The following is a 116484-nucleotide window of genomic DNA, read 5'->3' on the forward strand; positions in this document are numbered from 1 at the left end:
GTCGGGGGCTCGGGGAGCAACCGCCCTACCGACGCCCGGGGGAAGAGGAAACTGGGAGGAACACCTCCCCCATCTCCTCCCCGAGGGGGCGGGGCGGTGCGTGCCAGCAGCAGGCGCCCGGAGGGGGCCGCGCCAACATCGCAGCCCGAGGGGGAGCGCAAGAAGAAGCGGCTGCGCAAGATGGGGGAGACAGAACCATCCCGGGGAAACCTAATTTCCCCTCCAAGGTGGTCATTTAACCGACCCCCTCGCAGGTTCGTCCCACGCTCATTGCGACCGTCTTTTCTTCTATCCCAAAAGCAAGTTTTCTCTTACCCATCTTGTTTGCCTTCTGGTTTTTCTTTTTGCTTCAGTGATATCCCATCGCGTTCCTCCCACCATCCCAAGTCCGGCCAGTCCGAGGCCGAAGATCCGGCGGCCGCAGAGGCACGGAGGCGGGAATCTGACCGGCGAGAGGCCGCAGACCGCCTACGGGAAGCTGAAGAAGCCGCCCGGGAAGCCGCCCGGGCTCGCCAGGCTGAGGATACCGCTCGGGAGGAGGCCGCCCGGGCCCGCCAAGCCGAGGAAGCCGCTCGGGAGGTGTCACATCCTGATTTTCGTTTCAGGATTTATAAATTATTTAATAAATTATTAATAGAATTTATATTAAATGTTCTTTAATTTACAAGTGAAGTAAAATGTGGGAAATAAAATTTCCTAAATATAAAGCATGGATGGATTTAATTTTTATTAAATTCTCCATGATTAAGTCAACTCTCTGAAATTTTCTCGGATTTTTCAGAGCTCAACTCTTAATAATACAAAGAACAGTTCAGTAATTATTTGATCATTAATGATCTAATTATAATTGTTAAGAGCTTTTCTTGTTTAAAAATCCTTAAATTATAAATTGTTGTTTAAAAGGAATTATTAGAAATGATTTTAAAAGCTTATAAGAGAAGATCTAATTTTAATTTGTTAAATCTCAATATAAAAAGGGGCCAGATAAAATTTCATTAAATACTTTGCTTAATTCTATAATTCCTAGATTTTTCTGGGATTTATTTGAGCTAAGGAAGTATTTTTAATAAATGGAATTGCATTTAAGAAATAATTTAATTGAAAAAGGTTTTAAAAAGTCTTCTTTTGGCTTTGGGCCGAAAGCCGGCCCAAAACCCTTTTCTCTCTTTCCCTCGGCCCAGCCGGCCCAGTCCGCCGAGCCGCCGCTCTCCTCTCTCTCTGTCAGCCGCTGACAGGTGGGGCCTGTCGCGACCGGGAAAATTGCCTTTTCCCGAACGCTAGTGTATCAATCCCCGTCCCAGGAAAAGCCGGGGTACACCATACAAACATGATATAAAAGACACATCTTTATTATATCGATAATATTTACATTATTACAAAGGCACTTAAGGCCTGACAATCAAAAATAAACAGCAGCGGACTAGCGGGCCTACGGCTCCATCTTCACAGGCGCTCAACTGGGGTATAAGCCAGGACTCCACCTAAGACATCTTCTCCAAAGCTTCTCTTACTGAAGAGGGGAAGGATTGAGCAAGAATGAGTACAACCACAGTACTCAGCAAGCCACACCGGCAGATGCATAATTAATGCAGGGGGGTACAAGGGGATAATAATAGGGGTTAGGTTTTGCAGTAAACAGCATTTAAAAGTCACTTAGTTGCCCAAAGTTATTTTATAAAGACGATCCTAGAGCTACACAATATTATTAATCAAGGCCGTGAACCCTCACGAACCTGCCTTAACCCAAGGCCTACGATGATTCGGACCGAACTGGCAACCCGACCTGGGTTCCAGCTCGTCCCAAGCCAACCCAGGCCAACCATTCCATATTTTAGTTGTTGAGCAAATTTTAAGAATTAAAACACTGACTTGGGTACATTGCTCGGCTTGCCCATATCCGAGGGCTCGGCTATTCAAATAGATTTACTCTGATCAGAGGTGTACATCTTTACCCACAAGACACATCTTTACTCCGCATTCCATGGCCTTGGAACCCGTCGTAAAGATGTGACATAACCCTTCACCCATCCTAGCCGTGAACAAAAGTACCGACCCAACCCTGCCTACGGCCGGTATCCCGGGACAGGCAGGCCAGGGTTGAGCCCCTAGCAACAAGATCTAGACCGGGTGCGCCACACACATAGGGGTGAGACCACCCGCGTACTAGTCCAGTGCCATGGCATCTCGACTAACGGGCACCGACCCGTGTAGTCTTCATTTGCCTAGACATCTCGATTACCGAGCCGCAGCTCGCGTAGCCTTCATTTGCCTCAGAGATATCCATCGTCGCAACGACTTCATCCATCTCTATCCGTGTCCTTTTGTTCAGGACTAGACTGAGCACCGAGTTAAGCCTTACCCATTAGACATGTGGTTAGTACGGTAGTGCTTTGCAACAGAGGCCCGAGCTTAATCCTTATAGTGGCCGGGGTGCTACTTCCCACAACTGGCATGCACCCAAACCCCACCGAAAACAGGTTTTAGGGGTTTTGAAAGAGGAAGAGAGGTGTATGTCCAATTCCACCATAATCCAACAATTCCATAGTGTCCAAATGATATGAGAATTCCCAAAGTCTAAAGTTATAAAACCACCTAATGTTGCCTAATTAATCAGCGAAGCATCTACCTAAATTCATACTAGTGGAACCAGGAATAGAGTACCCACTAGTTGGGGTTTTGTTTATTCTAGGGTGAACAAGGTAATAATAACAATAGCAATAATAATGTCATAACAAAGGTAAATAGGCATGGCTAAATAAAACAGTGATAACGCGGGAATTTAAACAAAGCGATAATGCAATAATTTAAATCAAAATAATTTTATAAACTGGGATTCAATATGCTCAAGGATGATGTGACTTGCCTTGCTCACTTTCCCAAACGCTGGCTTCAACTTCCACGAAGGGCGGATCTTCCGAAGCTGCAGCGTCTACACGACCAACGGAAAAGAAAAGGCTTTTACTCTACTAAACTCCACACAACAAGCAGGAACAAAGCACAAAAATGGGTTCTTGACTTCTTAAGGAAAAATTAGAGACTTGAACGGTCCAATTCCGAGTTCAAATGGCCAAGTTATGGCCATTTGAAGTTTATATGCTCTTTAAATGGATATTTGCGAATTTCTTCATTTAAATTTTAATTAAAAAAACTCATTTATTGCGTCAGCCGAGGGAGAGGGCGCGCGGACCGGGTCCACGGGAGTGGGGCCCACGCGTCAGCCTCTCGGTCCACGGTGGACCGGGAGCACGCGGCTGGCGGCGGTCGGCGCCGTGGGTCCCTCGCGTCAGCCGCACCCGCGGGCGCGGGCGGCTGACGGCCGGGCCCACTTGGCAGCCGCGAGGGCGCGCCCGAAGGCGGCCTCGCCGGCACGGCCGACGGGAGGGGGGGGACGCGCCCGCGCCCCGATGGTCACCGCCGGCGACCACCGGCGCGGCGGAGCGGCACCCGAGAGAGAGGAGGGAAGGGGGAAGCGAATGGGACGGTCCACGGCTCACCCCGAGACACGAGGACGGCGGAGACGACGAACGGAGCGGAGGAACGCGGCGGCGCGGTTCGGGATGACGAGGGCGACGGAGCTCCGGCGGTCGGCGGGCGAAGCGAAGGGGCGGACGGGGTCGGCGGCGACGCGGCGAAGCCGACGGAGGTGGCGCCGAGTCGGGAGGAAGCGCGGAGCGACGTCGGCGGCGAACCGGAGCTCGTCGGCGACGGCGGAGAGAGAGGAAGACGGCGCGAGCACGAATCCGACGGGGAGAGCGAGCGGCGAGCGGCGGAAACGGAAGAGCGAAGCACGGGGAGCAAATATATAGCGCCGAGAGGGGGAGAGCGCGGCCGGAGAGGAAGGAAACCGGCGCGGAGATCTCGGCCGCCATTGAAGACGCCGGCGACGATTGCGGGATGAATCCGGACGAATCCGAGGGAGAGAGAGAGAGGGGAAAACGGGGGAAATGGGAGAGGGAATCGCGGGGAATAATTTCCCCCTCATTATGGCGCGCGGGGACGGCGGGAGGCGGCGGGATTCGGGGCGGCGGCGGCGCTAGGGCACGGGCGAGCGGCGGGCGCGGCGGGAGGAAGGCGATGACAGGTGGGCCCCACCCGTCAGCGAGAGTGGCGGGCGGGCCCGCCTGTCAGCGGCGCGCGCACGGGGGAGGCCGATGGGCCGCGGGGGAAGAGAGAGAGAGAGGGAGGGACTGGGCCGAGCCGGCCCAAGAGGGGAAGGGGGGGGGGAAACAGACTTTTTAGAGATTTTCTTTTTATAAAACCTTTTTAACTTTGTTTATTTCTTCTCAATTATTATTTGTGCTCTGAAAATTCCACTAAAATTTGAGGGCTCCTTTTAGACCAAGGAGAATTTAACAGAAATTCTCCGGGTCACATTTGAATTTTTCTTGTACGTATTTTAATGTTTGCCAATTTCTTTTCGAATTTTAATTAATTCTATTATTCCTTTTAGAAGATGATTTTTATTTCGGGATGAATTTATCAGGACGTGACAAATCCACCCCCCTTACAAGAATCTCGTCCCCGAGATTCGAGGAGGCTAGCAAGAAGTTAGGTTGGGCGGTCTTCTCTTCTTGTCTGTCTTCTTCCGTTGCGTCTTGACAAACTTCCAGCAAAACTTCACCACTCGGAACTGCTTGGCTTGACCTCCTGTTGCGGATGGAATCTTCTCTTCACCTGACTTGGACCAGGGTGCACCTTTTGGCTGACTCAGACTAGGTTGCGGTAGTTCAATGATGCTTCCGTTCCCGAACTTCTCATGATTCATATCTTCGGAGTCAACCTCATACAAGTCACCACTTTATGTCATGCGTCAACACTAGCTTGTCATTACTAGGGTACCAGGTTTGTCATCATAAGAATATCATGCCTGTCATTCACTTCTAACTTGCCACCAACTGCCTCATATTAGCTTTCCTGGTCTCCGGTGCTAGGTACTTCTGCTATTCGATGCAAGGGTCAACCACTCTAACTATAAGTTATGCTTCCCAAGAGAACCAATTTATCCCACTTGACATACTTTGACGTCTTCTCCAATGGCTTTATTGCTGGATTTGTTATTGTCTAATCATTACCCTGTCAAATCTGAGGCTTCGTTGTTAGATGTGCTTTTAATCTGACCTCTGTAGATTATCTTCGAACATATCACTTGGTTCATAACTGGGAATAGCCCTCACGAACAAGCAACTCGGATTCACTTTCTTTACATTCAGTTTACTTTCCGCTATTCTCTTCATGTTGTCATCAGTTAGCACTCAACGTATTCCTTTACACCTTTAACCTTGATGAGTTCTTTCCCGTTGGATCATCTCCCAGGACATGGCGTTGCCTGGTAACCGGTGCATGCATTTTTCACTCCGTGTAGCATCTGATACCGAGTGGAAGATTTCACTCTTTGCCTTCATAGAAACACTTTTACCTAGGTCATCTTGCTTACTTAATGACAAGGTGACTGTTGCGGGGCAATTACAATCAGGGGTCTTCCGTGAGCGATGCAGAGCATGTTTCTGTTTATCAATCACCTTTCGGCCTACTTCTTTTATGCTAGAGAACATCTTTGCCAATCTCTTTTTTCAATCATCTTTCGGCTTATCTCTAACAGGTGGTATTCTTTAATGTGGATTGCGGACGCTTCTGGGGACGATGAGGTCCTTTGGCTTGCTGCCTTTCAGTGAAACCTTAAGGGAAATACATTGCTTGCTATTTGTATCTACGCCACTAGGGTTTAATTGCCGATGATCATCTTTAGTGCTTCCTCGAGGTGGGGAGCATCCAAATTGTTCTTCTGCCATATCACCTTTGTTCCTTTTCTGATACCTGATAGACTAATTACCAACCATCGACTATTATGTTCTCAAATATTGATGTCTCCTGGATCTTTGTAACTGTTTGCAGGTATATCCGAACTTATCAATGTAGAGGCATGGCGGGTACCCTTAGGGGTTTCCTCCAACAATCCTTATCTTGATCTGTAAAAGGCGTATCCAAACTCCTATCCTCAACTACTGTCTCGTTGGCTTTTTAACCCAACACAGTTTAATTGTTTTTCTTTTCCATCCACAGGTTGGTTATTAACTCGAGGTTAGAATATAGTTCCTCTGACACGAGACCCTAGGTCTCCTTTGTCAGTCAACAATTATACACATGATCACATATCCGCATCTTTCAAACGAATCCTCATGGAACTTGTCTGTATTACACATTTCTCCCTCATTACATGAATACGAGGCACTGCCTTAAACAAAAAGGGACGGTGCTTAACATCGGTACATTGTATCCTCAACATGAATCATCCATAAGCATAGCAAGCTCACTGTTTATAGACATGAATATATTTAGGTATTACATGATTGCTGCAAACTTTCGATTACACCATGATAAGTAGCGGACTGAAAACCACAAACATGGCTGCTCATTTTGATTCTGGAGAGATATAGCTGGCATTGTTCCAGTGACTGCATCCTCGATTGGTTCTGTGATGATGTGATAGGACTGCATAATGCTATCATTCACAGGAGAAGCTTCCTTCTGATTGCTGGTTGAAGCGGATGACGGTCTTCTGCTTGGTATCGCCCTCCGGAGGTTGATTGCCCTTGGCTCGGCCTGGAGTAGGTCGGGGAGAGACACAACTTCTTCCATCTACGACAATTCTTTGCTGAGGCTGTCGATGCAGAGAATGGTTGCTAAGATTTATTGCCGAGTCAGGTGCAGCAGGAGGAGCATTGGTGCATTGTTTCTGCTATGGGTCCTGATTAACACGAGGCCTTACGGGTACGGCGTTTGCTCCAGTGACCACAATACGATTGGAATGTCTGCTTCGTGTAAATTGGCGGTAATGTGGAGGTCGATTTTGCCTTGGTTGGGGACAGTTTTTGGAGTAATGCCCTTCTTCACTGCAGTTGTAACAAACAATAACTTTCTTACACTCGGGTTCTTCATCTTGTACTTGATTTCTCAGCTGCTGTATTGGAACTTCCAAAGGTACAACGCAGATACTGGCCTCTGTCTTGTCAGCTGGTGGCTGGGGGTGAAATTGAGCATTGACACCTTGTGGTAGTGCACTCATTGGAATTGGAGTTGTTGCAACGCGGGCTAAAGGACTGCTTCGGGATGCATGGATGACAATTCGTTGAGGAGCAAGCTGCTGATTGCAGGGAGTTGCGTGGACTGACGTGCCGGCAGCTATGTTTCTCGGTTTTGGGCACTTGTCGGCGAAATGACCCATTCCTTGACAATTGAAGCAACGGATATCTTCCCGGACTCGGCATTTTCTTTTCTCATTTTGTTTCCTCTGTCCTGGCACTGGAGTTAGGCTGAAACTGTAATCTTGGCGAGGATTTGTGCTTCCTTGATGCTTCTCTCCATTAGAATGGGCGTGTTGGTCGGCCATCTTCTTCGTCAGCAGAAAACTGAGTTGACAATCTTTTGGTACATGATCAGTTCCTTCACACAAGAAACAAGTGATCCTGCTCATAGGGCACCTATCGGGTGGATGGTCTTCCTCACAACGAACGCATGTAAAGGCACACGAGCTGGCAACATGACCGATTTCTCCACAACGAGAGCATGCCTTAAGTTCTATTTTATTTTCATCATCTGAGGAGACTTGATCTGAATCTTCACTATCAGACACTCTACCTCCATTAGCTAAAAGATGCTCTGTCAACTATTGTGCACCTCGGAAGGAATTTCTTCTCTGATGTTTTGTCATTCCTGGTGGAGGCCATTCTGTGCTGGTAATGATCATCTTACGGACTTCATCTTCGGTTCGCAGTGGTGCTTTTCTTTTCTGCTGGGGACAGTTCCTTGCATAGTGCCCTTGCTCATCACACATAAAACAGATGATACTTGCTTCTTTTGGGTCAACATGTGGCATGGCATGAGGGGCCTTCTGGGATGTTGGCGGTGCGCTGACTTGTGGTGTGAGTGCTTGGACTGCCTCCAACTGTACTTGAGGTTGTATTTGACTCAAGTTCAGAATTGGCGTCTGGTGCTGCTGTAGTATCTCTATAAGCAATCGGTTCTGGTTAATCAGGTGTTGGACTAGTGTCACACAACTGGTGTCTGGTGCTTCATTCACTCGGGAGCTTGAGGTACCAATGTCCTGACTTCTGACCTTATTGCCTTTCTCATTGTCAGCCATCTGTTGCAAAGGTTTGGAGAGGGAGAGAGGGAAAACAAAGGGGAGAGACAGATTAGAAACTAAGGATAGGACCTTAACAGATCTAAGTCTTTTGCTGTTATGATGTATGTTAGGCTTATTCTGCAAGTTGATTAAGCAAACAACCTAGCATGGTTACATCACAACCCACCGACGCAAACCACGCGCTACACACACAAGCAAAGGAGCACACGACTAACGAAACACTAGAGGGTGGCTTAGGTTCTGCGACGGGTTCTCCAAGATCTTCACTCCTTCACAGCTGGCTTCACTGCTTCCTTCACTTCACTAGCGGATCCTGCAGTCTTCCGGAGCTTCGGCAAACAACTGACGACATCTTCTTCACAAAGCTGACCAACTAGTACTAATTGAAATCCGAAGAAGGAAGAAGGGAGTAAACCTTTTGCAAATAGCATTAAGGGAAGGAGAAAAAAAGGAACTTTCGCAAATAGTTTTTATTTATATAATATGTCCTTAGGTTTTATCCACTTGGCTTATCCTACAGTCGAGATGGCTCTGATACCAGCTTGTCGCGACCGGGAAAATTGCCTTTTCCCGAACGCTAGTGTATCAATCCCCGTCCCAGGAAAAGCCGGGGTACACCATACAAACATGATATAAAAGACACATCTTTATTATATCGATAATATTTACATTATTACAAAGGCACTTAAGGCCTGACAATCAAAAATAAACAGCAGCGGACTAGCGGGCCTACGGCTCCATCTTCACAGGCGCTCAACTGGGGTATAAGCCAGGACTCCACCTAAGACATCTTCTCCAAAGCTTCTCTTACTGAAGAGGGGAAGGATTGAGCAAGAATGAGTACAACCACAGTACTCAGCAAGCCACACCGGCAGATGCATGATTAATGCAGGGGGGTACAAGGGGATAATAATAGGGGTTAGGTTTTGCAGTAAACAGCATTTAAAAGTCACTTAGTTGCCCAAAGTTATTTTATAAAGACGATCCTAGAGCTACACAATATTATTAATCAAGGCCGTGAACCCTCACGAACCTGCCTTAACCCAAGGCCTACGATGATTCGGACCGAACTGGCAACCCGACCTGGGTTCCAGCTCGTCCCAAGCCAACCCAGGCCAACCATTCCATATTTTAGTTGTTGAGCAAATTTTAAGAATTAAAACACTGACTTTGGTACATTGCTCGGCTTGCCCATATCCGAGGGCTCGGCTATTCAAATAGATTTACTCTGATCAGAGGTGTACATCTTTACCCACAAGACACATCTTTACTCCGCATTCCATGGCCTTGGAACCCGTCGTAAAGATGTGACATAACCCTTCACCCATCCTAGCCGTGAACAAAAGTACCGACCCAACCCTGCCTACGGCCGGTATCCCGGGACAGGCAGGCCAGGGTTGAGCCCCTAGCAACAAGATCTAGACCGGGTGCGCCACACACATAGGGGTGAGACCACCCGCGTACTAGTCCAGTGCCATGGCATCTCGACTAACGGGCACCGACCCGTGTAGTCTTCATTTGCCTAGACATCTCGATTACCGAGCCGCAGCTCGCGTAGCCTTCATTTGCCTCAGAGATATCCATCGTCGCAACGACTTCATCCATCTCTATCCGTGTCCTTTTGTTCAGGACTAGACTGAGCACCGAGTTAAGCCTTACCCATTAGACATGTGGTTAGTACGGTAGTGCTTTGCAACAGAGGCCCGAGCTTAATCCTTATAGTGGCCGGGGTGCTACTTCCCACAACTGGCATGCACCCAAACCCCACCGAAAACAGGTTTTAGGGGTTTTGAAAGAGGAAGAGAGGTGTATGTCCAATTCCACCATAATCCAACAATTCCATAGTGTCCAAATGATATGAGAATTCCCAAAGTCTAAAGTTATAAAACCACCTAATGTTGCCTAATTAATCAGCGAAGCATCTACCTAAATTCATACTAGTGGAACCAGGAATAGAGTACCCACTAGTTGGGGTTTTGTTTATTCTAGGGTGAACAAGGTAATAATAACAATAGCAATAATAATGTCATAACAAAGGTAAATAGGCATGGCTAAATAAAACAGTGATAACGCGGGAATTTAAACAAAGCGATAATGCAATAATTTAAATCAAAATAATTTTATAAACTGGGATTCAATATGCTCAAGGATGATGTGACTTGCCTTGCTCACTTTCCCAAACGCTGGCTTCAACTTCCACGAAGGGCGGATCTTCCGAAGCTGCAGCGTCTACACGACCAACGGAAAAGAAAAGGCTTTTACTCTACTAAACTCCACACAACAAGCAGGAACAAAGCACAAAAATGGGTTCTTGACTTCTTAAGGAAAAATTAGAGACTTGAACGGTCCAATTCCGAGTTCAAATGGCCAAGTTATGGCCATTTGAAGTTTATATGCTCTTTAAATGGATATTTGCGAATTTCTTCATTTAAATTTTAATTAAAAAAACTCATTTATTGCGTCAGCCGAGGGAGAGGGCGCGCGGACCGGGTCCACGGGAGTGGGGCCCACGCGTCAGCCTCTCGGTCCACGGTGGACCGGGAGCACGCGGCTGGCGGCGGTCGGCGCCGTGGGTCCCTCGCGTCAGCCGCACCCGCGGGCGCGGGCGGCTGACGGCCGGGCCCACTTGGCAGCCGCGAGGGCGCGCCCGAAGGCGGCCTCGCCGGCACGGCCGACGGGAGGGGGGGGACGCGCCCGCGCCCCGATGGTCACCGCCGGCGACCACCGGCGCGGCGGAGCGGCACCCGAGAGAGAGGAGGGAAGGGGGAAGCGAATGGGACGGTCCACGGCTCACCCCGAGACACGAGGACGGCGGAGACGACGAACGGAGCGGAGGAACGCGGCGGCGCGGTTCGGGATGACGAGGGCGACGGAGCTCCGGCGGTCGGCGGGCGAAGCGAAGGGGCGGACGGGGTCGGCGGCGACGCGGCGAAGCCGACGGAGGTGGCGCCGAGTCGGGAGGAAGCGCGGAGCGACGTCGGCGGCGAACCGGAGCTCGTCGGCGACGGCGGAGAGAGAGGAAGACGGCGCGAGCACGAATCCGACGGGGAGAGCGAGCGGCGAGCGGCGGAAACGGAAGAGCGAAGCACGGGGAGCAAATATATAGCGCCGAGAGGGGGAGAGCGCGGCCGGAGAGGAAGGAAACCGGCGCGGAGATCTCGGCCGCCATTGAAGACGCCGGCGACGATTGCGGGATGAATCCGGACGAATCCGAGGGAGAGAGAGAGGGGAAAACGGGGGAAATGGGAGAGGGAATCGCGGGGAATAATTTCCCCCTCATTATGGCGCGCGGGGACGGCGGGAGGCGGCGGGATTCGGGGCGGCGGCGGCGCTAGGGCACGGGCGAGCGGCGGGCGCGGCGGGAGGAAGGCGATGACAGGTGGGCCCCACCCGTCAGCGAGAGTGGCGGGCGGGCCCGCCTGTCAGCGGCGCGCGCACGGGGGAGGCCGATGGGCCGCGGGGGAAGAGAGAGAGAGAGGGAGGGACTGGGCCGAGCCGGCCCAAGAGGGGAAGGGGGGGGAAACAGACTTTTTAGAGATTTTCTTTTTATAAAACCTTTTTAACTTTGTTTATTTCTTCTCAATTATTATTTGTGCTCTGAAAATTCCACTAAAATTTGAGGGCTCCTTTTAGACCAAGGAGAATTTAACAGAAATTCTCCGGGTCACATTTGAATTTTTCTTGTACGTATTTTAATGTTTGCCAATTTCTTTTCGAATTTTAATTAATTCTATTATTCCTTTTAGAAGATGATTTTTATTTCGGGATGAACTTATCAGGACGTGACAGGGCCCGCTTGTCGGATCCTTCGTCTTCGCGCCGCCGCCGCCGGCCGAAACCCTAGCGCAAGCCGCCGCCGTTCCTTCCAAATTCGGCCGCGTTTTTCCTTCTCCGGCCGAATTGTTTGAGGGCAAATGATCCTCTCGATCTCCTCTTCCTTTTCTCTTTTGGAAACATCGGCTAATTTTCTTTGGAAACCGGTGGATTCGAGTTTGAATCGGATTCCTCTTTTCTCCCTCCAACCCGAAGTTTCCTTCTCGTCACCGGTCGCCGTGGGCCTTTGCCGCCGCCTCCTTGCACCTATATAAGGACCCCCGAGCTCCCCTCTACCCGTCGCCTCCTTTGCCTTAGCCTGCCGTCGCGTCTAGCGCCGCTTCCGCGTAGCCCTAGTCGCCGCCGTCGTTGCCGTCGGTTCAGCCGCGCCGCGCCGCCGTTGCAGTCGCCGTCGTCGGTCGCCGTCGCCACCATCGGGTTCGCCAAGTCGTCGCCGTCCCCGTCCACCGCTTCGCCGCCGCCGAAGACCGTCGGAGCGCCGTCGCCGTCGTCGACCCGAAGAGCTTCGCCGCTTCCTCCTCGTCGCCGCCGCCGTCCGTTGGTCTTCCGCCGCCGTTTTGGTCACCGGTGAGTTCGCCGCGTCGTCCTCTACGTGCTGGTGCCCTCCGTTTGTGCCGAAGTGCCGCCGTTCGCCGGCGAGCGTGCGCCGTCCGAGCCGTCAGAGCCGCTGAGCCGCCGCCGCCGGAGGTGACGTCGTCGCTGATGTCATCATCATCCCTTCTCCCGTGAGCCGGTCGTGGACCGATCAATCTCGGCCGTCCGTTTTGGATAGGGTTGATCTCGGCCGTTCGTTTCCGTGAACCGCTGCCGTGCACCCGGTCCACCGCAAACCCTAGCCGCTGACGCAATAATCCTTCTTTTCCTTTTCAAAAATAATTCATTATTGCGTCATAATTCAATTAAAATCAGTTTAAAGGTTTTAATCCGATTTAATCTTTAAAAATTCATAACTAATTCATTTGAACTCAGTTTAATGTGGTTCAAGTTGCAAAAGTTGTATAAAATAAAGATCTACATATTAAAATTGTCCATAAATTGAATTAAATTTATTTAATTCTTTTTAAATGGGCTTTAATTAGATTTAATCTTGTAAAATTCATAATAAATTCATTTGAAGTCAGAATGAGGCTGTTCAAGTCTCATAATTCATCTAAAATTATGATCTACATGTTTGTTTACTTTTTATGTATTGTTTATTTGGTTTTTATTAGTCTTTTTCCTCGTTTTGCGTGATAGCTTGTCGTTTCCGTCGTTGCGAAGGTTCGCGAGTGCGCCGGAAGTATTCAAGAAGATTAATTGAAGACCGATTATTGCAAGGCAAGTCACACAGATCCTAAACACAATCCTTTGAGCATGTTGATCCTATATTTAAATTCTCTATTTATTTCAACTGTGCATTTATTTTCGAATGTCACCGGGTGGTGTGAACCTATTCCTTTGTTATGGCCTGTTTGCATTAATTACTTTAATCCTTGATACCTTGGGTTATTATAATTTGACTAGTTGAGCTTTATATATTGGTTCAGCTAGATATTAGATGTGATTGCTTAGCCATGCTTAGAAACATTAGCACACTATTGGGATAACTTATGATTCATTATTATATAATGATGGTTTAATGGTAGCTCACGATGGTCAATCGTGATTGGTTAATTAATTACTTGCCAACTAAAACTTGATAATGGTGGGTTGTGAGCACATGGTTTTGAGAGTCGTGCTCATGGCAATTAAGGACCGGTTCGCGAGCTACTGTTGTGAAACATTAACCGTGCCAACCACAAGCCAGCGTGGGCAACGGCTTTACCTTTTGTATAACATGGTTCATTGCGGAGCACCAGACTGAGAAGTGGCGGAAATAAGCCCACGGGGGTCGCTGGGGAGTCCATGCCTTGTTTTATAAGGGGGTGATTATGATCCAGGAATGGTGTACTGTGGTGAGTTGTGTTATGCAGAGGGTATTGTCACAGCCTCTATTCGGGTACTTTCCAGTATCGCGACGCATGGTAGACATGATGTTGAGGCTGTGTCTTGTGGGTACAGTGGTACACCTCTGGCCAGAGTAAAACTATTCGAATAGCCGTGCCCGCGGTTATGGGCGGGTTGAGCAATGTTTTTCGTGATTAGTCTCACACCTCTCACAATAGTTATGGATGTTATACCTGGTAATAATTTGCTTAGCTCCTGGTTTGGAGATTAGATCTGTACAGCCGGGTATGGTTGTTCAGGATGGTTGGGCCTGTGCAGCATGGGTGTGCTGTTCAGTGTTGATTAAAATTCCTGATTAATTACTCCACTATTTTACTTCTCTTAAATGTTTTGCTAAATGCTGCCTTTGCAAATGAGCCAATATTACGCCATCCTTTGGTATCCTTGTGCACTTGCATATTTGCTGTGTGGCTTGCTGAGTATGTCATATGCTCACCTTGCAATAATCAATCAACCTCAGTTGAAGAAAAAGGATCCAGAAGGAGAAGACGTTTGGCTTATACCCCAGTTGAGCTGCCTGTGGGAGTGGAGCCGGAGCTTCGCTAGATTTTATTTTCCGCTGCAGTTTTCTTCATGATGAGGACTAAGTGCCTCATAAGTAAGTATTTATCGTTTTAGTTAATTTGATGAATCTGTATATTAAATTGTCAGTTTGTGTACCTCGGCTGATTCCTGGACGAGGATTTTATGCACAAATAAGTTCGGAAATTACTAGTGAATTTCCGGGCGTGACAGGAGGAGGCCGCCCGGGCCCGCCAAGCCGAGGAAGCCGCTCGGGAGGAGGCCGCCCGGGTTCGCCAGGCCGAAGAAACCGCTCGGGAGGAGGCCGCCCGGGTTCGCCAGGCCGAAGAAGCCGCTCGGGAGGAGGCCGCCCGGGTTCGCCGGGCTGAGGCGATGGCGGCTTCCGAGGCGGTTCACGACGGGGCCGCGGACGCCTCGCTTGGGCCCACCCCTTCGGGCGACGCCCAAGACCAAACAGGTCCGGGGGTGGCCCGCGATGATGCCGGCGCGTCCATTGGCGGGCCGAGCCGCGCGGCGTCTTCTTCAAGGCAGCTCTTCCCCATGCCTTCCGCCGCCCCGCTGAGCGCAGAGCCCCTTCTGCAGGCCTTAGCCGCCGCAAATACCGCGGTGTTGGATGGGTTCAATGCCCAGGTGGAGGCCCTGCAGGCGGAGCGTGCGGAGCTCGACGCCGCATGGGCGCGTGTCGAGGAGGGGCGGCGCTCGGTGGAGGCTATGGTAGAAGCGGGCCGCAAGGCACACCGCCGGCACGTCTCGGATCTTGAGGCCCGCAAGACGGCACTGGCGGAGATCGCTCGAGAGGTGGAGGAGGAGCGGGGGGCTGCCCTCATCGCCACCACTGTGATGAGCGAGGCGCAGGACTCCCTCCGCCTTCAGCACGAGAACTGGGAGGCGGAGCTGAAGAAAAAGCTCGACGCCGCCCAGGGGGTTCTTGATGCCGCCGCTGCCCGAGAGCAGCGAGCGACGGAGACCGAAGCGGCGCTCCGGCGGCGTGAAGAGGCCCTCGAGGCGCGCGCCATGGCGCTGGAGGAGCGCGCCTGCATCGCGGAGAAAGTCCTGGCGGACCGCGAGGCCGCCGTCACCTCCCGGGAGGCAACGCTGGCGGCGCACGAGTCTGCCTGCGCCGAAGAGGAGTCCGCACTCCGCCTCCGCGAAGACGCGCTTGCCGAGCGGGAGCGAGCTCTCGAAGAGGCCGAGGCCGAAGCGCAACGGTTGGCGGACTCCCTGTCCCTCCGTGAGGCAGCGCTGACGGAGCAGGCCCGCCGCAATTTGGAATCCGTCCGCGCCGAGAGAGCCGCACTGGAGCAGCGGGCTGCCGATCTCGAGGCGCGGGAAAAGGAGCTGGACGCGAGGGCGTGCATCGGCGGGGCGGCTGCGGGCGAAAACGACTTAGCCGCCCGCCTCGCAGATGCCGAACACACCGTCGCGGACATGCAGCGCGCGCTAGACTCATCCGCCGGGGAAGCCGAGGCCCTCCGCTTGGCGAGCGAGATAGGGCCCGGCATGCTTTGGGATGCGGTCTCCCGCCTGGATCGCGCCGGTCAGCAAGCGGGCCTCTGGAAAGGCCAGACAAGGACGCACTCCACCAACCTGGAAGGCCTCGCTCCGCACCTCACGAAGATGGCCTGGGCTCTTCAACAACTCCCCGAGGAGCTCGAGAAGACCATCAAGTCATCCTCGAGGGACCTCGCCCAAGGAGCGGTTGAACTCGTACTAGCGAGTTACCAGGCCAGGGACCCCAACTTCTCTCCATGGATGGCGCTGGAAGAGTTCCCTCCCGGGACCGAGGACGACGCGCGCGCGCGGGTCCGGGATGCCGCCGACCACATCGTCCACAGTTTCGAGGGGTCGGCCCCTCGGCTCACGTTCGCCCCCAACTCCGACGAGGAGGGCGATGCCAGCGGTGCAGATGACGTGGAAGACGAGGCCGGCGACCCGGGCGCATCGGATTGAGCCCCCAGGCCCCCGCCAATCTTCAATTTTCTTCTTTTTCTTTCTTCTAAGGCCCTCGGGCCTGTTTTTTGTATAAATCAACTTACAATCTGCAATCAAAAATGATGAAAAAATTCTTTGTGTTAATTTTATTTTGCTATGCGAATGAGATGAGGATGATCTGTGCCGTGATCCTCTTTTTGTGTCTTAGCTTGATTTAAGGGCCCGTGCCCAAATCCCAGTCCTCTAGTGGCTCGGGTCGGGGCTAGTGCCTGGGGAGATCCACATGTCGAGACTGGCCAGGCCGGGAACGTGGTGACCGAGGGTTATGGGTGACCCGATTGTGGGTTTTTGCCGATTCCCCCCCGGAGTTCACCACGCCCCGGGGCACGGCTCGGTTCTGGGCCCCGTTTGGCGATTTTAGCTGACCGAACCGAGCCCCCGAGGGCAAGGTTGAGCACGAGTGACCTCATTTCAAATCAAAATTCTTCAAAAAGGAAAAAACGGCACAGATACAGCCCTTAGGAAATTGAAACTGCTTTTATTGAAATACTGAAAAGAGAGAAATGAGAATGTGCATGTGTGGTAGCCCCCGGCCAACCCTGCACACCCGAGGGGGGTGCGGGGTTGGCCCGAGCCAAAACCTGACACTCGACCCCCCCCTCAGGGGTAGAAGCGACGAAGGTGTTCGATGTTCCACGGGTTAGGCAGCTCAGTGCCGTCGCCCGTGGCCAGCCGTATGGAGCCCGGCCGGGGGACACCGATCACTCGATACGGACCCTCCCACATTGGTGAGAGCTTGCTCAATCCAGCACGCGTTTGGACGCGACGTAAGACGAGGTCGTCGACGCAGAGTGATCGGGCCCGGACGTGGCGCTGATGGTAGCGCCGCAGGCTCTGCTGGTAGCGCGCGGCTCGGAGGGCCGCGCGCCTCCTTCGCTCTTCCAAGTAGTCGAGGTCATCTCTGCGAAGCTGATCTTGATCAGCTTCGCAGTACATGGTGGCCCGAGGAGACCTCAGGGTGAGCTCGGATGGGAGAACCGCTTCTGCGCCGTAGACGAGGAAGAAAGGCGTTTCCCCAGTTGCTCGGCTGGGTGTGGTTCGGTTCGCCCAGAGCACCGCTGGCAACTCCTCGATCCATGAATCGCCGTGCTTCTTGAGAATGTTGAAGGTCTTGGTTTTAAGGCCTTTGAGGATTTCTGCATTGGCGCGCTCCACTTGACCATTGCTTCTGGGGTGGGCAGGTGAGGCGAAGCAGAGCTTGATGCCCATGTCTTCGCAGTAGTCGCCGAAGAGTTCACTAGTGAATTGGGTGCCGTTATCCGTAATAATACGGTTAGGCACTCCAAACCGGGCCGTGATGCCCTTAATGAATTTAAGTGCGGAGTGCTTATCGATCTTGATGACCGGATAAGCCTCGGGCCACTTGGTGAACTTGTCGATCGCGACATACAGGTACTCAAACCCGCCCGGGGCCCGCCTAAACGGTCCCAGGATATCGAGCCCCCAGACAGCAAATGGCCATGAAAGTGGTATGGTCTGCAGTGCCTGGGCCGGCTGATGGATTTGCTTGGCGTGGAACTGACACGCTCTGCATCGCCGAACCAGGTCGACCGCATCATTGAGAGCTGTCGGCCAGTAGAACCCTTGACGAAAGGCCTTGCCAACCAAGGTGCGCGAGGCGGAATGGGCTCCGCACTCGCCTTCATGGATGTCGGCAAGAAGCTCAACGCCTTCTTCCTGAGGAATGCACTTCAGGAGGATTCCGTTAGCCGCGCGCCGATAGAGGGTCCCTTCTACCAGCACGTAGCGTTTGGAAATGCGTTGGACGCGTTCACTCCCTTCACGGTCCTCAGGTAGAGTCTTATCTGTGAGGTATGCTTGGATCTCGGAGATCCAAGCAATCAATCTAAGGGAGCTTGGAGTGCTCCCTTCGGGTCCCGAGGCCTGGACTCCGACGGGCCTCGGGGGCCGGTCAGGCGCATCCGTCTCCCCTAAGGGGTCGGGTCGCGCCGACGGCTGGGTAAGCCTTTCTTCAAAGGCGCCCGGTGGGGTCTGGGCTCGCGAGGACGCGAGCCGTGAGAGTTCGTCGGCAACCATGTTATCCCGTCTGGGTACATGCCGAAGCTCTATCCCGTCAAAATGGCGCTCCATACGCCGCACTTGGCGTACGTAAGCGTCCATCTGTGGGTCAGAGCACCGGTACTCCTTACAGACCTGGTTAACGACCAGCTGGGAGTCGCCTAACACCAAGAGGCGGCGGATCCCCAGTCCAGCTGCCACTCTGAGTCCGGCAAGGAGTCCCTCGTACTCTGCCATATTATTAGTCGCTCGAAAGTCGAGACGGACCAAGTATCTGAGGACGTCTCCGTTCGGAGAGGTCAACGTGACCCCCGCACCGGCGCCCTGGAGAGACAGAGAACCGTCGAACTGCATCACCCAGTGGGCGGTGTGAGGCAGCTGAGAGGGGTCCGTGTTGGCCTCGGGGATTGAGACGGTCTCTGGAGCCGGGGTCCATTCTGCGACAAAATCGGCGAGGGCCTGGCTCTTGATAGCGTGGCGTGGTTCAAAGTGCAGATCGAACTCAGAAAGCTCGATTGCCCATTTTACCACTCGTCCTGTACCCTCCCGATTATGCAAGATTTGACCGAGGGGGTAAGACGTAACCACGGTGACCCGATGCGCCTGGAAATAATGGCGCAGTTTCCTCGAGGCCATCAGAATAGCGTAAAGCATCTTCTGGGCCTGAGGGTATCGGGTCTTGGCGTCCCGGAGGGCCTCGCTAACAAAGTAGACAGGCCGCTGCACCCTTCGGTGGGGCCGATCCCCTTCGCTAAGGGCCATATCCCCGGGGCGCTCCTCGTCCAAGTGGCCCCTCGGGGGGCACTTGTCTTCTGTGCCGATGACCTCGGGGTCGGAGGACGACAGGGGCGGCCTTCCCACAGTGGCCTCGGGGCCGTCCTGGGGGTCGGGGGCTCCTGGCGTCGTCGGACAAGCGGGCAAAGGGCCAACTCTGGTCGTCAGGGGCCTTAGGCCACCGTTCGGCTCGGGGGCCTCTTCTCCCTGCTCCCTCCCGGGTCGAATCGGTACAGGGTTAGCCTCGGGGTCCGAGGGCGATAGGTGCAGCCTTCCCGCAGTGGCCTCGGGGCCTTCCTGAGGGTCGGGGGCGCCCAGCACCATCTGACGAGCGGGGAGAGGGCCGACTCCGGTCGCCAGGGGCCTTAGGCTACCGCTCGGCTCGGGGGCCTCTCCTCCCTGCTCGCTCCCGGGCCAAGTCAGCACAGGGTGGGGGTGCGCGGAATGAGGATTGCCCTCATCGCGCTCCACAACCAACGCTGCACTAACTACTTGAGGGGTCGCCGATAAGTAGAGTAGCAGGGGCTCGTTTGGCTCCGGGGCGACTAGAACCGGAGGAGAGCTGAGATATGCTTTCAACTGAGTGAGGGCGCGTTCAGCTTCCTCCGTCCAAGTAAACGGCCCGGAGCGCTTGAGGAGCTTAAATAAGGGTAGCGCCTTCTCTCCCAGCTTCGATATGAACCGACTTAGGGCGGCCATGCAACCGGTGACACATTGCACATCCCTAAGTTTACTGGGGGGGCGCATCCGCTCTATAGCTCGTATCTTCTCGGGGTTGGCCTCGATGCCTCGGGCAGAGACCAAGAACCCGAGAAGCTTACCCGCAGGTACACCAAACACACACTTATCGGGGTTCAGTTTTATACGGGCGGAGCGGAGGCTCTCAAAAGTTTCCGCTAAATCTGAAAGCAACGTTTCCTGGTTGCGCGTTTTTACAACCAAGTCATCGACATAAGCCTCAACATTACGTCCTAATTGGCTACCCAAAGAAATTCGAGTAGTACGTTGAAAAGTAGGACCTGCATTCTTTAACCCAAAGGGCATTGTTGTATAACAATAAGTTCCTATGGGAGTAATGAACGCAGTTTTTTCCTCATCTTCCCTAGCCATGCGAATCTGATGGTAACCAGAATATGCATCTAGAAAACACAAAAGGTCGCACCCCGCTGTGGAGTCGACAATCTGATCTATGCGAGGCAAGGGGTAAGGATCCTTAGGACATGCCTTGTTAAGGTCGGTGTAGTCGATGCACATCCGAAGCTTGCCGTTCGCCTTGGGAACGACCACCGGGTTCGCCAGCCACTCCGGGTGGATGACCTCGCGGATGAATCCGGCCTCCAGAAGTCGCGCCACCTCCTCGCGGATGAAGGCTTGACGTTCCGGGGCCTGGCGCCGCACTTTCTGCCGGACCGGCCTTGCGCCCGGCCGCACGGCGAGACGGTGCTCAATCACCTCCCTGGGGACCCCGGGCATATCCGCCGGTCTCCATGCGAAGACGTCAGCGTTTGCCCGCAGGAAGGAGACGAGCGCGTCTTCCTATTTGCCGTCCAAAAGACCACCGATCCGTGTGGTCTTGGACGGGCCGTCGCCCAGTGTGACCTCCTTGACCGGGACCTCATCGGACGTGACTATCCGCTGCTTCGGGGCGGCGGGGGCGGATGTGTCAAGCCTCTCGTCGCCGCCCTCGGGCTTGGACACGACGGCGAGGCGGTCCGCACGCTGCTCCATACAAGCGAGCGCGACTTTGAGGTCGCCATGGACAGAGATGGGGCCGTCGGGGCCCGGCATCTTCATCTGGAGGTAGGCGTAGTGGACAGCCGCCATGAACTTCACCAACGCGGGCCTCCCCAGGACCGCGTTGTAGGGCAGACTGAGGTCCGCCACATCGAAGTTCACCCGCTCCGTGCGGAAATTGGTGGGTCCACCAAAGGTGACCGGGAGGTCGATATGACCTAGCGGCCAAGTGTGCCCCGGCGTCACGCCGATGATTGGCTGGGACGGCCGAAGCATCATCCCCGGGGCCTTGATGGCATCAAAGGCTGCGGGGGAAAGGATGTTGAGGGCTGCTCCTCCATCAATGAGGACACGCCCCAACTTCACGTTGCAAACGGTGGGAGAAACCACCATCGCAATCTGCCCTCCCCGGGCAACGCACGGCGGGTGGTCGGACTGGTCAAAAGTGAGGGCAACTTCCGACCACCGCGCCCGGCGCGTCGCCTCATGAGTAGGGGCAGCGGCCAGAAGCTCTCGCTTCATGGCCTTGAGGCTCCGGCGAGAAACGTGCGCACACGCTCCTCCATCGACAGTGGCTATGGTAGCCCCAGGCTCTTGGAAACCTAGGTCATTATCGCCATCATCGATGTCCTCGGCGGGGGCCTTTTGCTTGGCCTCACTTCGCCGACGGCCGGAAGGAACCGCCGGGGACTTGCCTTCCCGGCGCTCCTGCCTCCTCTCCTCCTCCCACTTCCTTGTCCGCTCAGCCAAGCTTTTGACTGCGCGACAGTCCGCAAGGTCATGGAGGGAGGTGTTGTGGACGGTGCACCACTTGCCGGTAGGGCGCTCCCTGCTGGGAACGCTGGCCTCTTTCTTTTTGTCGCTCGCAGGCCTCCCCTTTCGGGTGGCCCGCGGAGCGCCCTCGACGGCGAGGACATGACCCTCGTCGCCGGAATGGACCGACCTCTTCTTCCTCCTCCTGTCATGCCGCCCTGTCTGAGCGGCGGATCCGGGGGCGGCCGAAGCTGCCACTCCGGAACCGGAGGGGTTCCAAGTCCAGGCCTCCTCCTTGCGAGCCACTCGGTCCGCGAGCTGAAAAAGCTCTGCTGTAGTCTGGGGCTCTTTGGAGGCGATCTTTTCGAGCATGCGGTTGTGCCGCACACCCCCCCTGAACGCGTAGATTACTGTGTGTGCAGGGATGCATGGTATGGTGTTGCGGACTTGGCAAAACCGCTGAATGTACGAGCGAAGTGATTCATCATCCCCTCGCTGTACTGCGTGCAAGTCCGCTTCTTCGCCTGGGCGCGGATATGTGCCTTGAAAGTTCATGGTGAACTGTTGGCACAAATCTTCCCAGGAGTGGACCGACGCGGGTGGCAGGTTCATTAGCCAACCCCGCGCCTGTCCCTTCAGGGCCATGGGAAAGAAATTCGCCATGACTCTGTCGTCACCCCCAGCGGCCTCAATCCCGGTCGTATAGACCTAGAGAAACTCGGTGGGGTTGACACTCCCATCATACTTCTCGGTGATGGTGGGCCGGAACCTTGGGGGCCAACGGACATTCCGAAGACTCGCCACAAAGGCTCTACAGCCGACACCACCAGCCGGGGGCACGGAGGGCTGGTCCTCACGTCCATGTCGAGGTGACACTCTGGACGAAGAGGCGCCCTCCGTCGCGCGGGGAGTACGCCGGCTATTACGCCGGCGCTCGATGTCGAGGCGGGCATCCGGCTCTCCATGCTGATCCTCCCGAGTCGGAGGTGCCGACGAGGGAGTGGCAGCCGAATGGCGTGCAACAGCCGCCGCTCGCCGCGCCCTTCGTCTTGACGACACGGAGCCGGTAGTGGCGGCGCCGGAGGTCTTGGTGGTGGCGGACCGTCCACCAGCTCCCAGGCGCTGTTGTGCCGTCATGACCAAGTTGGCCACGTCGTCCAGCCATCGCTGGGCTGGAGACTCCGGGTCAAGGACGACGGGCGGGTGACGTAGGAGCGCGCCAGCAGCCTGAAGCGCGCCCTGGGGCGTGCTGCCGTCGCCATAGACGAGGAGGCGACGCTCCCCATCTCGCCGTTCTCCTCCATCGCCCGCGATCGGTGAAGCCGCGGATTTGTCGACCCTCTCGAGCGCCTCTCCCTGCTTAGGACTTTGGTGTGGAGGAGGCGGTGGAGTACGAGCTCGACGGCGTGGGTTTGGCTCCCCGTCGTCGCCGCTCACACTCGGAGAGAGGTCGTGCGCCTTTGCTTGCCCGGCCATTAGGCTGAACAAGAAAAAACTTGGCGCACACGGAGGAGTACGAGAGCTCAGAAAACACACGCTGAGCCCCCTACCTGGCGCGCCAGATGACGGAGCTCGTGGCCCCTCACCGGGAGACCGCACAGGCCCCCCTTTGCCGGTTCGGCCGGGGGCTCAGGGTGAGATCTCAAGCTCTCTCTGTAGATGACGGAAAGATCGCGACCTTTCAAGAGAATATGAAACACAAGCGATGTATACAGGTTCGGGCCGCTGAGAAGCGTAATACCCTACTCCTGTGTTTTGGTGGATCTGTGTATGAAGGAGCTACAAAGTGTGAGCCGACCTCTCCCTCGTTCTAGGCTCTGAATCTCGAAAGAATCCACCCCTCTATGGGCAAGGTCCTCCTTTTATACTTCAAGGGGATACCACATGCACCCTTCCCTTTCCAAACTGGACTTTTCTTCTTTTCATAAATGGACGGAGATTTGCACGGTCGTCCTCCGAAAATCCTCCTGATGGGACGGCACATACCTACCTCCACTTCTGCCTGAGGCGGGCACGTCGTGGGAAGGTGGTTGTGTGCTGACGACGTGAGCAGTGTCAGACCGGTCACAAATCGGTCATTCTTGTCCACCACACGTCGGCTCAGCAACGTGCATGTTTGCCCTTCTTCAAACAACATCTTGCTTGTAATGGTTAGGATGAAGCCTGGCATATATCGATCGGGGCTAACGTGTCATCTCTGGGATGTAACACGCTAGCTCCAGCCGGGGACGAGTGCCTAGAAGCTCTCGTCTAGACAGGATGGGGCGAAGCATGCGTCTGACCGCCTGTCGCCACCTAACCCGCGATTTGACCGGTCTGTGACTGGTCACAGACCGGATAATCGAGTGCACTGCACTGCACTTCGTGCGGCGTGACACGCTTAGCAGAGGCGCGATAAATGCGGTTAGGTGAGCCCTGCTGTGCTCACCTAACCCATACACGTGGAGTAGAAAACGCGAGGGGTCGGGGCGCCTCGGCCCTCGGGGGCGAGGCTGGAGTCACCCGACCCCCCCTCGGGGAAATCAGGAGGAGGGCGGTCACCTCACCCTCGGGCCCGACGTCCCCGAAGGTGCCAGGCCACGTGGGCGGTTGTGTCTGCCTCAAGCCTCTAGTCACGATACTCCCGGTCCCATATCACCGACAACCTACATGTCTTAACAATTTTTTTGAACACTATTGGCTAGAGACACAACTAGTATCATATTTGCTGCCGTTGATCTGATTAATAGTACCAAGTACCTCCCTGCCTTACCCATCGTCTACACCCTAGAGCAATGTTGCCACCTCACCTTAGAGTAGTGTTGCCACCTCACATACTTCGATTAGCCAGGCTCACCCTACTATGACCCGTATAATCTAGAGCAGTGTCATTTATCTTGGTGAAAAATTGAAATGCCCATTATTTGCTCCTTTCGAAATTTAAAGTTGCCAAAGTAGCCACAAGATGATAAAGATATGCCTCTTCTTGTGCAAATAATTGATAAATATGTGCATCTCTATTCAAGGAATAGATTTATTTTCTTTAGCAGCATTAATTTTAATAGAAATCTTGGTGTATCAAAATTAATACAGTGTACTAGAGTCCACAAACGTAGATGTCAGACGAATCATTACTCTTGTAGACTCCACTCCAACCTACCTACCCTAGTAGAAACAAACCGAGTGGCAACATAAACCATGTGACATACTACTCCCTTCCCGTCCCTTTCCAGATGAGCGACCCAGATCGAAACAACTGCACAACCTCCAGTACAATCTCCAAACGGCAGAGGATGCCCACTTAATTCCTCTGCGTTTCCTACAGAGAGAGAGAGAGAGAGAGAGAGAGACTGGCAACGCATGCAACGCAGCTAAAGCTAGCCCAGCCACGGCCACCGCGCGGGCGGCGCATCCAGCCACCGGCGACGTACGGACGCTCCGCTGTCCGCCGCTGCTGCTGCGCCAGCTAGCCCAGCAAACGGCTAGCTAGCTAGCAAAACGCCAGCACACGCAAGCCGTGACGCCGCCAAGTGAGATCAGGAGGAAAGCCTTGAAACCCGCGCGCGACAAAAAGTGAAAGCTATTAGGGCGCTGGCTGTGGCTGTGGCTGGCCTCGCATTCAAGTGAGTGACTCTCTCCTGAGAAGCGTGAGGCGAGAGCGAGCGAGAGGGGATCGATCAGGGGAGGGAGGCAGATCTAGAGGGATTAGGGATTTAGGGCTAGGGCGCGCGCGCGGCGTCGATCGCCGGAGTTAGGTCGTAGGGATGGGGAGGCCGGTGAAGCAGAAGACGACGACGTGGCTGGTCGAGCTTCTCAGGGAGTACTGCCAGCGCGCGGCGGCGCAGGCGACCGCGGGGAACGGGGCGGTGGCGGCGGCTGCGGCGGTGGAGGGGGAGATCAACACCGACGGGTTGGCGGCGCTGGCCGTGGAGGCGGAGGGTTTTGCGGCCGCAAACGGGGAGGGCTGGGTGGCGCCGGCCGTCGAGGGAGAGGGAGAGGGTTTCGTCGGGGCGCCGGTTGTGGAGGGGGAGGAAGGTTTGACGGCGGAGCTTCTGGTGGCGGCGGAGAGGAAGTACCGGGGGGCGAGGAAGAGGCCGTGGGGGAAGTACGCGGCGGAGATCCGCATCCGCAACACGATGGGGGTGAAGGAGAGGGTGTGGCTGGGCACGTTCGGCACCGCCGAGGAGGCCGCCTGGGCGTACGACACCGCGGCGACGGTGATCCACGGGGACAAGGCGACGACCAACTTCCCCCGCGCGCCGCTGCGGCCGGCGACCACGCCGGTGATGCGTTCCATGCTCGTCTTCTTCGGGATCGCCCACCTGGTGCGCTCCCTCGTTCCAAGGGCTCGTGGCCCACGTGGACGCGGTGGTGGTGCCCGTGGACGCGGCAGAAGCCGACGCCGTCGCGCGGCGGCGGCGGCGGCGCCATCAGCCCCGGCAAGCGAGGCTCCTCCTCCTCCTCCTCCCTCGTCGGCGCTGGTTCCTGAGCCCGAGCTACAAGTTCAAGGCGGCCGTGGAGAGCGCGGGCGCGGGCGTGGACGTGGACGCGGTGGCGGTCGCGGCGGCCGCCGCGGCCGCGGGCGCACGCCGGCGAGGGTGGTCGCCGAGGATTCTCCGATGCTGCAGGCGACTACACCCGCTGCAGCTCCGGCGCCGGCACCGGCGCTGGCACCTGCACCGGCCAATCAAGCCATCTTCCAGCCGATGATCATCCCTCCCGGCGGCGTCGTGGTGGCTCCTGATGACTTCCTGCTGTCGGCCATCTCCGACGACGAGCCCGTGCTGCCGCACAAGAAGCCGAAGCTCCTCGGTGTCTACACCCCGCCGGACAGCCCTGATCAGTTCGTCATGGAGTTCTTCGCGGATCTCGGCGACGGCGACGACATCCTCAGCTCCTCGTTCTGGCAGGATCCGGCCGGCGACGGCGAGGACACACAGTAAGCAACCAGAATGATCCTGATCCTGAATAATTATGGTGTGCTGCATCGAAGGGATTAATTCATGGACGACGATGCTGGAAGAACTCCTCGGTGTGTTGTGATGAGATTATCATCAGAAGAATCGTTTAGTTATTTTGATCTACATTTCGATCCTTGGCCTCATGGCTCTTTGAGCATATCATGTTGTGAATTGTGATATGCTATATGTATCTGTACTCAGTTTAATTTACCTGTTTTCCTATACTGATGCTGGTTTGTTCATGTCATGTAGGCATGAAACCAGCATGTTTACCTAGTTGTTTTTTTATGACAAAAGAACCATTGTTGTATATTCTCTAGACAATAGCATGATGGCTGTGTGTTGCAACGTTTTTTTTTCTTAATTGTCTACTATACTATCATTATGCTAATTTTGTTGTCATTACGTAAGATAAAATTTTTCATAATATTCTATTGTCATATTTTTTCTTTCGACGGGAACTATGGCATGTGAGGCTAAGAGACAAGCAACTCACAGTTCATGGGTCCCGTATGGTAGTTGGGTGGTGATGGTGGTGGTGGCAGACTCACCGCCACTACCATCTTTTGTATTAGTATAGACTAGGTAGATAAATATCTGTGCATTACAACGGATAATTCAAAATAGAAAAAAATCGCATATGTCCTTGTTGAAAAAAAAATATTAGCTTCTATTTGTTTCAAACAAGTCTTTTTGTCTCAAAAAGCGAAAAGAAAAATGTCATTGCTAGATTTTTGTACAAATCGATGACAGTATCTTTGTTAAAGATATATCATTTTCATATGATTAGAAAATATGTACTTGTCAATAAATTGTGTTGTCTATCTCATTTTAAACTGCAATGAAAACCTAAAAAGTTTGTAAGTTTTCTTAATCGTGATGGCAAGAAAATTAAAGAACCTTATTGCAGCAAAAGCGCGCAACTAATGACTATTACTACAACACCACTCCACCAGTACATGATAAAAGCTGTTATAGCACTCACAAGTTATATTGATATTATGACCACTATTGTCTTATAGAAGTATAGTATAGAATTATAGATTATAGTCGGTGTTATCCATCTTGTTGTTGTTTACCATGAATAATTAATAATGTTTCATATATATATACCTTGATATGTCTTCATGTTTAGTTCATCACGTTATGGTATATATATATATTACAGATTCTGTATCATTATGGTTTTCCCCATCATGCTATCATGTATTATGTTGTTTATATTGCTGTTTTGCAACCTCTTCTGATCAACGCGAATAATCTGTTAAGACCTCAAGGTTAGGTAATAGTTTTTCTTAATCTATTAACTGTTTTTTTCCTGAAATTATACTGTATGTAGGCAGTGTCCCTCTTGTTTCTCATATAAGGGTATAATCAAAAGAACAGTGTAGCTACTCAAATATATCATGTATGCTTAAAAGGGATTACCGAATACATGCTTGTAGCAATGCTATACTCTGAGAACTTATCACAGGCGATGGTGTAATGGGCATCTAACTGAAATTCTAGAAAACATACAGTGCAAACCACACATCTGGTGTAAACCTGAAAACTATCGTTGGATCCAAAAATTGATGTTTGATATTTGTCCATGTTAACAAGAGTAAAACTTTTTCTCATGATTAAATCTGGAAGTAAAAGTTTTATTTTTGATGACGTGAACACCATTTTAGACATCTATTTTTTATGTAACGATAGTTTCTAAGTTTCTATTACATATACAGTTTGTACTACATATTTTGCCCTGAATTCAGTTGACATATAATGATTTATCCAAAGGTGAATATATAGGTGATGCAGCAAGATGTGCAGTATGGTGCCTTGATAATTAATTATCTGAAATGGACAATATAGCAGGGTGAGTGAGAACTTTGTGTATCCAACGGTGTAAAGACAATCTTGTCTAGTCAATTGTTTGGTAATTGTGCAAAGTCGAAGAAATCTAGATTTGGCACATAAAATAGTTCCACGGAGATATCCTCGAATTTATTGGCAAAAATGAGTTGCATATGTGGAAGAAAGTATTACTTGGCATAATGTTAAAGAATTAATGCCAAAATGTCATTGTTTAATTTCATTCGACGCCAAAACTAGTTTGACATAAGGCCTACAATTCATTGGCAAAAATTGTTGCACACGTGGAAAGTGGACAATACATACTAGAGACCCTTTGTGACAAAATCTGAGTGTTAATTTTATTTGGCATAAAAAATAGTTCGATGTAAGCCCTATAATTCATTGGCAGAAAGTCATTCCATACCTTGAAAGGTCGAAAGTTACTGGACAACGACGTAACGTAGTAGAGGCCCCTTTGTATCAGAATCTGTTCCAATACTAGTATACATATACCTACATATCCTTCACATATTTTTCACATATTGACATATATAGTCAATTCAAGTAATTATGAAATAAAAAAATGTTTCGGCATAATCTTATTTTTTTTATTATTAGGTTCTAGTAGTGAATAATATCTGGATAACCTACTAGTAATCTGATCAGGAAAGGCATTTTTCCTATGATTTCAAAGCACACATGGTCACACACAATATGAGAGGGTTTGATGATAAATTGATTAGTTCTCTTGTAGTACCAGTATACTCTCAGTTATAATTCCTACATTATGGAAGAAGCATGGTGTTTTTGTTTTCATGAAATTTATCTTATGATAATATTAATAAACATAGTTAAATTAATGGAATTCAATGTTGAAGTTGTTTCTTGGATACTCTCATTAGTTCATCAAGATATTTCAAACTATTGGATTGGCTGCCCACACATGTTTCTAAGGTGTGATATGATCTGTTCGTACTAGAATAACACTGCTTTCAACTGCAGTTTTAGTTAAAATCTATGAAAGATTATATTTACAGGATATATAGAATAAATTGTACTAACGGTGAGGCATTCCTTGAACATGGTTTGTTCATATATATAAATTGACCATATGATTCCCGTGCATATATAATCAAATAGTGCTAGCAGATGCAGTGGATTATTGAGGTTATAGAACATCGGTATATATATATTATGTATAGTTTTGGAAAATGTTCAGTATATATTTATATATTATATACAAGATAAGAAGTCAAAACAGTATACTGCTAATTAATCTGCTATATATAATTAAGATGATCTTGGAGAGGAAAAACATATTATGGATACCTAGATAAGAATGTAAGAAGAAAATAAATTGAAATTGAATGTTTTAATTTCAAACATGTGAAGGCGTATAGTATAACTAATCCTGGTATAATGCTATTTCATTATGCATACATGCATGATTACTTGCTGTGAGAATCAAGAACTAATATATTGCGCACTTCTTTAATACTCCCTCCATTTTTTTTTTGTTTGAATTGGTTAGCTCAAAATTGAACTAACCAACGTCCCATACATTTGTGCAAGGAGGTAGTATTTGATTAAACGTCTCTGAGATACATACTTAATTAAGGGGGAAAAAAGCGGTGTGTAGAGTACTCTTATTATAGATTTTGTTGTTCTTTTAATGGTATTATTGATTTTGTGGTTCTATGAGAAGAAAAAACGCGGTCTTTGTGGCAACTTGATTTGTTGCATGCGTGCGTCCTAGCTATAGCTAGCTAGCTGGACTCAAAACACATTAAGAGAAGCATCCGAGTTTTATGTTACAAAATAATATATAGCTAAAAGAAGTTGTCTTAATCTCTTTCAGAGAAGTTGCAGTAGGTCCAACTGAAATGTAGATTTTCTTATTGATGAACTTGGTCTGAAAAATAATAAGTAGAGATATATATAGCCTTTGGATGGTCATACATAAGGTGACAGGAAATACTGGTCGTGTCGTTGTGTATGGCATCAGAATTCACAACCAAATTAAGGTACTAATACTATCTAGTAGCTAGTATATGAATATGTCCTTTCTGTGGTAGACTGGTAGTATACGAGCATCTGAAAATATATATATTCACCAGCTGGTAAATCAGAGTTTCAATTAACTGAGACAAAGGCAAATCAGTAGCAACAAATTAAATTAAATAAGAAACTTGCAGCTTTAGCACACCAGCCATGCATGCCGTGTGCATGTTCAAATTGACCAATTAAAAATAGATCACCACACACGCATACATCCGCACGTACGGGCAAAGACGACTACGCCTCATATTTTCGCTTATGCTTATACTTATACTTAATTATCAGCCGAAATTTAAATTTTCAACTATAAATTTAAAGTTAATTTTAGGATTTTTTTTTTCATCGAAGTTTATTTTTCAGTCTCTACTTTTAAATCGTTAAGAACATGTATATATTTTTTTCACAAATTAATTTTTGTTTGCAAATATATATGTTATTTAGCTTATTCCCCCGATAAACGAAACAATGGGGCCGGTACGATTATCTGAAGACGATGTCAGTGTAGGCAATGTCAAACAACGAAAGAGACGACGACTACATACATATCTGCAAGATGGACACGGTTGGTAGTAGGTAGGAAGTTTTTCTGCTGTTTCCTTCTCCCTTTTTCCTATATATATTCAGCCAAAGCCAGCCGTTTGCTAGCTAGCTTTCTTTGCTGCTCGATCTTAGTTATTGTCGCCATCTTCTCAACGTACTAGGGTGCCACCATTTCGCAGCTTGATTTTGCTCGATTAATTTGCTTTTATTAGGAGAGGCTGGATAATTTAAGCTCCTGATAAACACAAGCATATTGCATATATAGAGAGGCGTTTTTTGGGGGCGGTACGTGTTTGAGGTTGGCCTGCTTGTCTGCTTTCTCTCTCTCCTCTCTCAAGGGGAAGGGGAGAGAAGTAGCTAGAGCTCGCCGTCGTCGTCGATCGCCGCCGTCGATCGATTCGTCGTCGTCGTCGTCGCCGCCGTCTTCCGGTCGAACCCTCTTCAGGCGTATATATGGCCGTGAGTGCTTCAATTCTTCGTTGCTTAATTAATTGCCCTGCTTCAACTAATTTAATTCTTGCATATCAAAATTGTGTTCTTGCTGGCTTCTTGCTTTGCTTAATTAATCAATGTTCTTTCTGCTTTGTTATTCCTTGCATGCATAAACTGTTGTTTCACCTGTTTTCTCTGACGACCAAGCATGCCGTTGATCATGTTGCTAATTAATTACTTACCTTCATAAAGATCATTTCTAGGCTTAATTACGTTGGCAACAAATAGGATCATGAATCGGAGAGGACGAGTTAGCACATATGCATGCCGGAAATTAAACCATCTCGCTGAAATGAATTGATCTCTAGCGGAATTAGAGCAAGAAGAAATGGTAGAGAAAGGTTCCTGTCGCTCCAAGCTTCTTGTTGTTGACATGCACGATTAAGAAGATGATCTAGGAGACGCGTTCATATAGATCAATTTGCTTCAATTTGAAGATCTGTGCACACATTAATACATTAATTAATTGATGAGAACGAGTACGTCATTGAATATCTTGACGCGCCGCAATAAGATTATATATCCTTTTTATATAAGTACTGTCCGAGCGATCATCTTGGTTGGAAGTTAATTATATTGCTGTTTTCTTAATCTTGTTTACCCATTCAAACCACACATCCAGAATACAGTATGATTAGAAAGGCAAAAGAAACGCGGTTTTGTTTAATTTATAGCTACTTGGAAGCACGTAGCTTTCAAATACAGGAGGCGGTTCGCACGACTCTGACAGGAGCCATATAGCAATCCAATAGTATAGCAGATACAAAGTTGACCAGAAATACAGTATCCATATCTGATGATCTTCAGCTCTTGGTTCACTGAGATTAGAAAAATAAACATGGGACAATTCTTTAAAAAAAACATGAAATGCATGACACGTACCCACTTTGATTTTGCTTTTCCATTTTTCTTTATGAATGCCACTTTGCTGTTTGGCCCCATTTGACTGTGATGATTTTTTTTTTGTCAATCTCAAAACAGCTAGATTATGACTAATACAGTGCTAATAATTTAATTTTGCATTTGTTTACAAATCCAGTTGATTTTTTAAAGAGTAAACTGCATCATATCCCCCTGAACTTAATTGTTTGGTCGTGTATATCTTAGGTTCCTGACATGGGAGTTAAACATTTATGTCTAAGTTATGTATTATCTGCTATTGACTTACCTTTATTTAGAAAATGGATGTGCCATTGACCATGTAATTAAGCTAATTTTTGGTGACATTTGCTAGCACGTACTGTAATGGAGAAAGTAACCTACAGGTAACTACATGTCATTTTATATAGACACAAATCAAGTCACACTTTCAAGACCTTATACATCAAAGTATTTTAAATAATTAGATTGCATACACAAAATAATTTATGTAGATTTCTCTTGTAAATCAGTTTTAGGTAGTACTGTGTGCAATTTTGTAGGATCTTAACAAATACTCTATGTTACAGTAGAAATTTGTGGTTATTTTTGTATTAATATTTTCAAAACTGTATTGATTAATGTATAAAATAATAAGTTCTTTGCCTTATTATATATCATAACACTGTGAGAAATCACCCAAAAATAAGACAGAAAAAGTGAGAAACAAAGGGTGCTCCCACCATCTCAGTGACCACAATAGATCACATCATATACCATCACATCAACCAGAAAATTATTTTCTAAATAAGTTCTTGCTAATAACAAGAGAGAGTTAGGAATTTATCTCATCACTTTTTTTTAACAAATTTATGTTTGTGTGTATTATGACTGAAGCCGAGAGTGTAAAACATTAATTATTCCCATTATCTAAAAATAATTCTTGTATATGATTTTGTCACGTTTTTTAAATGCCCACGAGGACATGGTCTGATGAGTGTGTGATTTTGTGCACTTGCAGAAACGGCCCAGCGTGCCCAAGTTCGGCACCTGGGAGGCCGACAATGTCGGGTACACGCTCTACTTCGACAAGATCCGCGAGAACAAGGGCGCCACCGCGCCGCCGCTCCGCCATCCGTACAACCATAACGACCCCGCCGAAAACCCCGGCGTGATCCGCGCCGCCGACAACCTCGCCGCCGCGCCGTCCTCCAGGCCGGCGACGTCGAGCGGCCACCGCGAATCGCAGAGGCATCATCAGCAGCCGCCGGGCTCCCACCAGCACCACCGGCGCTCCGGCAGCGTGGCGTCGGACCCGGGCGACTTCCAGAGCAAGTTCGCGCCGCCGCCGCAGTTCCGCCCAAGCCCAAGCCCCTCCCAATACGATCACCACAGCTCCGACCACCGCCATGGCCACGGACACCACCCACCCCATGCCGGGTACAACTGCGGCGGCGGTGGGCGCCGCGCGCCGTCGCCGTCGCCGCAGATGCACGCGGCGTCGAGGCGGCACCACCACGGCCGCCACCACCAGCAGGTGGCGCCCAAGGCGCGGTCCGCGTCCGCCTCGCCGCAGCACAACATATACGGCCGCCAGAGGGCATCGGCGGTGCCCAAGTTCGGGGTGTGGGACGAGCAGAACGGCGAGGCGGCGGCGCAGGGGTTCACGGTGATGTTCGACAACGTGAAGCGGAGCCGAGCCGCGGCCCGGGGCGCCGGCGCGGCCGGCGTCGTCCCGCGCTCGCCGCCGCAGGAGATAAGCGCCGCCAACATGAGGCACTCTCGGGATCACTCCCTCATGTCCAAGGTACACGTTGTTTGCATTGCAGCAGGTCACTGCCTTTCTCCGTCCTAAAATATAGCAATAAGGATCAGATTGAATATAGAGTAAAATGCACCGGCGGTCCTTAAACTTGTCAGGAGGTTTCACTTAGGTCCACGAACTTGTAAAGCGCACATCGAGATCCCTAAACTTGGTTTATTGTATCATCCCGGTCCAAAGCCGCGTTTAACCGTGATCTTGCACGCCACGTGGATGATGACATGGAATTTTTTTATTTTTTTCTCCCTTCTTAATTCTTTTTTTCTCTTTCTTCCTTGTCGAAAAGACGAAAATGCCTTGTACACGTCGTCCATGTCATCGTCTTTTCATAAAAGAAAAAAAAAGGAGGGAGGGAGAAAAAATTTCAAAAAATCCATGTCATCGTCCACGTGGCATGCCACGTAGACAAGACCACGGTCAAACGCGGCTTTAGACCAGGATGATATAATAAACCAAGTTTAGAGACCTCGATGTGCGCTTTGTAAGTTCGTGGACCTAAGTGAAACCTCCTGACAAGTTTAAGAACCGCTGGTGCATTTTACTCTTGAATATATTGTAATCAGGGTTTGCAATTTCGAAACTTGTGTTTTTGCCGCTGGTGACCGAAAGAACTGAATTTTCGGAATTTTTTGGACGATTTTTTTTATTTTTTAACATATTTTTACCAAATTTAAAAATGTTTGGCAAAAGCCAAAAATTTCGGGGAGATTTTGACCTTGTCGGTGGGGGCCGAAATTTCAAACCATGACTGTCTAGTCTCATAATATTAAGATATGTTCAATTCTGCTATAATTGCTATATTTTGGAATGAAGAGAGTATTAGCTAGGCATGACTAATCTTCCCGAGTGTTCTATGGCTTTCTGTGCTGAAAATTATGCTTGTGCTGTGCTGAAACATGCAGATGTTCGGGTGCTTCCAACCAACCACAAGAGAATGAGGACGAACGGCGATGTTTCTCTGATCCGATCCTGTACATGTATCAACGTATGTGACCTTGACCTAGCTAGGTCTTGATCATTATCTCCCCTTTCTTTTTCTGTGTGGTGGTCTTGGGATGTTGGTCTTTCTTCTATGTTCTTTCACTGGATTGGTTTTTGACTTGAGAAAATTACAAAAGGTTGAGTGGGAGCTATATATATATATATATATATATATATATATATATATATATATATATATATATATATATATATATATATATATATATATATATATATATATATATATATATATATATATATATATATATATATATATATATATATATATATATATATATATATATATATATATATATATATATATAATTGTTATTATCTAGCAACTGCATGCACATATATATGTTACATGGGATGTATAAGTGAGTACATTATTGATCTATCATGTGTGCTTCTTTAGTTTTCACTTGTGTCTCTTCTCCTTTTGGTGAAGAAAGAGATAGAAGTCACCCAGTCCATGGTCACCAACGCAGCAGCAGCCTGCGTACCACCCTTGCTGGGCTATATATCCCTCGCAAGGAATAAGTTCTCTTTGAGTCCCTAAATACTACTCCAATCTAATTCGTATCCCTTAACCGTAATATAAGATATATTGGCCTTCTAACTATTGAGACCGGTGTAATTTTACTCCCTCAGCGGTTTTGAGAGCAATTTTCACTGATATAGCTTATTAACTTGGTCAACCCTATTGCTAAACATGGCAACCCAATCACAAAGTAGAAGTGGGCCCGTATGTAAGTGACTAGAAAAAAAAAACAACTATGAACCACTTGTCATACTCACTATCCCCCTCCCTATCTATTCCCCTTCCCTCGTGTGGCTCGCCGTTGCATTGATCCCCTCGCAGTTATCTCGCTTAGATAGGTTATACGTACGTGCGTGCATGGAATAATTAGAACATGTTATTCTCTCCGACTAAGCCGCACATAATCAAGCGATTAGCCAAAATTTTGGATCTGTACGTGTGTATGGGTTATGGATCGATTAAGATTAGGAATTAAAACAAAATACATCTTTCTAAATTTGCCCCTCCACAACTTCTAGTGCTAAATTACCAGGTGTAGTAGAACTGAATATTATCCATGGGATTAAGCCAGATGAATGGCTCATATTCATGGAATAATTAGGGTACTCTACAAAAATCTATATAGAATACTAACCACTCCAAGAGGAGTACTGTATGTTGCTTCTGAAGATATACTGTACCAAAAACCCTATGACATTAGACCTGTGAGCGCTAAAAAATATAGTTATATTCATTCCCTCTCCCATATTTAATCTTGCACTCAACATGTGGACGCGAAAAAAAGGAAAATTTAGCTTCGAGTTATCCACAGTTAATCAGACAAATCACCTACGTATATACTCCCTTCATCTCTAAATATTTAACGCCGTTAACTTTTTTAAACATGCTTGAGCGTTCGTCTTATTCACAAAATTTAAGTAATTATTAATTCTTTTCTTATCATTTGATTTATTGTTAAATATGCTTTTATGTATACATATAGTTTTACATATTTCACAAAATTTTTTGAATAAGACGAACGGTCAAACATGTTTAAAAAAGTCAATGGCGTCAAATATATTTAGGTACGGAAGAGTATGTATGAGCTAGCTATGACCTGCATGATGATGGCGCGGGGTGGAGATTTGGTCTGACTGGAAATTTCAGTCTCGGTCTTTGATCTTTCGGTCATTTTAGTCTTTAAAAAATGAAAAATGAAGACCGAATTTCAACCAAAAATTTTAGGACAGACATTCGGTTTCGGTCTCAGTCCTGACCCTGACCGAAATTTAACAAAATTTTCATATATGCAAAGAAATAATAAAAATTTTTAACACAATAATCATAAAAAAAATTCGTAAGCACGTATGAGTAAAGACTCTTATTAGGTTGCATGACTAGAAGAAGTAGGGATGTGAAAATTAGAGTTTAATCCTATTAAACTTAGTGGATTGTAGGTTGCATTTAGATATATTTTTTTGTTAATTTGGTCTTTTTGTCAATTCGGTTAACCAAGGAGACTAAGTGAATTGACCGAACAAAATTCGGTATTTCACTGCCTGGACCAAATTTATCAGTTTCGGTCTTTTCGATCTCGGTCTTTTTCTGCCCACCCCATTGGCACCTTCGGTATAACTCATTCCAGCGCCGTCTCTTTGTCAGTAGCCATGCACGTAGAACATGCTGCGAGCTATCCGTATAACGCTGTGTTTAGTTCTAAAGTTTTTCTTCAAACTTTCAACTTTTCTATCATATCAAAACTTTTCTATACACACATACTTCCAACTTTTCCATCACATCGTTTTAATTTCAACCAAACTTTCAATTTTGGTGTAAACTAAACACAGCCTAAGTGTAATATAAGCGTGTTGGTCTATGATGTGATTCACATCCCCTACTCTACTTTCATGAACAAAAGCAGAGCCTGCAGGCAAGCCAGATCACAGCTACTCCTTCTGTTCCATAGTACAAGTCGTTTGATTTTTTTCTTAAATTTATTTAAATTTAATTAAGTTTGTAGAAAAATATAGTAACATTTTCAATATATAGAAAACATATTATCAAAATATATTCAATGTTAAATTTAATAAAATTAATTTGTTATTATAAATATTGTTAATTGTTTCTATGAATTTGATCAAATCTAAAGAACTTTGATAAAAAAAAAAAGCCAAATAACTTATAATATGAAATAGGGGGAGTACATATTTTCAGGCTTGCAGCCCAAGTACCAAAGAGCCTATCTGTTGGCTATTCATGCGCATTTGCCCAATTGACGAGGTGGAAGGTATGAGCGCATGACTATCACCTTTTATTTGACTGGATGGTTTAAAAATGGTACGAGAGGATGAGCTCTATCTTCTTCAACACTATAAATCCATCATGGACCAGTGAGATGAACGGGTGGAGTGGATGCTATGCATAAGCTATGCCACTTAGGAATAAAGGCTGGATATGAGATACTGGTGAAATCCAATTTAAGTTTTTACTTACCTAATCATAGTTAAATAGTTAAGTATTTACAAAGAAATGATTAATGAAATACACTCGTTTCAAGACCGGATAGAAAGTGTTCCACCTATTAACGGTAATAGTGTATGGGGTAGTCTTCCAGGTGATAATAAATTTATTATCAAGAAACTGTGACAATAAAAACGAATTAAATGATAGAGGGAAAATGAGAAGATAAGGAAAAACGTCAACACAAGTGAAGATTAAGTGAAGATTGATCACGCTGACATTGAGGAAGAGAAGTTCGGGATGAAGTGAAGATTGATCATGCATCCATGCTGACTTTGAGGAGGAGTAGGAGTAGTTCGTTGTAAGGAGGCGATTGCCGTAGCAGTATTTATGATTTCATATGTATACCTATATTGTTTTCTTAAGGTTCTTTTTCCTCATATATAATCACACAACTTATCTTCATTTTCACTCCCACTTAAATTTGGTTATTTGGTTATGTTGTTGTCTCCATTATCAACACTATAATGGAGCATAATTCACTACAGACATGTGCTTAGTATTGTGCACACGCCTGGACTTATGAGTCATGACTTACGTGCTGCCGTGGTGACATGCTGAGGCCATCGGCTGTGTCTGCATGTGTGATCGATGAGCAGTTCACTTATAATATATTAATATGCAGTCCTTTTACGTGTTTGCCGTGGTGACATGCTGAACCGACGCAGGCCATCGGCTGTGTCTGCATGTGTGATGGACGAGCAGTTTTCTTCTAATATATTAACGTGCAGTTCTTTCATGTGTTCGTGAAAAAAAGATCTATGAGCAAAACAGCTCGGCGGCGGCAGCGGCGCCGGGGTTCATATACGGGGCAGTACTGCAGTTCGAGAACGTCAAGTGGAACGGAAACGGGAGGCGGCCAGGGGCACGGCCGCACGGGGTGGCCGGCGTAAGCATTACAGGGACCATTTGCTTTGCACCACAGCAGTTCGCTGCCTAGCTAGCTAGCTAGGCCGTGTGTTTTCCGGCTTTCTAAGCTGAAAATTCCGTTTTGATTATGCTGAAAATTTGTCCGTGTACTTCCAACCAACCACAAGAGGCTGAGGACGATGACGATTCTCGTTTTTTTTTTACTTTTTCATTATAACATTTACAAAAATATTTTTTTATCAACAATTTGCAAATCTGGATACCTCACGCTCTTTTGGAGGGCGTTTTTTAAAACGCCCATCCAAAGCATGTTAAGGGGCTTAAATATATTCTTTTAGTATAAATTGTTAACTCTATGATTTAGAAATTAAAAAATATATCATATAAAGTTGGATGAAATCAACTTTATATGAAAATTCTCGAGGAGAACGACAACTTTTAGTTAACAATTTTTTCATTTAAGATCGCTTAGATGTTCAAACATTCGTTATAAGATTAGAACCTATTTTAACGAAATCTTAGATCCACATTTCAAACGATATCAGATAGAAATAAGATTTATATAAAAGACTTTATATTTTTTCCATTTAAAATTATTTGAAGTGTCGAATTAAAACTGGTGAAAATGATTTAAATACAAATAAAAATTATTACATTGGTCCCTTGACGCTCTTGGAAGGACGATTTTTTAAAAAAAAACATCCCACTAGAGATCGTGAGGCGTCTAGATAATAAATTTTTGAAATGAAAAATTATTTTCTAAATATTTTAATAAAAATGTAAAAAAATCGCCTCTCATGTATGTGACGTTGATCGATCTAGGTCCGTATATCGTGCACATTAATAGGCTGGGATTGTGAACGGTGTTGTCTATCATTTTCCCTCTCCATTTTCTTCGTGTGCAGGGTTATTGTGGTAGGATGCTACTAGTAGTACATTCGCTCTTCTTTTTTCGGGTACTATGGCTGGCTGAGTTGAGAAAATTCCAAAAAGGTTGAATGGGGATTTTTTTTTTTGGCGGGGTTAGTATTTAGCAACTACTACATTCACCGCCCGTTTTATTTGAAAATTTTATGAAATTTTTTTAAATAGTTAGTCACATATAAAGTAATATTTATGTTTTATTATCTAATAATAATAAAAATATTAATAAAAAAAATTTAAATAAGACGAACGGTCAAACGTTAAATATGAACCGTGCAAAATTACAGTTAGCTGGAACGGAGGGAGTACTTCATATGCACTGGTGTTACATGACGCCCATCTTAGACTCGCGCATTTACACATTTGCAGGCTTGCAACCCGTCCGCCAGTCACCCACTGTCACGCCCAGAAATTTAGCCCAAATTTCCAGACTATTTTGTGTATTAAATCCCTGTCCAGGACCAGCCAGGGTACACAAAACGACAAGTAATATACAGTTCCAAACGTAAATAAAGCGTAAAATACTTACAAAAGAGGCACTTAGTCCTCGCACCGAAACGAAAACAGCAGCGGCGGAAAAAGGCGATCCTAGCGGGGCTTCAGCTCCACTCCACAGGCAAAACTCAACTGGGGTCTGAGCCTTGGTCCTCTAACTCCATCTTCAGCTCAGAAGCACTACACTTCTGAAAAGGGGGAATAATAGCAAGGCTGAGTACAACCACCGTACTCAGCAAGCCACACCAACGATGCAGACGTGCAAGGGGAACACAAGGACGGTTTGTGGCTATTTGCATAAAGGCGGTTGTAAAACATTTTATTGAGAAAACCGTAAACGGTTGAGTAATTAAAGTAATATTGAATCTCCACTGATCAACGCTACACCACGTTGAACAGGCCCAACCAACCCACCTGAACTACAGTGCATTGGGTCGATTTATTAAGAGTGAGACTAATCACGGTGAATCTGGTCGATCGCCCATAACCGCGGGCACGGCTATTCGAATAGTTTTACTCTGGCCAGAGGTGCACAACTGTACCCACAAGACACAACCCACCGATATGTCACCGCGTCATCATGTGCCCATGATGCACACGTCACCATGTCGAGTGATTGTGACGAGACCCTTCACATAACCCTCCCCTAACCATCCACACCACGCTAAGGTTTCACCCCCACCCCTCAAAAGGCAGTGGGCGGTCCCCTCTTGCGCCGCGGTGAATCCGGCAGCTGGACAACCGGACACCCCGGCCGACCCAACTCCATCACGCCCACCCTCGCCACCGGTGCCTAGGAAAGGGTCGAGCTATACTTCAGATCAAGCAGTTACCCATTCCCGCTTGTGGCAAGCGCTGTAAGTCTTCCAGGGTTTCCCGTGAACCGGTCCTTAATTGCCATGGGTGCGACTCACAAAACCATGCACCCACAGCCCACCATTCAGTCGCATTTTAGTTGGATAATTACGACCATAAAACATGGCCAGATGTCTCGAGCACGCGGCTCAACAAGATACTAGAATGTCTAATACTGCAATTATCCCATCGACTGAGCTAGTGGTAATTAAGCATGGCTAAGCATATAGTTCTAGCTATGTCACATAAGTAACACAAGCTAGTCGATTTATCACCCAAGGTTGACAAAGGACAGATATCAAGTAAACATGGCACAAGCGAGCAGATAGGTAAACCCTGATCCCGTGTAATTAGCAAAACATGCATATTTATTTGCAAACAGTAAAACATTTGTAAATTAGGATCAACATGCTCAAGGGGAATGTGTGACTTGCCTTGCTTCTCCACTTTGATCTTCCGAACTCTTTTCCTCGCGACCGCGGACTTCCGAAACGACGGAAACTACACGCTGGCACGCAAAACGAGGAAAAACTCTAATAGAAACCAAGGAAACAGTACATAAAAACTAAACAAACATGTAGAGCTCAATTTTAGATGAATTTTGCAAGTTGAATGGCTCAATTCGGAGTTCGAATGAATTAGATATGAATTTTAGAAGTTTTGAGCCATTTAAATGAATTTCTATAATTAAACTCGATTTATTGCGCAATTATTAATTATTTTTACAAAGGAAAAGGATCTCGCTGACGTCAGCAAGGGGCAGCCGGCGCCGACAGGCGGGCCCCGCACGTCAGCGGCACAAAGGGGCGGCGCATGGTGGACCAAGTCCACACGTGGCCTCGGGTGCGCGTCCACCACGTGGATGGCCCAGATCGGCCCGAAGCCGATCGGACGGCCACGAGGCGGCGCGGCTAGGGCACGGGCACGGCATGAAACCGGCTCGGCCGAGCGATAGCGCGCGACGGCGTGCGGCCAGACGACCGCCGGCGACAGCGGCGCATCGCGGCAGCGGGCACGGGGAGCGGCGGAGGAGGAAAAAAAAAGGAGAAGGGACGGTGGGGATTCTCACCGAGGACGGCGACGGCGAGACGACCACAGGGAGGCGGCTGGCGGCGGAAAGAGATGGTGGCGGCCGACACGGGAGGCGACGGGAACGGCGGTCCGACGACGCCCGACCATGGCGGAGCCGCGGCCGAGGGCCGGCAAGACCTAGGGAAATTATTGGAGCGGTTAGGGAGGGAAATAGGCGACCGGAGCGGCGAGAATACCACGCCAGAGAGGAGAGAAATGGTGGGGCTCACCGGCGACCGAGAGATACCCCGTTCCGGTGGGTTTCCGGCGAAGAGGGGCGGCGGCCAAGGTCCTCCTCGTCCTGGCGGAGCTGAGGGAGGCAACGGCGCGAGTCGACGTCGACCGAAGCGGCGGCGCGACGCGGCTGGAGGCGGTGAAAAGGGGCGGCGGCCTCGGGTGTGCGGTGGGAGTGGTGCTCGAGGGGTGGAGAGGGGGAAATAAGAGGCGGCCGGACTTCCCCTTGCGGTGGCGAAGCTGGCGGTGGCGGTGGCTCGGCGCGGCGACGGCTGTGGCGGCGGGAAACGGCGACCGGAGCTCGCCGGAGTGTGGCAGCGCGTGGGTGCGGCGTGGGGAGAGCGAGGGAGAGTATGCCGGGCTCGGGAAAAATGGGGAAACGGACAAGGGGAGCACGGGGATTGATTTTATAGCTCAAAGGGGCGAGGAGAGGGCCGGGGAGCGGCGGATTTTGAGGGGAAGGGGGGCGGCGTCGTGGGGGAGAGAGAGACGCGGGAGGCGGCGACGTGGCCGGATTTTGCGGGGAGAGTGGGGGGAAACGGCGCGGACGTGGGCGGCGAAGTCCCACGGACAAACGCGCGCGCGCGGGGTGGAGGAGGTGGGCGGAAACGGCGGCGACGTTGGACGGCTCGGGCGGCCATGGCGGTTGCTGGCCCGGGCTGGAGGTTGGGGGTGACCCCGACAGGTGGGGCCCACCTGTCGGCGGCTCGGGGAGAGGAGGGAGGATGAGGGAGGCGAAGCGGACTTGCGCGAGGAGGGGGCAAGCCGGGCCGACGGCCCAAAGAGAAGGGAGGAGGGGAAAAGGAGGGCGGCCGGGCCCGAGAGGGAGAGAAAGGAGGGGTTGGGCCGAAAGGGGCCCAAAGAGAGGAGGGAGGTTTTTATTTGTTTTCTTTTTATTTTAATTGATGCAATGATCTTTGTGCTATTAAAACTATTTCTCGAGCTCCGAAAATTCACGGAAAATTCCGGAGAGTACATTAGGGCACAAAGAATATTACAAAATATTCCCGGCCATTGATTTTTAAGGGAAAATTTCAAATTCTCCCATTATTTTACTTGATTAAATTGATTTAACTTTTATTTAATTTCTAGAAAATGCATTTATTTAATGATTTTTTTAATCCCGAACGAAAATCGGGGCGTTACAAATCTACCCCCCTTACAGGAATCTCGTCCCGAGATTCTGGGATGGCTGGAAAGAAAGCTGGAGCTGGCGGGCGGTCTGACTGATTTGCACACTGCACTGTTCCTTTCTGATTCAACTGAACGATTCCTCAATGGTCCAAACCTGCTCGACTGAACTGACCGGCATTGACCATTCTGTTCCTTTGCTTTGCCAAAACTGGACCGACTCGTTTTGCTTGAACTGACCCAGGCCAGAACTACGGATGCTCCTGAAACTTACATCTGACCTTTGAAACTCATTGATCCTACGTCCGCTTGAACGGGTTCTGACTCGAGTGCCACGTAATTCCAGGAAACCTGCTTGACCTGTCTTTCGTCTGAACTGCAACCGTCCTCGATGCTACTTCTCTAAGCTGAACTGTTGACCCGGCCTCACGGGTGTACCTTCGAATCGAACCTGTTGACTTGAGATTGGGGTAACTTTGCTAGTGGCTCGCAACTGACTCCTTTAACTACTAACCACTTTGTTTCACCTCGTCGATCCTTCGACTGAAACGGCGACGAGGTAAGCCAAAACTCATCTCAGAGACCTACCCCCCCCCCCTTACCGTGGGTAGTCTTACTTTCGCCTGACTGAGAACCTTTGAACTGTTGTCCTTGAAAAATAACCAACATTTCTCGGATTTACAGATGCCCTGACTTTGAAGACTAAAACTTCATCGGTCCATCAAATTGAAGCAATGGCGATGCACTTTCATCCCGACAAGATTTGGAACTTAACCCTTAGTTGATGATAGGAAATTCCACATAAAAGTGACTCTCATTTAGCTCATGAACACACTGACCCTTGACTAACTTTCCCATAAGTACCAACTGCTGGCATGACTGTTCTTCTTCTGACCTGACTTCGGTGTCGAGTTGCATAGTTGATTCCTCAAAACTGAACTGACCGACTCTACATTGGAGCTGACACAACTTGAGGAGTTGAGGTGTTGCAAATACAGCTGTTGATGTGATGACGCTGACGCCTTGCCATTAACTCTGATTCTGACTCTAGGCTTGCATCCGAGCTTGTACCTGTTGTCGGTGACACTGTCGTTGCATCTGCTGCCTCGGACTCTACGGTTGCGGTATCAACATCTGACACATCCATCATTAGATCTCAGCTAGCCAGGATCTGACCAGAGCGAGGTGCTCCGACTCAGCTGGTAGCTTGTTGCCTTGAACTGATCCACTGACTCTGACTGCAACACACTACTGCTAGAGTTGCTTCCGCTACATTCGACCTTGCATCGAGCTTTGCATCTCCTGCATCAATACACCCATCTTCTGATCCTGGATACCAAAAGCTGATCACGAGCTGGGGTTCTTCTGGTATTGGGAGTACCTGGTAGCTTTCAACTAAACCATTGATCTGTGGCTTTAATTGACCCTATCTCTAACACTGACCATCTGCTGCCAGGACGGAAGAGAGGTGGAAGAGAGGGGTCGCTAAAGATAAGGTACTAAACCACTTGCCTACTGATCTGTTGTGAGTACACTTTTATTGTTCAAGTTGCTTAAGCAAACAACCTAGTATGGTCGCATCCCCACCAATGACGCAAACCATACCCCTACACACAAGCAAACAACACACGATCTAGAATCCAACGAACTACTCTTCCGGGAAGGATTAGGTTTAGGTGAACTTCGGGAAAACTCTTCTTGATCTTCGCGCAACGACGACTCCGGGCTGAACTTCTTGCTCCTGCTGCACGAAGCTTGAGGCTTGACTTGACTTCCGAACAGGCATGACGCTGGCGGTTTGTCCTCCAGGTTTGACAACTAAAGGAATTGGAGGGGCAGGGAGGAGAATTTTGAAAAACCGTTTGGCAAAGAAAAGCCGAAGGGCGAGGGGAGACATTTTTCAAATAGGGTTTTCAGAAAGCTTGTCCTTAGTGTTTGACCGTTTGGCTCAACCTACAGTCGAGTTGGCTCTGATACCACTTTGTCACGCCCAGAAATTTAGCCCAAATTTCCAGACTATTTTGTGTATTAAATCCCTGTCCAGGACCAGCCAGGGTACACAAAACGACAAGTAATATACAGTTCCAAACGTAAATAAAGCGTAAAATACTTACAAAAGAGGCACTTAGTCCTCGCACCGAAACGAAAACAGCAGCGGCGGAAAAAGGCGATCCTAGCGGGGCTTCAGCTCCACTCCACAGGCAAAACTCAACTGGGGTCTGAGCCTTGGTCCTCTAACTCCATCTTCAGCTCAGAAGCACTACACTTCTGAAAAGGGGGAATAATAGCAAGGCTGAGTACAACCACCGTACTCAGCAAGCCACACCAACGATGCAGACGTGCAAGGGGAACACAAGGACGGTTTGTGGCTATTTGCATAAAGGCGGTTGTAAAACATTTTATTGAGAAAACCGTAAACGGTTGAGTAATTAAAGTAATATTGAATCTCCACTGATCAACGCTACACCACGTTGAACAGGCCCAACCAACCCACCTGAACTACAGTGCATTGGGTCGATTTATTAAGAGTGAGACTAATCACGGTGAATCTGGTCGATCGCCCATAACCGCGGGCACGGCTATTCGAATAGTTTTACTCTGGCCAGAGGTGCACAACTGTACCCACAAGACACAACCCACCGATATGTCACCGCGTCATCATGTGCCCATGATGCACACGTCACCATGTCGAGTGATTGTGACGAGACCCTTCACATAACCCTCCCCTAACCATCCACACCACGCTAAGGTTTCACCCCCACCCCTCAAAAGGCAGTGGGCGGTCCCCTCTTGCGCCGCGGTGAATCCGGCAGCTGGACAACCGGACACCCCGGCCGACCCAACTCCATCACGCCCACCCTCGCCACCGGTGCCTAGGAAAGGGTCGAGCTATACTTCAGATCAAGCAGTTACCCATTCCCGCTTGTGGCAAGCGCTGTAAGTCTTCCAGGGTTTCCCGTGAACCGGTCCTTAATTGCCATGGGTGCGACTCACAAAACCATGCACCCACAGCCCACCATTCAGTCGCATTTTAGTTGGATAATTACGACCATAAAACATGGCCAGATGTCTCGAGCACGCGGCTCAACAAGATACTAGAATGTCTAATACTGCAATTATCCCATCGACTGAGCTAGTGGTAATTAAGCATGGCTAAGCATATAGTTCTAGCTATGTCACATAAGTAACACAAGCTAGTCGATTTATCACCCAAGGTTGACAAAGGACAGATATCAAGTAAACATGGCACAAGCGAGCAGATAGGTAAACCCTGATCCCGTGTAATTAGCAAAACATGCATATTTATTTGCAAACAGTAAAACATTTGTAAATTAGGATCAACATGCTCAAGGGGAATGTGTGACTTGCCTTGCTTCTCCACTTTGATCTTCCGAACTCTTTTCCTCGCGACCGCGGACTTCCGAAACGACGGAAACTACACGCTGGCACGCAAAACGAGGAAAAACTCTAATAGAAACCAAGGAAACAGTACATAAAAACTAAACAAACATGTAGAGCTCAATTTTAGATGAATTTTGCAAGTTGAATGGCTCAATTCGGAGTTCGAATGAATTAGATATGAATTTTAGAAGTTTTGAGCCATTTAAATGAATTTCTATAATTAAACTCGATTTATTGCGCAATTATTAATTATTTTTACAAAGGAAAAGGATCTCGCTGACGTCAGCAAGGGGCAGCCGGCGCCGACAGGCGGGTCCCGCACGTCAGCGGCACAAAGGGGCGGCGCATGGTGGACCAAGTCCACACGTGGCCTCGGGTGCGCGTCCACCACGTGGATGGCCCAGATCGGCCCGAAGCCGATCGGACGGCCACGAGGCGGCGCGGCTAGGGCACGGGCACGGCATGAAACCGGCTCGGCCGAGCGATAGCGCGCGACGGCGTGCGGCCAGACGACCGCCGGCGACAGCGGCGCATCGCGGCAGCGGGCACGGGGAGCGGCGGAGGAGGAAAAAAAAAGGAGAAGGGACGGTGGGGATTCTCACCGAGGACGGCGACGGCGAGACGACCACAGGGAGGCGGCTGGCGGCGGAAAGAGATGGTGGCGGCCGACACGGGAGGCGACGGGAACGGCGGTCCGACGACGCCCGACCATGGCGGAGCCGCGGCCGAGGGCCGGCAAGACCTAGGGAAATTATTGGAGCGGTTAGGGAGGGAAATAGGCGACCGGAGCGGCGAGAATACCACGCCAGAGAGGAGAGAAATGGTGGGGCTCACCGGCGACCGAGAGATACCCCGTTCCGGTGGGTTTCCGGCGAAGAGGGGCGGCGGCCAAGGTCCTCCTCGTCCTGGCGGAGCTGAGGGAGGCAACGGCGCGAGTCGACGTCGACCGAAGCGGCGGCGCGACGCGGCTGGAGGCGGTGAAAAGGGGCGGCGGCCTCGGGTGTGCGGTGGGAGTGGTGCTCGAGGGGTGGAGAGGGGGAAATAAGAGGCGGCCGGACTTCCCTTTGCGGTGGCGAAGCTGGCGGTGGCGGTGGCTCGGCGCGGCGACGGCTGTGGCGGCGGGAAACGGCGACCGGAGCTCGCCGGAGTGTGGCAGCGCGTGGGTGCGGCGTGGGGAGAGCGAGGGAGAGTATGCCGGGCTCGGGAAAAATGGGGAAACGGACAAGGGGAGCACGGGGATTGATTTTATAGCTCAAAGGGGCGAGGAGAGGGCCGGGGAGCGGCGGATTTTGAGGGGAAGGGGGGCGGCGTCGTGGGGGAGAGAGAGACGCGGGAGGCGGCGACGTGGCCGGATTTTGCGGGGAGAGTGGGGGGAAACGGCGCGGACGTGGGCGGCGAAGTCCCACGGACAAACGCGCGCGCGCGGGGTGGAGGAGGTGGGCGGAAACGGCGGCGACGTTGGACGGCTCGGGCGGCCATGGCGGTTGCTGGCCCGGGCTGGAGGTTGGGGGTGACCCCGACAGGTGGGGCCCACCTGTCGGCGGCTCGGGGAGAGGAGGGAGGATGAGGGAGGCGAAGCGGACTTGCGCGAGGAGGGGGCAAGCCGGGCCGACGGCCCAAAGAGAAGGGAGGAGGGGAAAAGGAGGGCGGCCGGGCCCGAGAGGGAGAGAAAGGAGGGGTTGGGCCGAAAGGGGCCCAAAGAGAGGAGGGAGGTTTTTATTTGTTTTCTTTTTATTTTAATTGATGCAATGATCTTTGTGTTATTAAAACTATTTCTCGAGCTCCGAAAATTCACGGAAAATTCCGGAGAGTACATTAGGGCACAAAGAATATTACAAAATATTCCCGGCCATTGATTTTTAAGGGAAAATTTCAAATTCTCCCATTATTTTACTTGATTAAATTGATTTAACTTTTATTTAATTTCTAGAAAATGCATTTATTTAATGATTTTTTTAATCCCGAACGAAAATCGGGGCGTTACACCCACGCAGCAGCTTGCTTGACACCTGTGATGGGATATTATCGAGAAATTATTTTATCACTTAAGGACATTTTCTCTCGTTTGATTAAAAACTATCTAAATAGCTATAAAAAGAATTCTAAAAAAATACACTCATATAACATATCTATACAACTCTATAAAATCTTAAGTCTAAACTTAACTCATACGTCAAGATATAAAATAGTTAAATTCAACATATGATAGTAGCATACTGTTTACATCTGAATTTATTATTTTTGTTTATCGATGTATAGGTCAAATTTGAATTTGATTTTCTAAGGATCAATGGATATCACTGAACTCTACTACTTCATAACTATTTATCTCAAATTTGAAAAAAAATGAAAAAAAAATACATGAGGGAACATCCTCGGATTAGTATCCACTCCCGATATTATCCAGCCCACTGAAATCACGCGTTGTCAAAACGCGAGTCGCTCCACCGATCCCCGACTGCCCGTCCCACAAGGCCACCACGACTCCCTTCCCTGGGCGCCTTGGAGTTCACGAAAACACGCTGTGTTCGTTTCAGCCGGTTCCCCCGTACACACGTAAAACAAAAAGATCCATTAACATGTGATTAATTAAATATTTACTATTTTTTAAAAAAATAGAAAAATATGATTTTTTTATAGAAACTTTCGTATAGAAAACTTTTTTGAAAAACGCTTCGCTTAGAAGTTTGAAAAGCGTACGTGCGAAAAATAAGAGTAGGGAGTTGGGAAGTGGAACCAGCTTGAGCCTGCAGTCAGTCTCGAACACGGCAGCTAACCGCGAGACCAGACTGCGTGTTGCGTGCGGCTGCTTTGAGTCGGCAAAAGCTGTGGCGTGACTGCTGCGCCGGTTGTGCCCATCAATTAGAGCAAGGTCAATAACACAGCCAACTGTTGGCTTAAAAAAAATAGCCATGTCATTTATAATAAACGTTGCAGCTAATGTCTATACAATAGAAAATACTATAACAAAAATATTTTATTTTTTTATGGGATCCACCATCTCCCTATGTCTCTTCCTCTCTCTCCTCCCTCTCTCTCCTTCCTCTCACCTCTTCTCTTTTGATGCAGAAGAGGACGCAGTGAACAACGATGATGGCAGCTGCGGCGGTGGACAGCAGATGCGGTGGAAGAGGACGACAGCAGCCTGCGGTGGACAAGCTGCGGTGGAAGAACACGCCGGCAGCGTCCGCAGTGGATGAGGGCCACGGCCGAGGCGGACATAGGCGGCCGGGGTGGACGAGGAACGCAGCGGTGGCGGAAGAGAGTGATGGTGACGGCAAGGGACTAGGCGGCAGCGGCCACGGATGATGTAGGCGACGGCGACAGCGACGACGGCTATGGCAGACGAGGGCGGTGACCCGTAGCGCGATGAAGACGACGGCCATGGCGGACGAGGGCACAGTGGCGGCGGCGGAAGAGGGTGATGGCAACAGCAAGGGACTAGGCAGCGGCGGCTACGGAGGATGTAGGTGATGACGACGGCAATGACGGCTATGGCGGGCGAGGACGGAGACTCGGAGTGTGAAGAAGACGACGGCCATGGTGGACGAGGGCGCGGCGGCGGCGACAAAGGATGAGGGTGGAGTTTGTCGGCAGCCATGCGGACGAGGGCAGCAGAGGTGGCGACAGACGAGGACAGCGACCCAGTGGAGTGCTACGGCGGCCATGGCGGAGTAGGCCGGTGGCAGCGGTAGTGACGGACGAGGGCAGCGACTCAATGGAGTGCGACGGGCGGCTGGCGGCGGCGGCGGCGACGACGACGAACGAGGTTGGCCGCGCGCGGCGGTGATGACGGACGAGGGCGGTGACTTGGTGGAGCACGAGACAATGATGGCAATATAATGGAGAGCGATGGCAACGGTGGTGGACGACGCGGATGGTGAACCCGTCTCTGCTGGTGGGCCCCGTGACCTCAGGCCGAGCGTATAGCCTGGCGGCTAATTAGTTGCCCGCTTCTCCTCTCTGTCTTCCCCTCTCTCCTCCAGCTCATAAAAAAATGGACCATCTACCACCCACAATTGTACCTGCTCTTAGTCGTTCGTTGCCTATCCATGCGCAATTGGCCGTCAAATTGAGTAATTAGTGCATGACTATGAACCAGTATATTCTCTCATGGTTTTACCACCTTAACAAACAGAGCTCGTTCAGCACTATATAAATCAATCAGGTAACAAACAAAGCTCGTTCAGTACTATAAATCAATCTGGGATAACAAACAAAGCTCGTTCAGTACTATAAATCAATCTGGTGAGTGTGGATAGACAGTCGGATTGGGCATGACAGTTTGCAAAACAAGCCAAGCACACTATGAGATATTTGTGGGAACCGATTCACATTTTATGATTGTTGACAACACCTATTGAAATATACAAAATACTGTCCCATCTACCTATGATTATGGAGGAGAAAAAGGTTTATAGGTTTACATGTAAAGTTAGACCACTGGATCGAATAGTCCCATCTTATATATCAGAAGGACTGCATACTTGTACTAACGCGCAATAATTTTTTTTGAGCTACTTCCCTGATATATTATTGGATATCAATAGCTCCAAAAATAATATAAATGGTTTTGTAACGTCCTTCTTTGTATAGCGTGTTTATGTTAATAACTATCATATTCTATATATATGAGATGATTTCGCATATTAATACATAAATTTTAATAAAACCAGAACATTTTCATTCGCATTATTCGTTGAGTTCTTAATACCCAATAATACAACATGACTTCTATAGCTTAGCCAAACTCAGTTCATTTAAATGCTCACTTTCTACTATGCAAAATTCTAAAACATGAAGCCTGAACTATAATCTTTGTTCCATAATGTAAATGCTTTAGTTTGGTCCTAACTCCTAAGTTAAACTTCATAATTTAGCTTAAACCAAATTTATTGAAAAGTACATCAACGCCAAAAACATCAAATAAGTTCATAAATCCACCATGAAATATATTTTGCTGGTGCATTTATTTCTTTTTAGATGCTAATGTATTTCTTTATAAACTTATCTATGTTAGAGAAGTTTAATTTAAGATGACATTAAATCACACTTATTTTATGAAACAGTAACCAACCGTTGTTTATAAAACAGGAGATATTTAACCATTTGCCACATTTAGATGTGGTAATTAATTTTTTGCCACTGGACCCACATGTTATAGACACATGTGAACCCACGTGTCATTGAGATAGGGGTGGTAAATAATTATTTGTCAAATCTAAAAGTGGCAAATAGTTAAAAGCCCCATAAAACAGTGCCTCACATAGTGTTCCCAGTCCCCACCTCCGGTCCACGTTTTCCTGTCTTTCCCCCTTTTCTCACTCTTTATGGTAAAAAAAAGTTATTTACCGTCCCGTGTCACTCATAAAATATTGTACCATCCCATACCAAGTTACCAACTACTCCTGTTACGTCTAAAAAAACAGGAGTAGTACGCACTAAAAAAACTACATCTGTATACACGTCTAGGCAAGCTCTATGAGGGTCATGAGATGAAATAAAAAAAACATGCACTAAAGCAGAAGCAACATAAGCATCACGTAAAGAAAATAAATTAGTATGAAGCTTATTAGTTGCTATTATCCAAAAAATACATTTGCTAGTAGCATGCGGTCGAAAAATCAATTGATAAGACAAAAGGTATAACTCATCAACCTATCAAACCATGCTGTCTTCTATGGTTTAACCTAGAGTGTATTTACGGTACTCTCTATTACTAGCATAAACTGATCAAGACCTTCACTATCATTCTTCATCCAACGATTTATATCTAATTATTGTAACCATTGAAATAATGATAGTAGAAAATATCGTATTCTTAGGGAATATTTTTTATTTTTTAATCTTTTAATTTTTAATTTTAAAAATAAACCCATCTAAAATTTATTTTCAAGATTTGAACCTTTTGATCATGCCAACCATGCTGGCGTGGCAAAATAATATTGTCAGGCCGCTCCCATTGGCATGACAAGTTATTTGGCCACGCTCGCTAGCATGGTAGGACAAAACTATCACGCCCGCTGCAGGTGGCGTGCTAGTGTTGTTTTGTCACGCTAGATGGGCTGGCGTGGCCAAAAGATTCAGATTTTGAAAATATGTTTTGAAATGGTTTAGTTTTAAAATTAAAAATTAAAAAGGTTCAGAAAATAAAAAAAATTCTTAGACATGGCGTGTACGGGAATTTGAATTTGGAGATTTAAGATGGAGACATGCAGACCCATCATTAATTTAACCTTCAGCTTATAACTATAAGCGAAAATTTGAATTTTAAATCTCAATTTTAAGTTGATTCTGAGTATTTTGTTCATTTTTCAGAGCTTGCTTAAAAGTTTTACCATGAATTATTTTTAATCATTAATAAAGTCATTTCGCTTGTAATAAGTATAAAGGAAACGATATTGCTGGTTTTGGAGCCGATTCCTACTGCTAGGTACGACCAACCTTCTGGTTTCTTGTCTTGTTTAATTTTATTATTTGCTCTCTAAACTGACAATTCTGCCATATATTGTGCTGAAACATGCATATATTGTGCTGAAAGCGAAGACGAAGTACCCCTTGTTGCCCCTTGTCTCTGGACTCTGGTTTCTCCTTCTAGACCAAGGCCGAGTTTAGTTCCAAACTTTTTTTTCAAATTTCTAACTTTTTTATCACATTAAAACTTTTCTACACACACAAACTTTTAACTTTTTCGTCACATCGTTTCAATTTCAACCAAACTTTTATTTTTGGCATGAACTGAACACATCCCAAAGTAGAGAGCCCTGTTTCAAGGCGCAGCCAACTGTTGCAGATCCACTTTCACCACGCCGTGGCCTGTCTGTCCCCCATGCTACAACTACAATTGCACATTGGCGCGCAAATGCCACGCATACCATGCAGCATCAGTGAGGAATTGGCAAGACAAAAAAGGCAAACGGCATGACTCAACACAGTATCAGGCTCGTTGCCTTCATGCTTTACCAGCTTTAACATAGACCGTGCTTTGCTATATTAAGTGGACTGTCAATCAAACGAAGCGTAGGAACCATCATACCAAGAAAAATTAGTACAAGTTCATAAATGCACGAGAAACAATAGCTTTATGGAAGCTAGTGAGTTTGAAATATTTGAGGAAACCAATTTAATGATCGCAAAGATTTATGTAGTTAGATATTGTAATAACGACAGCGCAGTCGTTATATATTACGGATGGTTCCCGCGTTAATGATATTTGTGTTTTTTCCATATCACCAATATTATTATTTCCATACATGATTGTCCCTGTAAATCGATTGTTTGATATTATGGATATGTTAGATATATTTTTTATATAATTTGTAATATATTATAGCACCAATAAAGTTGTTTTGTGTTTAATAAAAATAAACATTATAAATAAATGGTATATATTTGCTAACGTGTATTGTGGTATATATATAGGTTCTCAAATTAAATTCCCACATGTTCTAAAAAATAAATTCCAAGACATTTTACTTTTCTCTAACCAGCATTTGTAGGTTGGTAGAACCCATAGAAAAAAAAGTATTTAACTTAGATATCCTACCCGATCAATCGCCCGAATGGGGTGCACAGAATGGTGCTGCGAGAGGAATCACATGGCCGGTGTACATGTGGTGGCTTTTACTATCCGCCTTCCCTCTACAGCTCTGCGATGATTTGCCTACTCTGCTCAGGCGCCATTGAGCAAAACCAATTGCTAATACGGTTTGGCAGTTAAAAGAAGAAAGACAGACACCATTGAGCAAAACCAATTGAGTTAAAAGAAGAAAGAAAGCACGGTTCCTTACAATATCATACTCATTTATTGCTTTGTATGCATCATGCCAAACGAGTGACCTCTCGCTGATTGATCAGCACTATAAATTAAACAACATGGTTGCTGAGATGAATAGAATATGGTAATGCAATGATGGTAGAGGAAAAAAAGTGAGATGTTTGAGCAAAGCAACATATATGTTTACTTACTTTACCCATCGCAAAATCTAACTAAAAATAATGGTGATGGTGTAGGAACCAGGTTTTGATGAATGAATTTTATATTTGCTTTTATAAACAGGATGTGCTCCCGCGTTACCGACTCAGACATAATCCATAAATAACACCATTAGTATCCATAAACGACCTAACAAACAAATAAAAGATCATAGAATCTATTGTGCATAATGTGACAGAATTTGTACCAGATATGAGAATTCAAATAAAAGTTTTGCACAATAGAAGGAATTGTCACCTATCCTTATAACTAATCAAGTATCACTCGAAGATGTTGATGTGACTTTTTTCCATGATTTCCATAATCCGTTCGCGGTCTATTAGACAATTAATAAATCAATTCCTTACACTCCACAACATTAATATCCATCCTGCCACAACATTAGAGGAGAATATCCATCCTGGGGGAGAATATCCATCTAACATAAGTAGATGATGGACACATTAGGATGAAATCTTTTTATTAAATCTGTTCTCGGATACAATTACCCAAACGTCTCAGGTCTCACCCCACCCCTACACGTTTATATGAAAGAAGATAAATCTATCTATACTTTGTTTTGGATATGCCCACGAGACCACAAGAAACATATCTCCTATAGATTTGTTTTACAGCACTCTTCCATGATCTAACCGTGATCAACGAATGACTCGTCGAAACTCCTACCAAAACCCAATAGTTGAGAAAAAGACGAGGAGGAAAAGTACATAGTGTCGCTCATACATTGTATGTTGTTGCCTCGTTAAAAACCTTATGTCTAAAACAATAATTCCATGCTCTCAAGGAAAATTTTTAGGCATTCAGCTTCGGATATCCTGCATAATCAATCACATACAGATAAGTTAGCTAACTATGACCTGCAGGATGACGACACTTACACTCGGTGCCATCTCTTTGTCAACAAAGTCACATGTAGAGTAAGAGCACGTCAGGCGACCATCTGTCATTATAAAAGTTAGTCGATATAGCAAAACGACGACTAACCTTCTTGATCGCTTCAGTCATTGATCACCCAAGACACACCGGATGACGACACAGGAACACACGATATTTGTTAACGAAGTTCAGCCAAAGCCTACATCTCCGAGGCTTTGATTATGGGCGCTCCTCCCCAATCAATATATCTCCTAGCCACTACAAATCAATGGCCACGCGGCCATCATCTCCCTGCGTGTCTACGCTACATTGTAGTCGCCATGGTCACCACCTCCTCTCCATTTAAGAGAGATGTCGAGTTACAGAGTCCAACTCTAACTCCACCCCCTACCACCTATTACAACCCCAAGTCTAACTATAACCAAAATAGAACTAGTATATTCAACACCTATTCTAACATCTGTGTTGGATAGTATATGGTAATATCTGCAGATAGTAGTATCGAGGTTAAACTCAACTTCATTTGTGAGATATAAAATTGAGAAACATAAAAAAAAAAGAAAACAACAACAGGAATAGTGTTATTAATTAATTTCATACTTCATTAATGAAGTTGAGTTTAGTCGTGAAATAGTTTCGTATGGTTATTTATTTACATATTACCTACATGTATGATTTTTTTTGAGATTTTTTAGAACTTATAAAAAAGTTTTACCCAAGATGTGATTTTTACCAAATACTTTTTCCAGCTTATCATTGTCTATAAAACTATTAAGCCTGTAATGATATGTAGTAGCCAACTAGAATGCATTACAACAGCAGGGCAGTGAAATGAATGCAGAGAAAACTCCAAGAGAAGTTTGGTGGGCTATTCTGTTATTACTAGTATTATTTTGCAGTTTTTTTAGACATTTCATTACTCATGATCCGAGATATCATCTGGAATATCAACCAGTACTAGTTCAGACTGAGCCAGGCAAACAGTCCCAAGCTGAGCTAACACATGAGCTACTCTGTTACATTCTAGGCATAAGTCTAACCTGAATATTGACAAAATTTGTTACCAACAGTTGTTCAAGGGCCAAGCCACCGCGAATGAAGAGATCGTAGTCTGTAGATATTACTACTTGTTTAACCATTGCCGCATCAGTTTCCAGGGAAACTCTCCCAATTCCCAGGTGTGCCGCTGCTAGAGAATTTTGTAGGGTACTAGAGGTACCAATGGGATTGACAGGAACATATATTTCTCGAACAGTAAAATTTTGTAATCTTTGTTGGTGTTTTTGCAACATTTATAACATGTTCACTGTTTTTCAAATGGTACGGAAACCCTCTTCCATCTCCAAACATAAACAGGAAGCTTTCTATATGAAATTAAGTCTAATCGGATAGTGAAATATGCTCAATTGTTACATGACTTCTGAGTATGCTACTCAAAAGTAAACCTTTGTATGGAATATCTGCAATTCTTGTGTCCCTCCTCACTAAGTTATCAAATAAAATCATGTTTCAAATTGTCCTACTGGCAACTGGCAAGCCTGTAAGTGTCAATTTAATTTACACAACTGTAACTAAAATTCGAGGTACTAAAACATCCTCATTCACTACAGTCTACAATAAACCTCTGAAAAACGAATAAGAGTATATAGCACAACCACACAAGATCCAAATCACATTGTGAACCGAAATGCAAAGTGGGTTGTTGGAGCCATGGGAGTCCAGTTTTTTGCATGCGATTTGTGCAAAGCAGCAGAGGAATATTTGTATGTTCAGAGTTCGTCAGACCATATAAACTTCATCATCTGGGTCTTCGTCTCCTACAAGTATGAGACCCTCGACGTGGACTGGAAACATACACCTCGTGAACTGGCAGCCGGTGGTTACCACGCCGGACGGCGCGTCGACGATGTCGTAGGCGTGGTGCTTCTTCAGGACTCCAATCACACTAGCAGTGTCCCCTTCCCTGATGAACCTGAAGAATTTGTTGTGATCCCCAATGAAAAAATTGTGTGATGCAAATGTCAATGCAAGTTTGCGGGCACAGCTTTTTTGTGATCTGAACTTTACATGCAGCACAGGAATAGTGTTATGCGGATGAAATCTCACGACCTTAGTCAGTAATTTACCGTTGAGTTATATATAATATGGAATAGTATCAGTTGTTTTCAAACATAGAGATAATCTGTTAACACCGGAGATGAATGGCATGTTGAGATTTGTATGCTCAGATATTTAAGGAAATCAAACAAACAAATTCTTGATAGAATATAGAAATACCTCTAACCACCGCCGTTGATAGACCCCTTATGATTTTTTTCTTCGTTTTTTCAGTTCCAACCGTAACTATCATGTATTTTAACCACGACCGTTCGAGTCACCTATGATTCTTCTCTTTTTTTTCAGTTCAAACCGTCACTATCATATATTTTATATCCTGATGTTGATTACAATGATTTAATTTACGTTTGAGGTATTTTTCAATTTTCAAAAACTACATACTGTAAATAAAACCTTACTATGGTGTAGAATTTTATTTGAAAATTTCAAAAATTCAACCTATAAAATAGGTTTATGATGTTCAAATTGACGGGTTTTTTTCATTGTCATTCTCTAAAGCATCAGCACCTTACCCTTCTTTGACATGCACAGTGCCATCACACGATAAATCATTGCTTGCCATCCAGCTTTTGAGGTTCCTTGATGCTCCCTTCCTCTCGCCATCTAAGCTGTCCGTCTTCTGCTTAATCATCCAGGTGATCTTGCCACCCTCGCCAGCTCTCACGTAGAACCTCTTTCCAGTGTTCCTGTCAGAGATGTAGAAATTCGCCGTCCGTGTCTGCAAATTGCAAGTAAAATCAATGAGAAACCTCAGTGCATCACCGCCATATACATACACTATTCACAACCCTACCCAAAACCATTTCTAAAACTGATGAACTGACAGAAAATCATGCAGAACTCTGCTAGCTCTAACCTCAGAGTGTGTCTGTTGCCACCGGAAGCAGCATCCACGGCGCTCATACAGCTGCACAGACGTGAAGATGCACCGGGCTGCGTCGTGGAAGCGTGCCCCGAGAGGTTGGTGGCCGCAGGTGACTTGCTGCGTGATATAGTCATGTTTTAGCTTAAACTTTTAAGTAAGCCATATATATATGAACAATGCAACTAAATAGTCTTCATTACAAATTCGTAGTAGACCATGCCAACAAGTTTCAACATTCCATCAATAAAGATCCAGACTAATTTCAGCAATAAGCTTATATGCACACATGCTGTTTTTTTATCTATTTATTTTAGTTTTTTATTTATTTTGCAAAACAGGGTGGAACGGTGGTAAGATGTCTAAGGCAAACTTGGTGAAGCAAAAGTGGTTTTGTACCATGCTTTCCACAAGGAATCCATTGACCACAGCGCATGGAAGTTTAAGCCATTTTGACATTGGTTGACATTCACGCATAACCAAATGCAAGGAAAAATTTGGACCTGTGGATTAACCTAACAGAAGGCGCAGCAAACAGAAAATAACGGGGCCAAAAGGCATGACTCGTTACACTATCAGAACTTCCATGGTATACCAGCTTAACATGTCCCAGCATGAGCTCTCTCTTATTATGTTATTCAGCACTATAAATTAATTGATCCAGTCATCGAGAATTCGTATAGGCATCAGGACATGTATGGTTTGGGAGCAACAACAGGGAGATGCATTTTATGGTTTCTGTGGAGTAGCGGGGAGGAAATAAAGAAATATTGGTTTGGGAGAAATAGCGGTTAGAAAATAAAAAGATAAGATATTTGAGTAAACCAATTTATACTCTCACATATTTGCTATGTTAAGAGATGTGGAGGAGAACGCTGGTGATGATATAGTAAGAGTTTTACATGTGAAAATTAGAATTTGGCTGGTATTGATACAGTAAGAGTTTTACATGTGAAAAATAAAATTTGTTTCAGCTGGTACTACTCTCAAGATTGAGAGGTGTGGAAGTTCATATATTATATATTAGAAAGATCAGGAAATATATGTATAGGTGGTTACTTCTTTTCTTACATAATTTGATTTTCTGTATTCTTCCAAAATCGAAAACAAATATATATGCATATATAGACCTATAATAAAATGAATATGAAACGGTAATATAATGGAAATGAATTTTATGGCCCACCAGTTCCAAACATGATAAAGTGATCTCCGAGATGTCAGTGGCCACAAGTGATTTCTCCGTGATAGTCATCTTTCAGCTTAAACTTTTAAGTACACTAGACGAACAATGCAAATTTTAAATGACTAAATGAGTAATATTCGTTACACGTTCGTTGGAGAGCATACCAACAAGTCTCGAGATGACATATCAACAAAAACATGCCGAGTAGTTTCACCAATATGTACACATGCAGTGGTAGTCTTTTCAATCTTCCCCCTACAAATTAATTTCGTAAGAAAAAACTCTCCACAAGTCTATTTTCTTTTCAACTCTCCCCCATGTCTAGTTTTTAGTCATTTTCGTCGTGCTCCTTAGCGATTTTTCACATTCTATAGACCTCCAGCATGGTGGGGGAAATTGCACCTATGTTCTCTCTTATTGGACATGAGATTTAATACACCTTATCTAACATTATGTGGTAATCATCGTGTTTTATCGCTGTATATTAGATGAAATTAAAGCATAGAAAATCGAAAGCAAAAAGGAATAGTATCTTTGGTGGCAAGGGACAACTTACCTTAACCACAATGAAGGCCCACAGGGCACGAGAAAATGCCAAAACTAGATAGAGGTGGAAAGTTGAAAGAGAAAATGAACTTGTGGGAGTGTTACGTATTGCGGTGAGAAGGGGATTGGAAAGACCACTGACTTGTTGGGGTTATTTGGATTCTTCCTGTTTTATTTGTTTGTTGTTGCTTGCAGAGCAATACTTCCTCTAGTTCTATAATTTTTGATGTTTTGGATATGGTTGAAGTCAAACTTTATAACTTTGATTATCAATAATTTTTAAAATATTTAGTTTAAAGGTATCAGAACAACATATATAGATTCGTCTTACAAAGTACTATAATAAAAATAAAAAATATATTTATTTATTGTATATATTATAGTAGAAAGCAAATAGTCAAAAGATATATTTTGGTGACCGTATCATTGTTCAAAATATCAAGAATTATAGAATTGAAAATAGTAGTAGTAATAAGATAGATAGCAAAGCAAACTTAGGTGAAGCAAAAGTGGTTTGGTACCATGCCTTCCACAAGGAAGCCATTGACCACAGCGCATGGGAGTTTAAAGCCATTTTGACATTGGTTGACATCCTCTGACGCATAACCAAATGCAAGCAACAATTTGGGCCTGTGGATTAAGCTAAGCCGAATGCAAGCAACACAGCATACCGGCGACTTCAGCAACGCCCGCAAACGCCGCATCAGCTTCCAAATTATTTAATTTAATTTGCAACGGCAAACGTTTCCCAATACGAAAATAATTAACACGACCATGCGGTTCTTCTAAAAAATAATGCGGTTTTTTTCGATATGGATGGACACTGACAGAGAGATGTTGCATTCGGAACGATAGAATTGCTGCAAGCTGAACAGTTAATTTGATTTGATTTGATTTGATTTTGATGAGAAGATGAGTAGTAGATGCATGGCAAGGTTGCTCACCCCGGTGATCTTGACGAGCTCGCCGATGGGCATGTCGCTCTGGTCGAACACCGTGTCGGGCAGCCGCCGGAAGAACCTCTCCGCCTCGGCGTCGCGCCGGCGCACGTTCCACGCGAACGCCGCCGCGACGGCGGCCACCGCGCCGCCCGCCGCCGAGAGCACCTCCCACCGGTGCCACGCCACGAGGAAGAACGCCCCGGCGCCGAGCCCCGCCGTGGCGGCCACGCTCGCCGCCACGTAGCACGCGACCGACACGCCCAGCCTCGCCCGCCCGCGCGCCGCCTCCGGCGCCGCCGCGGCCTCCTCCCGCCTCCGGCTCGACTTCCTCCACGACCCCGCCGGCGACTGCTGCGTCTGCGGCGGCGGCGGCGGCGGCGACGGCCCGACGAGCAGCCCCGAGTGCGAGAGCTGCGACAGCGGGCCGGACGCCGGCGACGGCAGCAACGGCAGGGGCCTCGGCAGCGGCCCCGAGCTCCGCCGCGACGACGCCGGCGACACCCCCGCGCCGCCGATGTCGAACATCCGCCCCAGCTCCCCCGACCTCGACACGTCCCCGCCGGTGTACGGCGGCGTCGCCACCGACCCCGACGACAGCTGCCGCCGCTCCTTCCCCCTGTCCGGCGCCGGCCCGGACACGTACATCCCACTCCCAATCTTGTGCATCGCCGATCCCAACACGATCAAGAATTCAAGAAGAAGAAGAAGAAGAAGAGGAATCGTAAGCAGCAGCGAGAGGAAGAAGACGAAGCAGAGGAAGAGGAGTAGTGCTGCTTTAGCTCGCAACGTGATGTCGTGATCAACTTATCAAGAACAGAGTAGGATGCACTGCACTGTTTAGTGTTAATCGAAGTTTATTCTGCGCGTTTGTTTGCTTAATCCCGAATTAATTCGAGGCCGGCTTGACTGGAAACGATCACTAATACAAAAAATTACAAACTATTTAAATGTATTTAGTACAAAGATTAGCTTGAGGTTTTAGTGGCTTTCTCTGCACTTGATTAGGGGAAGCGTGCAGCTAATCGGGTCGTGGCAGAGTAATACCGACGGAAGTGGCGGTAACTCTGAGGAGGCCACTGCTTCCCGCGCTTTTCGCCGGGCCATACGTGTACGTGGCACGATACGTAAAAGGGAAGGCACTATACGTTTAAATTTAAATTCAAAAATCTCGGCTTTAGTCGCCGTCATGTGGGGGCCCTATAGGTATCGATGCTTTTCCTCTTCGAGCATTTGCCGGCACAAAGAACTCAAATTCTTCTCTAACCTTTGACGTCCCATCTGATCTCGGATTATTAAACAAAATAACTAATCCAACTCGATATAGTACCAAACAACACTATATTTAGGTGAATTTTTTTCCTTACCATTATCAGTTTAATTATCACGTGTTTCTCTGATTAATACTAGTTGCTTGTGGAGTGTTTGAGTTGCAGGTACAATTTGAAAAAAATATATAAAACTAATCACGGTTTCAATGAACCCCGTGACGATATTGGGTCGGCTTCTCGATTTCCATGGGACAGCGATTTGTAAGCACTCGCACAATCTCACGCATTTAAATTAAATCGAAGTACTACTACTCACATATTCGGCACAAGTGGAGTACACACGGGATAATGACACCATTAGCAGCAAAGAGGATAATTAACCGGGAGTGATTAAATTAGCAGGCACGGGGATAATGATCGCGTCGGGGCGACGTGGCGCCGCCAGGTAAGCCCGCGGAGTGACACGTGGCAGGCTCCCCCGCCGTCCGAGTTGGCCACGCGGAGGGGGGAAGCGGCTGCCGACACACCGAGCTGGTGGGGGAGATGGGGAGGATACGTGGACGTCAGGGATGGGTCGGGAGGGCGTGATGGACGGCTGGGATTTGATGGGGTGTGGGTGCGGGACCCACCGGGGGTGTGGGATGTGGTGGGCCCGGGGCAAATGGGAATGTGAGCCTTGTGACGGCCTCGTGACGTGTCGTCGTTTTCGGGAGTCACAGGTGACCTGAAGGGGAAGTGGGGCCCGCTTTTTTGGTTCGTGCTGCCGCGAAGCCGACTGTCAAAAGCGAGATTAGCGAACAATGACGTCTGGATAAAGGAGATTAGTGACAGTGGCTCAGGTGCAGATAACAGAGTCATCTTTTACGCCCCTCGAATATTATCCCAGAAATTTTGTCTTGATCCTAAGATTTGGTGACAAGATTTATGTGATTTCTCTGCGACTGGAAGAGTCTCGTGTACACCATCCGTTTCAAAAATAAATATATCAATCCTAACTACGAATCTGGATATATGTGTGTTTAGATTCGTAGACAGAGTTTGTCTTTTTTTTCTTTACATTTATGATTCGATGGAGTATATATGTTCCATTCTTTTGAATTGATGGTTGTCAGGGGGTAAAAACGGTTACATAAATTTCCAACCGACACTCAATTTCAATTTCTACTAACCAATGAAACGGTAACTGATAAAACGAAAATGAAAATGGTATAGGAAACAAATAAACAGGGAAACGATTTTGATGTTATATCAACCATCCAAGATGACTTTATCTAGTACAGGATGAGCGATGGGGAGCGATGGAGTACAGTGCCGCCCTAACCTACAACACGTTCTTTGATACTCCTTGCCATACGCCAAGTTCTTTTCGCACAGCGCTAGTCTCACGAAGTGCAAGTTTTTCCTCTGGCTTGCACTTCAGCGGCGGTGTTGGTCGTTGGATAGCCGATCAAATGTGCAGCCGCGAAATGGACAGTCACACCATGTACCCTATGTGTGCGTAGGAGCTAGAAACGTGTCACCATATCTTTGTAGAGTGCATCCTCATGCGATAAAGTTGGCACAAGTTGCTACCAAAATTGGGTTGGTCTCCCTCTCACCCTGCCGACAAACTTCACTTCAAGTTTAGTGGGAGTCTTCTCACCGGCAACTGCAAGATCACAGTAGGAAGGGGGGTTCGATTTCCTCGCCCTCATTGTTACCTAGCCCCTGTGGCTAAAGAGAAACACTTGCATCTTCGAGGGGATTCTTTTCACGATGGAGACAATGGGTAATCTCATCGAGCTAGGAGGGAAGCTATGGGTTACAGTGATGTCTAATCTCCTAGGAGTTCTTCTTGGCACTTAGACTTATACTCTTTCTCCTTTTTCCTTCTTATTTTCAGGAGTCCAGTTGTCTTTCCTAGTTAGTCTAGTGTACCTTCCCTCCCCCCTCTAACCTCCCATGACCTACTTTAGTAGGTCGAGTTATAAAATATCTTTTTCACTGCTAAAATTCGTTAGTAGGTTCGCGTAGAGGATCTCGGAGTACTCAGGCAGCGCGGAGAGCGGCGCCTGGATGAAGTTGGACGCCGAGAAGTGCACGCCATGCCTCCTCCACGCCGTCGCGGCTGCGGGCGGTAGCATGGGTAACTACTGCACCTGCTACTATTGTTGCTGGACCTGCGCTCCTCGTGGCGCTCGGCACCCTCTTGTTGCTTGCCGTTGGAGGCTTGGACAACCGCCACGCTGGCCTCAGCCTCACCGCGCTTCCGCATGATAGGATGAGAGAGCTAGTCGGTCCAGTTGGAGAATGTTGTCGGCAATGGGGGCAAAGGGTGTGAAGACGAGGAATGATGTGAGAAGAGCGGTGGCGAAGGAGCCTCCATGCCAACGAGCTTCTCCCCGTGCGCGTGCAGTCGGCCGGCTGGCAAGCTCTTCCCTGTGCACTGTCGCCACCGCCCTTGCTCTGTGTTGATGGAAGGTGAGAGAAGATGAAGAGTTGAAAGAGAGAGAGAAGGGAAAGGTGAGGTTACGGAGAAGATGGGATGAGGTGGAGGCCGTTGATAAGTGGGTCCCACCTGATGACTTAGCGAGTCAACTACCACGTCAGACAAAACCGCCCGTGTAGTCGATTTGCAGCGGGTCTGGAAGTTAGAGGACGGGTATACCCGGTTTTGCGGTTGAGGGATGCGATTCAACCAGGGACATGAGTTAAGGGAGGAATAGTAAACTTATTACTTATGACTCATCACTGTCTATAAGAGCCGAAACACCGGCCTGACGGCCCATGAATCTAGGCCTCATAATGGGCCTAACAAAAATTAGTTTCCCTAATTTTCCAATAACCACTCCTTTTTTTCTTGCTTTACGGGGAGAAATGAGGAAATGACGCATCTGCTGATGTTATACAACCGGCGGCGGGTCGTTCGTACTAGTAGCCACAAAAAAGCGCCTCCATGACCTCAAAGCGTAAACCACTAAACCACGTCTCCCTCCCACATACAGCCACTAATGCGCTTTCCTGAATGTAAAAAATGTTCCTTTCAAAACTCCACCTTTAATTAATTTCGTGATGCAATTTCCTCCCCCCTTAATTATCCTTCTCACTTCGTGTCATGTCACGTCAAAACGAACCCTTTTTAACGAACCTTTTTTTTCTTCACAAATACATTTCTTTGCACTTTTTTTTTGTTAGAGAGATATGTAATCTCATACACGTCCTTAATTACACGAGCTGGCAAAAAAAAAAAAACTGGAATCGATGGAAGATGATATGATGAGTGAGCATCAATGTGGATGCATGTATGTATAGCTGCTGGAAGGAAAATAAAGGCGATGCCCTGCACAGCGGATGGATGCATGCATGCCCTTTTTCTGAACTGCATCTTCACGAGACATCCTTGAGCAGATTGCCACTTTAATCCTTTCTAGCTTATCTCTAGAGTCAACAGCTAAATCCAGCGTCGTCGCCGTCGTCGTCGTCGACTCGTCATCGTCGTCGTCGTTGTTGTTTCAGCTTGCTTCTCAACACTACGAAAGCATCGTCTCCTTTCTTTTGCGCTTTCTTGCCATTTTGTGTCGATCGATCCGCCAAGAAAAGCAGCGGCCGAGCTGACAGGTGAGTGGCATCCATGGTGGATTTGGTAGGGTAGGGTTGGGAGATGGGGATCTGAGCTTTGCTTTTGGATTGTGCGCAAGTACGTACGTGTCGGCGTGGATATACCTTGCTTTGCATCGAGGAGGAGGTGTTTGGTTGATTCCGGCGTGGTGAGCAATGCGCGTGGCGCGGCGGCGAGTGGTCGCCGGCGTGTCGCTGCGCCGCCGACGTCCGCCGGCCACCGGCATGCTGTGCGAGTCTTGATCGGTGTCGGTCGAGAGAGAGGGGGTAGCTTGTAGCTCTCATGCTTTCTTGCTTCCGGCTGCCGCGGCCGCCGGGCGGGGAGACGAACCAGGCGGCGGCGGCGTCGGCGTCGCCGAGGCGGCCGTCGCTGCCGTTCGCGTCGAGCCTGTTCGCGGGGTCGCCGTCGACGTCGGGGAAGCAGCCGTGGCTGGCGGACGCGGACGACATGGAGAAGAAGCGGTGGGACAGCATGGAGTCGTGGTCGATGCTGCTGGACACGGCCATGGGGCCCTCCGGCGAGCCGACGTCGAGCCGCGACAGCGGGCGGCGGGAGGAGTGGATGGCCGACCTCTCCCACCTCTTCATCGGCAACAAGTTCGCCTCCGGCGCCAACAGCCGCATCTACCGCGGCATCTACAAGCAGCGCGCCGTCGCCGTCAAGATGGTCCGCATCCCCGAGCGCGACGAGGCCCGCCGCGCCGTCCTCGAGGACCAGTTCAACTCCGAGGTCGCCTTCCTCTCCCGCCTCTACCACCCCAACATCGTCCAGGTCAGCTTTCTTTTCCCATACACCCGCCAAGTGTTCGTCCGGTGGCGAGCTTTCTTTTGCCTTACACCACGCCCGCCAAGTGTTCGTCCGGTGGTGGCGAGCTCTCTTTTGCCTTACACCACACCCGCTAAGTGTTCGACCGGTGGCGAGCAGTTCATCGCGGCGTGCAAGAAGCCGCCGGTGTACTGCATCATCACGGAGTACATGTCGCAGGGGACGCTGAGGATGTACCTGAACAAGAAGGACCCATACTCGCTGTCGTCGGAGACGATACTGAAGCTGGCGCTGGACATCTCGCGGGGGATGGAGTACCTGCACGCGCAGGGGGTGATCCACCGGGACCTCAAGTCGCAGAACCTCCTCCTCAACGACGAGATGCGCGTCAAGGTCGCCGACTTCGGCACGTCCTGCCTGGAGACGGCGTGCCAGGCCACCAAGGGCAACAAGGGCACCTACCGATGGATGGCGCCGGAGATGACCAAGGAGAAGCCCTACACCCGCAAGGTCGACGTCTACAGCTTCGGCATCGTCCTCTGGGAGCTCACCACCTGCCTCCTCCCCTTCCAGGGCATGACCCCCGTCCAAGCCGCCTACGCCGCCTCCGAGAAGGTCATCATAAAAAATTTTACCATCTTTGAGAAATGAGATTTGCTCCGATCCAACAAAAAAGTACCTCCAGATACCGGTACCTCACGATACCAAATCGTTTCCGACCGTTGGATCTAGCTAGCAAACGATTTAGTATCGTGAGGTACCGATACCTCGAGGTACTTTTTGCTGGACCGGAGCAAATCTCGAAAATGAGAAATACCAAAATTTTTAGCGTAAAATTTGGTATCTCATAGTACTAAAGGTATCAAATTTTACATTGGAAAATGTGATACTGTTCGAATCACTTACTTCATAATCACTATCAACCTCTTCTTGGTTTCTTGCTTTGGTTTTCATCAGGATGGATTTCTGAATCATTTCTTTCTTGTTCATGTGATGTTTGTTTGTGAGCAGAATCTGCGGCCGCCGTTGTCGACCTCGTGCTCTCCGGTGCTGAACAACCTGATCAAGAGGTGCTGGTCGGCGAACCCGGCGAGGCGGCCGGAGTTCAGCTACATCGTGTCGGTGCTGGAGAAGTACGACCACTGCGTGAAGGAAGGGATGCCGATCATGGCGCACCAGGAGCTCAGGATCTGGAGCTCCTTCGCCAAGATCTTCAGGATGGGCTGCATCACCAACAACTTGTCCATACCGGTGCATGCTTGATTCGATCAAAATACTCACCATACGTATATACTGGAGTAGTATTAATTATACATGTATGTTGAATTAATCTCTGATTAAGATAAACACACATGCTGATGTAACCTTGCTACTCAAGACCTCTGTTTGTGCTTTGCATGACAAGTATCTGAAGTCCGAACTGAATGGCATGAATGATGGACCAAATGTACCTCAAATGTGTAAATTTTTATCTCCCTCTCTTTAAAACCACCCAAAGAATTGATCATCATCACATTGGAACGGTGTACAAGTTAGATCGTCCTCGACGAAAACCTATCTACGACGGGCGGTCATCGACACAGAGACCATAGTACATTTGATCTGAATGTCTGAATATTTTTTGTACATCCACATTGGATGTGTGAATATTGTGCATTCAAGAGAGGAGCTCCCTCAAGCAGATCTGCAGAGTGGAATTGGCGAAGAACCGGTTCACCTTCTCTGTCGGATGGAAGGAGTCCCAGAAGAAGTACTTGTCGGCGTCGGGGCATGTCAGGGGGTTCTTCTCGTTGCAGAGGTAGCTCATCTCGAACATCCCCGTCGCGCAGCACCCCTGCTCTACGTTCTCCAGCCCTGTCATTTGCATCACAGTTTGAGAAACTTTGTCATACATTCTGAAGCTGAATTCAGTGATCTGTTCGTGTGGAAATAAACTGTTCTTGACGTGCATTGTGATGCTGAATTCAGTGAGTTGTTCGTGTGGAAATTAACTGTACTTTGTCGTACATGCAACAGTTCTGAGCATTTTTTTTGTCAGATTTTTCATAGGATTGATTACTGCCACAGATTATCTATTCGATTATGTGGATAAATTAAATGTTTCGAGAAATAAACTTAATAAATAGTTTAAAATAAGTGTTTTAAAAAGCAATGCAGTAAAAAAATGTTCTCAAAGAAATCAAATTTTACCAGCGTACGTGAAACAAATAATCTGCGATAATAATCCGGTGAAGAAGCTGAAAAGAACAGCGCCAAATATATATAGCTCACCAAGTGTGGAAGGATTGTTGATGAGGTTGAGCATGTCGTCGTAGACGGGGACGTAGGCGATCTTGAGGCCGGGGAGCGAGCTCTGGAGGCCGGCGATCATGGCGTTGAGCTTGACGTTGTAGTCCCTGGCCACCTGGTTGTACTCCTCGACGCAGCCGCCGCGGAGGGCGTTGAGCGTGCGCTCCAGCGGCAGGCAGCCGATGGCGCTGAGGCCGGCGAAGGCGACGCGGCGCGCGCCGAGGCGGTGGATGGCGGCGAGGAACCCCGCCGCCTGCGCGACGAGGAAGTCCTCGAACTCGCCCACGGTGAACTGCTTGAACCGCCCCGTGACGAGGAGGAAGTAGTTCTCCAGGAAGTCGTTGGTGCCGATGCTGACGACGTAGAGCGCGTCGCGGACGATCCGCCGCGCCGCCGCGCGCCCGGCGTGCCGCCGGAGCCGACGCTGGTACTCCTTGAAGTACTCCACCTCCTTCCACAGCGGGATCACTGCCTTCAACCACACAAAGAATGAGTTCACTTGTCATGTCAGTGTTGACCGTTGAGAATTACTATTCCATCCATCTCGGAATATAAAACTTCTAACGTTCAAGTTTTGTCCCAAAATATAACAACTTCTTTACCAACATTCTCTCTCAACCAATCACATTTTTTTCTATTTAATTCTATCTACCTTCTTAATACCCGTGTGCTATACCTTCTTAACTTTTTATCATACATTTTACCATTCATATTTAAAAAAAATACATAATTATAATTTGTTTTTGTTATGAGTTATTTTATCACTCAAAGTATTTTAAGCATGATTTATATTTTATACATTTACATAAAATTTTTAAATAAGATGAATAGTCAAACATGTGTTTAAAAATCAACGGCGACATCTATTAAAAAGGGTGGAGTATTATTTTTGCAATGCAGTTATGCTCATTTTATTTTTTTTTTGTGAATTTTAGTCCTATAGATGTCAGAGATTTTTTATTCACTAATATATCAAGATGTCTAATATTTGGCCATGCAGAGCCAGGGGTGTGTTATACTTTTCAGTTATCCAAAAATCTAATGAAATGCAAAGAATGAAGAGAGTTCTTGCAATTTAATCATAGAAGATCTTGGGCTGGTTTGGTTTGAGGCCTAAATTTGGCTTACCAATATTTGGCAATTTTAATAGTGTTTAGTGTCTATTTGGTTTGAAGCCAAATTTTGGCATGCCTATGAAAATATACCATTTCAATAGTTAACTTAGGCTATTTTAGCTTCAATCCAAATACAACTTTGCCTTCCCAAAATTTGTCATGCCAAAACTTGCCAAAATTTGGCATTGCCAAAAATTGGTAAGGCCAATTTAGGTCGCAAACCAAACTGGCCCCTTGAATCCAAATGCGGTCAGTGAATGAAATGTTCTAGAAGCCTAATCTCTGAAGTCTGAACATTGAACAGTGGTACCAGTCCTTCTGAGTACTAGTAGATGCTGAGGTTCAATGGCTCTGAATCTGTACTGTGCATTGTTCCATTCAATTGGCAGATCACTTCCGGTGGTTGGTAGATCATGGCCCAAATTACTCCTACACAAGAACACCTTTTCTGGGCAACCAAATTTTGTTGAAAAGGGAGAGTTAATTCTAGGAAAACTAGCTGGGCACCACCTTAAATAAGTGCTACATCAGCCAACAACTGTCATCAACTTAGCAATTGTGCCGAGCATAAATGTGTGTCTCTTGAACATATGAACATTGATTTTGGACAGATGAAGGAAATGAAAAAGGGGAAAGGTTGAGAAGGAAAGAAGATGTATGCACATTCAAACGAAAGCTACTCACTAGGTTCAAATGAAGTGATTAATGGAAGTTTTCTGATGAAAAACTGTACCATGATAAATCCAATGCACCGAACATGAGCTCCTCTAGAGCAGGGAAGAACACAGTGATCTTGCTACCGGTAGTTGAACCAACCGTTCGAATAAATCTCAAGAACACCAGAGTTTCTGAAGAATTATAGCCTAGAAAGCATGTGCAGTGGTGCACACACAGCGACTCCAAGCACTAAGTGCAAAAGGTTTTAATGCCCCTACAGTTTGGCACCGGAATGTGCCACCTCGCGGAACTCTAATCCTGAATCAACAACCACCAGACAATAATTTGCACCATCTAATCAGGTTTACAGAAGAACATTCGGCAAGTTCGAATTAGAGACAGTTTGTACACTACCAAATAACCTTGATAAGTTGAGCGCTACCAAATTTGCTAGATAGAGTTGGTACTAGTGTCTAGTGTGTGTAAAGATTGGTATTAAACCAAACATTAATGTGGTTCTGTTAAAGTTGTTAAAAAAATTGGTAGAACAAAAAATGGCTCCAATCTAAATGAGCCCATTATTTGAAATACTGCCTTCAATTCATGAATTGAAGGAGCCACACCAGGTTAACAAAAATGACCCCTTTTTTTACAAGTTAAATGAGCCCACTTTGAAGTTGACTTAAAAGTTATAGTTTTTACCAATTTTTGTTTGGTTTTGGGCAAACCGGTGGAAGGACTTTTCAGAGGTGTAAAGTTTTGGTGTGTCACATCGGGTATTGTATAGGGTATTGCATGGGATATTCGGGCACGAATAAAAAACTAATTACAGAGTCTATCAGTAAACCGCTAGATGAATTTATTAAACCTAATTAATCTATCATTAGCAAATGTTTACTGTATCACCACATTGTCAAATCATAGAGCAATTAGCCTTAAAAGATTCATCTCGCAAATTAGTCGCAATATGTATAATTAGTTTTTTTAACCTATATTTAATACTTTATCGCAAGGTGAAGTGGTAAACCTGAAATCCTGAATCGCACTGTCAGACTCTTGGCTTGGTGGTGCTATATTTTCTACTCTCCTCCCGTGCTATCTTCCAATTTTCTACCGGTGTCCTGCTAGCCATAGTAAAAAGAGCAAAACAGTTTTGACTGGTTGTTGGCTTGTTACTAGACGGGACACTACTGCACATAGCTCACGGGATCTCTTCTGCGAGTACCTGATTGCTTTCCTTGTCATCTCGGCACGCCGCAACAAAAGTCTATGGCTGCAAGCTTTGCCGTTGTCAGATGTGTGCCTCCAAAAAGACCATATCGAGATGACAGTACATGTCCCCCATCCGCTTGCAAACATATTGATTTGAGTTTTTGTTTTCTCACTGATTTTGGAAAAATATTCTGTGAAAGCCACATTTACAGTGAAAACTTACGAACTATCGTATGATAGAAAATAAACGTCTAAAATTTGTACAAATCTTATAATCTATTTTAATATCTTACTATAGTTTTCAGATTTATATTACATTTGTGATTATATTACATATTTTTCCATGAAAATTTGATGCGATGCGAAATACTTCCTCCGTTTCATAATGTAAGTCATTCTATCATTTCCCACATTCATATTGATGGTAATGAATCTAGATAGATATATATGTCTAGATCCATTAACATCAATATGAATGTGAGAAATACTAGAATGACTTACATTGTTAAACAGAGGGAGTAATAGTTACTACTCCGTCCGTCCATAATCTGAACATGAGATGTCCAGATTCGTAGTACTATAATGTATCACGTTTCTTTAAAATCTCTTATATTTTAGAACGGATAAAGTAGTATGTTATCTTAAAGTGATCACTCCCTATTTTTTAGAGCAATAAGAAATAATTAAGGCCATGTCTCTTGGATGTACGTCTCTATTATTGTGTCTTTTGTGCTTCAATTGGATGGGGCACAGATGATGAATGATGTGCCCCCCACTATGCCTGGATCACAGTACTAAAAGAGTACGAGCGCAATCGTGCACAACGAACACTGCCCCCCACCTTTTCACCGACTAGAACTCAAAATCGAAATTCAGCGAGGCTATGTTGATTTTGGCTAAAATTCATTCAAAATCTTATACTGTGTGGTCCAATCTCAACTGAAAGGCGAATTTTCTATTAAATATTTCTGAAATACAACTGGCAGTTGTTCTGCCGGTCTATAGTTTGAAAATAGGAGAACGTGACACTTGTCCTTAGGGACCGGGCTAGCGGTAGTCACATGACCAAATTCTAACGTCGTACGGTCAGAAATTACTAGAAAATCCCCGAAAAAAAAAGAAATTACTAGAAAATTTAATGGAGTAAGAAAAATGGGTAAAAATTTCCACAACAAGGAATTAACACATACTCCCTTAGTTAACTACAACTAATCTGACATACTCAGTGATTCGTTTGTATTAGACTGTGTTGTATTCTAGTATTAGAACGTGTCATATCTAGTATGAGATTGTTTTTTACCGACGGAGTATCTTCAGCTCTCATATACTATATACTCTAGCTCGGTGAAAACCTTGTAATTATTAATTAGCGTAAGATTATTTTACAGTTTAGTATACTACTCTCTCCGTCCTATAAAAATTAAATTTTTACCTTTAAACCTTTGTCCCATAAAAATTATATTTCTACTGATGTGGGACCCATTAAACTGATTACATTTTCGTGTAATCTTCTTTCCTTCCATCCATATCTAACCATTGTCTCAACATTCCTTTTAATCAAGTTTATATATGGAATATGTGCATGTACTGTGTTTATTAATTAGGGTTATTGTAGTCATTTGTATATCCTTATAATATGTCCTTAATTTCTTATAAATTCAATTTTTATAGCACGGAGATAGTAATTACTAGTGCGAGCTTAGTGAGACAACGAGTATAGGTTGCAATGTGCGCTGGGTAGGGGCGTTGCGTACCAGGACGCCGGCGGTGGCGTTGTCGAGGCCGGTGCCGGCGGAGGCGAAGCAGACGCCGCGGGCGAAGTCGGCGATGCCGTAGGCCGGGTCGAGGTACGCCGGCACGAGCGGCGGCAGGCCGAGCGCCTCCGACATGAAGTCCGGCGGCAGCCGCCCGTTGCAGAACCGCCCCGTGGCGGCGCCCAGGTCCCGCCCGTACGGCGGGAAGTTGCTCTTCAGCATCGTCGCCACCACGTTATTGTTCCCCGTGTCCACCGTCGAGTCCCCGAACACGATCACCGCCGGCACCTTCGCCGCCGCCGCCGCCGCCACCTTCTTAGGCGCCGCCGCCATCTTCTTCGCCGCAGGCAACCACGCCGACTCGCGTTCGCGGGCCTCCACGCCGCCGGCGAACGCGGCCAGAACAAGAAGCGCCGCCGACGCCGCCGCCGCCGCGGCGAGCGCCGCCGTCGACGACGACATCGTCGAGCACTCTGAGGTGGTGCGGGGGAGTGTGTGGTGTGGGTGTACGTGCTCGCGCGCGGCGCGCCATTAAATACAGAGGCGAGGCGAGGTGGTGGGGCCACGAAGACAGAGGGGGTGACGTGCGTGCGGTGTACGGTGTACAGTATACAGTAGAGTGGCTGCGTGTACCCTACACTGTGACGTGTGTAAACTGGTTGAGATGGCTTTTCAAGGTTGCATCGAGGGGCGCATGATCGCTCTCGCTTTGTTAGATGATGCGAAAAATTATCGATGTTAGTTGGGAAAGTGGTATGTTTGGCATGGTAATATTGAACTCATGTACTTTACATCATAAATGTGTTACGATTTTCACGATAATAATAACTAGAGTAAGGTTATATTTAGTTCACACTAAAATTGAAAGTTTGGTTGTAATTGGAACGATGCGACAGAAAAGTTGGAAGTTTGTGTGTGTAGGAAAGTTTTGACGTGATGGAAAAGTTGGAAGTTTAGAAAAAAAAAACTTTAAAACTAAACACGGCGTAAAACAGATGACAACTATATTAAAGAAGGACACGGTGCACATAATAGTTACGCGGCATAGTAGGTAGCTATACTATTGTGACAATATCTTATTCTATTGTGTGGTAAAACATAATGTTGTTGGAGCTAAATCTAATTAATCTATTTTAAGTCTTAGCCTAAACATGATCACTTCTGTTTAATGCAGAAATTGTTGATTCGCTGCCTAAGGATGAAGCCATTGAAACCACTTGTTGATTTCTTTCCTTTCATTCTTCTCCTTTCGCCTTTCTCTGTTTCTTCTTCTTCCTTCTTATGTTTCCTTCTTCATCTTGCATGAGATGCCTCATGAGTCCCTTTCAGCATCAAAATCGATAAGGAGATTAGTTTATGGCTTTAGGGTTAGAGAGAGTTCGGGTTTTCCCTCTGCCTATTTTCTTCTTTCCTTTTTGTTGCGATACTGGTGGGGCTCGGAGTTTATCTCCAATTTAAATTAGAATCTATTTGGTACCAATCACAAAAAAAAACATATATAATTTATCTTTTAATTTGTTTCATGTTAGGAAAGAAAACCGGTAACATTGTATCCCTTCCCTAATCTTATCGGTAGTAAACCAGCAAATCAACCAACAAATGTAGCGTCTCTATTGTTTTGACGTAGATTACAAACAATGGTAGTATATTGTCTCTGCATTGTGATGGTTTTTAAGAGAGATGTGATATTATTGTGTAAAATGTCAAAATCAAACTAAATCAAATTACATTATTTTTTTAAAAAAAAATGGTATATCGAAAAGATATTTGCAGTAGCCTTGAGGATACAACTAACTGTGTCTAGTTTTACTAAATCTTTGCTGAAATTTTTTAAGGCTCTGGCGCTCTGCTAAAGTTTTGCTCCAACGTCAACTTAGTCATTGGCATAACATTTTTATCAAAATTTGTTTTATGGCCTATCAGATCTACACAAAACGTCATACATGTGGATGCGATGTCCCACCAAACATCTAACTTTCCCATAATCCATGAGATTACGAAAATATTGGTCAAAGGACTTATATTAGGCCACTCGAGAAAATGGAAGCACATGCCATTTGAACAAAACAGAACGTCAGCAACCAAATTGAGCATAAAGCCAAACATAAAATGACTAATCTCCCAAAATAAAGTAGACTAATCAATCATTAAACAGTTGTAACATATTCATGGGAAAGTTCACTTCACTTAATTATTTTTCCCTATACAAATGTGAGTACTACATACTATTTTCATGGCACATGCTTCGATTGAATCTTTAATGTTCTAGAGAAGTCCTAACTGAATAGATCCAATGTACTCTTGCCTACAGTATATGCTCATAGTAGAGACCATGGATGTGATTTCCATATGTCCGTGGTCATATGGTACTACATATGATTTCCTGTAATAAAGGATACACATGCTCATGGGCCATCCATCCAACAACACTGACCTTGATGACCACACACTGCGCGTCTGCGCCCACACAAAGCTCTCTTCTCTCCTTCATATGCATGTGACAAATGACTGACAAGAGCTTCAATTTGTCAAACATCATGGATGGATTATTTCTTCTTCATCTTAAATTAGCAACCTAAAATCAGATTGGATATTTATTATTATTATGAATCTAAACAAATTAAAAAAATATTCAAACCGGTTTAAAATTATTTTCAGGTGGATGTAACACATCCGTCTATCCAGATTCATTGTAATAGGATGTGTTACATTCACCCAAAATCCCTTATATTATAAGACGGAGGGAGTATATTTTGAGATGAATGCAATACTAAGGGTGTGTTTAGTTCTTTGGGTTTAAAGTTTTTGAAGTATACGGACACACATTTGAAGTATTAAACGTAGACTAATAACAAAACAAATTATAGATTCCGCATGTAAACCGCGAGACGAATTTATTAAGCCTAATTAATCTGTCATTAGTAAATGTTTACTGTAGCATCACATTGTCAAATCATGGCGTAATTAGACTCAAAAGATTCGTCTCGCAATTTACATACAAACTGTGCAATTGGTTTTTTTTTCATCCACATTTAATGCTCCATGCATGTGTCTAAACATTTGATATAACTTTTTTTGCCAAAAGTTTTTTTTAATCTAAATAAGGCCTAACTAAATCAAATCTCTGCATGATCAATCGGTGTCAAATCAAAGTTGATCGACTGATCAATTGCTTCAACGTTGATCCGACTGCAGTCGATCGCTTTCCTGCGCCTTACTTCGCATTAACCGATTTTTTTTCCCCCGACAGATCGATCAAATCCACATGCATCACACACATCACCATCAGTATTACTAGTATCTCCTTGATCAATCTGTCAACGAGATAGAATATCGTGTGCGACAACTCATTGGACGTCTACGTACATACTAGGTTGGAAATTAAACCATACTAGTACTAACTAGGATCATGCAGCATGCATGCGTGCAGAATCAGTGGGTTGATGGTTAAGTGGCGCCAACTGCCGGACATAAAGGTTGTTTTATTTGGTTTCGTATCGCCATCGCTGCTTTATTGTGTGCAGTTAGCCGCGATCCAGGTGACACCAGCGAGCGACGGCACATATATGCAGAGGCTGCAGGTAGGCAGAGCGACGTACTGGTACGATCGACATGCGTGGTCATGCCAGCATGCATCTTAATGGGTGATGGCTAGCTTAGCTAGCTTCACAGAGACACAGAGTTTGTACTCTTATCTTTTCTGTCTGATTGTTCTGATATTCTCTTTTTTTTTATGAAATTGGTTAGCAGGTTAAGATGATGAAATTAAGTGATCTGTTTGGGGAGTGTCAAGGAGCCGTAGCTTCCCCTGGAATCCCAACTCTTTCAAACAGATTCTCACATAAATGCTAAAAATATATTTGATAAGGTTTCAACTTTTAAATTTAACTTCAAGAGTATTCAAGAATGTCAAGGAGCCGTAACTTTAATTCCTCAGAATCCCCAACTCTGTGAAACATATAGATTCTCATATATAACTTCTAAGAATATGTTTGATAAGATTTCAACTCCTAAATTTAACTTTAAGAGTCTTCTAAGTATAGATTCTCATATAACTTCTAAGAATATGTTTGATAAGGTTCCAACGTCTAAACCAACTTCATCTCTCTGGTTTATTTTGTGAGAGTACTTTGAAGTTCGAACTGCCAAACAAACCCATAATTCAGAAACTATTGAGTCCAGATTGATAACCTTTCCTAAACATGGACTAGACTGTGATTAGAAGCTAGAACCGAAATAACTTTCAAGCTAAAATTAGCTGCAGCAATGCAGGGAAGTGATCTGACGACCTCCCGTTCGCTAGCTTCTCCCCTGAAAACCAGGGCAGCCACCCAGAAATTCTCCTTCGCCATGCAGAGTTGCAGCCTTATAATCTCGCCGTCTCGCGTTGAATTTGGCTAACTTAGTGTAATAATCGCGCATCGATCGATCGAACAGCGAGCGGTGGTGGTGGTATATATGGCGGCGAGCGCGCAGACGTGGGTGGTGGTGGCGGCGCTGGCGCTGGTGATGCTGCCGCGGCGGCCGGCGGTGGTGGGGGCGGAGTCGGTGGCGGCGGCGACGGCGGAGAAGTCGATGGGGATCGGCGGCGCCGGGAAGCCCAAGTGCCAGCCGGGCGCCGCGACGGGGCCGTGCCGCGTCGGCGCGGTGCACGACCCGGAGAACTCGGAGGAGGAGGGGCTGTTCAGCATGAGGGCCACCCCGCCGCCGACCGCCGCGCCGCCGGCCGACGAGGACTACTTCGACCCCGACCTCTCCAACGACGACGACCTCGTCGTCCTCGGCCACTGAATTGAACGGCGTGTGGTTTGGTTGTGATCGATCGACTGATCGGCAATGGATCTCATCGGCTGGGTGCTAACTGTGGGGTTAATTTTGTGTGTGCTTGTTGTTTGATGAATTTATGATGAAGGTAACTGATTGTTTGTTGTTGATTATATGTTATGTGTACTAGTGGTACTAATTAGCTAGTGTTAATGGCTAATTGTGAGCTTCATACGATTATGTGATCGATTAATCATGCATCTGTGTTGTGGATTTGCCTAGTAAACCATCCTTGTTAGTCCTAAAGACAAAAATATACGAAGTTGGTCCAACAAAACGGCCTAAGGTAGGGCCCAATTGCAAAATATCCTTGAAATAGTCCATAGTATATCCCTCGACTATGGGTCGAGTTTAATTTGCCTCCCTTGTCTCAATTAATACATGTTCATTTTGCGTCCCCAAACGTTTACGATAGTGCTTTGTCTTATATGCACTACTAGAAAAAGCATTTTAGCATAAGTTGGAAGATTAATTTTCCAGCCGGATATGACCCTCGAAGCAAAATGGCCACCTAGGAAAATGTAAACTAGGGTGAAGCTCACCGTCCGCCTGCAAAAATATATACCTTTATTTTCGTAGGTGAACCTGAAAAAAAATATGATTTTTGCAGGCGGAACCATATGTGGTCCGCCTGCAAAACTCATGCCTCCCAAAAAAAATCTAGTCATCCTTATCTTCTCCTCCACCATCCTTATCCTCTCCTCTCCACCACTCATTTCCCTCCCCTCCTCTCTCTCTCTCTCTCTCACACACTTGGCAGAAAATCCTCCGCCTCCATCCCTCCTTCGCCGTCGGCTCCCTCCTCCCCGCCTCCGCCGCTAGCTCCCTCCTCGACGATGATGACGACCGCGACGCCGCCAGCTCCCCTCGGGCGTGACGGACGACCTTCGCGACGCCGTGAAGCTGCGGATCCACCAGCTCCCCTCCTCCCTCCTCCCTCCTCCCCGCCTCTACCACCAGCTCCCTTCCTCGCCGTCAGCTCCCTCCTCCCCACCTCCGCCGCCAGCTCCCTCCTCGACGACGACGACGACCTTCACAACGCTGCAAAGCTACGGATCCACCGGCTCCCCTCCTCCCCGCCTCCGCCGCCGGCTCCCCTCCTCGCCGTCGGCTCCCTCCTCCCCGCCGGCTCCCCTCGGCTGTGATGACGATGACATTCGCGACGCCGCGAAACTGTGGATCCACCGGCTCCCCTCCTCCCCACCTTCGCCGCCGACTCCCCTCCTTGTCGTCGACTCCCCTCCTTGCCGTCGACTCCCTCCTCCCTCCTCTCCACCGACGCGACGACGACGACTGCCGCCATCACGACGACTATCACGACCACGATGCGACCACGGCGTCGACGCGACGACGGCGCCGACGCTTGTGGGGGCTGCGGCGGACGAAGGAGGAAAGCCGTCGTCGGCCGGAGGGAGAGGCCGGCGGCGGTGGCGGTGCGTCTTTTTTTTTATTTGCCGAAATGTTCTTTGCAGGCGGGTGAATCTACCGCTTTCGAAAATGTCGTCCGCCTGCGAAAGTCATCTATTGTTGCATGCGTTTGCTTGCAGGCGGAATGCCCGTCCGCCTGAAAAGACAGATTTGGCCCGCATGCAAAAACCTTTTTTTCTAGTAGTGGTGGATGATGAGTGGGGCTACAAGTTGATCACACGAGAAGGAAGGACGAGAGAGAGAGGGATACTGAATGACATGGCAACAAGCTAGGACCCGATTGTCGATTCGCCCTCTTGCCCACGTCAAGCAGCGAGAACCTTGTTGACACTTTACCCTCCCACCCATGATCATCATCGTCACCGACTATATCCAATGCTTGCGCAGCCAGCTTCGAAGATAAGCAAGGCAAGCCAGCCGCCGATTTGGAGCTAAGCCGATCATCCCTAAGGCCATCGAGGGATGAGCTTGCGTTGTCGTCCTCTACCCAAGCACACGGCAGAGCTGGCCAAGACGAGAAGAGGATGGTGGTGGAGAAGGCAGGGATAGATCCAAAAAGAACTAATAGATGGGGCTGAACAAATTAACTATACAAAACTATACTCCGTAGTCACCTCTTCTAATGAATACATGACAAAATTTCAGTGAGAGTTTCATGGGGCTCTTATGATTGCAACGCCGGTAGTGGGGGGTTAAGATCCCATAGCCCAATGGTAGATCCACCCCTGGGAGAACAGATCCTTGTCTGCTCTCATCGACGCCTGGCTATTGGGCATGCAAAAGCGGTGCAGCAATGTGGCCGTCGTCGTCACGCGTGGCCGCTAGCCTTCCCGATGTTGGACCTACTAGCAGTGTTCCTCGGCCGATCAGCTCTGGACTCGTTGGCGGCAGCGGCACGGCGGTGACACCAGGTGCACGGCGGAGACGGTGACTCCGTCGCCAAGGCACGAGTAGGACCAAGCCAAGTGACCAGCCAACCACTAACGCGATAGGGCCGACGACGACAACGATCAAGAAGGGGAGGCGCATTGGGAGAGGAAGATAGCGGCACATTATATTGGTCAGAGTGGAAAACAAAAGCTCTCATTGCCAGTCACCCGCCAACGTTGTCACCTTCCCGTGGTTGGGCTGCCTAGCTCGAGAGTCGAGACTGCCTCCGTAACAAGCTCCTTGTCGAGAGAAATAAAAAAGGAGGAGAGAGTAGGAAGGGATGAAATATTTCACTGGGACCTACCATTTTTTTTAAAAAAAAAACAAACATGACTGGAATGCCACATAAGCATCACATTTGATGAAAACCGGATCAACGTGCCACGTAGGCCACATCAGCTGAAACCAATGTCAATACTTTCGAGGGATTTAATTTATGCTGCTTTTAGAAATTATGGATCTGATTTTACAGTTAATTGACACGAATGTAACTCGGGCCATAGTCAAGAGAACCTGAAGTGGACATTTTCCAAATAAGAATAAGTTCATCGGAGGTCCCTCAACTTAATAGCAAGATTTTTTAAGATCCCTTAACTACAAAACCATAAATATATACACTAAACTCACACAAACGGTGCACCCAAGGTCCTATGGCAGTATGTATCGGTGGTTTCGCTGACGTGGCATCCTAGTCAGCAAAGAGGGTATAAAAAATTTATGCGGCCCACATGTCATCCTCACTCCTCCCCTCTTCTCTCTATCCTCTCTCTTCAGCAGGGCAGGTGGAGCGGTGTCGGGTGCTCCGACGGCGCACCAAGCAGAGCGGAGAGGGGTGGCGGCGGTGGGGTGCGGAGGAGACCTAGGCAGGACAGCGAGAACGACGAAGACGTGGTGGGCGGAGCTCGCCTGCCGCTGCTACGCTCCTCCCCCGGCCACCTCCGCAGTTGCTGCTCCCTCCTCCACCCAACTCTACCTACCGGCTACGCTCCTCCTCCGGCGGCCGACGGAGCAAAGCGGGGGCGGCGGCTGGTGAAGGGGAAGGAGCCGCGGGTTGAGGCGAGGTGGGAGGCCGCCACGTTAGCTCCGGCAACGGCGACGGCATCGGCATCGTGGTGAGGGGTAGGCAGCTCGGGGTCAGGGGCTTTGACGACAGGCGGCTTGGGATCAGGATCAACGGAGAGGGATGGGGTGAAAAGGACCATCCCCTCGAAGAGTGAGTCCGCATAGCTGCTGACCCATGCATCATCGCCGCCGCCGTCGTCATGGGACGCCATCAGCGGCGAGGTGAGGTCTTGAGGGCCCGCTCTGCTAGCTGCACGCTCGCGGGTCTGCTCCGACCGCACGCTCACCTGTCGCACTCTCGCAGATGCTCCACCGCCGAAGAGAAAGAGAGAGAAGGGAGAGAGGGAGGATGAAGAAGGAAGGTGAGACCTTATTTTTTATTTCTAATGCCACCTAAGCGTTACGTCAACGCCACGTGGAAAGAAGACCGAATCAATACTGGGCAGTAGGCGTCACGTTAGCGAAACCGCCCTCCAAAACCTCCAAGGAGTCAAATTGCAGTGGTTTTAAGAGTTGGGTAGTCGAGATATCCGGTTTTGTAGTTTAGAGTCACGGATTAGATTTCGATCACTTTCGAGGGTCATGAAGTGAACTTATTTCGCTACAAAATACTCGCGGCCCATCTATAAAATACTCGAGTACTAGCTATCATGTGCTATTATGGACCAGCATGGGCTCTAGGAGGGCTTTGATGGGAAACTCTCGCGAGCTCCCCAACCCAACCGGCCGTCCGACGGAGTCCTTCGCGCATCGCGCGCGCGAAAGCCGAGCCGCGCACGCGCGCGCGGGGAGGTCGGGAGCGTGTCGCCGGTGCGCGCGCGCCGCGGCGCGCGGAGCGGAGCGGCACGCGCGGCCGGGGAAACGGCGTGATCGATCCCGCGAATCGCGTCGTGGTGGTGGGCGCCGCGCGTCGTACGCGAGCCGGGGGGGCGATAACGTACGGTGGGATCAAAGGGATTAACTACTAAACGTTCATAAGTATAGTTAAGTTTCTTTTTCACGATCCACACTACATTTATGTTAAATTATAATGGTTTAATAATATTTTATATTCCATTTAAAATAGAGAAAAAAATTATAATCTAAATGTTATCAGCATAACTGTTAATTTAACTGTTAATTTAGATTCATAGATTTGTTAAGTGAGAAATGCCCAGCTAAAAAATCCTAGACACGGAGCTATGCCAAATAGAGTTAGTGTGCACGTGTGCGTAAATGCATTCGAAAATAGCATAGAGCTATGTTCTTTGAACAACTTTCCCAACTTCATTTTATCGTTTTCTACGCGCACACTTTTCAAACTATTAAAATGTATATTTTTTCAAAAAAGTTTCTATATAAAAGTTATTTTAAAAAATCATATTAATCTATTTTTAAGTTTTTTAGCTAATACTCTCATGTGCTAATAAGATATCTCGTTTTCTGTGTGAAGGAAATTTGTTCCCAACACAAGGAAACGAACACAGCCGTCAGCTTCTTGCATGCTTATTTAATTAGGTTATGGTATATTTTGATGGAAGAATTTTGTAAGCTTCAGAAACCACTCTCTAGCCTGTGTGGTGCGCATGGCCATAAAAAAAAGAATCATATTTTCTGAGTTGTACACATGAGAATTAACTCCATGATCCGGCTCTCTCCATGCTTGAGGTGGGAAAAAAATGGGCGAAACGTTAAAAAAAAAAGTGACCCGAAACGAAAAGGCTAGCTAGCTTTTATATATATATATATATATATATATATATATATATATATATATATATATATATATATATATATATATATATATATATATATATATATATATATATATATATATATATATATATATATATATATATATATATATATATATATATATATATATAATTACACAATATAACACAAACACTCACAACGCACGCACACTCACCCCTATAAACACACGCACGCAAACTCTACACCTATAAGCATCTTCAAAGAAAATTACAGAAAGACTAGCTAGCTGGATGCTACTTCTTTATTGCTCGATTATTAGTCTCGGTTAACTTAACCGGATAGACCGAAATTTCATAAACTGCAAACCTATTAAGTATCATGTGTAAGCATTAATTTTAAATTGCAATTTATATCTTGGTGAATTGGTGTTATATATACTATTTTTTTATTGTTTACTTTTAAAACATGTCCTGAAACAAGAGAAATATTGCCAAAACTCATTGTTGACTATATGGATTTTTGGTATCTTGAAACTCCCGTCATGCATGCCCGAAGACGAACCAAATAAACCCAAACCGAATTATTCGGTCTTTAATATCTCATAATGCATTTTTATATAACCAGGGGCGGAGCAACCATCGGGGTCAGCCGACACCGGCGAAATATATAATTATATTGTTTAGGTAATTAAGATGACACTAGAAATTAAACAAGATTAGTGTATTTTGATCCCGGTAACACTGATGAACTAATTTTCTTGCTCCGCCCCGTATATAACCGAAATTTTTCAAAGACCGAAACATTGAGCCGAATCCCTCGGTCAGACCGAATGCCCACCACTACTCCCCACGTTACTAGATTAGCTAGGTTTCTAGCTAGCTAGGGTGGTGAAGAAGGGGGTGACCTGTGTGTGTTCATGGGATTGCTGGCCGGCGGCCGCCTAATCCCCTTGTAAAGGAAAGGGAGAATAAAAAGCGGGGCAAAAGCAGGGTAGAAAAGCGTATTTTTGACGTGCGTGGATTCGGTTACAAAGATGTTGGCCAAGAGCAAAACATGCATGAATGTCACCGGCCGCCCCCAACTATCTCGATCACTTCTCCTCTCCTCTCCTCCCTACTCGATCTTCGTAGCTCTCTTCAATTTTAATATCTCTACACACGCATGGGACCAGGTAAAAAAAAAAAGTTGTGCTGCTGCCTTCTTCTTTCCATCTCTTTCTCTCCTGCAATGTCCCACTATTATGGCCTGTAAAAAGCTACTCTCATCCATGCTGTTACTTTGAGTTTACTTTGGGTTTTTTCTTACCACGGTTTTGCATGCCTTGCTCGGTATGCAGAGGGTTAAAAAGTTGAGTAGTAGTAGATGGGGATAGTGATGATTTGGTTGGGTTAGCGCGTGGGAATCTGATTAGTGCACCAACTGGCACGCCGGCCACCTGATGAACCTGATCGAGCTCTAGCTACTCTTATCATCACGTCAACCAGTCCACTATACACTGGAATATATCTTATACACAAGCTTTTCCGGTACACACCATTTACACTAACTAACAAATTTTACCAAAAATTCAAAAAAAAATGTACTTCCAATAGTATTATAACTATGTATAAATTCTTAACCTCAAATTCAACATATTTTAGCTGTAAAAAAATATAAAAATTCCGACAGCTTTAATAGCATAAATCTATCACAATTTTTTTCTTGTTTTTTGCTCCCTAAATATAATGTATTTGAAGATGAGACTTTATATATAAGATGTAATACTACTAAAACTATGTGAAAAAATTTTCTAGATATTTTTGTGAAATTTGTTAGTTGGTGTGCACGGTGTATACACGGGAAGACTTGTGTGCATATGATACGTTCCCACTATACACACAATACATCTTTGACACATATATATAGCTATATAGGCTTCTTCAGTTCATCCATCCAACCATTCTCCTTTAGTTCTCTTTGATTATCTGCTTTTGGGAGCTTGTCCCCCTGGCAAAGAAGAAGCTAGCTAGGGGCCCATTAGAGTATATACATGGGGTCATGAGACACGCATAATTATTAAAGTGTAGCGTAGTTCGTAGCCAGTAGTACTAACTATCTTAAAACGGAGAGGAGAGATCGAATATACGCACGCGTCCAACTACTCATTTGATCGAGTTGTGTAACTGGTATTCTTTATACACTTGTTTGTTGTGTGATACTAAGAGAGAGAGAGAACATGATTAAGTATGGTCATTCAAATGCCTAACATTACATAACTGCTTTGCTTTGCAATTTTAACCAATTTTGCCTTTTTTCTTTAGTGAGTTAACCTTTCTTTTTCTTTGTCATGTATACATGTGCGTGTGAAGATATTTTTGTCTACATATACCTCTATACTAGTTTGGGCACTGAGTTACCTCCAGTGTGTGAAAAAAAAAGATTTAGCCGTTTGATTAGGTGAATCGAATTGTTGTGATGGTAGATCATACTGAAAATTTGTGTTACACAAAAATTCAATCAAGAATCTATATCTGTACTAATTGGACATTTTTAGAAAAGCTCCTACGTTAATCTAAAATATCTCATTAACCAGAATTAACTGTTAATTGATTAATTGGATCGTATCAATAACTCGTGTAAAACCATGTAAATGGAAATATATATCATGTACCCATCACTTTTACTAATTTGTCAAAAATTAAAAGTTAATAAATACTATGAAGTTGCAGCAATATAGGACTCTCAATTAAGTATATATTGTTGAATTAATTTCAATATGCAAAATTAATGATCAAGAATTTTTAATTTCCTAATCTAATACACAATATATTTTTTTAAAAAAATAACTACTCTCTCCTTTCCAAATTATAAGCATTTCTAGGATTCAAAATTTGCAATACAATACAAGTTTTTCTAAGTAATTGATTCCAATATATAGAAATCCAAGCATTTTCAACCAATCACAAAACTTGATAAGAGAATTTAAATAATTCAAGTTTTTAAACTCTGAACATAGATATAACTGAAAAAGAGTTTTCTTTTTGGAATGCATGAGTAATATAATATCAATAGCAATAGCAATAGTCTATGGAATGCGTGGATTAAAGCGACCAATAAGAGCATACTGCGAGTGTGACATCCGAGCCAATTTGATTGGCCCATATGTGGCCCATGAGAGCTATGTACGCATGTTTAGTATCATAATGCTAGTTTAGCGAGGGTAGAATCAACTTAATTATAAGATTTTGTTGTTTCAACCATATCACTTATGTGCAACCCTTTTACACGAAGTGCAAACGAAAATATAAGTAAAGTGATATGTGTGTAAGTGGGCTCACCTGTTGGATGTGCTAGGCTATGCGGTTTTGGAGGGAAGATCATTATAGCGTATTATCGCTAGTATTATTCAATGCAATTATTTTTTCATTGATTTTCCCAAAGCTGTTTTCAACAAATCCGCTTCATTTCCACATATAAAATATCATCAATTCCTTTTTGCGCTTACTTACACACAACTCCATTCTAAAACTAACATTATTGATCAATTTGAGACCGGGTGTGTCTAGAGGGAGTTCGATCGGAGTAGTAGCTAGCTAACATGCATGATGCACCAAATACAAAAAGTCTAGCCCTTTTTAATTATTTTAAGCGTTCAAGAAAGACGCAAAAAGCAGGAGAGAAAGCAACACCAAAAGGAGACAATAATTGTGACAGGAAAATATGGCAACGAAGCCAGCCAACCCAGCCAGCGATCGATCGATGATCATAAACCAAACCCACAAACACACACACGAGAAAGAGAAAGCAAAATTCAGAGAGAGAGAGAGAGAGAAAGCAATTACACAATGCGATGCAACGCAACGAGCCCCAATGCGCGAGAGCTCGGCGATGTCCCCTGGCGCGGCGCCATGGCAGGGCCGCTTTGCCGCCGCTGTCCCCGCTCGGCTTCGCAGGTGTTCGATCCCCATTGATTACTGCTGCTGCTGGCCACCACCACCACTAGCTAGGCCACCATCAGTTCAATTTTGGTTAAGAAAAGGCGAGAAACGCCATTAAGAAATTACAAAGATCAATTCGGAGATATCGAGAGAGGAGGAGACGGATTTACGTGCAAGCTAGCTGGTGCTCCCGATTAAGAAACTGGCCGCCTTTTGTACGGACACTCCGATCGAGCTGAGAGCATTCTTCAGTTTCTTCGTCGTCGTTCTAGGCACACACATTCTGCGCTCCTGCCCCCGATGCGCATTCCCTGTGTCGTCTAGCTTCTTCTTCTCCTTCGATTTCCTTCTAGTACGATTGCTGTGGCTGTCGAAAATTAATTAATTAATTAATGTTATATATATAATCACGTAAATTAAAAGGAATTTGATGATTTGACCGATGGTTTTCTCTTTATCTTATGTTTTTTATTCTCTGAATTGATTGGCATTCTTCCCAACTGTTTTCGCCCGCGAAACGCTCGACCTACCCCACTATTGTATGCATGCTGACCATGCAGAGAGAGAGAGAGAGAGAGAGAGAGAGAGAGAGAGAGAGAGAGAGAGAGATCTGTATATATCTTTTGGTCTGCTCGTCTTCATCATTCTGCTCACTACCCCCTCTCCCATGGAGATCGAGCCAGGCCGGAACGAGTGCCTCTCTCTCCGAGCTGCCTCCTCCTATTTCATGGCTCCCTTCCCCCTTCGCCATCTCCGTGCCCTACCTGCAAATCCACTGTGCTAGCTAGCTAGCTACCTTCCTCGTCGCCTTCATTCTGAATAATTCTGATCGATCTCTGATCTGTCTCCATCTCTGCATAACTTCTGAACAATATGCAGATTTGAGTGAGACTGAGCTAGTCAGTCGATCGTCATCGTTTATGTCAGTCTCGCAGATCGATGGAGAGTCAACAACAACAGCGACGTCTTGTGAGATCTTACATGTAAGTCATTTGGGAGGACAGTGCGCTACATGAAGCTTCCAATTAACCCTAGCAATAACACACACACACACCACTTCATGTGCAGACAGCCAAAAGTCGCTTTGGTTCGCCACTAACCATTTCTATTGTTTCTATATGTTATCTGCTTGTGAATAACAACTGACGCGTACGGTTGATGGAGATTGATCAGCTAGAGCTATGCGCAGATCGATATATCCGGGATATGTATAGATGTTTTTCAGTTAGTTATATATCTAGCTTGACCTGATTCCCGGTGTTTCATGTTTGATTAATTGTTCTCGATCTCTTCTTACATTGCAAATCAGTTGATGATCTGAATATATATATCTGATTAATTGTTATCTCTTCTTACATTGCAAATTAATCAGTTGATGATCTGAATATATATCTGATTAATTGTTGTCCCTTCTCACATTGCAGATCTCTTCTTACCGGAAGGTGGAAAGTTTCTTAATTTCTTGCAACCATGCATGAGATGGATCGTCCAAGCTAGCTTGCATGGCCTTCAGAAGTTGCATGGTTGATCAATGGAAAGAGCGATATTGGTGAGGTTCAATCCGATGATTGGTTTTACAGCAGTGGTAAAATCAGTATCTGATTGAGCCGCGCCAATATCTCTTCCTCTCCTATATCCTGCTTCCTTTGCCCATGAAGCTCATTAATTGATCTGTCATTAGCCATGGCAGGTGAACCCCCTAATCTCTATTTAATTTGATAGCTGTTGCTAGTTTGATTGCTGTACGTGCCAGATCATATATATATATATATATATATATATATTCCAGGCAAGAATATATGAAGGTACTGTTTTGTAATAAAAATCTACTACCCCTGCTAATTTAATTACGTAATATCCACTCAATTTTTCCTAAGTTTATGTACGTAGTTCGTAAATGTGTGTTACTAGACTATACGGGAAATGATTCATGCACGTAACTAATTTAGTGCATTTTAGAACCATTCTAGCTTCAAAGGATTTTTACGGAAAATAAACTAATTACTTTAAACAAAATCCTATAGAGTTATGTACGTTCCTACTAATTCAATTAATCAGGGATATAATATAGTTAAACAACATTGAGTATTTAAGTTTTCTTTTTCAGGGTGTTCGGCAAGATAAGTTAACATGTGCATATTCTAATTCCCTAAAAAAGCATAATATATGAATTTATTGTAGTTAACATGAATTTCAAATCATCATTGATTTATCATACCATTCATCGATCCATATAATGCTCCCTCTGGTCATCAATTTTTGATGCCGCTTATGTAGTGGCCGCTGATGTTGCGGGGGCATCAAATATTAATTGCTAAAGGTTGTACCATTTATAATGTTGGTTAATTTACATGTGATCTGCTCTTAGTAGTTGATTAAATTCTATGTTCTCGCCATTGTTGAGGTGTGGCTTGCTATCTTACCCAGAGGAGGTAGTTAGTCCCTTGACACCGCCCATAAACTCTAGAGTGGCACCATTACACCTAGGGATAAATGGATATGGGATACTTTGTAGATGCTTCTTGAACCACTCCCTTTTTTTTTGAAATTTCTTGAAACACTAGTTTGATAAAATTAACTATGTACTTCCTCCGTTTCACAATGTAAGTCATTTTAGCATTTCCCACATTCATATTGATGCTAATAAATCTAGATAGATATATATGTCTAGATTCATTAGCATCAATATGAATATGCAAAATGTTAAAATGACTTACATTGTGAAACGGATGGAGTATATTCTATAATGCATAATTATGTATCTAGTTGAAAATTAATCCTAGCCTATATGTGTGGATGGGCCAAGATTGAGGCCCACTACAAACAAGGCCGAAAGTTACTATTGATGATTCTTCAGCTCTTTAGATCTTCCATATTTCATCCTTACCTAAACGGGGATACTACTATTGAAGTAACTTTCAGTAATGTGGTGCCATGTGTGGCCTCCTGACTAGCAATTGAAAATTAATAATATATAGGATTAGGGGTAGAAAGAGGAAAAGAAAGCAAAGTTGACATATAGTTTAGGGACTATCTAAATGTCTTCTGATAGAAAAAACCTCCCAAAATCTCGGAAATTCTAAACTATTGGATCACTTTGAGATTCGTGCAACAAAACTAAACCCTACTTTTCTTCCTCCACTTCTTAGTCCTCTCGCCGCCGCCGCTGCCGCTTTCACATGTGCCCAAGCGCGAGCACTCCTCTGCCTCCCACACAGTCACCGTGCCTCCACCCGGCCTCGCCGCCTAGCCGGTCGGCCTCCTCCCCCTCCCCCTTCTCTTCCCCAAGGTTGCAGCCTGTTTTCCCCCGCCGACAACGCCAGCCTTCCCCCTGTTGCCAACCCGCGGCTTTGGCGTCACCACCGGCTCCTCGCCGCCCACCCATATCCACCACCCACCGCCGGTCCTCCACCGTCCACGACCGTTCCTTTAAGCCCCGAGAAAACCCCCCCTCTTCCCCCTCCCCTAACTCTAAACCCTAACCCATATGCTCCCTACCAGATTTGGTGGTGTCGCCGACGCTGGAGAAGAAGGGGAGCCTGTCAAAGTTGGAGGAGAAGAAGTCAATGCATGAATCTTGGCATAGATCCAATGGTCCAAAACATATAAAATTTTATCTCTAAATTTCTGTCAAATGCTATATAGCAATTTCGCATAGTTTATAGTATTTTCTTGTTTTTTTTTTAATTTTGTTGTTTACCATTGATTTTTATGTTGATGTCATCATTCTTCGGCCACACATAAACTTTATGTAGGCTTCACGCCATCAAAAACCACCGTGGTTTAGGAATACTAAAAGCTTTAACAGTTGAATGACTAAGAGCAGGTACAATAGTAGAATATAAACCAGCTATAAATATATTTTAAAGAGATAAAGGAAGAAAGAGAAGAGCAGCGGGCTACATATCTGTAGCCAGCTGCAGCACGGATTTTAAGACGTAATGTGTGTATGACATGTGGGACTAGATATTAATAATATAGTAAGCAATTATTGTATGAATTGGGTATTACATTGGCTAAGATGATTTGGAGCTAGCAATGGGCTATACTATTAAACTTACTCTAATAGTTGCTGATGTTGTGGCTGAGGGACCAAAATCGATTCAAGTCAATAGTTGAAGGACCAAACGTAGACTTCTCTTACAATAAACTAAAGCATCGGTTAGACGCACTGGGAAGCAAAATTAGTGAAATAAATGTGTGCGTGTTGAAAGAGGGGATGCTTTTGTTGCTGTCAACGCTGATAATTTTCTGTTTTTCACTTCTCGTTCGGCGGCGACAACAATGGAGTGTAAGGGTGTGGGTATACAGAACTCTGCTTTAAGATTGGTGATGTGCTAGCTAGCAAGATCAGAGGCACTTTGGTGTGAAGGGCGGAAGAAGGGGACTGCTAATGCGCAGGTGATCGCTCCCCTCCCCCTATACGTTCCTCTTCTCCCCTTTCCTCCTCCTTCTCTTTCCTACTACAGTACACCACAATTTTTTTTGAAAAAAAAAACAAAAGTTAGAAAAATTTATGTAAATAAATATTATATATAAAAAAATTGAATTCAAATTCAAAATTGAATCGGATATGTAAACTTTTGACTTATAAACTTTGGATCTATAAACTTTAGTTGTATAAACTTTAGATGTATAGAAATACTATATATAGAAAATATTTGAATTCAAATTTAAATTTGAAACGGGTATATAAACTTTTGACCTATAAACTTTAGTTCTATAAACTTTAGATGTATAGAAATACTATATATAAAAATATTTGAATTCAAATTCAAATTTGAATCGAATATATAAACTTTTGTCTTATAAACTTTTGGTCTCTAAATTTTATATGTGTAAACTTGAGGTGTATAAACTTTAGGTGTATAAATTTACTAAAATAAAAAAATAATGCGGTGTTAAAAAAGGAAACCAGGTGGAGTGAGGGAGGGGGGAGGGGGGGCGATTGGGCGAACTGATCGCTACCAAATCGCCCTGGCGATCGATCACGCATCAGCTTTTCCGGGAAGAAGGCCCAGTCTGATACTGAATGATGGGATTTTCTTTGATACATCTAGCACTTTCTTATGACTCCGTGCAGTGATCCAAATAATTGGATCACTTCGTAATCCGCCTAGGATTACTCGTTAATTTGTTCTGGTATAGATTCATTTTCTTGATCCTATATAGATTGTCGATCCTTTGATCCAGCACGGAGCTTCGACGGCGACAGTACGTACACAGGGTAGATTGCCACGCACCCGGTGCCGATGATCCCCTGAAGATCACATTTGATCATGCTGTCGCTGATCGATGCATACCATTAACAAAAAAGCAATGGAATTTCGTTCAGGGATGTTAGGCGGCAGATGTAGTATGCGTCTTTTTCGACCCGCGTGGCATTCAGCTATATGGACTTTTGGGCTAGAATGCACAATTAACACGCATGATATATATTCAGTGATCTCGGTTCATTGATGTGTTAATCTGAACTCGCTCCAAGCTCTTATACAGAAATTAAAACCTTAGAAACAGAGATAGATATTTTTATAGTACTTAGGAGATACTAAGAAATACTAAAATTTTTTGTGTAAATATTCGTACCGAGATATAGCAAATTTTAAATTAGAAATTTCAAAAGCCGTAAAATCGCTCAAATAAACCTTGGAATTCAGGCACAGCCACACATCACAATTCACACCTTACTGCGGCCGTCGTTTAAATTGACTCGACATATATCGAGCTGTCACGGTAAAGGCCGACCGGCCGGTCGTCGGCAAGCAAATGGTCCTGAAGTTGTACGAAATACTGGTGAAAATCAGGACGGTACATATCCGACGATGAAAACCAAACCAACCGTGTCAGAGTTGGCTCCATGGGTCGGTCATCCCTCATCAGTCAGTCGCACCTCGCAGCACACGCGTCAGCACCTCGACCCAACCCGCCTCAGGTCACAGGTGTACGCACCTCTGTACGTTTGGTTCCCATCTCTCTCTCTCTCTCTCCCCGGCGTTTTCGCTGACTTCTCTCAATTTTCCCGGTCGCCATCGTCGTCGTCGTCGTCGCCGCCGGCCGCCCCCAGACTCTCTGCGTCGATCACGCAGCCAGGCCACAACAACTTCTCGCAGGCAGCTAACCGTTTCTCGCCTCGTCGTCACCACGTCGGCTTCAGCGACATTTCAAAGTCGTTGCTTAAACGCGAGAATTCCGCGCGTGCATGCTGCGACCCTCGTACGCTCGCTCGCTTCCCCGACGCCAATCCACGACACCTCTCGTGCTCCACCTGCTTGGCTACTGGTAAAACGGAGACTGACGTTCACCTCCTCCTCCCCTACATAAACCCCCCTCAAACCCAACACCCTGATCAGCAGCCAACTTACATCGACACCGTCCGTGCAGGGCTCAGTAGCAGCACAAAATGGCAGAGCAGCTCAGGCAGAGGGTGATCGTCTTTACACTCGTTGTTGTCGCGTGTCTCGTCCTCGCGACGACGACGAAGGTGGCCGACGCGAGGATGCTTAAGCGGATGGAGAGAGACGGGGACGCGGTGGTGGAGTCGCCGGCGGTCGATTTGGAGGCGATGGACGGGAGCACGGAGGGCGCCGGCGACGGTGGCCTGCAGTGGCTCAAGTCCGTCAGCCTCGACATGCTCGGCGGGATCAAGGACTCCGGCCCGAGCCCCGGCGCCGGGCACTAGACGCCGGCGGTGGCAGGGGTTTTGGGATCCGTCAGCGATGGAGCATGCGTGCACGGCTGAATTGAGGAAAAAGCCTCTGGTCCTGTTTTAGTTCACACCAAACTTTTCTCAGACTTTCAATTTTCCATCACATCACATCATACCTAAAACTTTCCTACACACATAAACTTTTAACTTTTTTTCTAACCTACCATTTTTTTCTAAACTTCTTCCCAATTTCAGGAACTAAGCACAAACTCTGTTTTTCATGCCCCTTTGCTCTGTACTATTACATTTGTTCTTTTGTGATGTGTATTTGGGTTATACTCCTACTAGGTTATATGATGACGTAGTGAACATGTACATGTATAGCCATAGTATGTCTTTTTTTTTCACAGGAATGAATAGATAAGCACATGTGAGATGTACTATGTGCAAATAGAACATATGCTTACAAACAGTGGCGGTAATTGTTACTTCTACTGTTCAACATGATCCTTTTGTCTCCATTCTGGTTGAGAGAGTTTCTGACCACTATAGTTTATTTCAAAATCAATATTCAGCTTCATGAAATAAACTTCAGAAAATGAAATATATTACACAAGATAAGAAACCCAACTTTTCTAAATACTTTCGTGCTGTTTTGCTGACTACTCGCTAACTGCTTATTAGAATTTGGAGGTTCTTCAAACAGGGCTTAGACAAATCTGCAAGGTCTCCTGTACATCTATTGACCATTAGTTTTATACTTTTGTAACCAATCGCTTTAGCGCTGCTTTCAAAATAACGTTCAAGGTTTTGTTTGCTCTTAGTAAAAACCGATAGGTATTAGTTACCGTTTCAATACATCACAGGTTAAAATTTTCAAAGTAGAATGCACACCCTAGGAATATTCACTACATCAAGTCCCTCGAACTTTTATTCCTTTTTTATTTATAAATAGTTGAATGCCGGTGCTTTGCATCGGAATAAAAAAGAGAACCCCACCTTACGTTCTAAAGCTCCGAAAATCATAATAATAATATTTTCATTGTAATCAACATTTCACATCATTTTTTCATGTATGTCAAGCATACGTAATTGCTTTCAAATATGTATTTGTACATCTGTTTATATAACGGTTCACCTACTCGCTATTAAAAGATCCCACATGATAGTGGTGATGAGTGATGACAAACTCACCATTCACCATCACCACTGGAGTATTTTAAAGAAACATAGAAAACGCCAGCAGCTTTGGCACACTTTTTGCTCTTGCGATGACCATGTATGCAAGAAACTGATGGACAGTCAAAGGCAATTTCTTCTTGGTGAAATCTCGGTCATACTATGCTTATGCTTATCAGCCAAAATTTAAATTTTTCAGCTTTATATTTGTAGTTGATTTTGGGGTTTTATCATCGAAGTTTATTTTTCAGACTTTGCTTTTAGATTATTAAGAACACATATATAAAAATTGGGAGTAGCTATACAACACTCGACAGTTTTTTGGATGAAAAACTTTCAAATGTAACTATTATGTAACTATAGTGTAATTACATTGTAATTATTATGTAACTGCTATGTAACTGCAATATACCAAGTCTGTAACTCGATCGGGTGTAACTTCCACAAAAGTGCAATGGAGCAACTGGTTAATGGAGCAAATGTGTATGCTGTGGTTTTTGGGTTCGATCCCCATGGTGCGCTTGCTAAATTTTTCCATCTTCCTGCACCGCTAGCACGAACTGGGCTTGTAATTTTTTTTCCATCTTCCTGCACCGCCAGCACGAATCTTGGAGCCGGATCAAACGGGCAAAAAAACCGAAAGTTTTCGGCGCTGAAAACTGTGGACAGTTAATTAGCAATTTCACAAATTATATTTGGTTTGCAAATATGCCGTTTGGGTTATTCGGATGGGGTCCTATCTGCCTCGATTTCCTACTACTTCGATCCATGAGGATGATGAAGGGAAACTAACTATATGGGCCGGGCTGGCAGCACATAGGGGGCTTTGTGCCCCAGTCATCATGCGCGCATGGATCGAGGTCTATTAAGCAAACTAAGCATCCAATGTGAAAGTCCAAAGTGCAAACCTAGTAAGCATCAACCACATGGCCCAATAGAAAAGTATAAAAAGACTCCACCAGGATTGAGCCCAAACTGACCACGATAACGGTAGCATCAAAAAACCCCGCACAAGGACGTACACGCGCCACCACACAAACGCACATTCCTTCTGAGTTCTCACGCCTGGAATTGCGTTGCCAAACTCCGCCTTTCTCGACCGAACCGAACGCAAATCCCGTGCGGTAGATCTCGCTACACCGGCTGGTACGATACGACGTGCCACCTTCCATACATATACTCCATCGAGCCACAAGCAAAAGCAACCGATCGCTCGATCGATTTCACCGTCGCCGACATGCATCCATCCACTGATCCACACTTTTCCCGTTCCAAGGAGCAACGAACCGGACCGCGTTTCCCACTGGGCCTGGGCCCTTCGTGCGAAAGCAACCACTGCCCGCTTCCAACTTTTGCCCGAATCCCCCCTCTTCCCCTCCACCGTTGATAGCGAAAGCGATCGCTCGATCGTGTCAGGAGGTACAGTACATATCACGCACGCTACAGGACGGCTACTCGCAACCAAACCGGTCGCGATCGACGACGGGTAGACGCGGTGGGCGAGCGAAAGAAGAAAGTTTGGCTGGCCGTTTTCCGGCTCTCCCCGACGACGACGAAACGAGCGAAGCGGCTGATCAGCTGGACCGACGTGCATTTACGAGCCGTTGCCTCTCCATTTCAGGGAGAGATGGATCTCCATCGCACCGATCGCTTTCGGTTTCCCCCGCTCGTGTCAAATACTTCCTCCGTCCTTAAAAAAAAAACAAATCCTAAATTTTCGTGGTCAATATTTAACTTTTCGTCTTATTTAAAAAAAATATAAAAAAATTAAAAAGACAAGTCACGCATAAACTATTAATCTTGTTTTATCATCTAACAATAATAAAAATATTAATTATAAAAAAATTTTATATAAGACGGACAGTTAAACGTTGAACACGAGAATCAGGGTTTGTTTTTTTAGACTCAAATGTGGCTGGTGGTACTAGTAACTGCAAGCTGTCAGCACAGATCCAGCAGATCGGTGACATTCACTCATTTCATTCAGAGCCAGATCAGACGGTAGCTAGCACTAGTAGTTGTAGCAAAAATGGTGAATTCTGATTTTTTTTTTTTTGCATGATTCACCACTCACTTCCCCCATTTGCATTTCCATTTCCATTTCCTGTACATAGGTAGCCGAGCTTTTCGGTTTTTTTTCGTAGCTCGAAACATTTCTTTCCCATCTCTCCTCGCATTTTTTTTTGGTTCTTCCGTTTCGGACTGCTGTTTCGGTTTTCACAGCAGTTTTGGAAACAAATTTTTAAGGAAAAAAAAAGTTGAAACGATAGTAGAGATTCTAATGGACGCTAGGTTTTTGATCAGTGCATCCTCCCGACGCGCTCCGCGGCGGCGCGCATGACGCCCTCCACCAGCTGCGGCATGTGGAGGTCGGCACCGCCGGCGTCGCCGCACCCGGCGCGGACGCCGACGCTCGCCATGTACTTGTGCACCTCGGCGCGGATCATCTCCTGCATCGCGGCGGCGAACTCCGGGGTGAACGGGTACTGTGTCGTCGAGGCGGCGGCGGCGGGGGGAGGTGGTGGTGGCGGCGAGGGGGAGGACGGGAGTTCTTGGAAGTGGCTGTGGGCGCTGTCGTGGTTGAACCGCTGATCCGTCCCAGGGAGCGAGAGGGAGAGCGAGGTGAAGGGATCCTCCTCCTGCCGCCGGCTGATGGCGCAGTCGACGGGCTCGAACGCGCCGGTCCTCGCCACCGGCCGGAAAATCTGCCCGAACCCGCCGCCGTGGCTGAGGTCGCTGCGGTCCGACCCGGAACCAGACCCCGACGGGCTGTCCGGCGTGGGGCTGAACCGCTTGCACGGCCGCTCGACGAGCTCGGCGGCATCGGCGACCACTCCCGGCGCGGCGGCGGCGCCGGTGGTGGTGGTGGTGGTGGTGGTGGCGACGGCGAGCTTGCGCTTGAGGGAGCAGTTCCAGTGGTTCTTCACGGCGTTGTCGGTGCGGCCCTGGAGGAGGCGCGCGATGGCGGCCCACCTGTTCCCGAGCCGCGCGTGTGCGCGGAGGATGGTGGCGTCCTCCTCGGCGGTGAACGGCCGCCGCTCCACCTGCGGCGAGAGCTGGTTGCACCACCGCAGCCGGCACGACTTCCCCGACCTCCCGGGGATCTCCCGCCCGATCGCCGTCCAGTTCCTCGCGCCGTGCCGCTCCACCAGCCGCCGCAGCGCCTCGTCCTCCTCGGGGCTCCACGGCCCCCTGATCCTGTCGCAATCCGCCTCAACTCCTCCTCCTCCTCCCATGGCGTCACGCGAAGAAGACTACTACTACCACGACGAGTCGACGACGACGACGACAACGAGTAGTTGCTACTAGTGGAGGAGCCAAAAGGTGTTTGGTTTCTTGCGGTTTCTGTCTAGTTCGCGAGTGGTGGTGGTGGTGGTGGCGATGGGGGTTGGAGAAATAGTGATGTGGAGGAGGACGGTATTTATAGCGGCGCGTCGACCGGTGACTCTGACCGGCAATACAGCTGGCACCCGCTGCACACGTCGCGTCCCCCCGGCACCGCCTCCTACCCGGGGCCGTTGTCGTTTTCTTCCTCGTCATTGACATGTGGGCCCTGCTACGACCGGGACCCACCTGTCAGCGATCGTGTAGACCCGAGCCCCGTGGTTTTAGGTGGGGGCGGTTTCTGCCTCGCTGGATTCGAAATTTGAACCGTGACTTCTGTTTTCGTACGTGGGAAAGTGGGAAACGGCAGTTGCCGTTGAGAAAGATCAGTGATGAGAGGGGGGGCGCCGAAACGGCCAACGGATTTATGAGCACTTGTCACCCTTTTCCCGCGGAAGTGAATCGGTCCCAATTCCGGTAATTTGGGTAAACCTAACGGTGTCAGTTCAAAATTCGAATCGACCATTTTTACGTGAGTTTAGTTTTTTTTCAGCTGAGAGAAAAAAAAACCCGGACAGGATTGATTCACACGTCTATCAGGTTCGTTGCTAACTTGTCGTCTTGTACAACCGAGCGACCTCGATACCACGACAAAAAAAAAAGAAGAGGGAGAGAGAGGAAGTGGAGTGGACTCGAAACCACCGTGAGGAAAGCAACGGCAGTGGAGTGGAGTAGTACTCGTACTCGTGCTCGTGCGTAACAAACCGACACGAGGTGTGAGGTGGCGTGTTGTGCGGACGAGTACGACCACCGATGCGCTGTGCTTATCCCGTCCCACGAACGAACCGATCAGACGACGAGACCGGCACGATCCACTCCCCCATCGTCGTCGTCGTCGTGGCGGCTCCCGCGCGCGCGGTGCACTGAACTGCACCTCCCCTGCCCATCCCCATCCTGCAGTTAACCCCAACCGTCCGATCCCGATCCGGGGGGCCCAACGCCGCAGCCGTACAGGTGTACCGGCCGGGTACGTACCCCCTTCCCCGCGCGGGGTTGCGAGATCTGGGGATGGAGATGAACCTGTCCCTCTCCTGGCAGCATCAGGGGTCACCGGGGAGAGGCGATACCCGTGCCACTGACGGGTGGGGCCGGGAGGCGGTTAGGGCGCTGTGCGGGGAGGGGATAAGGACGGGTGGGGCGGTCCACGGCCAGGCTGGAGCGCATGCGCGGTTGCAGCGGCGCGGTTTCGTGGGAAGCAGTTATGGGTGGGGGCCACCCCCGTGAGACGACGGGTGCGAGAGGGGGGCACAGCTGTGTGAGCTGTGCCTGCGTGCGGACGGACGTGCCCGCGCACGCCACGTACGCGGTCGTACGCGCGCGGGTACGTACGGGCTCGCTCGCTCGTTCGCCCGCTGGTCTAATCTAATCCGCTGCTAGTAGTAGTACGTACCGTTTTCCCCGTGCCGCCCTGTTACACCGCGGCGGGCGGCCCATCCCAGCTTCACAGGCGCAGGACGGCCGGAGCTGTAAATGAAAGCAATGTCACGTTGCACTAACGCCAACTAGCTGTACTAGGGCGCCCATGCTCTTCCCAACATCACGTCTCTCATTTTTCACGCTCATATTTTCTAAATTACTAAATGGTGTATATTTTTACCTAAAAAATTATATTAATCTATTTTTCAAAAGAACTTAGCCTAGGTATCCCTCCGCCCTATATAAATCGATGTCTAGCTACGAATCTGCGTATGAACATAAGCTGGTTTTTAGAGACGGAGTGAGTTATCTGAAAGCAATATCTTCCCGTATCAAAGGCGTGGTTCTAATTAAAGAATACGTAGCCTAAAGTTCATCCTCGAGTAATTTTATGTGTTGAGCGATGGGCCTTTCGCTCAGCATCATTTGATCACCGAGATCAACTTTCATCTCTGCTCAACGGATATGTTTTGTAGTCATTCCCCTTCTACCTTTCAATTAGTAAATTATCATAAACACTAATTTTGATTTGCGGAGAGAATATTGGTACATATTATCGTAAAATGCAACTTTTATTTTGGGTATTCCACGGAGAAAATAATGATAAAAAATTGGTACAAGTAACAATATTGGGGATAAAAAAAATTTTAGTCCTTGTCACGGTAGAGTGTTTGAACATTAATTAAAAGTATTAAACGTAGACTATTGATAGAACATATTTCATAACTCTGGATTAATTCACGGAACGAATCTATTGAGCCTAATTAATCCATGATTAGCCTATGTGATGCTAAGTAAACATGTGCTAATTATAGATTAATTAGGCTTAAAAAATTTGACTCGTGAATTAGCTCTCATTTATATAATTAGTTTTGTAAGTAGTCTATATTTAATACTCTAAATTAGTGTTTAAACATCTGATTTGATAAGGACTGAAGTTTAATCCATATTCCAAAACACCCCTTTATACTCCAATTCCTCCTAAAATAAAATTATACACCCACCACTAGTGGTAGAACTTTTTACTTTGTACTCCCTCCGTTTCACAATGTAAGTCATTCTAGCATTTTTCATATTCATATTGTTGTTAACATCAATATGAATATAAAAAATACTAACATGACTCAATCTACTGCTACCACTATCGCAATCTCAGGGAGCAGGGTAGGGAGCAACTGGGTGCTGACTCTGTGGGGCCAGGGAGAGTTGGGGGGAAGGACGGACGTGGTGAATGAGTGCGCAGTGGAGTCGTCGACCGGTCAGGGGGGCGGGCGTGGGCGCGCGGCTCCCGAGACGAGGCCAGCCTGGCTCGGCATTGAACGGCCCCCCGTCCCACCGACACGAGCCGCTACTGCGAACTGCCGTTGCCAACCACCCAACCCCAACACACACCCACACTAGTACTACTCGTTAAAAAAACACGAGACCCTGGCGCGCTGGCTTCGATCGAGCGGTTGGCGCACGCGGCGGGCAGCTTCCTCGCAGCTTCCTGGGACGCTTTGTTTAGCTCAACCGAGGCGCTCGCTCCACGCCGACGACGAGATCTTTGCCCCCGCCTCCCCGCATGTGACGCTGGATTCCCATCGCGCTGTCAGCCTGTCATGCCATTTGCCACGCTACTACTACTCCTACTTCTGCTGCTGATCGATCGATCGATCGCACTCGTGCAATAGGATATTTGTCAAATGCTCCCAGAGCCCGCACGGGGCACGAGGGCCGTCGCGGGCGTCGCTGCCGACGTCACACACCGGACGGATCCGGAGGTGCCGTTATAGTAGTTGATAGAAATAGCAATAGAATAACGGGTTTCTGTCTCAGCTGTCACGTACGCTGCTTCTTCTGCTAACCGGTGAGCTGCTCCATCGTCAAGCCAAGACGTCCAAAAAAAATACTCTACTAAAAAACGGTGCGTGTGTGCGTGCGCGTTTGGATCTAAAGCGATTAAACGAGGAGTTGAGGTTAGGTGGTACGGGCGCGTCGCGGGTGGCCGAGCCGTCCGTCCGTTGTTTGTTTGGTTCCGTGAATAAAGATTGCGGCAGTTTTGTGCTTTTCGACAAAGCGGAGGCGATGAGGTGGTGGTGGTAGTCAGGTAGTGTGACGGGCAGTTGGTCAAGATCAAGGCCGGTAGAACGTTCGCGAGGTAAGAATCTCACGAATGTTCCGACTGCCGTTTCATCTCTTCTTCCTCATTGCTAATTACATGCATAATTACGTGCTTAATCATAATTAGTAATGACTAATGAGCCGGTGGTTTGTTTCATCAGTTAAAATACAAGCATACGCATGCTTTATGTTTTCTTGTTGCAACGTTTGTTTGGATTGGACTTTTTTAAAAAATATATATATATCCGGTGATGATCAGCATTTTTCTATTTCTGTTAAAATTGATACACTAAACTTTCTAATTACAGAGATATAAATTATATATAAAGTTTATATACATTAATGAGGACATAACTAGCTCGGATATAACTATAACTACCTTATATACTAATCAACAAAAGTTGCATATGTTTTATATTAGATTTACTTATTATATATTTGAACAAACGTTGTTACACAATGAGTTTCATGTGTTTTCGTTTACAGGGGTACTTGCTTGGGTGAAGGAAAATAGACCGAGCGTAAAGCATACATGGATGATTGAAGAAGTTGATTAGGGACCAAACCAAGACATTCTCCAAGTCTTCTTTCATCTCACATTCTCACCACGTCACTTTTGGTCCATAGAAGACAAGAGATAAAGTTCTACACGTTTTGGATTCGGATTCGGGCACAACTAGCTCGGATATAACCATGACTATCTAATATAGAACATATACACCTTTGGTTGATTAATATATAAGATAGTCATGGCTATATCCCAGCTAGTTGTGTCCTCATCATACATAAACTCTACATATATAAAGTCTACATATAGAAACTTTACATACATAAAGTCTACATATAGAAACTTTACATACATAAAATCTATATGTATATGTAGAAAGTTTTCATGAAATAATTCATATAAAAATGTTTTTGTTAAAGAAACAATGAAAATAATTAACAAAAATAGAAATCTGAAAAAGAAAAACGGTAGTGAAAAAAAAAAGAAAAAGAAAAAAGACCACTTAAGAAGAGGATAACTGAAAATTGGAAAGGAAAGATCAATACCGCTCCCCCAGTTCCCCCTTCTCCGTACATCGTGCGTCTTTCATCCTCCTCGCTCCGACCAATTCGTGACATACATAGTGGGCGAACGTTCGCCCACTAACCTTCTTGGAGGGGGGTGTCCGGGGAAGGGGCCAGGGGTTGGTTTTTCTGTGTACCTTCTTGGATCGGTTTGCTTTAAAGACCGTCCATGTAATTGGACCGGAGAAAACTGGATGAACCGGTCGGTTTTTAGGAAAACCGGTGAACCGGAACGGTTTTGGCGAACCGGACGGCTCGTGTCAGAAGGGAAATACATCCCGCAGAACAGCCACTTGGGCCATTTCAGCCCAACTAGCCCAATACTGTAAGGTATCCTAGGGCTAGCTTTCCTTCTACCTCCCTTCTTTGCCGTTCCCTTGCGCCGCCATGGCGCAGCACTGCAGCAACCAGCTGCCATAACTCACAGCTTGCTCTGTCTGGATTAGACGGTGACTGCGGCAGCTTGATGAATGCTTTGCGATGATGACCACGGCATTGGAAACGGCGAGCATTTGTGCTGCGCCGGCGGAGCAGTGGACGTCACTACTAGAAACAAGATTTTTCCAAGCGGCCCAAATCAATTTTCGCAGGCGGGGGAAGGACCGCCGCTACCATCTCACTTGCGAAAATAGACCATTTTCGCAGTCGGGCCCGTGGCCCGCTTGCGGAAATCATCTAAAAAAATAAAAGAAAAACACGGCTCCCGCCGCCGGCCACAGTCCGGCCACGGCTCTCCTCCGTCCACTGCCCCCACGTTGACCCGAGCCACCGCGTCGGCGCCGTCGTCGCTCGTCGTGGCTCATCGTGGCCGGTGGCGGAGGGGGCGACGAGGAGAAGCCGGCGGCGCGCGGAGGAGATCCGTTGTCGTCGCAGCTGGTGGAGGCGGCGAGGAGGGAAGCCGGTGGCGCGCGGAGGAGAGCCGTCGTCACTCGTCGTGGCTCGTCGTGGCCGACGGCGGAGGAGGCGAGGAGGGGAAGCCGGCGGCGCGCGGTGGAGATCCGTCGTCGTCGCGGCCGACGGATGGGGCAAGGAGGGAGCCGGCGGAGGCGCTGAGGGAGGATTTTTCTAAGTGTCTGTGAGAGAGAGAGAGGAGGGGGGAGGGAATGAGTGGTGGAGGAGAGGATAAGGATGGTTGAGGATAGGATAAGGATGAATTTTTTTTGGTAGGTACGATTTTTGCAGGCGGGCCACATAAGGTGCACCTGTGAAAATCGCTTAAGTGGTCTGCCTGCAAAAATCTATTTTCGCAGGCGGACAACGAACTTCACCCCGATTTATATTTTTGTAGGCGGTCATTTGGCTTCAAGGATCATGTCTGACTGTGAAAAAAGGATCCCACGTCGGAAAAATGATTTTTCTAGTAGTGCGTGAGCCGCTCTTCGAGCAACACAAGTCAACAAAGCTCATTAGCTTAGAACGATCTGGTATGCTTCTAGCACTAGTTCATCAAGATTTCCTACTGTCTCTACCTTGGACTATACGAGATCTATTTGCTTCTCTCTTTTCTCCCTGGTTGGAAATCACCTTTGATCTATTCGTTGACAATGGGGAATTTTGGCTCAACAGAAGTTGCATCAGAGATATATTAGAATTAGATGCATATGATCTTCGGTTGTCAGTTTTAATCTGTTCTTTGCAAACTTTGGATAAGTCAATATTCATGCTATATATCATATCAAAAACTGCATTATTTACATAAAAAATAATGTTAAATGAATAAAATATTAATATAAGTCAAATCGGCGGTTCAACCGGTGACCCAGCGGTTGGACCGGCAAACCGGTGAACCAGCCACATGACCGGGTCGACCTCCAGTCCGGGTTTTTCCACTATGCATGAGAGGCGCGGTGAAGCCGAAGGTTTGTGGTGAAGGCCCAAGGCCCAAAAGGCCATCTTTCATTGGTGGCTTCTTTGTTTGATCCATTGTGAAGTGAGCTAGTAGGAGATTTTAGATGGGCTTTTTGAAAAAAAATGAGGCATGTATTTCCGAGGCTAGCAAATTGTGAAGTGTTCAAGAAACTTAATTTTCCGTAATGCAGAAAACGACAAAAAAATTCCTTGAATATGAAATGGATTATAGTGGGAGTAAACAGACACACAGTTAAAAAAAGACTGTAAAATCGTCGCTATCTTAGCTTTATATAGTTTTATGGGAGATTTGGGAAGAGCCCAATCGTAGAATTCGAACTGTTTCATCACATATATAGAAACTCAACTGCATGATAGTGATTAGGGGTGAAATCGAATTGGATATTATCCGCTTTGAATCCATCCGAAGTAAGGATATGGTAACGATTTGTAGATATCCGGCGAATACAGATTTGGATGTGGATTGTCAAGGGCGGACCTAGGGCTTGGGCCACCTAGGCCACAGTCCGAGGCCTAGGAGTGAAAATCCACTATGAGGTAATAGGCCACATTATATATTTTCACCATAACTTGGCTCAAAGTGCAATGGGCTAGCCTGAAAAGGCCAAGGCTAGGTCCGCACCTGCGGATAGTACCATGCGAATATGGAGCCAGATGTGGTATCGGTGATATCTGGTGGATGCGAATTATCCAGTTAAGTTGGTGGATAATCTGACCTTGTTAGCCCATGCAACCACTTTATTTGGCTCATTTCACATGAGACAACCCATCTAGTCAATTTTGGGATTAGTTTCTCAGCTAATCCACTCTATTTGGATCGTTTTTAGTCTTGGATATGTGAGTTAATAAACATATACTATACTATTAATATATGGTCTCACATGTCATATACATATTATATATTAGAGTCCATGCTGTAGCTGGCTACAAATCTGTAGCCCGTTGCTCTTATCTCTCTTCTTTTATCTTCTTGTCATATGTTTATTGCTAACTTATAGTCTGCTATTGTACCTACTCTAGCTGTCCTATATCAATCTCTCATGGCTATTGTTATTATGTGCTTGTGATATTGTTATTGCATTGTTGTCTGTTTAATTAGTGACTTAGTGACTTAATGTTGCTTTGGTTGAATATATATGTTGCATCTGATGATTTTTAATTTGTTTTCTAAGCTGAGTCTGCACGGGCTCCACTCTGTTTCTAACATCCGAAACAATCTGCTCCTCGTCTGATGATTTTTAATTTGTTTTCTGAGCTGAGTCTGCACGGGTTCCGCTCTATTTCCAACATCCTAAACAAATCCGCTCCTTATCCGCACCTACCCCGATTCCGCTTTAAAAATATGGTTTAGGAATTAGGATATGGTATGACCCCTTGTAACGCCCCGATTTTCGTTCGGGATTAAAAATCATTAAATAATGCATTTTCTAAAAATTAAATAAAAGTTAATCAATTTAATCAAGTGAATTATTGGGAGAATTAAAATTTTCCCTTAAAAGATCATTGGCCGGGAATATTTTGTAATATTATGTGTGCCCTAAAATACTCTCCGGTTTTTTTTCTGTGAAATTTCGGAGCTCAAGAAGTAATTATAATAATACAAAGTTTATTTAATCAACTGAATTAAAAAGAAAACAAGTTAAAATCTCCCTTTCTTTGTCTTTGGGCTGCTCCGGCCCAGTTCCCCTTTTCCCTCCCGCGGCCCGCGCCCTCTCTCTCTCTCTTGGCCGGCCTCCCTCTCCTCTTGGGCCGTCGGCCCGTTTCCCCACTCCCTCGCGAAGTCTGCTTTGCCTCCCTCTCTCGTTTCCCCTCCCTCTCTCTCTCCGACAGGTGGGACCCGTGGACCCCACCTGTCATCCCCTTCCTCCGGCTCCAACCGCCGCCAGGGCCGCCCGAGCCACCCCACGACGCCGCCGTTTCCGACCTCCACCCCGCGCGCGAGCCCGCCGGTCGTGGGACCCCGTCGCCCCACGTCCTCCACCCTTTCCCCCACTCTCCCCACGAAAATCGCCGCCGGTTAACCTCTCCACCACCCCCACGATGCCCCGCCCACCTCGCCGGCCGGTTGCCACCTCTCTCGAGCACGATCCCGTCGCCCCAAGCCCATAAAAAGCATACCCGGCCTCCCCTTTCCATTTCCCCCATTTTTCCGAGCTTCTCGCGCCCCGTACTGCTCTCCCCTCGCTGCTCCCATCGCCGCCGCTCACCGGCGACTCTCCATCCGCTCGCCACCACCGCTACAGCCGTCGCCGTGCTGTTCCGCCGCCACCACCGGCTTCGCCGTGCCTTGCCGCACCTCGGCCCCCGCTCCGTTTTCCCCATTCCATCGCCGGAATCCCCTCCCCACCGCGCTCCCTCTCTCCACCACTCACCGACGAGCTCCAGCCGCCGCTCCTCGCCGCTCCAGCCACCACCGCGCCGTTGCGCCACCACCGCCGGCATCGCCCCGCCGAGCTCCACCCCGGTCCCTACTCCATTTTCCCATTCCGCCTCCGGAACGCCGCCGCCACGCGCACCACCTCTCTCCCTCACCATGGCCACCTCCAGCCGCGTCGCAACGCCGCTTCGGTCCTCGCCGACCCGCGTCGTCGCCTCCCGCGGCTCCGCAGGTACGGGGAGATCCTCGGCCACTGGCCCTCTTCGCCGGAAATCCTCCCGAGCTCCACCTCCCTCGTCGCCGGTGAGCTCCTCCTCGTATTGTCGTGGTCGGCAGTCGTTTCCATTTACCTCGCACCAGTTCTCACCTCCCTAGCCCCTCCTTGATTTTCCTCAGACCGAGGCCGAGCCCGTCCGCCCCTTCCCGAGCGACGCCCGTCGCCGGAGCTCCGTCGCGCCGTCTTCCCGAGGAGCCCCGCCGCCGCCGTTCCTTGCCGTCGGCCGCCCGTTTGCCGTCGTGCCGCTCGGTGAGCACTCCCTTCCCTCTCCCCTTCCTCCCCTTCGTCGGCCACCTCCCGTGCCTGCTCGCGACGCGCCGCCGTCGCCGGTGGCTGTCCGACCGGGTCGCCGCCGCCGCGCTCCGCGCCGCTGCCGGCTGTGCCGGGCAGCCGGCTGCCGCCTCACCTTACCGCGCCGCGCCGCCGCTCCCTAGCGTGCGCCGCCACCGCCCGCATGCGCTGCCGCTCCCCGCGCCGTCGTCGGCCGTCGTCGCCGGTGGCCGCGCTGCCGCGCGCCATCACTCGGCTGGCCGGCTTTGAGCCGTGACCGTGCCCCAGCCGCGCCGCCCCGTGGCCGTCCGATCGGCTTGGGCCAATCCGGGCCGTCGGTTCCCGTGGACCGGCGGTGGACCGCCTCGGTGGTCCCGGTCCACGGTGGACCGGCGCCCTTGTGCCGCTGACTGGTGGGGCCCGCTTGCCGGCGCCGCTCTCCCCCTTGATGACGTCAGCAACCCTTTTTCCTTTGGAAGAATAATTATTAATTGCGCAATAAATCTAATTTAATCATAAAAATCTATTTAAATGGCTCAAAACTTCTAAAATCCATATCTAATTCATTCGAACTCCGAATTGAGTCATTCAAATTGCAAAATTCATCTAAAATTGAGCTCTACATGTTTGTTTAGTTTTTATGTACTGTTTTCTTGGTTTTTATTAGAGTTTTCCTCGTTTTGCGTGCCATCGTGTAGTTTCTGCCGTTTCGGAAGATCGCGGTCGCGAGGATAAGAGTTCGGAAGATCAAAGTGAAGAAGCAAGGCAAGTCACATATTCCCCTTGAGCATGTTGATCCCAATTTACAAATGTTTTACTGTTTGCAAATAAATATGCATATTTTGCTAATTACATTGGGTCAGGGTTTTACCTATCTGCTCGCTTATGCCATATTTACTTGATATATGTCCTTTGTCAACATTGGGTAATAAATCGACTAGCTGATGTTACTTATGTGACCTAGCTAGAACTATATGCTTAGCCATGCTTAATTACCACTAGCTCAGTTGATGGGATAATTACAATATTAGACCTTTTAGTATCAGAATGAGCTGCGTGCTCGAGACATCTGGCCATGCTTCATGGTCGTAATTATCCAACAAAAATGCGACTGAATGGTGGGCTGTGGGTGCATGATTTTGCTGGTCGCACCCATGGCAGTTAAGGACCGGTTCGCAGGATGCCCTGGAAGAACTTATCGTACTTACCACAAGCCAGCGTGGGCAACGGCTGGGCTTGTAGTGTAGCTTTACTTCAGTCGACGCATCCAGGCAAGGGTGGGCGTGATGGAGCGGGGCGGGCCCTGCGACGGCCTCGGTCGCTTCCGGATTCACCTAGGCACGAGAGGGGACTGCCCGTTGCCCGCTGGGGACGGGGTGAAACCTGAGGTGTGGTGTGCTTGGCTAGAGGGGGTTATGCGAAGGGTCCTGTCACGGCCTCTTTCCGGTATGTCGTGGTGGCATGTCGGCGCACGGAAACGTGTCGTGGGGCTGTGTCTTGTGGGTACAGTTGTACACCTCTGATCAGAGTAAAACTATTCGAATAGCCGTGCTCGTGGTTATGGGCGGTCGACCAGATTCACCGTGATTAGTCTCACACTTAATAAATCGACCCAATACACTGTAGTTCAGGTGGGTTGGTTGTGCCTGTTCAACGTGGTGTAGCGTTGATCAGTGGAGATTTAATGTTACTTTAATTACTCAACAGTTTTACTGTTTTGCTCAATAAAATGTTTTACAACCGCCTTTATGCAAATAGCCACAAACCATCCTTGTATCCCCTTGCACGTCTGCATCGTTGGTGTGGCTTGCTGAGTACGGTGGTTGTACTCAGCCTTGCTATTATTTCCCCCTTTTTAGAAGTGTAGTGCTTCTGAGCTGAAAACGAAGTTAGAAGACCAAGGCTCAGACCCCAGTTGAGTTTTGCCTGTGGAGTGGAGCTGAAGCCCCGCTAGGATCGCCATTTTCCGCTGCTGCTGCTTTTGTTTTGGTGTGAGGACTAAGTGCCTCTTCTGTAAGTATTTTACGCTTTATTTACGTTTGGAACTGTATATTACTTGTCGTTTTGTGTACCCTGGCTGGTCCTAGACAGGGATTTAATACACAAAATAGTCTAGAAATTTGGGCTAAATTTCTGGGCGTGACACCCCTATCCATCCGAATTTGATCCGTTTTCACCCCTAATATTAGTGATGATGATTGATGAGTGAAACCATAGTTATTAGGACCGGATCGGACTCGCGGTTCGATCGGAAAAAAACCAGAACCAGGGCTCCAACCGGTCCGGTCTCCTTAAAAGATCGGGCATGCAATCGGACCGAAGAAAACCGGTTAACTCGAGCGGTTTTTTTATAAAACTGGAGATTAACCGAGCAAAATTTGGAGATGGGGATTTGACCTCTGATCATGGGATTGACAGCAGCACGCGCTAGCCAAGCCACCATCCTGACGCTTGTGCCACTATATAAACACTCATTCTATATTAGTAATCAAACCGTGGTTGAACCGGTCAAACCACTGGTCCAACCACTAAACCAGTGAACCGAGAGTTCAACCGATTCATTCACCGGTCCGGTCTTAATAACTATAGTGAAAACAACTACTCCCTCCATTTCATATTATAAGTCGTTTCATTTTTTCTTAGTCAAAGTTCATTAAGTTCGACTAAATTTATAGAAAAAATTAGAAATATCTACAACACGAGATTAGTTCAGTTAAGTTTAACGTTGAATATATTTTGATAATGCGATCGGCTAAACCCAACTTGTATGTAATCCTTATAAGCCGATGCAACGTCCAGATAACTTATCGACTAGCACCCCGATAAAACACTAGCATGAACCTATCGGCTCAGCAAGATTTATATTATCAACAACAATCTAGTAGGTCGAACCTAATCGATATAGCACGAGATTGTATATGATAATCTAATACTCGATGAGCCGATAGATCTGTCTAATGTGGTGGATATAACAAATCTATTTAGAACAACATTGTGATTGTAGAGATATATCGGCTAAGACATAAGATCAGACCTAACTGAGATAGTCCCAACTAAACCGATACGTCTCTAAACACCATGCGATTAGAGATAGAATTGAGATATCATGTAGGCAAATATATCAACCAAACCAGAGCGATCCAAGAGATCGAAGCGATGCGGCCTTGAACAACACCAACGTAGCCGATAGATTCACCAGGGCCGATGGAACGTAGGACTTACCCATTCGCCGGAGATCGAACTGAACCGATGCAGCCCCGCGTCAGATGCCAAATTCCGCCAGATGATAAATAAAAACCTCCGTAAAGAGGGTGGCGATGCGCCGAGAGTAGTTGTATTGATCTAGAGATATTTTACAATGACCCCGAGTGTATATATTTATACCCATAGGGATATACTAGTCCTTGTAGGATAAGAAAGAAATTTTCCTAAAGATAAAGAAAAACATAAAGTTCTTATAGGATACTAAACACACTTTCCACTTTTCTAAAGTTAAAAGGAACTAACAAACTATTCCTAATTAATATATACACTTGCCATGCCGCATCATTCTTGAACTCGGATTCTTATAGATAAATTCTCTTTAATTGATCCGACTCCACCAAGAACACAACCGCGGGCGATTTGACGACTCCTATCGGCCGATTCCAAGACTGAAGCCAATACTAACTCTAGGCCGATGATGACTTCGAGCTTACCAAATTTTGGCGTTAACAAGGTGGGACCATATATTAATAGTGTAGTAAGCAATTATTGTATAAATTGGCTATAGATGAATTGGAGCTAGTAGCAACTATTTTTTAAAAAAATTCATAAAATTTTCAAATAAGACGAACGGTCAAACGTTGGACATAGATTTCCACGGCTGCACTTATTTTGGAACGGAGATAGTATATTTAATACTTCAAATTAATATCTAAACATCCAATATGACAAGGTCTGAATGCAAATACCCATTTATACTCCAATTTCTTGTAAGTAAAATTATACAGCCACCACTAGTGGTAGAACTTTTTACTGGTAGCACTCTACTACAGAGGTGTTTGGGAGAGATAGGGTAAACTTTAGCCCCTCTCTTAAAAATATAAGTCTCAACATAAGTGTAAGAGACTTGTGTTTTCTCTCCAAACACCCCCTACTACTACCACTGTCGCAATCTCAGGGGGCAGGGTAGTGAGCAAATGGGTGCTGACTCGGTGGGACCAGGGAGAGAGGGGAAGGACGGACGTGGTCAGGGCCTCAAGGGGGCGGGCGTGGGCGCGCGGCTCCCGAGACGAGGCCAGCCTGGCTCGGCATTGAACGGCCCCCCGTCCCACCGACACGAGCCGCTACTGCGAACTGCCGTTGCCAACCACCCAACCCCAACACACACCCACACTAGTACTACTCGTTAAAAAAACACGAGACCCTGGCGCGCTGGCTTCGATCGAGCGGTTGGCGCACGCGGCGGGCAGCTTCCTCGCAGCTTCCTGGGACGCTTTGTTTAGCTCAACCGAGACCGAGGCGCTCGCTCTCTCGCTCACTCCACGCCGACGATCCCCGCTTGTGACGCTGGATTCCCATCGCGCTGTCATGCCATCTGCCACGCTATACAAGTCCTACTACTCTGCTGATCGATCGATCGATCGCACGCGTGCAATAGGATACTCCCTCCGTCCCCTAAAATATAAAATATAGTAACCTTGTACTGGATGAAACACATCCTAATACAATAAATCTAGATAGGGTTATATCGAGATTCGTTGTACTATGATATATCCCATCCAGTACAAGATTGCTATATTTTGGGACGGAGAGAGTATTTGTCAAATGCGCACGGGGCACGAGGGCCGTCGCGCATCGCTGCCGACGTCACACACCGGACGGATCCGGAGGTGCCGTTATAGTAGATAGAAATAGAATAACGGTTTTCTATCTCAGCTGTCACGCACGCTGCTTCTTCTGCTAACCGGTGAGCTGCTCCATCATCAAGCCAAGACACCCAAAAAATACTCTACTAGTACTAAAACGGTGCGTGCGTGCGCGTTTTTGATCTAAAACAACTGAACGAGGCATTGAGGTTAGGTGATACGGGCGCGTCGCGGTGGCCGGGCCATCCGTCCATTGTTTGTTTGGTTCCGTGAATAAAGATTGCGGCGGTTTTGTGCTTTTTGGAAAAGCGGAGGCGATGAGGTGGAGGTGGTAGTGTGAAGGGCAGTTGGTCAAGATCAAGGCCGGCAGATTAGCTTAGCTTAGCTTAGCTTAGGGCGATGGCCACGTAATCCCAGATTCCTCTTGCGAATGATGGGCCAGGGCCACCATTTGACTTGTGATAAAGATATCTATCTGCGGGTGAGGCTGTTAGGTGGAGACGGTGGGGAGGAAGCCACTGCGAACCCCGGGAGGTCGAGCTCGCCAGCTGGGGAAGGAGATACGCTCAGATCTCGCTCTGTGTACGACAGGGAGAAAGAACGGTGTGTGTACTTTGTGACGATTTTGCGGTAATTGCTGTGTGAGAGAATGGGCTTTTTCGCGGTCTGAAAAAAGTATGGGCCTTTTGTACCTTTTGATGGAGTAAGAGGCCAGAGGTTGGCTTTTCTGTGTACCTTTGTAGGCTCTGTGGGCACACGACAAGCTTGGTGAAGCCGAAGGTTCGTGGTGAAGGCCCAAGGCCCAAAAGGCCATCTAGTGGCTTGTTTGTTTGATCCATTGAGAAGTGAGCTTGTAGGAGATTTGAGATGGGCTTTTTGCAAAAATGAGGCATGTATTTCCGAGGCTAGCAATTCGTGAAGTGTTCAAGAAACTTAATTTCTCGTATTGCAAAAAAAGCGACACAAAAAAGTCTTCCTTGAATATGAAATGGATTATAGTGGGAGTAAACAGAAACACAGTTAAAAAGAGACTGTAAAATCGTCGATCATCTTAGCTTTATGTAGCTTTATGGGAGATTTGGGGAGGAGCCCAATCGTAGAATTTCAACTGTTTCATCACATATATAGAAACTCAACCGCATGATAGTGATTAGGGGCGAAAGCGAATTGGATATTATCCGCTCTAAATCCATCCGAAGTGAGGATATGGTAACGATTTGTAGATATCCGGCGAATACAGATTTAGTATTAGTAACATCTACAACACGGGATTAGTTTAGTTAAGTTTAACGTTGAATATATTTTGATAATATGTTTATTTTCTATTGAAAATGGTACTATATTTTTCTAAAAAATTGGTCAAACTTAAATAATTTTGAATAAGTAAAAAGTCAAATGACTTATAATATGAAACGGAGAAGTAGAACCTATTGTTAGTTAATATATTGTATAACAAAAAAAATCAAATACTACAATTAGTTGTTTAATGGATTCTTGCAATAAGAAGGTGAACCCAAGAGCTATTTTGTACAATGCATAATATACCATTACACCCTTGGCGCAAGGAGGTCTTGGCGGTAAATCAATCACATGTTAGGATTGGTTTTCCTGCGCTATTATGGTTTTCAAACTATCTAGAGGTGTACTATAGTGATAAAAAAGATAGATGCATATCTACAAGCAAACATGTATGGCGGTCGGAATAGAGGTGTGAAGAAGTAAGAGTTGAACAATTTCCGCCATCTTTTTTCTAAGTATCTACGTGAGGACAATGTTGGTTTGTATGGGAACAACAACTAAGAAATGGCAAGAAGATGAAATAGTGAATTGATTCCCATCATTTTTATTACTACGGTTTTCTAGGATGGAGGTAGTATTATCTAGTCCATGTTGTGACAAAACAAAACCCTTATGATTGATGGATAGGTTTATACAATTAAGTCATACATTTAGTCCAACTTTATCAAAACATCGCATCCTTCATTCATACATGGTATATGTATTTATTACGAGTTATATAACCTATTGATTGTTGTTATATGTGTTTATAAGTGCTATTTGTTCTTACAAACTTGTTAAACATTTAGACATTTAGTATGAGTTTATCAATACTTATTGTATGCCTATCTCGCATCCCTCATTCGTACATGGCATATATATTTTTTACGAGTTATATGATCTATTGATTGCCTTTATATGTGTTTATAAGTGCTACTTGTTCTTACAAACTAATTAAACATTTAGACAATTTGTATGAGTTTATCAATACTTAATGTATGCCTATCTCGCATCCCTTATTCGTACATGGTACATGTATTTATCACGAGTTATATGATCTATTGACGTTATACGTGTTTATATATGTTTACCCATCAAACATGGGTGTGCTATCCCTATACTACTTTGCCTGACAATAGTCATGTTTAAGGGATAAAGGAGTAAGAAACAACAAAGATATAGTTAGTTATTTTGTTACATGACAAGGAACACAACTCAACGGACTTTCCCACTTAACCTAGTTGGCCATGTTCCGATGTTTGGTTAATCCCCACATAAAGGGATTGAAGAGGATTTGGACGAAATAATTATTGAGATGTGGAATTAATCTTCCTCAATCCCATCCAAACCCTTTCTTATGGAGATTAAATGAATAATACCTAAAACAACTCTACCGGTCTACTTAAAATTGTATAT

The 116484-nt window shown here is 46.6% G+C and overlaps 7 protein-coding genes and 2 long non-coding RNA genes across 11 annotated transcripts; 6 read left to right on the forward strand and 3 right to left on the reverse strand.

The window, feature by feature from the left end:
- The first annotated feature begins 31176 nt into the window (after positions 1-31176).
- Positions 31177-35442, forward strand: LOC107277638 (RPM1-interacting protein 4). The gene is made up of 3 exons (XM_015787161.3): positions 31177-31590; positions 33503-34288; positions 35206-35442. Exons 1-3 carry the CDS (start codon positions 31585-31587, stop codon positions 35239-35241), a joined length of 828 nt encoding a protein of 275 aa, XP_015642647.1. The 5' UTR covers positions 31177-31584; the 3' UTR covers positions 35242-35442.
- Positions 35443-57552: 22110 nt separating this feature from the next.
- Positions 57553-62645, reverse strand: LOC9266903 (uncharacterized membrane protein At1g16860). Of its 2 annotated transcripts, XM_015786314.3 has the most exons (4): positions 61838-62642; positions 59156-59281; positions 58812-59017; positions 57588-58153 (listed from the first exon to the last, which is right to left on the reverse strand). In XM_015786314.3, exons 1-4 carry the CDS (start codon positions 62498-62500, stop codon positions 57961-57963), a joined length of 1188 nt encoding a protein of 395 aa, XP_015641800.1. In that variant the 5' UTR covers positions 62501-62642; the 3' UTR covers positions 57588-57960. The 2 variants fall into 2 exon arrangements, with proteins under 2 accessions (XP_025881761.1, XP_015641800.1); XM_026025976.2 differs by lacking the exon at positions 59156-59281 and having other exon boundaries at positions 57553-58153; positions 61838-62645.
- Positions 62646-66415: 3770 nt separating this feature from the next.
- LOC4341603 (serine/threonine/tyrosine-protein kinase HT1) lies at positions 66416-68915 on the forward strand. 2 transcript variants are annotated; one of them, XM_015786004.3, is made up of 4 exons: positions 66416-66699; positions 66780-67471; positions 67625-68080; positions 68477-68915. In XM_015786004.3, the coding sequence occupies exons 2-4, from the start codon at positions 66983-66985 to the stop codon at positions 68726-68728; spliced, it is 1197 nt and encodes a 398-aa protein (XP_015641490.1). In that variant the 5' UTR covers positions 66416-66699; positions 66780-66982; the 3' UTR covers positions 68729-68915. The 2 variants fall into 2 exon arrangements, with proteins under 2 accessions (XP_015641490.1, XP_066167305.1); XM_066311208.1 differs by having other exon boundaries at positions 66416-67471.
- LOC4341604 (GDSL esterase/lipase At4g26790) lies at positions 68914-74998 on the reverse strand. Its single transcript, XM_015786005.3, has 3 exons — positions 74493-74998; positions 69737-70226; positions 68914-69319 (listed from the first exon to the last, which is right to left on the reverse strand). Exons 1-3 carry the CDS (start codon positions 74952-74954, stop codon positions 69123-69125), a joined length of 1149 nt encoding a protein of 382 aa, XP_015641491.1. The 5' UTR covers positions 74955-74998; the 3' UTR covers positions 68914-69122.
- A 3495-nt stretch (positions 74999-78493) lies between these two features.
- Positions 78494-79429, forward strand: LOC4341605 (uncharacterized). The gene has a single exon (XM_015786006.3). It carries the CDS (start codon positions 78951-78953, stop codon positions 79281-79283), a length of 333 nt encoding a protein of 110 aa, XP_015641492.1. The 5' UTR covers positions 78494-78950; the 3' UTR covers positions 79284-79429.
- Positions 79430-88991: 9562 nt separating this feature from the next.
- Positions 88992-90214, forward strand: LOC136357119 (uncharacterized). Its single transcript, XR_010742201.1, has 2 exons — positions 88992-89331; positions 89773-90214. It is a non-coding gene; the product is annotated as an uncharacterized lncRNA (long non-coding RNA).
- Positions 90215-94087: 3873 nt separating this feature from the next.
- LOC4341606 (uncharacterized) lies at positions 94088-95515 on the forward strand. The gene is made up of 2 exons (XM_015786549.3): positions 94088-94627; positions 94730-95515. The coding sequence occupies exon 2, from the start codon at positions 94749-94751 to the stop codon at positions 95025-95027; it is 279 nt and encodes a 92-aa protein (XP_015642035.1). The 5' UTR covers positions 94088-94627; positions 94730-94748; the 3' UTR covers positions 95028-95515.
- A 2676-nt stretch (positions 95516-98191) lies between these two features.
- Positions 98192-99563, reverse strand: LOC4341607 (transcription factor MYB77). Its single transcript, XM_015785701.3, has one exon. The coding sequence runs from the start codon at positions 99407-99409 to the stop codon at positions 98474-98476; it is 936 nt and encodes a 311-aa protein (XP_015641187.1). The 5' UTR covers positions 99410-99563; the 3' UTR covers positions 98192-98473.
- Positions 99564-108166: 8603 nt separating this feature from the next.
- On the forward strand, positions 108167-109814 carry LOC136357091 (uncharacterized). The gene is made up of 3 exons (XR_010742157.1): positions 108167-108696; positions 108790-108919; positions 109639-109814. It is a non-coding gene; the product is annotated as an uncharacterized lncRNA (long non-coding RNA).
- The last annotated feature ends 6670 nt before the right edge of the window (positions 109815-116484 follow it).

The sequence above is a fragment of the Oryza sativa genome, chromosome 6 (genome assembly GCF_034140825.1).
Source record: "Oryza sativa Japonica Group chromosome 6, ASM3414082v1".
Taxonomy (NCBI): domain Eukaryota; kingdom Viridiplantae; phylum Streptophyta; class Magnoliopsida; order Poales; family Poaceae; genus Oryza; species Oryza sativa.

What these genes read in the sequence shown, in the direction of transcription:
- LOC4341607 (XM_015785701.3), bottom strand. Translation starts at nt 99,409, where the DNA reads ATGGGAGGAGGAGGAGGAGTTGAGGCGGATTGCGACAGGATCAGGGGG.
- LOC4341605 (XM_015786006.3), top strand. Translation starts at nt 78,951, where the DNA reads ATGGCGGCGAGCGCGCAGACGTGGGTGGTGGTGGCGGCGCTGGCGCTG.
- LOC4341606 (XM_015786549.3), top strand. Translation starts at nt 94,749, where the DNA reads ATGGCAGAGCAGCTCAGGCAGAGGGTGATCGTCTTTACACTCGTTGTT.
- LOC4341604 (XM_015786005.3), bottom strand. Translation starts at nt 74,954, where the DNA reads ATGTCGTCGTCGACGGCGGCGCTCGCCGCGGCGGCGGCGGCGTCGGCG. An exon ending in ACGCCACCGCCGGCGTCCTG is followed by an intron (nt 70,227 to 74,492) that starts GTACGCAACGCC and finishes GTGTGGTTGAAG; the next exon opens with GCAGTGATCCCGCTGTGGAA. An exon ending in CAACAATCCTTCCACACTTG is followed by an intron (nt 69,320 to 69,736) that starts GTGAGCTATATA and finishes TGCAAATGACAG; the next exon opens with GGCTGGAGAACGTAGAGCAG.
- LOC9266903 (XM_015786314.3), bottom strand. Translation starts at nt 62,500, where the DNA reads ATGCACAAGATTGGGAGTGGGATGTACGTGTCCGGGCCGGCGCCGGAC. An exon ending in AGCTCGTCAAGATCACCGGG is followed by an intron (nt 59,282 to 61,837) that starts GTGAGCAACCTT and finishes TATATCACGCAG; the next exon opens with CAAGTCACCTGCGGCCACCA. An exon ending in ACTGTGCATGTCAAAGAAGG is followed by an intron (nt 58,154 to 58,811) that starts GTAAGGTGCTGA and finishes CAAATTCTTCAG; the next exon opens with GTTCATCAGGGAAGGGGACA.
- LOC4341603 (XM_066311208.1), top strand. Translation starts at nt 66,983, where the DNA reads ATGCTTTCTTGCTTCCGGCTGCCGCGGCCGCCGGGCGGGGAGACGAAC. An exon ending in ACCACCCCAACATCGTCCAG is followed by an intron (nt 67,472 to 67,624) that starts GTCAGCTTTCTT and finishes GGTGGCGAGCAG; the next exon opens with TTCATCGCGGCGTGCAAGAA. An exon ending in CCTACGCCGCCTCCGAGAAG is followed by an intron (nt 68,081 to 68,476) that starts GTCATCATAAAA and finishes GTTTGTGAGCAG; the next exon opens with AATCTGCGGCCGCCGTTGTC.
- LOC107277638 (XM_015787161.3), top strand. An exon ending in ATCACTCCCTCATGTCCAAG is followed by an intron (nt 34,289 to 35,205) that starts GTACACGTTGTT and finishes TGAAACATGCAG; the next exon opens with ATGTTCGGGTGCTTCCAACC.